The following is a 137527-nucleotide window of genomic DNA, read 5'->3' as shown; positions in this document are numbered from 1 at the left end:
CTTTCTCGATCCGCTTTCCGGATGACTGAATTTCTTTGCTCCTCTCTCCTGTCGGGGACCATCTGAAACTGCCCCCATCTTGCGTTCCCAGGGGCCCTCCCCACCCGCCTCGTTTCCACTCGGGGACCAAAGAGCAGCTCACTTCGGCGTCCTCCATAAGACGAACCCCACCCAGGCTGGGTAAACCAAACTGGGAAAGGAAAAACGGGTGGGGGACGAGGAGGACCGCTCCTGCAGACCTCGGCCCCGGCGGACCCCGGCGGGTGCCCACTGCGAGCCACGTGGGGAGGCCCCAAGCGAGGCGCACGCCCGCAAAGGCTTTGGAAAAGAGACTGCCGAGAACAATGAACGCTGGAGGACAGAGGGAGGTGGAGGGGGCTGAGAACTCTCGTCCTTCACCGCCTTCCCCCTTTGGGGACATTCCTTAGGTTTAATCATTAAAGTGGATCCTTTTTAAAAAGGAGGCAGGAGCTTAACGCAGCCGTTTCTGACAATCTGCCCCACACGCTGTCAGCGAAGTGAAAGACCTGGATCGAGCTTTGTTGCTTCGCTACCAATAGCAGACTTGGGGAGACCAAGCCTTCTATTTCTGGCCACATCAAAGCAGTGATTATGCAAATACCCATTTTTTTTTAAAGAATAAAATGGAGGGGGAATTATTTATCAAACAATGAACCCCCTGCCAGGGCGGGAAACAATAGATCAGACCAGATAGCCCTTCTAGCCCCAGGCTGGGGGAGCGGGAAGGGGGGTGCTGGAGCCCTCACGTTTTATTGGTCTAACCTAATTTCACTAATTCTCTTTTCACACATTTTTCTTTTGCGGATTCGGAGGCCAGGACTTTCACGCTCCCGAGAGCGCCCTGCGTTGGCGCGATTCAAGGGCTGCCTGCTTTATTTAATTAATACATTCAAAGCTCGCCTGGGACCCGAGAGCCTGGGGGTGGGGGAAGAGACCGAGGCCGGGCGTGAGGAGGAGGCGCTTTTAACGGGTTCCAGGTGTCGAGGCCCAGCAGTCACAACCTGCCCAAGGCTGTGCGATGCAGGGGGTGCACGCGGTGGGCGGCGGCGGCTCGCAACTCCCTGCCTCTGCCTCTGCCTCTGCCTCGGCCCTGCCGCAGCCGTGCGCCCAGGCGACCCGGGCCGGAGGGTGGGCGCCGCAGAAGCGGGCCCTGGGTCTAGATGCGCTCCGCGGGTAACAGGACCCTCGCTCCCTCCCGGCCAAGGCCGCCCGGGGCCTTCCGAAGCCCGCGCCTCCGCCGGGCCCGCAGGGCTCTGCCCGGGAGGAAGACTACCCTGCTCCTGCCCAGGTGCTGGGGGCTCCGGGAGCCCCAGTACTCCTCTCGTCCCTACCTCGCCCGGCGGCCCACCTCTCCGCTTCTCCGTTTTCTCCTTGTTCGCCCTCAGATGGATTTGTCTTAGATCTGGTGAAGGAAAATCAGCCCTAAGTCCTGGGCACTTCTGAACAAGTAAATACAATCAATGCCCGGAGCCTGGCGGCGCCGAAGCAGAGATCCACCCGGGCCAGGACCAACCCTCGCACCTCTCCAAGCTTAGGTAAACACGCCACCGCGCCCCTGGAGCTGGAAAGATCTGGCAACTTTTGCAGTGTGGGACTGTCATCAGAACAACATCTTCATGGCCTTGCTTGAAACGGCTCTCAGCAGAGAGCTCCAAAAATAGAATGGCTTGGCTCAGCGGCCCACGAACCTGCTTGGTGCAGACAGACCGAGCTGGTCCCAGGGCGGGAGGCGAATGGGTAAAATGGAAGAGCGACCATATTCCCTACCGCTGAAGCTTCGACCAGTAATTCTCACCTTTACAGGGAACGGGAGAGGACGACTGGGCCTCAACCCACAGGCTGCGGAGATTGCCGTGGGTGGCAAGGAGAACTCCCAGCGCGAAGTGAGGCAGAAAGAACATCGTTCTTAACCGCTGAAAGTGATTAGACGCCATAAAAAATAACTGCACCTATTTAGTGTAAAATTAGGTCTGCTGTAGATAGCGGAGGAAAAGCCCGAGCGTAGACCACAGACGGGAGATGGAATTCCTGCCGTATATGATGTGATGCTGGTGTGTAAGAGGAACTGCAAGCTCTTGCTGAACGGGTCTCTGGTCCTGGAGAAACTGCAGAGGTGGCTGCTAGATTCAACTAGGTCGCAGGTTGAGTCATTAGGTGTATTACCCATTACTCAAAACTATGACTATTGAACCCTCCCCCCATCTGTGCCTCTCCAAATAAGCTGTTAGGGTCACCACCTGTTTATAGGATCCCCCTCACCAGCTAAGGTTTCCTAAGTACCTGCACCTGAAGATTTACCTTCCCCAGACTTGTGTCATGAACCTGTTTCCTTGGCAAGTTTCCAGAAGAAGCCTATAATCACCATAAAAGCATCATCATCACTAAATTAACAGTTATTCCGTGATTTTAAAAACTCTCATACTACGATTGCTTTGCTTGCTGGCTTGGCTTTTTAAACACTAGAAACATAAAGGTGAATGTACGAGAAAAATCACTTTCTCCTCATATCAGATAATCGAGTGGCTAAGAATAATACAACCTTAAAACTAGAAGGGGTTTTCCAACAGGTCTCCCTTACACCCAGAGATGAAAGCCAGACAAACCCTGGTTGGTTCTTCCTTTTATTAAAAATGGAGTTATTGGGCTTCCCTGGTGGCGCAGTGGTTGAGAGTCCGCCTGCCGATGCAGGGAATGTGGGTTCGTGCCCCGGTCTGGGAAGATCCCACATGCCGCGGAGCGGCTGGGCCCGTGAGCCATGGCCGCTGAGCCAGCGCGTCCGGAGCCTGTGCTCCGCAACGGGAGAGGCCACAGCAGTGAGCGGCCAGCGTACGGCAAAAAAAAAAAAAAAAAAAAAAAAAAAGGAGTTATTGAGATATTAAACACTCAATATTTTCCATATGGATGGAGAGGAAGAGCAGTGTCAGATAGACGTCTCAGGAGAGTTATCATTGCTTTATGCAGAGGAGTGGAGGATTTGGCTCAAACCAGAAGCAGATATGAAGTTCATGAGGGTTGGGGAGACAGTGAACAACCAACATTTCTTTACTGATATGATCTTTTTTTAGCTTGTGTTGGCCTGGACACCCTTCCCTAAGGGGCTTAAACCTAGAATGTGGTCAACCTTCACTTGGTCATCTTTGACCCAAGGCCAAAGGTCACTGATTTCTGCTTTGGAGATTGAGGTACAAGTTACAGAGTTATGTACCCTGGAGATTAGGAAAACATCTTTGCTTTTTCTTTGAAGAAGTTGTGTAAACTATTTTAACAAAGATTGGATTGGCTAATATGAAATCAGCTTTCAATAATGAATTTATAAATACTCAGTTACGTCACAGATGTTAGAGCTGGAAGGGGCCCTTAGAGATCACTGTCCAATCCCTTTAGTTCACAGATGATAACTGAAGCTCAAAGAAGTGAAGTGTAAGAATCAAATTTCTACATACTCCACCAAGAAATTTCAACTTCACTGTTTTTTAAAATTAAGGATTCTGAACACTGGCATTTATCATGGCTTAATTATCATTAATTAAAATAATTATTAATTATCAAAATAAAGTTATCGTAAATACTCCCCCATTTTTTTACTAATCTTGTTTGCTCCGAAATTGATTTCTTAAAAACTAAGTTTTGTCTGTATTGAGAGTTATACTTTTATATCAATGTTAGTGTCTCGAATATAATTCAGCTTCCTGTGATTGCTTAGACGTTATGTGTCAGTGAAATCTCTACACAAACATTGACAAAAAAATACAAGTACTCTACTCAATTTGATATTGGGAGAATTTCAGAAAAATGCAACTCATTCTTCTAAAAGCCACATAAGCAAGAAAAAATTGTAATACAACACACAAAAACTATGAAAATTAGATATTTTATTTATAGTTTAATCATGAGAACAATTTTCTTGTTCTTCCAAGATGTAAATACATACTAGAATAAACTCTGTAGAATATACAAAAAATACATACTTTTCTCATGAAATTTTTCTTTATAATAAATAGAAGGAAACACGTGTGTGGCTGATCCTGATAATGCTCCGTGTCTGCTTAGGTTTTCAGCCTGTTGATTTATTTTTAATCTCTTGAAAGAATAGGGGAGTTCCTTCTCCCCTAAAAGGTCGAGATAAATAATACATGAAGCAATCCTCCCTCCTGATTTTTCCCTTTTCCTCCACATTTCTCCTTTTGATAGAGAGTTCAGCCTAAATTTCCACGCTTGCATTCAATCATTACAAAGCCTACAAATTATACAATGACTTCTAACCTGGCCCTCTAACAAAACAACTTTTTCCCCCTTATAAATCATAAGAGACAGATGGCAAAATGGAGAAGAAAAAGGAAAGAGAAGGGCGGGACAATAGGCATTGTGACGAATCTGGGAAACAGAACAAAGTGCACATCAGAGAGGGAAAGTTTGGTTTGACAGGTGAAATTCCCACAGCCCGCAGACAGCACTGGGAATAAAGCAGATGCCAGCCATTGCAAATCTGTGGATAATATTATTACCGGTAAAATCATTCAGATGCTAAGATACATTTCTTTCTACTCGACATTAACATCTCTACATAGAAGCAAAGGTGAAGAGATCACAGGAATCAGTTGCATTCCCTCTGGGAGATTCACACGCACTGCACCGGGAGAGGGGAGGAGGTCAGTCCGCTCTGCAAACTCTTTCGACATGCCACCTTCATCTCTTCTCAGCATCTTTTTAGCCTTAAGAAGTGCCCCCCAAACTCTACCATCCTCTTTGACAATAAGCTCCATCACACCAATAAATTAGAGAGCCCGTCTGAATGAAGGAAGCCCTTCGCCAAGAAGGCAACAAACAACCCAGGAATCATAACGGCTACACCTGCTCTGAGTAGTGAGATCGTTTCTGGGGCATGGAAGCGGGGTCAGGAGAGGGGTGGGAGGAGGGCTTGAACGGGGACAGGAAAGGGTAGCCACTAAGGCCTGGCGTGGGTAGCAGAGATGGCGGCTCTAGATACAGTCCCTGACTATGGGCAGGTGAGGTGCGTAGCGGTTCTTGTCGGGAGGTGGGGACTGCCAATAGTCCATGTCTGAACCCGCTGGGCTGGCAGGAGATAAAGTGCAGCTGTAGGGCGAGGTGGAGTTGGAGGAGGCGGAGGAAGACGGCGCGGGGCTGTTCGTGCAGCTCCACGTCGAGGCAGGCGAAGGGCTATCTCCGCTGTTGCTCAGGGCGGCACTAGAGCCTCCGGGGCTCAGCAAGACGGCCTCGGAGAAGAGCGCCCCCGGCAGGCCGCCGCCGCCGCCGCCGCCCCCGCAGTGGTCAGCCAGGCGCAGCGTCTCGGTGAGCGCCCATATGTAGTTATGGGCGAAACGCAGGGTCTCGATCTTGGTGAGCTTGGCGTCCTCGGGGAACGTGGGGAGCACCTCACGCAGCGCGTCCAGCGCCGCGTTGAGGTTGTGCATGCGGTTGCGCTCGCGGTTGTTGGCCTTCAATCTACGGGTCTTCTTGATGCGCTGTACCGTCTCGGCCGTCTTGGCGCCGCGAGAAACGGCCCGCGCCCTGGAGGGGCGCCGCTTGCACTCGTGCACCAGACCCAGCAGCCGCGCTGGCCGGCAGCCCTCGGCCCCTCCCGGCGAGCCAGCCCGCGCCCCGGCCCCGGCCCCGACCCCACGCTGCCGACGCGCCCCGCCCGACGCGCCCAGCTCCTCCTCTTCCTCCTCGTCGGCGCTGGAAGATAGCGGGGTCAGAGCCGCCGAGGCGGGGGAGGCCGAGCCGAGCAGCACCAGCACGTCCTCTTCCTCCTTCAACTCCAAGGTCTCAGATTTGACGAACATCCTGGAGAAGAGAGCAGAGAGGGAGAAAGAACCAAACGAGGCGTCAGTATAGAAGCAGAGGCATGTTCTTGGTGTCACCGGGATGTACTGCTGCGCGCACCCGAGAAGAACCCCTCGGAACGGCGCCAAGGAGGAAGGTAAATTGGGGAGGAAACCCCTCCAGTGCTCCCCAAGCTCAGGAGCCCCCCTTGTTGTGACCCCGTCGCCAGCCAACTGAGTCCCGAACTCTACCGGCCGCCCTGACGGCTGTGTTCCCGCCCCGGAAAGGGCTGCGGCCCCCGTGACAAAGATTCAGCGCGAGCCAAGGGCGTTCGGGCGTGGTGGGACGGAGTGCGGGAAACACCCTTCCAAGTTGGAAGCCGCCGCGCGGATACTTACTTGGTTCGCTCTCTAAATGTGCCTCGGCGTCGCTATTACTTTGGCGTGTGCTGCGATTCTCCGAGTAGTCCGGAGCGCAGCGCTGCCCCTTCTGCTGCCTTGGAAGCAGCGAGACTGGCGCTACTGCGGCGCGGCTCCGCGGGGGACCTCTCCGTCGTGCGAGTTTGCCAAGAGCCCCGGCGGCCGCGGCGACCCGCCCGGGTCTCGTGTGTTGTGCTGGTGGTGCGTGTCTGTCTGTCAGTAAGTCCCCGGCCGTGCAGCTCCTGGCACGCGACTCCCAGGCACTCCAGTTAAAGCGAAGCTGCTTGTGGTTCAGTGGCTGCGTGTCTGGCACACGACTCTCCTTAAAACCCCTTATATACCACCAAGAAAACAATCAGATCTGCCCCCGGGGCCCCCATCTCCCCCCATCCGCGGCCGCCGCCGCCTCCTCCCCCTGTGCCGGCCCCCCTTCTCCCCCGCTTTTCCCTCCCCGGCTTACTCTTTTCATTGCATTATCATCATTCATTTCTTTCTCTTTCTTCACCCACTTCCCCCCTCCCCTGGCCCTGCCATCCATCCATCTCCTCCCATCGCCCCCACCTCTCTTCTCCCCCCTTTATCTAATCAGCATAAAATGGTTCTAAAGCTCCTGCTGGAGCTCGAGGCTGCGGTCGGAGTGCTGAAGCAGTGGCGGCTGCACCGGCTCAAGCTGCGGCTGTTGTCGCCGCCGCTGCCCATTGTGATTGGTGGCTCGCGCTCGGCTGGAGCGTGCCGCTAATTTATTAATGAATGGAGGTCGCGAGGCGCAGCTGGCCAATCAGGGCGCCCGGGACTCCGGGAGGCCTGCGAGCCACGCGCACCGGAGCCCGCTCCCTTTCAGCGGCTCATTAGGGGCCAGGGCTCCGGGGACCGGCGGGGAGACCAAGGCGACCGCCCCCGCCCGGGTCCTTGCGGCTGCACCCCACCCCCGCCCCGACGCGCGCTCGCGCACCGCACCGGGCGTTGCCCGGCCTCCTAGCTCCCGGACGTCGGGATCCGAGGAATTAGTTAATGGGGGTCAGAATCCTGGGGAAAGCAGTTAGCCCTTTGGTGATGCCGGACGTCCCTTGGCAAAGCTTCTTAGGAGCTGTATCAAATAGTAAACTATTTAAAAACGCTTTCATTTGGTTAAAGGAGGAATGGGATATGGATGACGAGCTGTGGGCACTTGGTGGGCAAGCGTGTTTAGGTTCCAGAAGGACTGACGTGGGAGGATGAAGAGAGAGGAGATTGGAGGATTCATAGGGGCGTCTCCTGCCAGGGCAGATAGAGTAGGGGAGCAGCTGATAGGCTTTTAGGGGATGTGAGAATAAAAGCACTCACACATAAGAACGACAAGGGACCTCCTCATTTTACGTGTGACACACTGAGGCTCCGAGCACGGATATAGGTTTTTGGTTTGCTGGGGGTGGGGGGCGTTAGGGTTAACCCCAGTTTATGGCGGGGCGGGACAGCAAAGAGGCTTCCTGCGGGGGGGGGCAGGGGGAAGAGCGGCCGACTCGCAGCTCCCTTGAGCGAATGGGCAGCGTTGACATCTCCATGACCTCTGCTCCGCGCTGGGGGGCGTTGTAGGGACATGGGGCCCGTCCTCCCGATTCTCCCGGCTTTTCAATAGGAAAAAAAGAGCTGGAGGGCTACTGGACCTCGAAGGGAACTTGTTCTGAATTGCTCAACAGCCCTCCCTGCGTCGTCCTCCTCCTCGCGCTCACGCCCACCCTCTTGTCGAAGTGGCTGACTTCTTAGAACCAGAGCCCCCAGAAATGTGTGCTGGGCCGAGTGTTAGACGGTGCATGAGTAGCGGGGATGGATCTGGACTCCAGTAGATTGGAGAGGAGTCCCTTTTGCAGATTTAAGTTTCAGCAAGGCACAGTTGGAATGTTAGGATTTGAAAAGTGGCCGGAGAAAAAAGATATTGTTTGTGGTCTCGGTCTCATTCGAATTGTAGGAATTGGAAAAAAGTTGTATTTCAGAGAAGGGGATGATGGAAGTGTTTTGGAGTGGTTTCAATTTGTTTAATGTTTTCTGCAGGGAGATCATGAGCCGGCCTGGAAGACACAAAGTAAAGAAAATGAAAATTAGAATCCCATGAAAGAGACTGTTATCCGCTGCAGCTACCCACTCTCTAGACTTCCTTCTGTCCTGAATTTATTTGAAAACTGCCACGATTTTCACCTTGCTGGTTGATATTTGTGCTTTGCGTCTCCTCCACTTTAAAAACAAACTCCCTAAATTTAAAAGAATTATTTCCCCAGTTCCCTCCTCAATCCTTTTAGAACAGATTAATTTCATAAGGCAGAAATGCAGATATTAAAAAAGAAAGAAATGTTCAGTGTCTCCAGAATACAGCATTTGCCTCTCTCACACTTCTTTGGGTCTCTATCTCTGTATCATGAACCTGCAGAATAAGAACTTCATAAAAGAGTTTGACCAAGCAAAAGATGTGTCAGTAGTGAAAGATAGCAGAAGTGCTTACCATGGTTGCATGCACACATTAGCATTATTTTATAGGTGATGATCACTGATACCAAACAAGTAAATACTCTTTACAGTCCCCCTAAAAGAAAACCCTCTAATGTCTTGGCTAGCCAAGGTAAAAAATGGAAGGGACACATGGGAGTGGATGCAGGAATTTTGTGTTAATTTTAAAAGAAACAGAGGATGAGAAAGCTAGGTTCTGAGGAAATGATCAGACTACTAAAAACAAATACTGGAATGATGGGAGATATTATGGAGTGTCAGTCTTTAGATATCTACGTCTCATGGAAGGAGTTGCCTGCAAAGAAAGACAAACCAATAGGTTAATGTAATAGAAACAAAAGAAAGTTTACTTTAGCATCATAGAAACATGCTTCTTTGCACAGGTCTTAAATTTTTGGTTAAGCTAGGAAGTACTGGGTTGATTTTATGATAAAATATATTGGGGGGAAGAATAGAATCAGAATCCAGTTAAGTGGAGGACTACAGGAAGACCTGATTAGCTTTTATAACTCCAAACAAACACTGAGATCAAGCTGGTTCTAATGGTTAGGGCTAGTGAAAAACACAATGGATTTCTTTTTTTTTCTTAATTAATTAATTTATTTGGCTGCATCGGGTCTTAGCTGTGGCACCCGGGCTCTTCGTTGTGGTGCGAGGGCTTCTCTCGAGTTGGTGGCCTGAGCGCTCAGGCTTGGTTGCCCCGCGGCATGTGGGATCCTAGTTCCCCGACCAGGGATCGAACCTGTGTCCTCTTCATTGGAAGGCGGATTCTTAACCACTAGACCACCAGGGCAGCCCCACAATGGATTTCTTTAGTTGATTTTTAACAGTATTTGGGTATCTGACCCTCCAGTTTTTATGTTCTCCCAAGACTTTATGTTTTTATGATGCACTGAAACGGTGAATGCTTTTCTTTGTCAAAATCCAAACTTTCTCTACTGTCTATAAGAAGTTAATAGTGCATATTTAAGTGTATCCTGTGCAGATATGTAGTAACAGTAAAATATTATTAGGATGAATTGCACATTTCTGATTCTGGAAATTTCCAGGAAAGGAAATTATTTTCAAAAAGAAAAAGTATGCCAAGAAACTAATATATTGTGTACATATTCACATGACATAAATGAGTCTCTAATCTATGTAAATCGAAAGATATCAGGGAGTTTATATAACTTTATTTTTAAAATAAGGGCTTCTTTGGATATATGCAGTGATGTGTGTTAGATCACTGTGCAAAAGTACAGGCGTTTAAAAAAAAAGTCACCCTCTATATTATCATGGAATTTTAAGAATTTTGGTTGTGTGTTTCCATTGTAGCCTTCAAGAGAAACATCACTCTTGATAATATTTCTGGAAATATTTCCCACCATGAAGAGTATTGTTTTTAAAAGAATACCAAGGACAACTAACTTGCTAGTGTAATCCAGAAATCAGCCGTTCACACTCAGTTGCAAAATTTTATATGTTCAACATTTTGCTCGGTTTTGCTGAAAGAAAGCAATTTCGATTTGTACTCAGATTTGCAAAGACGTGACCGACGCCAAATATCCTTAGCTGGACTTTTCTTACACTCTTTTAACTTAAATAAATTCAAGAGGCACTTGTGTGGTCTAAAAGATTGTCCAGATGAAATGAGACTGAAATGTTATGAGAAGGGGGAGGGGAGCGCGTGAATAGTGTCAGGGAGTTTGGTGACCGAGAACTGCTCCTGTCCATTGCGTGAACTGTCCTAAAGGGTCAAGCTGTTCATCTTCAGCCCCTCTTTCAGCGTGCAGTCCTACTTTAAGGGAACAAAAGCTCAAAGCAGGCAGTTGTCAAGAAATGGGAGCCCAATGATTTAAACTCATCCCCAAGCCTTAAAAAGAAAGGGGGACCGAGTGTGTGTAGGGAGAGAAAAGTGACGTAAGGGGAGGGGATGGGGGTGGAGACCTTTAGAAAGTCTTTGTTGTTTTTAAGAAGTTTGAACTTTGAGACGACCCAAAAGCCCCAAAGTTTAGGGTAGGTGTTGCTGTGGAGCCACAGGCTACATCCCCTCCACACTTCGACCTCACAAGTGGCCAGAGAGGACAAATGATCCCCACGCCCATACTCTTGCTGTTGCAGGTGAATGGGGCGAGGGCGGCGGCAGAGAAGGGCTCCTTTCCCAGAGCGTTGCAGGAGCAAAAGTTTGCCCGCCCATCAAGCCTGTCCCCCAATTCACAGTAAACCGCCCTGCCTGCAGGGGAAGGGAGGGTTTCTGCTGTGCTAAAAGGACCGGATGACGTATCTGCCAAGGGTGGCTTTGTAGCCTAAATCCTAGTCTGCCTGGTGAGCTCTCAGAAAGGCGGAAAGAGGGAGAGAAAAAGTTAGCCGGTCCTGAAGAGCTTTAGTTCTTCGCCGCGGACTAGAAGCACAGTTTCCAGCGCCGAGGAGGCCCGAGTGGGAAAGATCAGCTCCCCCCCCACACCCCAGCAGAGGACTCCTCACCCTGTCAGAGTTCATTACCGATGATGGTGAGTGCTTGGGTGCCAGAGTGAGCTCGGAATTTTTGGCAGTTCCCTTCTGGGGAGCCAAGGAAGCCAAGAGCAATAACAGTGTAAACTCACGCCCCACCTTCTTACTGGACCCCTGTGCGGATTTCTCAGTCTCATCCTCGATTTTCCCTCGGATCCTGTCGGGGAGGATTTGTCAAATCTAGTCCTGCAGAGGTCCGAGCTAGGATGCTGCGCTGTCATTTCAGCGCGCCAGCCCCTCTCCCTTCCGTGTTTGGGAGAGGCGGGAGAATCTACAAGAGGAGAAGAGAGGCAGAGAAGATCGTAACCCTCCCCCGGGACCCGCATTCCGAGGCCCTTGCCCTGAACCCGCATAACGTGCTTTGGTGTCTCAAGTCAAACATTCAGGAAATCCAGCTTGACGCACAGGTCGTCTTGATGGCGGCGAAATCCGCCCGGCAGGTGCCGAAAGGCTCCCTTCCTTCTGCATCGACGCTACCCTCGCCCCACCCGCTCCGGAAAGGCAGCGCCCGGCAGGCCTCTCTTCGCTCCTTACGCGACCCGCTGCCCAAGCACCCCTCTTTCCCACGAAGGAAAGAAATCACTGTAGGAGATTTTGCCAATCTCCGCCAGCTTTCTGATTGTTTTCCTCAGGTAAGGGGAAAAGAACAGCCGGCGCGTGAATGGGGGGGCTGGGGGCCCACTAGGGAGAGAAGCCCCCCACCCCTCTGTGCCTGCAAAAAGGGACATTGGCCATCCAGGGGAAAGTGCAAGAAAGAGAGCACTAATCGCTGAACCAGGAGACAAACACGATTACCAGCTCCGAGCCTTGAGTCAGAAAGTCTCATAGACTTTAAGATGTTAATCCCCAGCATAATCCTTCCTTTGGCGTGTAGGAATAGTGCAGCCACAAGAGTTGTTTTGTTATTTATATTGGCGTTTAATAAAACTCAGCCAGTGGTGAATGGGCTGCCCACTCTCCAATGGTAATTAATTCCCTATTTCAGTGACCCAATTGTCCTGGGACAGAGCGGTGGGCCCGTCCCGGTGCCCCGGTCCCTCTTTGTGCGGATACACGGCCCTCGTGCTTCAACAGCTATGGAAACTCATTCTTTTGATGTCATTCAAGGAGTTTTCCTTGGGCATCTTCTAAACTTCAAGGACCCTTTTCTTTCTCCGTTTCATGAAAAGCAGTGCGAGCTTGACCACCTCTGTAGAATTTAATGATTTGGTGAAAGAACTCTTTGGGGTTTGTGTAAGGAGTTAGAAAGAGAGAATGGAAATTTGGCAGCCTGCTCCCTTGCACGGACAGTCCCGAACCTGGAAAACACAAAACTTATTCAAAGCAATGGATAAAGATCTGAAAGCCGATTTTCCCTCTCCTCTCCCCACTAAGGAAAAACATAACCTCCCAGAATTCTCTTCTGGAAATTGTTGTTTGTTGATGATATAGATTAAAAGGGTGAGGTGGGGTAAATAAGTTCGAATCTTTAGCAGAGAAAGTTCTTAAATCTGTTCCTTTGGGAAATAAGATATCATCCTTCTACGTTAGCGCATTCATTCAATCATCTCTCCCTTTTACCTTCAAAATGTACTTAATGAGCACCCAGTGTGTGCCAAGCACTGTACCAGCCCCTGGGAACAATGCCATGCACAAGACAGACACCATTCCCACCCCCATAGAGCTTACATTCAAATAAGTAGACATAAAAATGAGAAAGTTACATGCCAGAAAACCGTGTGTCGGGAGAGGGCGAGGCTACCTTTTCTCTTCACGGATTCAAAAGGATACTTTAGGACACAAACCATTCGGGGTCAACCCGCGTAGCTGATTTATTCATTTTTTCATTCCCCCCGAATATTTCTGCAAGCGCCTGCTGTGTGCCGGGCGCCGTGCGAGGCGCGGAGTAGGCACCGCGAGCGAACCGGGCAGCTGCGGCCTGCTGGTCGTTGGTCCCAACCGCGCGACAACGCAGTCGCCGGTGTTAACTCCGCGGAGCCGCCGGGGCTCCAGGCCGGGAGGGGGCGGCCGCGGCGCGTCCAGCAGCTCTCCCTGCACAAGTAGCTCTTCTATGTCTTTATACGCACTTCCAAAAAAACTTCGCAAGTCACAGAAACAATTCAGAATTCAACTAAGAAAATACAGAGTGAACCATATGGCCTGGGTGGCTCGAGTCGGCTGCATTTTACTCCAGACAAAGAAGGGATTGAGAGTTGAAGGAAAGGAGAAAAAAACCAACTTTCCGGCTGATGAAGCTGTTGTCTGGAGGCAATGATCCCAAATCTGAAGGCTTTATTCCGGCTCCGACGGAGACGTGATATGTCATATGATTAGCATCTTTCATATTTACAAGAGTGGTATGGGCTGCCAGTCTTGAGAGAAAGGCGAGAGAAAGAAGGGGGCATATGCTGAAATGGATTTAGCATTTGAAAGAGAGAAAGGAGATCGGATAAATACACTTAAACGAGGATTTCGTTTTACTCCTGTTGAGTTCTAATGGATTGTTGATTGAGATTGTAGGGGCCTGGAACCGAAGTGTCAGCAGTAATTTAAAGAAGGCATTCAGCCTTCCAGCGCCTCTTTTCTCCATTTCCCCCTCTCACCCCTCCCACCCTCTCTCATTTACGCCTTCAAGCAGTACGGGGGCGGAGAAGGCTTTTAAAATAAAACACAAAACAAGGTCTTACGCTCGGGCGATAGCCGAGGGAGCCGGAGCGCGGATGGGTTTGGAGCAGGCGCCGGTACAGCCCGCCGCGGCCCGGGATCACGCGCCCTTCCTGCCGCACCTGAGCATTTTCAGGTCTCGCCTAAGGTCCGGGGCCGCTGGGCGCGCGGCGAGGTCCTGGCGCCCTCTGGCGGGGTCCGCGGACAAGCCCCCTGCCCGGCCCGCCAGCCGCAGACACCGCGTTGGGCTGGGCGTCGCTTCGCAGTCCCTCCCGGGACCGGCTCTGGGTCCTTCCCCTGCGGCTCGGGTTTCGAACGCAGGCACGCGGCCACCTGTAACCTTCAGGCTCAAAAGCGTCAGTGGTGTGCGCCTCGGAGCCGAAATAAACTGACCTATAAGACACCTCCTCCAGTGGTTCTGATGGCTGCCAAGTTTGAGAACGAGCGGGCCTCAGTCCCAAGACTTTTGTTTTGAGGAGTTAGCTATTCAGCCGCTAGAAGCGACGCCAAGACTCCATAGTTTTGGGGAAAGACTTAGACTCCAGACTGTTAAAAGGACCTCATATGCACTTAGCGGGTATATACTATGTCAGTACAGATCTGTGATTCTCCTCACACCCAGAGCCACTTCCAGATTCATTCTCCAGAGTACTTGTCGCTCCCCTGGTATTTTTTATTCTCTTCCGAATTGGTGCTTAATGCTCATTTTAGCTAGATGTCATGTGTGTAAAATGTTGGGGGAGGAGTCTAAGAGGCTCAAAGTGCCAGTCGCCTTGGGCCTCATCCCCTGGATCCAGACGCCCGAATTCCTATTTCCGCTCTGCTTCATCTTTTTCTTGCTTAAATTTGCTTGTCCTTAACTTTGTCGGGGAAATTGTGCTTTCCCAAGTGTCAAAGGCAACTTAAGGACGTGTTATTTTAGCACTTTACCTGTGAATCTTTTAAGCTGTCCACATTTACCAACAGTAGAGACTAACTAATAATAAATATAATACTGCCACAGTAACAAAATGTGAAGACTTTAAAATCATATTTTTGATGGATATTTAATTTTTTTCAAATTTGATATAATGCTTAGTATGACCCCAATATGTAGATGATTTATATCTCTGAATGATTGGAGGGAAACAGAAACACAGACATCCAGGAGAGAAAAATATTCATAGTACTTACCTTTTTGTTATTGGTAATTTAAATTTTCTTTTTTGTGTTTTCCAAGTAAACTTTGGAACATTTATAGTCAGAAATTGTTATGTAAAAAAAAAATGGCCTTCTGGAAATGCCTTTGTCTTTTTTAGTCTTCATTAGAGATTGGGAGTAAATTTCAGATCAGAGATGTCTGAAGTGGGGTGAGTTATATCATAAACCTTGCTCACAGTTAAAATTAAGGCCCCAGGAGCTGGACCATTTGTGTTGACATGGGATACTATAACTTAAAAACAAACATTTAGGGCTTCCCTGGTGGCGCAGTGGTTGAGAGTCCACCTGCCGATGCAGGGGACGCGGGTTCGTGCCCCGGTCTGGGAGGGGACGCGGGTTCGTGCCCCGGTCTGGGAGGATCCCACATGCCGCGGAGTGGCTGGGCCCGTGAGCCATGGCTGCTGAGCCTGTGCGTACGGAGCCTGTGCTCCGCAGGGGGAGAGGCCACAACAGTGAGAGGCCCGCGTACCACAAAAAAAACAAAACAACAACAAAAAAAACGAACATTTAATTATAATGGAAACGTTGTAAAGAAGAGAAACATTCAGTGCTAATTTTTAAATTTTTGTCAAATCACAATTCCTGGGATTGGACAGAGAAAGAAAAGCTCCTCAGTGCTATTATTTTCTCTTTTCTGGGTAAATCACGTCTAATTTTCCCGGAGGTGTGAGATCACATCCCAGGAACTGGATGGATTTTTTTTTTTAATTATTTATTTATTTAATTTTTGTCTGCCTTGGGTCTTCGTTGCTGCGCACTGGCTTTTCTCTAGTTGTGGTGAGCCGGGGCTACTCTTCATTGTGGTGCATGGGCTTCTCACTGCGGTGGCTTCTCTTGTTGCGGAGCACGGGCTCTAGGCGCGCGGGCTTCAGTAGTTGTGGCGCACGGGCTCAGTAGTTGTGGCACACGGGCTTAGTTGCTCCGCAGCATGTGGGATCTTCCCGGACCAGGGCTCGAACCTGTGTCCCCTGCATTGGCAGGCAGATTCTTAACCACTGCGCCACCAGGGAAGCCTGACTTCATGGATTTTTAAAGAAAGATTTTTTTACCAATGTCTTAAGGTCATATATTTCCTTATTTAATAATATTTGGTAACAGGAAATTATTTATGTCTAACCTTTCTTGAACGCGTTTCTTGACCACTCCTCAGTAGTGATTACAAACTTTCCTCCTCTGTCATTCTGTGCTTGAAAATATAGCATCTGATGCTTCTATTTTAAAAATAATCAGGATCCAGAAAATGTTTAGTTCTAAGTTTTGTTTTCCTATGCTTTTGGCTTTCTCTGTTGACAGAAGCCAACTTTACACTGAAGGAGGCTGCTGTGGGTTTCTGTTTAACTCTGCCTGTTTATAGCACCAATCACCACACTGAAACTATGTTGTATTATTGTCAGTGCATGAGGCAGCAGGACTCAGAATAAGAGAAAGGAAAGGATTTACAAGAGGATAATGGCATGCTTCTAAGCAAATTCTTTTTTCTCCAGGGTTTTTATTTTTGAGGATTTGAGAGTTCATTTTCTCTTGAAGGAAAAGAAAGAATAATCTCACAGTACAATATTGTACAGAAAAATCAATATATTTTTCAGGGTAAACGTTTACTAAGAAATTCTGAAAACATAAAAGAGGCTAGTATTAAAAACTAAAACTTCATGTCAATATTAACTCAAATTTGAACTCCTGTTAATGCCTTGAATAGAACATAGCTTTTCCCCAGCTGTGGAGAATCTAATGTGCCACTAAAAATGAGAGGAAAGTACAGTTTTATTATTTTCATGAATCTAGTGACCTCTACTCTTATACTACAGATTATTTGGGTTACATTGGATTTGAGACCAACACTGTTTCTCAGAAAATGAGTCATTGGAGGTTTAAGGACTTTTTGGGGGCTTTGTGCATTGTTCCTTAGGGTAAATTGCTGGCCACTCCCAAAGAATCACATGGTATTTTGGTTTTTTTCTCTGAATCTTCCTTTGGTCCTCAGTCTAATGAAATTGGCATCAACAATGCTTAGTTTTCCCCAGAGCTGGTGCTTGGAAACAATTCCTTTATTCAGAATAAGCTAATTATGAAGTAGCATCTTATTAAAATAGGAGCCCTTTCCTTTCTTCTTATCCCAAAAGCTCAAAGTGTTTTTCTTTTCCACACAAAATAGGGGTGAAATAAAATACACCATACAGAATTTTAAAATAATAGACAAAAACATATGCATACAGTCCAATAAGAAGTCAGTAATACATTCCTTTGTTCCCAGCATTTGGCCAAGAAAGAACACCTTGCTGGTGATTTCAAGTCATAATTTGTGGGCAACTGGAAATTCTAACTCAATATTTAAGAAGAAATAAATCTGTATCTATAGAACACAGAGTGAATTTAATCATTGTAGGGGAGCTAAGTCAGAATTTAGGTCAACAAGGCATTCATAGGAATGAGGACCATCACTTTTTTCACTTCCTCCTCTTAATTAATTAATATTGATTGGATGGTACATAGTTCATGGCTGTGCTAAGGCTGAGCAGATCAATATCAGCGCTCTTGACAAAACTGTGTTTTGTTTTTTTTTTTGGCCACACTGCCCCGCTTGCAGGATCTTAGTTCCCTGGCAGTTAAAGCACTGAGTCTTAACCACTGAGTCTTAAAACTGTCTTTTACAGGAATGATTTCTTTTGCAGTTTTTCCTTCATTTAGTCTTTCTCTATATTTTTAGGTTGCAGTGAGTGGCCAAGGAGGCAGCGTTTTCTGGAGTGCTTTCTCATAGGCTTATCTGTGGCTGATACCTGATGAAAACTGAGGAAATAGGAACTACCTCTTGTGGAGGGGAAGCAGACCTACAGTGGGCCAGGCCCTGTACCAGGTAGGAATTTTCAATATATTATTTTGCTTAGTCTTCACACAAATCCCAAGGAGAGCGTTGTTGCCATTACCATCTTCACAAATGAGGAAACTATTGCCCAGGGTCACGTGTTGGCTAAAGGTCAGAATCCCAATCGCTGTCTAGACCTGCCACACTGTTTACAAAGACTTGACAATTCCAGGCCTGTGCACCTTCTTTGAGTAATATGTTGATCCTTCTGTAAAGGAAAAGATTCTCTGTGTTCCCCTCAGTGTAGACCATGGCTATTTTTATGATGTTGTTTAAAGATCTATAAACATAAATCTTGGTGTACATTTCTTATGTTTATATCTCTTATGAAACCATGGAAACCAACAAATTTACTAATTAAATATAAGCACAACTATAAAAGCAATTCCATCCAAATCAATATTAGTTTGATGTGATAGATTTTATATTGTTTTTCCCCTAAGGACCTCACAACACAAATTTTATACAGCCTGCCACTGTGAAGTTTCAAGTCTGGGTGCCTTTAGTATCACATTAGTATTATATGATGATGCCCACCACTTTTCTCTTTTAGATGTATTGAGAAATCTTAGGACAGTGTCATTTGGCTGTCATTAAGTGTCTACAAATAATGTATACACAGAGGATTTTTTAGGGAAGGGGAAATACTCGTATGATTTTTTTTTTCTTTTACTATATATATATTTTTTTATTTTTGGCTGTGTTGGGTCATCGTTGCTGCGCACGGACTTCCTCTAGTTGCAGCGAGCAGGGGCTACTCTTCGTTGTGGTGCACGGGCTTCTCATTGTGGTGGCTTCCCTTGTTGCGAAGCACGGGATCTAGGCATGCAGATTTCAGTAGTTGCGGCACACGGGCTCAGTAGTTGTGGCTTGCAAGCTTTAGAGTGCAGGCTCAGTAGTTGTGGCTCACAGGCTGAGTTGCTCCGCGGCATGTAGGATCTTCCCGGACCAGGGCTCAAACCTGTGTCCCCTGCATTGGCAGGCGGATTCTTAACCACTGCGCCACCAGGGAAGTCCCTCTGTGTAATATTATAATGATGGCTATATGTCATTATACATTTGTCCAAACCCATAGAATTAGAATGTACACCACCAAGAGTGAACCCTAAGGTAAACTTTAGACTTTGGGTGATTATGATGTGTCAATGTAGGTTCATCCTTGATAAAAAAAAATGTACCATTCTGATGAGTGATGTTGATAATGGGGAGGCTGTGCGTGTGTGAGAGCAGAAGGTATATGGGAAATCTCTGTACCTCCTTCTCAATTTTGCTGTAAACCTAAGTGCGCTAAAAAAATAAAGTCCTTTCAAAAAAAATTAAAAGATAAATTCAAAGGAATCTCCCAGAGTATAGAAAAAAAAAAGTCAAAGACTAAACAACAGTAAGGAAAAGATATTGATATTTATCAGTCCAGGAGTCCATCATCTGACCAGTAGGAGTTTCAGAGAGGATAGAGAAAATAGAGAAGATGAAAGTATCTCAGAAGTGAAGAACTGGTGAACAGATTTAAAACAATGACAACAAAATTCATACAAGAGAATATGACTCAGCATTAGAAGGAATGAACTGCTGAGACACGTAGTTACATGGATATACCTGAAAACATGCTGAGTAAAGGACTTGAAAGAGTAGATACTGTATGGTTTGATTTACATGAAGTTTTAAGTCAGGTCAAACTGATCTGTGGTGACAGAGTGGATTAGTGGTTACCTTGGGTGGAGGGATTGATTGAATTAGTGGGATTTTTGCATGTTTGAAAAATCATTCTGGTGGGAAGAGTGACTGGAGGCAGTGAGTTGAAGAGCTTATTAGGGACGTATAACTTCTGGGCCTGTGGGACCTGTGAGATCAGTTATCATAAATGTGTTGTGGCACTAACCTGCACACTAGTATACTTTTCCCTAGAACACCAGCAGCCCAGGTGTAAGAAAATGGAAAAGGATGTTTAGACTAATCCATGGAAAAACGTGTAGCAGAGAGGCAATTCACCAAGGCAACTGAGAATGATTCAAAATAATGGTGACAGGAAGAGATAAAAGGCAGCTGATAGAATAGCAAGGAGTCAGGAGATGCGAGATCATGATGGGGCTGGAAAGTATGTGTAGGGGAAGTGAGGGGGAGAGGCTGTGGTCAGTGGCGTGCTGGAGTAATCTAGGAGCTGACAAATCCCAGGCAATTCTTTAAAAGTCTAGACAACATGGAATGAACTCTAAGATGCGCTGTTTAGTGAAAAAGACCAGATACAGGAAGATGTGTATAGTAGGCTACCAGGTAAAAGGGGAGACCATTTATATGTATGTACTTGCATGTTAGTAAACTATTTCTGGAAGGAAATATAAGAACCTTATAATATCAGTTGACTCTGCGGAGGAGAGCTAGGTAGCTGGGGGTCACAGGAGGGAAGGAGGCTTTTCGCTCTCTTCCCTTCTTCTCCTCTTGAATATTGACCCATGTGTATGTTATTACCTATTAAAAATATATAAATAAAATTTTAAGAACAAGGAAAAAGAAAATAGATGTGAGATAATGAATAAAAACAGAACGCAAAGTGAGGTATTCATGCTTCACATATAAAGGTATGCTTCAAATATATATACGCTTAGGCACATATGTGAACGAGTACTAGATGGTAAGAGAAACAAGCCCTAGTTGATTTGTTTATTTATTTATTTATTAGCCACGTGGCATGTGTGATCTTAGTTCCCTGATGGGGATTGAACCTGTGCCCCCTGCAGTGGAAGCACAGGGTCTTAACCACTGGACCACTAGGGAAGTTCCTGATTTGTTTTAGAGTATAAACGTGGGTCTCCCTCGTGGCGCAGTGGTTGAGAGTCTGCCTGCCGATGCAGGGGACGCAGGTTCATGCCCCGGTCTGGGAGGATCCCACATGCTGCGGAGAGGCTGGGCCCGTGAGCCATGGCCGCTGAGCCTGCGCGTCCGGAGCCTGTGCTCCACAATGGGAGAGGACACAGCAGTGAGAGGCCTGTGTACCGCAAAAAAAAAAAAAAAAAAAAGAATATAGACGAAAATGCTTAAAAAGAAGGCAATCAAAAAAGAAAAAAAAAAGCAGATCACTGGACATTCTAGATTATATTATCTAATGGCTAAACACTTAGCACCTACCATGCTGGTGCTGATCCCAAATTATTAATGCAAAATATGATTCTGAAGAGCCATTGGCACTAAAGTTATTCATGTAGCTTCTTCACAATATATGGTCTATTTTGTCCTTGGTCCTTTATATTCAGTCAGCTTGTTTAGAGTATGCCAGCACATAAAAGCAAGTCTCGGACTTCCCTGGTGGCGCAATGGTTAAGAATCGGCCTGTCAATGCAGGGGACACGGGTTCAAGCCCCAGTCTGAGAAGATCCCACATGCCACAGAGCAACTAAGCCCGTACGCCACAACTACTGAGCCCACGTGCCACAACTACTGAAGCCCACGCCTCGAGCCCATGCTCCACAACAAGAGAAGCCACCACAATGAGAAGCCTGCGCACCTCAACAAAGAGTAACCCCCGTTCGCCGCAACTAGAGAAAGCCCGGGCGCAACAACGAAGACCCAACGCAGCTGAAAATAAATAAATAAATAAATAAAAAGAAAAGATTGACTTTGTGGCAATAATTTAAAAAAAAAAAGCAAGTCTCATACAACATCTAGACTGAGCAATTACACTTTGCCTGATGCCCTGATCCTGTACTCATGTGATGTCACCATGCGGGTTGAGAAGGTTATTATCCATTCAAAACACTAGATAGGAAAAAAAAAAAAAACAAACACTAGATAGGGCCTGTGAGACCTAAAAGAAGTCACAGATGATCTGATTTTACACCCACATCCCCCACACACACACACCATCTGTGCTGAAAGACCTAGGATCTTTTCATGCCTCAGAATTTGTCAACCATGTGTCTTCCTCACTGTGCATATCCGTCCCTCTTTTACTTCTCACTGCCTTACTTGGTCCTCAAAGATCTGGTCTCTGCCTCACAACCCAAAGCCTGAAAGCCTGACATTAACTCTAGAGATAAGGAACCTGAGGATATAGAGGACAATGTATCTGAGCTCCCAGAGCATCATGGCCATGTTGGTTCTTGTTTCATTTAGAAGTGTACATTCCAAAAGAGTGGCCAAAGAAGCCCAATTTTCTTACCTCAAGAATTCCACCAAGTTTCTCCATCAGGGAGAGCTTTAGCTTGCCCCATGTAGGGGTAGAGTGATATGTAACTAGTTCACCTATACTCCACGTCTGGGCTGAGAAATAAAACAAGCTGCACATGTCTTCCAGACTGAACCAGACTGCTCTCCATTTACACAGGACCCGCCACAGAGTAGATGCTCAATGAATGCACTGACTTCAATGGAACCAAAGAATCTATCCCAAGAAGCCACAAATCCATCATCATTTAGCCAATAAAATCAATGTACTGGAAGTTTTTGTTTTAAAAGAAGCAATAGGTACCTTAAAACTTTCACTTAGGAAGTCTCCTTTACTAATTTTTTAACCTGAAAGTTGACTGCTTCCTGATTTTTCACACACACGCACACCTTCATTTACTGTATTATCAAAATCAGATTTGCCCAATTAGAAAGTAGAATAGTAAGGAATATCTATAATCAAGAGACTAACAAGAGTTTTTTAAAAAAATCAACCTAACTAGTGTTTCAGGATGAAAGGAACTCAGGGGCTTGCAGAGATACTTGGATTGTATTTTTCCTTTACTTTATAATCAAGTCATGCTAATATAAACCAGAAACATAACTTGAATTAAACATACATTTCACTCATGACTAATTACAAAGCAGGCATTTCAAATCAGTGTTGAGCTAATGCTTTTAGAACAATTATTTAATTTTCAGCGTCCAATATCTGTCAAGTAAATCACCAATTTCCATTTCATTCTTATTTAATATAAAAAAAATCAAATTAGTATAAAGCTATTTCACAGCTGTCTTTAAATTAAAACATAATCAAGAGCATGCAGCATTTGGGACTTGCTTTGGCATCTCCAAATCAAACATTCTTTTTGTTCAGATATTAAAGAACAATACCAATAGTTATGTTTTATTTTGAAGTTTTAAGCCGGGCTTCATAATCTCAGATTTTAACTTGTGATTTTTCACAAGTAACTCAAATATTGAAATGTATGTTTCTTTTTTTTTTTTTCCTTTTGCGGTACGCAGGCCTCTCACTGTTGTGGCCTCTCCCGTTGCGGAGCGCAGGCTCAGCGGCCATGGCTCACGGGCCAGCCGCTCCGCGGCATGTGGGATCTTCCCGGACCGGGGCACGAACCCGTGTCCCCTGCATCAGCAGGCGGACTCTCAACCACTGCGCCACCAGGGAAGCCTGAAATGTATGTTTCTAAGGACAGGGGTTGGCTGCAGAGTGGAGCAGAGTATGCAACATAATTATTAGTTTTTAACTAACTTTTGATAATAAGAACAGAATCACCAGCTCAGCTATTACTACATTTTTGTTAATAATCAGTTTTTCTTGCATTAAATCTAAACAGATCTTCTAGTAGCAAATGTAGACCTTTAAGACCTTCAAAGAAAAATCAACAATCCCATTTTCTAGCAAAATTTATTTACCAGGAAGGAATAGATTTTTCAAACAAATAAATTGTTAATAAAGTTTTGCATAATAAATTAACCAAGTTAAATTATCAGGAAATGAGCCTGTTTGGTTCGGTCAAAGACGATTTTTGGTTTTAGTGTCTTTCACTGCTTGATAAAGTGAAGTGACTTACCACGCAGGCAGTGCAGTGGAGCAGAAAAGACTCCACTGGATTAGTCTGGGTTCCAGCCCTGCCTGTATCCTGCCTTGTATGGTAGATTAGATGGATCACTTCAGTTTCTCTGACTGTTGGCTTCATCATTTATAAAATGGGGAAAATACCTGTTCTCCTCCCTAGGGATCATTGTGACGTTTGTGAAAGAATCTTGGAAGAAACCTCACACACATACCCTGTGTAAAGCAAAGGCAATTGGTGAGTGGATTAAAGCCTAGAAATTTCATTGTTTCATTATGTGATGCCTAAACTAACAGACTTTTTTATAAATAAAAATCTAGAGAACATTCTTATTTAATTCTGTCACTTATTGAGCACAAGATGGGAAACATTGTTTTAATGTTATTTCTATCTGGGGACTTCCCTGGTGGTCCAGTGGTTGGGACGACTCTGTGCTTTCACTGCAGGGGGCACGGGTTCAATCCCTGGTTGGGGAACTAGGATCCTGCATGCCACGCAGCGTGGCCAAAAATATATATATATTATTGCTATCTGTAGATATATGATGGCTCTAGCTGTAAAACTGGCCTGCTACTTTGAGTATATTGTAAAATCATGAGAAATTTTAATATTTGTTGTTTATTGAATGGGATACTCCTTAAAGTTCAGTTTGTGTCTATCTAACCTTGGTATCTGAGATGAAAAAGATAAAGCAGGCATTAGTCTGGATTTGGGAGATTTTTCTTTATCAAGAATTGTTATGGCCCTTTTCTTCTTGAAAATAGAAATTAAGGCCTTACTAATATTCAGGGTTCAGACAGTATGTTTTTGCTCAGAATAGATCATGAACCAAAAACAACTCTACAGTGGTCAACACCACCCAATCAGAAGAATGTTTTGATTTATTAAATTAATCTTTGAGAAAGTCGATAGATTCCCCAGCTCCTCTTACTGAGTGAGTTTTTGAAGGAAATAAAGAAGTGAGAGCTAACTGTCCCTCACCCCATTTCTGTTGTAACAGCCTTGGGGAGAAGGAATGCGTGAAGCTTGATTGTGCTCTGATGCGCAGGAGCTAGGGCAAGAACACTGTGTAGGCTCTGACCCCTGCATGTTCACAGACCTGCTGCACCAGACAGTACACCCTGGGATGGTGCTCTGTGAGCCAATCCAGATAGTCTCTCTCCAGGCTAGGAAAGATGAGAACCAGAGAAAAAGACACCAACACCGTATCCACTGTAAGTCATGTCCACCCAGAGGGAAAGAAAGCCTAAACTGTGAATCTCCGCCCTGGGCTGAGGGAAGCAAAAGAAGATAGACTGAGCCATTTCCATCTCTTCCCTTTTTTTCTCACACCACTATTACTTCTTTTTCTTTTCTAAAGTGCCTTGTGTAAAGGACTGCTTAATATGGTAAATTATGCAGGTGGGCTAGAAAAAAGAGAAAAGGTTGGCCCAGAAGCAATTCTGCAACACCAATGTTTTCTGTTAATTAGGTTTTAGAACTCTGTTAACTTTAATATACTGTAAATTATATAGATATATGCAACCCCACGTTCACTGAAGCATTACTTAAAATAACCAAGATATGGAAACAACTTAAGTGTCCATCAGTGGATGAGTGGATAAAGAAATTGTGGTATACAGTCAGCCCTCTAATCCACAAGTTCTGCATCCACAAATTCAACCAAACACAGATCAAAAATATGTGAAAAAAAATTCTAGAAAGTTCCAAAAAGCAAAACTTTAATTTGCCTCACTCCGGCAACTAGTTACATACATAGCATTTACATTGTACTAGGTATTATAAGTGATCTAGAGATTATCTAAAGTGTATGGGGAGCAAATCATAACTACATTGAGGCATCTCCTCACACCGGTCAGAATGGCCATCATCAAAAAATCTACAAACAATAAATTCTGGACAGGGTGTGAAGAAAAGGAAACCCTTCTACATTGTAGGTGGGAAATTGGTACAACCACTATGGAGGTTCCTTAAAAAACTAAAAATAGAGTTACCATATGATCCTACAATGCCACTCCTGGGCATATACCCAGAGAAAACAGTAATTCAAAAAGATACATGCACCTCAATGTTCATAGCAGCACTATTTACAAAAGCCAGGACATGGAAGCAACCTAAATGTCCATCAACAGATGAATGGCTAAAGAAGATGTGGTACATATATACAATGGAATATTACTCAGCCATAAAAAAGAATTAAGTAATGACATTTGCAGCAACGTGGATGGACCTAGAGATTGTCATACTGAGTGAAGTAAGTCAGAAAAGGACAAATATCACTTATATGTGGAATCGAAAAAAATGGTACAAATGAACTTATTTACAAAACAGAAATAGAGTCACCACAGTCTTATGGTTACCAGGGGGGAAAGGGCAGAGGGATAAATTGGGAGATTGGGATTGACATATACACGTTACTATATATAAAATAGACAACTAATAAGGACCTACTGTATAGCACAGGGAACTCTACTCAATACTCCATAATAACATGGGAAAAGAATCTTAAAGAGCAGATATAGGTATATGTATAACTGATTCACTTTGCTGTACAGCAGAAGGTAACACAACGTTGAAATCAACTATACTCCAATAAAAATTTTAAAAAAGAATTAAACACAAATCTCTGGCAGAGGCAAGGTTATCGCATTGTAGTGTTGAATAAAATTATTTAAAAAATATAGTATATGGTAGGATGTACATAGGTTATATGCAGTACTACACAATTTTATAGAAGAGACTTGAGCATCCATGGATTTGTAATCCAATGGGAGTTTTGGAACCAGCCTCCCTCGGATACCAAAGGATGACTGTGTATATACAATGGAATATTATTCAGCCATTAAAAAAAAGGAAATCTTGCCATTTACAACAACATCAATGAACCCTGAGGACATTATGCTAACTGAAATAAGTCAGACAGAGAAAGACAAATACCATATTGTCTCTCTTATATGTGGAATCTAAAAAACAAAAACAACAAAGCAAAAAATCTCATAGAACAGAGAACAGATCAGTGTGGATATGGGGGGCTGGGGTGGGAGAAATGGGTGAAGGGGGTCAAAAGGTAAAAAGAAAAAAAAATGGAATGTCAACTTATCAAAAAAAAAGTATTGCCATTAAGGAAAAAAATATATATATATACTATAAATTAGAGAAAAAATTAGGTATGTAATTATAAGATATAGCTACCCCTTAGCAAAAGTAGAATACCATATACTATACTATCAATCTCTTAACCACCTACTATACCTATTAACATTTATACCTATTATTATGTTCTATATAAGAATATTGCTAAATGAATCGGAAGTTCTTCTAAAGATTTTGATGTGTTCCTGTTTAAAAGGTTTCAGTAGTCTCTGTCACATTAAAATAACAGTGAAGACACATAAGGTAAGTATATGACACTCATAGCTGACCTAATCTCAGAAGTTGGGAGGAAGAGTCATGAGCTATAAGGATGACAGCACTGGACTGGGAACATGCCTGGTGGACTACCTATATAATGTCATTAGAAATGGGCAGGCACGCCTACCTAAAAATAAAAAGATTCTCCGCTCTCCTTTATTAACTGTTGCCTGGATCAAAAATACAAGAGGGACACGAACCAGGAAATGGGGCAGCCATACTTCTAAGTGCAGCTTCCTCTTTCGGAGACAGCTGGGATGCTGGGCCCACTCTACATCAGGATATTTGGCAATGGCTGGAGACTTTTTTAGTTGTCACAGCGTGTGGGGAAGGTGGAACTGGCATCTAAGGGTCAGGGGCCAGAGATGCTGCCAAACATCCTATGAGGCACAGGACAGCCCCCCACAGCAAAGAATTATCTACCCCCGCACGTCAAGAGCGCCAAAGTTGAGAGATCCTGCTGTACACCGTCAAGACCTCTTTCTACATCGTTGCAGAAATCAAAATTTCTTGAAACCTGACAAAATGAGACTGGATGTGGGAACTAATGGTAGCATGAGCACAGGTGGGGAAGACTGTATCAAAGTCTTTGAGTAGTATTAGATGAAAACCAGTAGGAGTTAGACTACGAGCTGTGCAACATCAGCCTGCCATCTAGGTGTAGATCTGAGATGGAAAGTCAACTGTCATCCAAATGAATAGGAAGTGAGTCCAAGGGCAATTCCCATGGTGTTTAGATAGCTCTCATAAGTATATGTAACAAAAATATATCCTCAGATGTACCAAGCCTCAAAAGTTATGTCATTTATACACTCTTCTCGGAAAAAAAAATTACTTGAGACCTAGCTCCAGATGGCCAAGAATGGATTGACTCAAGAAATGAAAAATAGGGCTTCTCTGCTGGTGCAGTGGTTGAGAGTCCGCCTGCCGATGCAGGGGACACGGGTTTGTGCCCCGGTCCGGGAAGATCCCACATGCCGCAGAGCGGCTGGGCCCGTGAGCCATGGCCGCTAAGCCTGCGCTTCCGGAGCCTCTGCACCGCAATGGGAGAGGCCGTGTACCGCAAAAAAAAAAAAAAAGAAATGAAAAATAGGGGAAGTTTGGGTAGCAAAACTCAGGAATAAAGTTTAAATATGTGTTGTCAAATTGTACAGCTCAGAGGTAAAGCGTGGCTCTGTAATACTTCCTTTAACTATTCCTTACCCAATGTAAGGAACTGTTGAGAATCACATCTCCCTCCCTCCCTCCCTCCCTCCCTTCCTTCCTTTGTATAGTTCATTTACAATGTTGTGTTAGTTTCAGGACAGCAAAGTGATTCAGTTATACATACATAAATATCTATTTTTTTCAGGTTCTTTTTCCTTATAGGTTATTACAAAACATTGAGTATAGTTCCTTGTGCTATACAGTAGGTCCTTGTTGGTTATCTATTTTATATATAGTAGTGTGTATATGTTAATCCCAAACTCCTAATTTGTCCCTCCTCCCCCTTTTCCCCTTTGGTAACCATAAGTTTGTTTTCTGTGTCTGTGGGTCTATTTCTGTTTTGTATATAAGTTCATTTGTATCATTTTTTATATAGATTCCACATATAAGCGATATGATATTTGTCTTTCTTTATCTGGTTTACTTCACTTAGGATGATAATCTTTAGGTCCATCTGTGTTGCTGCAAATGACATTATTTCATTCTCTTTTATGGCTGAGTAATACCCATTATATAAATATACCACATCTTCTTTATCCATTCCTCTGGCAATGACATTTAGGTTGTTCCCACATCTTGGCTATTGTAAATAGTGATACTATGAACATTGGGGTGCACATATCTCTTTGAATTATGGCTTTCTCTGAGTATATGTCCAAGAGTGGGATTGCAGGATCATATGGTAACTCTATTAGTTTTTTCAGGAACATCTATAGTGTTCTCCATAGTGGTGGACCAATTTACATTCCCACCAACAGTGTAGGAGGGTTCTTTTTTCTTCACACCCTCTCCAGCAATTATTATTTGTAGATGTTTTGATGATGGCCATTCTGACCGGTGTGACGTGATACCTCGTTGTAGTTTTGAGTTGCATTTCTCTAATAATTAGCAATGTTGAACATTTTTTCATGTGCCTGTGGGCCATCTGTATGTCTTCTTTGGAGAAGTGTGTACCTAGATCCTCTGCCCATTTTTTGATTGGGTTGTTTGTATTTTTGATATTGAGTTGTATTCTTTTTTTGGTATATTTTGGAGATTAATGTCTTGTCAGTCACATCATTTGCAAATATTTTCTCCCATTCTGTATGTTGTCTTTTCGTTTTACGGTTTCCTTTGCTGTGCAAAAGGCTCTTAAGTTTATTAGGTCCCATTTGTTTATTTTTGTTTTTATTCCCATTACTCTAGGTGACACATCCAAAAAGACATTGCTGTGATTTATGTCAAAGAATGTTCTGCCTATGTTTTCCTCTAGGAGTTTTATAGTATCTGGTCTTACATTTAGGACTTTAATCCATTTTGAGTTTGTTTTGTGTGTGGTGTTAGAGAATGTTCTAATTTCATTCTTTTACATGTAGCTGTCCAATTTTCCCAGCACCACCTATTGAAGAGACTGTCATTTCTTCACTGTATACTCTTGCCACCTTTGTCATAGATTAATTGACCATAGGTGTATGGATTTATTTCTGGGCTTTCTATCCTATTCCATTAATCTGTATTTCTGTTTTTGTGCAAGTACTATATTGTTTTGATGACTATGGCTTTGTAGTATAGTCTGAAGTCAGGGAGCCTGATTCCTCCAGCTCTTTTTTTGTTTCTCAAGATTGCTTTGACTATTTGGGGTCTTTCGTGTTTCCATACAAATTTAAAAATTATTTGTTCTAGTTCTGTGAAAAATGCCATTGGTAATTTGATAGGGATTGCCTTGAATCTGTAGATTGCTCTGGGTAGTATTGTCATTTTGACAACATTGATTGTTCAAGTCCAAGAACACGGTACATCTTTCCATCTGTTTGTGTCATCTTCAGTTTCTTTTATTAGCTTCTTATAGTTTTCAGAGTACAGGTCTTCTGCCTCCTTAGGTAGGTTTATTCCTAGGTATTTTATTCTTTTTGATGTGATGGTAAATGGGATTGTTTCCCTAATTTCTCTTTTCTGATCTTTCATTGTTAGTGTATAGAAATGCAACAGATTTCTGTGTATTAATTTTGTATCCTGCGACTTACTGAATTCATGGATGAGCTCTAGTAGTTTTCTGGTAGCGTCTGTAGGATTTTCTATGTGTATTACCATGTCATCTGCAAACAGTGACAGTTTTACTACTTCTTTTCCAATTTGGATTCCTTTTATTTCTTTTTCTTCTCTGATTGCCATGGCTAGGACTTCCAGAAATATGTTGAATAAAAGTCACAAGAGTGGACATCCTTGTCTTGTTCCTGGTCTTAGAGGAAATGGTTTCAGCTTTTCACCACTGAGTATGATGTTAGTTGTGGGTTTGTCATATATGGCCTTTATTATGTTGAGGTAGGTTCCCTGTATGCCCACTTTCTGGAGAGTATTTATCATAAATGGGTGTTGAATTTTATCAGAAGCTTTTTCTGCGTCTATTTAGATGATCTTATAGTTTTTATTCTTCAATTTGTTAATGTGGTGCCTCACACTGATTGATTTGCAGATATTGAAAAGTCCTTGCTCTGTACTTCCACTGCAGGGGGCACAGGTTCAATTCCTGGTCAGGGAACTAAGATCCCTCAAGCTGGGCAGCATGGCCAAAAAAAATTAAAAATAAAAATAAATAAATTTTAAAAGTCCTTGCATCCCTGGGATAAATCCCACTCAGCATGGTGCATGACTCTTTTAATGTATTGTTGAATTCGGTTTGCTAGTATTTTGTTGAGGATTTTTGCGTCTATGTTCATCAGTGATATTGGCCTGTAATTTTCTTTTTTGGGATATCTTTGTCTGATTTGGTATCAGGGTGATGCTGGCCTCGTAGAATGAGTTCAGAAATGTTCCTTCCTCTGCCATTTTTTGGAATAGTTTCAGAAGGATAGGTGTTAACTGTTGTCTAAATGTTTGGTAGAATTCGTTTGTGAAGCTGTCTGGTCCTGGATTTTCATTTGTTGGGAGTTTTTAAATCACAGATTCAATTTCAGTACTTGTAATTAGTCTGTTCATATTTTCTATTTCTTCCTGGTTAAGTCTCGGGAGATTGTACCTCTCTAAGAATCTTTCCATTTCTTTCTTTTTTTTTAAAAAATTATTACTAGGTTACTTTACACTCTTTTCTTACTAAGATTTTTTTTTTTTTGGCTGTGTTGTGTCTTTGTTGCTGCACAGGGGCTTTCTCTAGTTGTGGCAAGTGGGGACTGCTCTTTGTTCTGGTGTGCGGGCTTCTCACTGCGGTGTCCTCTCCTGCTGCGGAGCATCGGCTCTAGGCCCGCGAGCTTCAGTAGTTGTGGCCCGCGGGCTTCAGAGTGCAGGCTCAGTAGTTGTGGCGCATGGGCTTAGTTGCTCCGTGGCATGTGGGATCCTCCCGGACTGGGGCTCAAACCCGTGTCCCCTGGATTGGCAGGCAAATTCTTAACCACTGTGGCACCAGGGAAGCCCCTGTCCATTTCTTCTACCTAGAATAATCTGTAGAGCTTAGTGAAAAGGAAGTGAAACATCTTATTAATGAAGCAAAGGAAAAATTACAAGAAAAAGGTGGCAGTGATGAAGAGGAGACAGGTGATCCTTCAGAAGATGGCATGCAGGGTGCCTGTACCCAGGCCCGACCTCGGGAGCCCCTGGAGGATGGTGACCCAGAGGATGACAGGACGCTGGATGATGATGAGCTGGCTGAGTATGACTTAGATAAATATAATGAAGAAGGTGACCCAATACTGAAACTCTTGGTGAATCTCTTTTGGGTCTTACAGTCTATGGGCGTAATGATCAAGATCCTTATGTTACTCTGAAAGATACAGAGCAGTACGAATTTGAAGTTTTCTTGATTAAGCCCAATGACATTCTCATAGTTTGTGGCAGAGCCGAACAGGACCAATGCAATTTAGAGGTACATGTTTATAATCAATAAGAAGATTCTTTTTATGTCCACCATGATATCCTGTTGTCTGCATACCCTTTGAGTATGGAATGGCTGAATTTTGATCCTAGCCCAGATGATTCAACTGGAAATTACATTGCTGTGGGAAACATGACCCCCGTCATTGAAGTGTGGGATTTCGATATAGTGGAACTCTTTAGAGCCAGTCTTTACATTTAGAAATAAGCTATCAAAAAAGAAGAAAAAGAAAGGAAAGATGAATTCCTCAGCAGATGGGCATACCGATGCTGTCCTTGACCTTTCTTGGAATAAGCTGATCAGAAATGTGCTGGCCAGTGCATCAGCTGAAAGCACTGTTATTCTGTGGGATACGTCCTTGGGGAAACCAGCAGCCAGCCTTGCCATACATACAGACGAGATCCAGACTCTCCAGTTTCATCCATTTGAAACACAGACTCTGATTTCTGGATCATATGATAAGTCAGTGGCTTTGTGTGACTGCCGAAGTCCAGAGGAAAGCCATCAAATGTGGCGATTCAGTGGGCAGATTGAGAGTGACTTGGAATCACTTTTCACCTTGTCATTTTTTGGCCAGTACAGATGACGGTTTTGTATATAATTTGGATGCACGCTCAGATAAGCCAGTTTTTACACTTAATGCACACAATGATGAAATTTCTCGTCTTGATCTAAGCAGTCAAATCAAGGGCTGTCTTGTGACTGCATCAGCAGACAAGTATGTGAAGAATCTGTCCATTTTATTGGAATATAGTTTTTCGTAGTAGACTCTTATGATCCTTGGTATTTCTGTAGTGCCGGTCGTGACTTCTCCTTTTTCATTTCTGATTCGGGCCCTCTCCCTTTTTTTCTTGATGAGTTTGGCTTAAGGTTTATCAATTTTGTTTATCTTTTCAAAGAATCAGTTTTCGTTTCATTGATCTTTTCTATGGTGCTCTTCATCTCTATTTCACTTATTTCTGCTCTGATCTTTATGATTTCTTTCCTTTAACTAACTTTGGGTTTTGTTTGTTCTTCTTTCTCTAGTTGCTTTAGGTGTAAGGTTAGGTTGTTTGAGATTTTTCTTGTTTCCTGAGGTAAGCTTGTATTGCTATACACATCCCTCTTAGAACTGCTTTTAGAATTGCTGCATCCCATAGGTTTTGGATCACTGTGTTTTCATTTTCATTTATCTCTAGATAGTTTTTGAGTTCTTCTTTGATTTCTTCAATGATCCATGGGTTGTGTAGTAGCATATTGTTTAGCCTCCATGTGTTTGTTTTTTGCAGTTTTTTTCTTGTAGCTGATTTCTAATCTCATAGTGTTGTGGTCAGAAAAGATGCTTGATATGATTTCAGTTTTCTTAAATTTACTGAGGCTTGCTTTGTGGCCCAGCATGTGATCTATCCTGGAGAATGTTCCACCTGCACTTTAAAAGAATGTATATTCTGCTGCTTTTGGATGGAATGCTCTATAAATATCAATTAAGTCCATCTGGTCTAATGTGTCATTTAAGGCCTGTGTTTTCTTATTGATTTTCTGTCTTGATGATCTGTCCATTGATGAAAATGTGTTGTTAAAGTTCCCCACTATTATTGTATAAGTGTCAATTTCTCCTTTTATGTCTGTTAACATTTGCCTTATATATTGAGGTGCTCCTATGTTGAGTGCATGTTATTTGGAATTGTTATATCTTCTTGGATTGATCCCTTGATCATTATGTAGTGTCCTTCTTTGTCTCTTGTAACAGTCTTTATTTTAAAGTCTATTTTGTCTGATATGAGTATTGCTACTCCAGGTGTCTTTTGATTTCTATTTGCATGGAATACCTTTTTTTATCCCCTCACTTTCAGTCTGTATGTGTGTCTCTAGATCTGAAGTGCCTCTCTTGGAGACAGCATATATACAGGTCTTGTTTTTGTATCCATTCAGCCAGTCTGTGTCTTTTGGTTGGAGCATTTAATCCATTTACATTTGAGGTAATTATCGATATGTATATTCTTATTGCCATTTTGTTAATTGTTTTGGATTTGTTTTTGTAGGTCTTTTTTATTCCTTTCCTCTTTTATTCTGTTATCCTGTGATTTGATGACTATCTTTAGTATTGTGTTTGGATTCCTTTTTCTTTTGTGTGTGGTGGTATATCTATTATAGATTTTTGGTTTGTGGTCACCATGAGGTTTTGATATAGAAGTCTGTATATATATATGATTGTTTTAAGTTGCCAGTCTCTTTTTCTTAACATTTATTTATTTATTTGGCTGCGCCAAGTCTTAGTTGTGGCACACAGCATCTTCGTTGCAGCATGCAGGATCTTTAGTCACAGCATGTGGGATCTTTAGTTGCAGCATGCGGGCTCTTAGTTGCAGCATGTGGGATCTAGTTCCCTGACCAGGGATTGAACCTGGGCCCTCCTGCATTGGGAGCATGGAGTCTTAACCACTGGACCACCAGGGAGGTCCCAAATTGCTGGTCTCTTAATTTCAGATATCCTGCATTTGCACTCTTCTCATGATTACTGGTTTAGATGTTATATTTGTATGTGAATGATTTCCTACCTTTACTATATGTTTGCCTTTACTAGTGACCTTTCCCAATTTGTAGGTTTCGTGTTTCTAGTTGTGGCCTTTTCTGCCTAGAGAAGTTCTTTTAGCATTTGTTATATAGCTGGTTTGGTGGTGCTGAATTCTTTTAGCTTCTGCTTATCTGTAAAGCTTTTGATTTCTCCATCAAATCTGACAGCCTTGCTGGGTAGCGTATTCTTGGTTGTAGGTTTTTCCCTTTCATCACTTTAAATGTATTGTGCCATCCCCTCTGGCCTGCAGAGTTTCTGCTGAAAAATTAGCTGATAACCTTATGGGGATTCCATTACATGTTATTTGCTGGTTTCCCTGGCTGCTTTTAATATTTTCTCTTTATCTTTAATTTTCATCAGTTTGATTACTATGTGTCTCAGCATGTCCCTCCTTGGGTTAATCCTATATGAGACTCTCTGCACTTCCTGGACTTGGGTGACTTTCCTTTCTGTTGTTAGGGAAGTTTTCAGCTATTATCTCTTCAAATACTTTCTCAGGCTCTTTCTTTCTCTTCTCCTTCTGGGACCCCTATAATGTGAATGTTGGTGCATTTGATGTTGTCCCAGAGGTCTCTTAAACTGTCCTCATTTCTTTTTCTTTATTCTGTTCCATGGCAGTGATTTCCACCATTCTGTCTTCCAGCTCACTTATCCATTCTTCTGCCTCATATATTCTGCTATTGATTCCTTCTAGTGTGTTTTTCATTGCAGCTATTGTATTCTTCAACTCTGGTTGTTCTTTATGTTTTCTAACTCTTTGTTAAAAACTTCTTGTAGCTTATCGCTCTGTGCATCCATTCTTTCCCTGAGTTCTTGGATCATCGTTATGATCACTACTCTGAACTCTTCCTCAGGTAGATAGCCTATCTCTGTGTCACTTAGTTGTTCTTCTGGGGTTTTGACTTGTTCTTTTGTCTGGAACATATTCCTTTGCTATCTCATTTTGTCTACATTTATATTTGTATTTTTATATATATGGAAGGTTATGTTTCTCAACCTTGGATAAGGGGCCCTCTATGGGAGGTGTCCTATGAGTCCCAGCAGTACACTTGCCTCTTGTCACCCAAGGGCCAGGGACCAGCTGGTCCCAAGGTAGGTTATGATCTATGTCTGCTGACTTGGTTCCACAGGCTGCCGGATCTTAGATTTCGTGCTTCTGGTGTCTGCCCCTGGTGGGTGAGGCTGGTCTAGAGGCTTGTGCAGGCTTCCTGGTGGGAGGGGCCAGTGCCTGGGCACTGGTGGGTGGAGCTGGGTCTTGGCCCTCTGGTGGGTGGGGCCATGTCTAGGGGCATGTCAAGAGGTGGCTGTGGGCCCAGGACCTTGTTAGGCAGCCTGTCTGCTGATGGGTGGGGCTGTGTTCCTGCCCTATTGTTTGGCCTGAGGCGTCCCAGCACTGGAGTCCACAGGCTTTTGGGGTGGGCCAGGTCTTGGTCCCAAAATGGCAGTCTCCAGGACAGTTCACACTGATGGATGCTCCCCAGTAGGCCCACCACTGGTGTCTTTGTCCTCACAGTGAGCCACAGCTGCCCTCCACCTTCCCAGGAGACCCTCTAAGACCAGCAGGTAGGTCTGGCCCAGGCTCCTATGAAGTCACTGCTTTTGCCCTGGGTCCTGGTGCGCATGAGACCTTGTGTGTACCCTCCCAGAGTGGAGTCTGTTTCCCCCAGTCCTGTGGAGCTCCTGCACTCAAGTGCTGCTGGCCTTCAAAGCCAAATGCCCTGGGGGCTCCTTCTCCTGATGCCAGACCCCCCGGCTGAGGAGCCTCACGAGGGGCTCAGAACTCTCCTGTGGTAGAACTTTTGTCATATAATTGTTCCCCAGTTTGTGGGTTGCCGACCCGGGGGTTATGAGATTTGATTATATCGTGTGTGTCTCTCCTACCATCTTGTTGGGTTTCTTCTTTATGTCTTTGGATGTAGAACATCTTTTTGGTAGGTTCCAGTCTTTTTAATTTTTTTTTTTCAGTCTTTTTCATTTTTAATCTCCTCATAAGAGAAGATGAGCTCAAGGTCCTTCTGTTCTGCCATCTTGTGTTTTGTGAAAATGTGGCTCCTTTCTTGTCCATGTAATTGACATAAGGTGGCACTCAAGTTTGCATTCTCAGTAGAGTTGGGAAGTAAACTGGTCCATTAAGGTTACTCCTTTTCTTCTGGTTGTAAGACACGCAATTCCAGGGTAGAAAAGTAACTTCCAACTAAGCAAGGCCTCTTTGAGGTAATGGCAGATTGTTAAAGGCTTCTCTCCCCTCCTGTTTCCCCGGATGGTGATGTGGAGCTCATCTGGGGCACCCACCCTGTCTAGACTACAGGTGGCATCTCACATGCTATCTTCAGGCCTGGGTCTCTGTCCTAGTGAATCTACTGAGGATGTGCTGGGCTCAAGGGGCTTTTGGGCCCCACCAGGGTCCCCAAGGGGCAATGAGTAATTTCTGAGGTGTCTCCTATTCAGTCAGGTATTGCCTGGAACTCGAGAGTCACATCTTTCACTTACATTAAAGAGCAAATGCTGTTGCAATCATTAACACATTGTGGACAAGGCTTGGAGAATTACAACTTTTGTTTCTTCGTTAGATTTATTTTTCTCCCAAACAAAAGAAGAGTTTCATAGAGGTAGACTGGTCATTTTTTACAGTGAAGTAATTCAAGTAAGCAATTTTCTGCATCTTTAAAATAAATGTTGGGCTTCCCTGGTGGCGCAGTGGTTGAGAGTCCGCCTGCCGATGCAGGGGACACGGGTTCATGCCCCGGTCCGGGAGGATCCCACATGCCACAGAGCGGCTGGGCCCGTGGGCCATGGCTGCTGGGCCTGCGCATCTGGAGCCTGTGCTCCGCGGCGGGAGAGGCCACAGCAGTGAGAGGCCCGCGTACCGCAAAAAAAAAAAAGAAAAAAAAAATCGACTCGAATCACTCAAAAAATATGAGTTTTTAATTGGTAAAGACAAATATTTCATTGGTATTAATTATAATCAAGCCCTTGCCATTTTTCCATGTAGGATAAGTAAATGTTCCTTTGTTAATAAATGGCTAAAAATCATATAACAAATGGTTTATTTACATATTTACATATGGAATATAAGGATAGAAAAAAGACTGAAGCAATATGTTAGCAATTATTATCTCTGGGTAGTGAATCTCCAGGTGCTTTTTATTTTCCATTGTATACTCTTCTGTATTTTGCAGATTTTCTATAAGGGGAATGTATTCTTTTTATAATATTTTAAAATCCATTATATACTATGTATACCAATAACTACTATGCAAATAAATGCACAGGAAAAAGACTATAGAATGAAATGAGCCAAAGGGAGTCTTTCATCCATCCATTCATTCATTCATTCATTCATCCAACAGATACTTATTGAGCACCTACTATACCAGGGTCATGGCAAGTTTTGAGCACTGCTGTCTTCAGGAATGAACTTTTAGTTCATTTCTCTTCTTTCTTTTGTACTGCTTAAAAGTTTTATTGTGAATATGTTTTTACTTATAAAATGACAGGGCATTATAATTATTTTTAAAAGATTCAGCTAGAGCTGTAGTTCAGAAAGGAGTGTGTTGGTATAACTGTGTAGACATGTTTTAACAGATGAGCTTTTGAGATATTCACTTATTTTTGAAGTAACATTGGTATTCCCCATAAAGGCTTTTTCTTGCTCCTTATAAAATTAATTTCTTTAGCAAACAGAAGCCATAATTTTTAGAAAAAAATTATTTTTATTAGTGAGATTTTATATTACTTTCAACATCTGCCTATCTTGATATAAGTAACTATACTTTTTCTGAAGAGCAAAATTTTACATGTTTATTTACTTTTGTTTAAATGTCTGTCTTTTTTATTTCAATAATGGGTTTGGGGTAATAAAAATATACAAATGTATAGTGTAAAATGAATTTGAAATTATATAAATACAAACTACATCATGTCTTTTTGCAAATAAGATTTATCTTTAGATTTATCTTTTTCACTCTTTTTCTTCTGTTTTTCTTCTGCTTGTTTTTCAAAATAATCTTTAAGGAGATGGTTCAGCTGTGGTTCATACTGGCTTGCATGTTGCAATCCATCTTCCCTCCCTTAGAAAGACACAAAACATGAGACAACTATACTTTACAGTAGTTTCCATATTATCATTTCACTCATCTCCCATAGTGGCAAATTCAGAGCTGTTCCTACCTGAACCACCCCAAGCACTAACCCAAAAGTCAGTTTTAATTCAAAATGCTTGAATTAAATACATTTTTATTTTACCTTCACAGTGTTGGATCACACGCCCCCATAGTCGATTTTTCCTCAGACAGGCTAAATTTCCTACAATCAACAAATGCCTCCTTCCTCTGGTCAATGCAACATTCATTCTTTTTTCTGAATCAATAAATCCTACTTGTCTGGTCCTTACGCAGGACAGAATAATGATCTCCTTTTCAGCTCCCTGAAAAGCATCTACTGTGGACACCTGCACAGCTTTCGTATCAGTATGGTCGAAGTCCACAGCACTGAGTAAATGACAGAGCTGTGGAGGAAAGAAGACAAGGCTCATGTGGTGCAGACGTCATGAAGAACCTACGCCTCTCAACCTACCCACAGCAGCTGTCATCATTTAACTAATAGTGGGTAATTTTCATTTTCTTTTTTATTACTCACAGAGATTTGGCTAATTTCTGAAATGATAAATAACTAATGATAATGTAAGTTATGAAACAAAATCAAAGTGATGATTTATCTTTTGCTAGGAAACTTATTTAGATATGCTAATTTAGAGCTGATAAACTAAATGAAACAGATGAAAAATACTAAAAATAAATAAATATAAATGAAAACTAGTTAGAAGTAACTGGCTTGTGTGTAGATTAATATCTGGTATCTATCTTTGATTTACTGATAAAATGTAATAATAATGAAAGAACATTTTGGAAAACAGATTCAATCCCATCTGTCCCAAAACACAAAGCATATACCATATTTCCTTCCCTCTAATTTGTTTATTTGCATTTTTGCCCCAACAGCTGTAAACTGAATTTAATTAAACCTTGTTAGGTTTACATTTAATTATACAGAAAAAAAGCCAGACTAGACAAAAGTCTGAATGCTGTTTTAATATAGTAACTACGGTCCCCAAAGTTTTTCTAGCACCAAACCAACACAAACCAAACTACTACAAATGTAATATAAAATATTATAATATGAAGTTATAATATTTAATAATGATAAATATCATAATAAGTAATACAAACCTTGTACATTTGGGATTTGTACAATGTTATCACCCCAATCATAGAGCCCGCTACTCCACTTGCAATCAGTGATTGGATGAGCTTGAGTGTGAAAGCAGCTTCTGCCACATTATGAAAGCTGTTATCTCTTTCAATCTGGAATAAGAAACAGAACCTAAAATACATTTCCCAGAAACACTACGGAAAGACCATGAAAAGCATGCAAACAACAACAATAAAATTAAAACAGGAAACTAAACTGTGTTGACTCTTATCAACCCTAATGTCATTTACCTGTTCCAGTCCTTTAACATTATAGAAACACAGGGTTGGGAGCCATTCCAGTAAAGGGCTCCTCTCTGTTTCTGAAACACCATTCATGAGGTTTCCTTCATAAAACAGATCATTAGCAATAGCACTGATTGTAGGGTGACAACGGTACTGGGTTCTCAATAGAACTGGTTTGTGACCCTAAGAAATTTAAGTGCAGAAAAATAAAGAATTAAAACAGCATTTTTTTTTCTTAGTGGAAAAAAAAATCCACAATAATTTTTTTTTCACAATAATATTTTAAAGTTTAAAAATACTGCCATATTGTGCTCTTAGTAAATTATAACCATGATAAAATGAATAAAAAGAATTTTTTTGAATTTACTAAAAATATTTTTATAGTAAACTTTTTATACCAGAAAATTATAAAATATAAACAAATCTTAGACTGTCTAATAAGTATGGTACCTAACATCATGCTTTCATAATCTATATGGAATTGGCCTAACACTAAATTGAAAATAAATCTTTAAAAAAATTAGAAACTGCTGTTGATAACTCATTAACTATCCTCCTTAGGTACAAGCCATTTTTCATTCTGAATCTTCAAAGAAGTTTCCGATTTTCTTAATACATCATAAACCAACTCCCATCTACTTCAGGGCTTTCCTTGAGTATGTTCTTTATTTGCAAAATGTTCTGTAATATTGTTTGAACATTTTGAATAGTTACAAGGCACGCTAATAATATGTAATAAAATGCAGGATTAGTGACCACATGGACAAAGGATCTTCTATGAGGGAGAAATATGTGAGGAAAAAAATCAATCCCCAATACTCTTTTAGGGCATAAATATGTGAAAAGACAACCCACCAAATGGAAGAAAATATTTGCAAATCATATATCTGATAAGGAATTAATATCCAAAATATATAAAGAACTCCTATAACTCAACAACACAACAAACAACCCAATTCAAAAATAGGCAAAGGGCTTGAATAGGCATTTTTCCAAAGATAAGTGCATGAAAAGATGCTCAACATGATTAGACATTAGGGAAACCACAATGAGATACCACTTTATACCCATTAAGTTAGCTGTTATTTTAAAAAATGAAAAATAACAAGTGTTGGTGAAGATGTGGAGGAATTAGAACCCTTGTACATTGCTGTTGGGAATGTAAAATGGAGCAGCAGCGATGGAAAAGAGTTTGGCAGTTTCTCAAAAGTTAAACATAGAATTACCATCAGATCCAGCAGTTGCACTTCTGGGTGTATACTCAGAAAAACTGAAAGCAGAGACTTGAACAGATAATTGGTACCAATTTTCCTAACAGCATTATTCACGATAGCTGAAGGGTGGAAACAACCCCAATGTCCATCAACAGATGAGTGGATAAATAAAATGTGGTGTACACATAAAGCGATGCACTATTAATTTAGCCTTAACAAGGAATAAAATTCTGACACATACTAAAACATGGACAAACTGTGGAAACATTATGCTCAGTAAATAAAGCCAGACACAAAAGGGAAAATAGTGTATGATTCTACTTACATGAAGCACCTGTAATAGGCAAATACAGAGACCAAAAGTAGAACAGGGGTCACCAGGGGCTCAGGGGAGAGGGGAATGAGGAATTATTGTTTAATAGGTACAAAGTTTCTGTTGGGTTGATGAAAAAGTTCTGGAAAAGGATGGGGTAATGGTTGCACTACACTGTAAATGTACTTAAAAAAAAAAAAAAGTATAAGTACTGTTACATGCCGCCAGTGTGGATAAACCTCAAAAATGTCGTGCTAAGTGAAAGAAGCCAGACACAAAAGGTCACATATTGTATGATTTCAAGCTGTACGAGACGAAAATTGTAAGACCGTATGATATGAAATACAGAAAAGATAAATCCATACAGACTGAAAGCAGACTGGTGCTTGCCAGGGGCTGGAGGGAGGGAATAGAGAGTAACTGCTAAATGGGTACAGTTTTATTTTGGGGGGATGAAAATGGTTTGGAACTAGACAGAGGTAGTGGTTGCACAGCACTGTGGATGTACTAAAATGCCACTGAATTATTCATTTAAAATGGTTAATTTTGGGGGGGGAATGATTTGTAAAATTTATTGTTATGATTGCTTTCCACATTTAAATATATATTCACTTTTGAATTTTAATTTTTGCATCATTGAAAGTGAACTTCCAAAATGTATAAACCCAGGCCCCCCAAATCTGCATCCATCCCAGTGAAAAAAAATGGAAGAATGAGCCTCCAAATGATAGCAATTATAAAATGGTTAATTTTACGTTACGTGAATGTCACCTCAACTTAAGACTATATTAATAATTTTTAAATTAAAAAAAATGTGAAGTAGAGCTCTACAACAGCTCTACAATAGGGGACATGGATAACAGAGACATATAGATTTTTTTTTATTTTACAGCAAAATCAATATACTTACTACCCACTACGAAAGTACACAGGAAAAAGATTCATTTCATTCTTAAATTATTAGGGTTCAACTTATCTTTAAGATGAGTACTTTCTAAACAATTCCAATTAAAATAATTTTAGGGCAAGGACTTGTTCTTCTAATATTTTCACTTTCTATCAACCTACACAGTGTATAATCAATAAATGATAGTTCTGTATGAATTCAGCAGTAGTACCATTAAGCAAAGTCGATCAAAAAGCGTTTGTTCCAATCCATTTTCATGAGCTGCATCAGAACCCTGAATAGTAGGAGGGAGCTGTTTGGGATCTCCAACAAGAATCAGCTTTTCACACTCAAACCTAAAAACAGAATTCTAAAAATTAATCTAAGCAATGAGAGAAACATGCATTAACATCATTTACTGCACTATTTTCTAAAATGTATTTCAAAGAATTTGAATACCATGACACGTTCTCAGAACTAACAAGGCTTAACAGTGATAATAAGTGTATTAAAAGGCTTTAAAAAGTTGTGCAATAAAGAATCCTTGGGCTTCCCTGGTGGCGTAGTGGTTGAGAGTCCGCCTGCCGATGCAGGGGACACGGGTTCGTGCCCCGGTCTGGGAAGATCCCACATGCCGCGGAGCGGCTGGGCCCGTGAGCCATGGCTGCTGAGCCTGCGCGTCCGGAGCCTGTGCTCCACGGCGGGGGAGGCCACAGCGGTGACAGGCCCGCGTACCGCAAAAAAAAAAAAAAAAAAAGAATCCTTTACATAACTTTACTTTTTTCCACATAAAACCTAGTAAGTGTCCCCTGCCTCTGCAAGGACTTAGTATTTCACAGAACACACTTTGAGAAACAATGATTTTTAGAATCTATAAACTTAGAAACATTCTTAGAAGTCATCTGCCTTAAACTCTTGTTTTAGAGATGTAGCAAATTAGGCTCTCAGGGGTAAAATGTCTTTCTAAATAGGAATAGAATATAGTGGGAAAAAGTCCATGTTTTGAAGAAAAACCTATATCCAAATTTTAGCTCTGTTATATTGTGTGGACACAGCAAGTTATTTAATCTCTACAGCTTCACTATTCTTATCAGTAATCCTGATATAATAATACCACGCATGGCTGTTGTAAGGACTTAATAAAGTATGTAATGTGTTCAGTAGACAGTAGGTGCTCCACAGTATTAACCCTCCACCCTCTCATGCAGGGCGTTACTTTCTCCATCCCTGGCTCCTGAGTAGGGTGACCAACTCATTCTGGTTTGCCCAGGACTGTCCCAGTTTAAACACTGAAGACCCCATGATGCCGGAACCTCCCAAGTCCCGGGCAGATCGTGACAGTTGATGCCCTACTCCCTCATCCTTTCACCTGGGAAAAAAGAACTGTAAATTCACCAAAATAATTGTGTGCTTTATTTTACAGTGGTTGTTAATGTTACATCCCCATTTTTTAAGGGGAAGAAAACATACTTTTGGTTATGACGTGTGGAGATTTATTGCCAAATATATTGAATCAAAATATATTAACATAAAAGTACTTGTGAAGTAAAATCTTTCTTGTGCGTTTTCAACACTTACAAACTGGAAATCAGAAGATTAAATATTTACTATAAAAAAGAAAGAAAACGAAACAATAAGGGGGACAGAACAAGGCCTAGGACTGAAGCCTACTGAGTCTGGTCTAGTACTCCTTCCACTACCTTTAGGATTCCTCAATAAGAGATGCTTTGAAAGCACAGTGTTTCAATTGGCTGAGACAGCTTAGAAGATTTCATAGTTTCCTAAATTTTAGTAGACAAATTTTCATTTTCAACTTATTTTTCTTTATCTACTTTCATAATCTAAAAAACATTTTCGGAACCTAAACACTGGAATTATATCAAGGTAAGGAACTAAAGAACATTCTTCAGTAGAGTTAGGTTCTTAAACTATGACTAAAGAGGCACCTTTAGTCTGGCTGAGAAGCCTGCAACGTTCTAGTAGAATCCTAGCACTTGAACTTTCAAGGCTTTAAGAATGTCTAAACTGTGATCCAAGTAGTGATCCAACTGCCTCAATGGTGATCTAACAAAATTTTGATACATTAACCCCTCCTTCAAATTTCCCTCTGGATTCTTTCAAAAAATCAGTTTAGTACTTGCGTTGCTAGGAATTTTCACAAAAGTCTGGGAAGAGTTTGAACTGAGGAAATGTTTGAAATAATTGTAACATCTGAGCATCTTTGGAAAAGAACTTTTTAGGTTACCTTGCAATGGGAAGGAGGGAAGCCGGTTCTGTGATTTGACTACACTCATCCAGGACAGCCACAGGAAATTTAAGATCATTCATGCATGGGAATGGGCAGGCTGCACAGGTAACTCCAACTACTCGGACCTTTATTACAGTAAGAATGTTATTCATTAACAACTATTAAACAAATTAAGAGAATATATTTACCAAAGAACTTACAGGCTAAAATCAGAAATGAGCAGGTCCTAATTTAATCACTGGCAATCAGAAATCATAGGCCACTTTACATTTTCATTATTCCCACATAAGAAATGGAAATTCCTCTAAGAGTTTTATTTATGAACAGGTGATACCAATGAGCAATAGTTTATAGTAAACCGGGCTTTCACTTAGAAAGGTATCAAAGAAACCATTAATAATTATTCTTACATATCAATATGCTGGATAAGGATGTAAAACGGTAAGTAGTTTACATAAATGACTAATTTGCATTAATTGAATGTAGTCAAACTAAGCCCCTCTGGATTTGGTTGGGGAGAAGGGAGGAAAGGTAAGTCTATAACTCAGATAATAAAAAGCTGGTCTGAAGGCTTCCGAGGACTTCTAGAACCCAAACTTGTTGTAGATTGATTATTATTTACAATTCCTTCCTTCCCCGTGACAGTATTACTCATCCACACCCTTTGCTGCGTGCCTCTGCAGTGTCTCCCACCAGAGAAGTAGGTGGAGTATACTTCCCTGCCCCCTGATGTCGGGCTTGGCCATATGACCTCTTATAGCAATGGAATGTTAGCTGACATGGTGGGAACAGAAGCTTTACACGTATTTGTACGATCTTGCCTGCCCTCTTGCACTTCTGCTGTCTGTCAGGAGAGGGGCATCATGCCACAGACAACTGTTCTCAGAACAAGAGGCTTGACCCACACCAAATGACCTGTAGAGTTGTTAAGTTTGTTGTCTTAAATTATTGAGATTTTGTTTGTTAAGCAACATGATTTCAGCAATAGCTGACCAAAACAGGGTCCCAAACAGGTTGACTGTCGCAAATCTCTCGCAGAAAAAGTGGACCCATGTCCATATTGTCCAACAAGCCAACAACCCTCTTTTCCTCCACTCCCTTTTCTTCCCCCCAGGCTCTCCTTTCACAGGAGAAAGCTACTAAATGACTTCTTTCTCTCCTCCCAGCTGACACCCAGACTGGCCTGGATCAGAACTTGATGAAGGAGATGATGCTACTTGTTGCAGCCGGAGACCCTATGTGTCCAGTGTTGGTTCCCAATATCTGGGATTAAGTGTCTGAGCCTCCTAGATTCTTAGGATAGATTTCAGACAGACCCTGAAAGGATTGGTTTGGTTTCTAAGAAAGCACCAAAGATAAAAATGAACTTGGATATTTTGCCTAGTGTCAGGCTTTCTCTTCCTCTGTTTCTCCTAGAAAAAAGCCAAGTTTCGTTTAACTTCCCAGGAATCTATTCCCACCTCTTCACTTTCCCCTTAAGCCTATAAAAAGATATACATATAGGGAGAAAGAGAAAAGATGACTCTGTCATGGAGAGTTGGATGTGTTCACAAATTTGAAGAACGCTTTGCAATAAAACGTGCACTGGATAGACAGGCACACTTCAGTTGAATCTGAGCTATCACAGTCATTTGTTTTATTTAAGGGAAATAAATAGGAATAATACTCCTATCAACAGGAATAAAAGGGATCTGAATCGTATATATAAATTAAATAAATAAACAGACAAACTGAAGCTGTTTCCCCTCACCTGCTTCAGCAAGGTTTTATTGGTCCCCAGTTTATGCTGCTCAATACTTTTCCTCACATAGACTCTTTCCACAGGAGTCAGGTCTTCCTTTATGAGTGCATGTAGTTCTTTTAATTGTTCATTTTCATTTTCTGAGCCAGCATACAAACTTAAAAAAGAATTACATAAAAGAATACCCTTTGATTCCATTTTCACAGCATCACAAAAAAGTAAAATACAGATTTCCTAAATTAACACCAAGAAAAAGATACAGCTTTCTCTAGTCTTCTTCAGAAACCAGATTTAAGGTTAAGACTTATATAAAATTATACTTCTGTGAACATTCTGTGACTTTTGGAATTTAGCGTTCTTACCTGTAAGGTAAAACTGGCTTGGCAATCTTCCTGACACTCCCAACCCTGACAAACTTTTCAAATCCAAGACTAAGAAGCCTTTAAAGAAAACAGGGTAAAATAGATTCTGATTATTTAGAAAATGGAATCTAAAAGTTTCACATAATATTTACATTATTAAAATTAACTTTGCATAACAGTATATTTTATATTATGTAGTTCAATGTGAAATGGCTAACCTCAAAGTAAATATAATGTAGTTGAAAGACTTTTTTATAAAATGTGTTTCAGAGAATTTTTAAAAATGTATTATCTCTTTTTTAAAAGCATGCCTTTATTTTCTTTTATTTTAACTTTATTTATTTATTTTTGGCTGCATTGGGTCTTCATTGCTGCGCACGGGCCCTCCTCAGCTGCGGCGAGCAGTGGCCACTCCTTGCCGCAGTGCACGGGCCTCTCACTGTGGTGGCCTCGCCCATAGCAGAGCACGGGCTCTAGGCGTGCGGGCTTCAGCAGTTGTGGCATGTGGGCTCAGTAGTTATGGCTCGCGGGATCCAGAACACCAGCTCAGTAGTTGTGGCCCATGGGCCCATTTGCTCCACAGCATGTGGAATCTTCCTGGACCAGGGCTCGAACCTGTATCCCCTGTATTGGTAGGTGGATTCCTAACCGCTGCACCACCAGGGAAGCCCAAAAATATGTATCATCTTATGTTGAGGGCTCATGAAACGTTCATAAAATATTTATGTTAGAATTTATCACAAGTAAAATTGCCCTGGGAATTCCCTGGTGGTCCTGTGATTAGGACTTGGCTCACTGCTGTGGCCCAGGTTCAATCCCTGGTCAGGGAACTAAGATCCCAAAAGCCACGCGGCCAAAAAGAAAAACAAAAACTACAAAAAAACAGGGCTTCCCTGGTGGCGCAGTGGTTGGGAGTCTACTTATTAGCTATGTGGCCTCAGCAAAATACCTGACTTGAGTTTCAGTTCCTCATCTCTAACATAAGATATTGTGCAGAGCTGTAATGAGTATTAAACAAGATAAGGTATGTTAAGAAGCTAACACTCTTCCTACTAAATCTCGATGCTAAATATATGGTAGCTATTGCTTTCCATATTATTATGTCTTTAGGGGCAACTTTGTTTTTTTGTAGTTTTTTTTTTTTTTTTTTTTTTTTTTTTGCGGTATGCAGGCTTCTCACTGTTGTGGCCTCTCCCGTTGCGGAGCACAGGCTCCAGACGCGCAGGCTCAGTGGCCATGGCTCACGGGCCCAGCCGCTCCGCGGCACGTGGGATCCTTCCGGACCAGGGCACGAACCCGTGTCCCCTGCATCGGCAGGTGGACTCTCAACCACTGCGCCACCAGGGAAGCCCTAAAGAATCTCTTCTATGTGTTTTCTGTTACTTTTCAGTAGTTAGTACTTACTCTTCTAGCTTCTTGATTTTTCTTTTCTAACAGTCTACAGTTAAATTTTAATCTTAGGCTAAGCAATCTGAAGTTCTTTGCTGTTTAGTCTCCAGGTAACTTGTCATTATCTTGAATCAGAAAATGTCCTCAGCCACTGTTTTCGATTACTCAGAAGAAAGAGTACACACAGGTAGAACCTTCCTGGAGGGCAATCTTGCAAAGTATATTAAGAAGCTTAAAAATGTTCATATCTTTTATTCTAGGCCTAGGACGTTTTCTTCAGGAAAGAATAAGAAATGGATACCAAGATTTATGTTTAAGGAACTTGGTTGCAATATTATTTATAATGGCAAAAATCTGGTAAGAACTTACTGATCAAAAATTGCTTATTGTATAAGAAAATCATTGCATTTAATAGAGCTATGAAAAATTTTGGTTTCTAAGCTTTAATACCATAGAGAAATAATCAATGAGTAAAAAAAAGCAGGACAGGGCTTCCATGGTGGCGCAGTGGTTGAGAGTCCGCCTGCCGATGCAGGGGACACAGGTTCGTGCCCCGGTCCGGGAAGATCCCACATGCCGCGGAGCATCTGGGCCCGTGAGCTATAACCACTGAGCCTGCGTGTCCGGAGCCTGTGCTCCGCAACAGGAGAGGCCACAACAGTGAGAGGCCCGCGTACTGCAAAAAAAAAAAAAAAAAAAAAAAACCAGCAGGACCCAAAACAATATATACTGTTGAATCCTAAGTTTGGAAAACAAAATGAGTGTGTGTATATGTATTAAAAGTCTGTAAAGAAATATAATAAAATATTATCTGTACTGTCTTGCATATTTTCTGCCATAAGCATTAACTTATATAATTATAAAAGTTAATTTTTAAAAAGTCTACACTTAAAAATAACGGATTATTTCTCCTAATCAAACTTTATCATTTGTGTGAAATTCAGATCATTAAACATTGGAATAATGGTAAAACATTACGTAATACTTTCTTTGCTTTAATTTTTTGGCCACACTGCGGCATGAAGAATCTTAGTTCCCCAACCAGGGATCAAACCCGCCCCATGCAGTGGAAGCACCAAGTCTTAACCACTGGACCACCAAGGAAGTCCCAATTTTTAATAAAATTTACACAAAAATTTTACACCTGTAAAACAGATTGTGCTATTGCCTTCCATGAAACAGCAACAGGCTAACTTATTAGTCTGTAAGTAGGATAAAATCAAATACAAAACCTGACAATTTTGGTACAGGGATGGGATAAAGGTAAAACTAAAGGTAAGATCCCTCTTATTGAAACCAAAAACATAATTTAATCAAACCGTTCAGCTATTTTACTATTATTTGTTCATATAGGCAGGTGGATAAGAGAATAACCCATGACTTGGTTTTGCAATTTTAGCCTACTTCCAAGGTAACAACCCAAAGCTCCTGGGTCAGAGACAAAGGACTTTTACTTATGGCACAGGAAGCAGCATAAGCACCAACATATCTTCTGTGGTTTCCCTTGGTCCCCTTGTCCTATGAGGAGACACAGAGAATCCAAATGGATGCCTGCACTGCAGTGGATTGAGTTGTAGGAAAGGAACACTGAGCTTGGGAATCCACTATTTTTATAACAAGCAGTAAGTAACCCTGCTCTTTGTCTGGGAGGGAGATACTACCTCATCAGTCAAGGTTGCTCACTGCAGACACAACCCTACGAAATGTGCTGAGTAAGAGTGGTCAGGGCCTCGCACGGTAGATTCCTCCCCCAACAATACACGTTCTGGGCTGGACTCAAATTTTTACATGAGCAACTAATAAGTTAGCCTGTTACTGTTTCATGGATGCTGGTTCTTGAGTCAGAGATAAAGGCCTTGCATGTCTGGCATACCCAGGAAAAATGTGCATGGACACTCAGGGCCTATGGTGATCTACCTCTCTCAACAATAACCTAAAACATTAGGTACTGAAATATACCTGTGATACCTACCCAAGAAGTACTCTGTCAACAGCTACATTAGTAGAAGAAGAAATCAAAACTTTCCATGGTCTTGCATTTCCAACGGTAAGAGCTTCACTCTTTTCAAATAGCTGCACAAAAAACAAAATCACCACTGCCAGCAAATAACTCTTTCCTGCTCCAAAAACACCTAATTATTTTGAAAGGGAAAAAAATAAAGGCAATATCATAAATAAATTTCTGAAAAGCACAAGAAATATTTCATCCATCTCCCTCTCTCCTTCATTTAAGTAATTTATTGAAAAATATTAACTGAGTGCTCACTATGTGCTTAATTAGGACAAGGGATAAATACATAGATAATTATTCAAAAGACCTCCATATTTAATGAGACCATAGTCTACTTAGGAAGATAGACAAGCAAAGAACAATGATAAAACAATATGGTAAGTAACATTGTTGGTATCAGAGAAAGAACATCTCTCTTTGCTTTGGTGGAGTTGGGAATGCTTCCTAAAAATAAAAAGAGTAACAGAACTAAATCTTCCAGGATAAGATATCCTGTTAAAGAGAGGGTCATTCTAGGCAGAGGCATGACAAAGCACACAGCTGACAAGTATTTCCATACAGCCTATAGCAAATAGGCAAGAGATGAGGCTGTCTGACAAGGTAGGCAAGGTAGGCAAGGCTGTCTGACAAATCACAAGAGTTCTGCTTGCTATGGCTAAAAGTTTGAATTTTATCTTAAAGACCAGGGGAAATCAATGAAGGATTTTAAGTAGTGGAACTAAATCACATTTTTTTTTTAGAAAAACTACTTGAGGGAAAATATGAAAAAGGGTAAAACTAAAGGTAGGTCAATTAGAAAGCTGTGTGAGGTGATCATAACAATAATACATGTCAACTTTACTAAGTGCCTCCCATGTGCCAGACACCACTCTAAGCCCTTTATTTATGTTAACTCATTTAATCCTCCAAACCTATGAGACAGATGCTATTATCAAACCCCATTTTACAGGGTAGTCTCACCAACTAGGCTATACGGAGGCATGATGAAGGCTTGGATTGAGGAGGTGCAAATGAGCTGGCGAGGAGAGAATCAATATGAAAAGTGGGTACAAACAAGAAGGGACATCTCAGTGACTGATCTGATGAGGGGAGAGAAACAGCGAGATGGAGGAGTGTTAAGAGAAAGTCATTTAATCTAGGGAGAAAAATAATCTAGGATGACTCCCAAGTGTCTAGCTTGGTCAACAGAGTGGATGTGAAGCAAATCCTCAAAATAGGACGAAAAGTAGGATCAGCTTCAGGGAAAAGGTCTGTGAGAGGAAATGAGTTAAAGAGGGAACAGATTCCAGATAAAAGTAGTAGCTCTGAAGAGGAGACAGTAAAGCTCCTTCACTGAGACAGAACCAGAAGAGTAAGAATAGGTCCATACTTAGGTAAGTTGGAAAAGGAAGGCAGGACATTGAAAGGAGTTTCTGTTATGACCTCCATTTCTTATTTTAGAAGCAAAATCAATTTCAGAGAGAGAGAGTGGGGCAGGGGCAAGGATGGTATTATGGGAAGGATGAAGGTTTGGAATAGCTACTATGAAGGATGAAGGGTGAGCTGACTAGGAATTAATTAATAGAGAGCAACACGTAGATGTCTAGATCAAATCTGGATACTTTGATAATGAGAGTATAATGCTACCCATTCATCAGATATGCTGCCTATTCTCCCTTTTAGGGTGGTCAGTTCTGCTCTCATCTAATAGTTTACTAAAATGGGTCCAGATTTGAAAAATGTAGAGTTATTCTGGAATCTTGTCTGACTAGGAAATTACAAGCGAGCTGATTGAGTTACAAAAGCTTATATGACAATGTATTTACTAGAACCGTTTTCTTTTCTTGCTTCTTACCATGTATGATCGTGATAGGGAGGGTATGAATTCCCAGTTCCTTCACTTTTTCACCACTTTCACGTGATGCCATCATTTGAGCTATCTGAATTAGAGCTGTAGCTTGATCCTTGTTTAACTTGTGCGCCTGAATTAACTCACTAGCTAACTGCAACGTTGCTCCTATACTGAGTAGTTCAAATTTTGTGCTGATATTCGAGGAGGCTGGTGGGATAAATTTTCTCTTATTGACTCTTTTGTTGCTCATTGTAGTTGATGAAGACCTAAGCAAATGAAATTTTTTTTAAATGAGAGGCTTTTGAAATAGGTGAGTAGACCTAGTCATAACTTAGCCTTCACTTTATAAGCATCACAGCGAACATTTTTTTGGAGACACAAATAAACATATACCCCAATTTGGAGGAGGATGGAAGAGAACTAACATTTGTTGAAAACCTACTATGTGCTGGCATTATACTAAGCATTTTACATGTTACTTGATGCAATCTTCACAACAGTACTAAGTAGTTAATTATCCCAAATAGAGGTACAGAAATATTAACATTTTTCCCCCAAAGCACACAGCTAATAAGTCATATACCGACTTAAAGCCCATGTTCTATTAAACAAAACCGACTTAGGTAATTAACATAGCCTCTGTTTAAGGTAAAACTGCAATAAACTGGTTTTATTTCTATTAAGACTGAATTCCTGGGCTTTGCTGGTGGCGCAGTGGTTAAGAATCCACCTGCCAATGCAGGGGACAAGGGTTCGAGCCCTGGTCTGGGAAGATCCCACATGCCGCGGAGCAACTAAGCCCGTGCGCCACAACTACTAAGCCTGCGCTCTAGAGCCCGCGAGCCACAACCACTGAGCCCGTGAGCCACAACCACTGAAGCCCGCGTGCCTAGAGCCCATGCTCTGCAACAAGAGAAGCCACTGCGATGAGATGGCCACACACCGCAACAAAGAGTAGCCCCCGCTCATGCAACTAGAGAAAGCCCACGCACAGCAATGAAGACCCAAAGCAGCCAAAAATAAAACAAATAAATAAATTAAAAAAAAATACATTCCTTTCAAAATAGATAAATGACATAATGGATAAGGATATTTATTTTTCTTACCTAGGACTTTATTATGGTGAAAAAAATGAAATACCACAAGTTAGATCATAATATTACAAATTAGAAACTAGACTTTTTCTATCATTTTAGTGAATTCAATATAATGTCGCTCCCAATTTTTAAAAAAGGGGCACGGTGCTTGAGAAATTAAAAATGAGATATAGGTTATGTCAAGAATAAAATTAGTATCAATATATATACTGGATTCAAGCTGTAAAATGTTACATAATTTTAAATGTTTTAAATGTTAAATAATTTGTAGCATAAAAGTACAGATAAATAAATAAATAAAAACACTCAAAAGATCCTTAGGAAATTATTCCTTGACAAAGGAAAAAGATTTGCAGTAACCCTTACTAGACTCTACCACAATAAATAAATAAACAGATAGATGAATGGGTGGATTGTTGGGAAATGATGTGTATTCCCCTTTCTCTTTTGAACCACTGACAAACAGTAACTTCATAATCACTGAAAGAAAATTAACACTTTGTTGGCAAAAATTTATGTAATGTACTTTTATTACATTTTCATATTTACAATTAGTCATCATTTTTTAATACCAATGACCCAAAGGTAAACAATGACTTACATTGTTAACAGGTACTGTGTTAGAGGTAGAGTAGCTGGATTAAAGTTGTCCTGAATATTTTTCAAAGTGGTCAGCTCTGTGCTAGCATTACAAACCAATAATGCATGGACCACTGCTGTAGACAGAATGCAGAAAATTAACATTAATGTAAATGAAATGAACCATTAAAAAAACTCTATTAAATGTACACATAACTCAGAGTTCAGCTACTGAATTAATCACACAACATAAAATAAACACTTAAGTACATGCAGAGGTCCTTTTATCCATTAAACTACTATACTACATGCTCATTCATACTTAATAAATTGCATAACTTAACATCAAATTTGGACTTCCATATGTCAGTTAATGAATAAGAATAACTGTTTTGAGTTAGGGTGTGGTGACACTGCTTAACAGCCAGTTCGATTTGATCAGCATACATTGTACAGTAGTGTTTATGGAATTTGTTAACATTTTCTTGCATTTCTTCCTCAATTATTTTATAGGAATATATGGAAAGCAGAAAATTAGAATGCTTTTATTGGTGAGGAAACAACTGCAACAAATATGAAAATATGCATTCAAAAAATGACAAATGTTCACTTAATTAGGCTCTTATTGAACTCAAGCTGGTTGACTAGGTTTATTCAGTTCTAAAAGAAAAAAAATCAAGTTAAAAATGTCTATGAAATATTTGAAATGGGTCATTAAATGCTGTGTCTTAATTAGATATGGACCAAATTCGACCATCAGAAATTACTCCAGAGATCAAAATGTATAGAGAAGTATACAGATTCATAGAACTGGATAGGGATTCAGCTTACTAAAGCTTCCTTTATTAAAAGAAAAGTAAGGCTCAGAGCCTACTGTCTTATTAAGAATTTCTCAAGGCAGATGATAAAATAGCCTCAAATGAAAATCATACCCTCCTGCTCAACTGCTCGCGAAATCTCTTGCAAAATCTACAAGACCTTCTCAATGTAAAAATAAATGATTTGTTTACTAAATGTATACTACTAGAATAATAAACCAAGAGGATTAAATAAATCAAGAACTGGAACTTGATATAAGAAATTATTTAAGAAAATTCTTATTTATATGTTTAATATTTATATTTTTAGAAATCGGGTATATACCATGTAAAATTCAACTTTAACAAAATACTTAAGTGAGGGGTCAAGATTTTATTATATTGTTAGCCCTCTAGGACTTGAGCTGCAGAAATATTTAGATATTCAACTTTCATACACATTTCAAGAATACTGTACACAATAATAGGTAGTAGAGGTGGATGCTTTTTGTTGGCTTTAATCAAACAATCCCACACAAAGTTAGCATTCTTGCTCACAGTCATCACATGTCTTTCATTCTTTTTTAATACAAATTAATATGGGCATAATAATACTTACTGTTAGTGGGCCAATTCGAAGGGAAATAACCTTTCAAAGGTAGTAGCTCTACCTCATTGATAGATGATGGACCAAAGAAAGTACTACATGCAATAAAAGTATCCAATTCAAAGTCTAGGGTTTTTGAAACCACCCAAAGATCATCTGAAAAGACAAACACTTTTAAAGGATTCAGAACTATGCTCCATCCAAAGCTACCTTGGATTTCTTTGATGCTTAGTCCTACATTATTTCTCAAAAAAACAAACTTGGTTATTATCACCAACAAGATTCCACTCAGAGACCCAAACACATAACATTTCATTCCCATGTTTTTAACTCAATTAGTTTAATGTTTTTAAAGTTACTTTATAATTTTAAAAAAATGTAAATAAAGCAAAGATAACATCTAACTCATTTTTCTCTTATAGCTACATTTGATTTTCCCAAGGTAGAATATTAGTCTAAAAAGATGCTCCACCATGTAAAGGTTTCTATGCTCAAATAAAGTTGGCAATCCATGGATAGAATACAAGTTCTCTTAACAGACTTCCACTTAACATATGTTCCAGATTAATTAACGTTCTCCTTTCTTCTCCATAGTACACTGAGCACTCATAGCTAGTAGGCTGCTTTCCAGAATATCTATGCACTATTTCTACCATCAGTGGAGTTTACAAAGAGTCAACTGCATTTGTTCTAAAACTTATTTATACTAGTTGTATTTGCTATTATAATTATATAACTTAGTCACATATTATTTGACCCATTATGAGTATGAAGGAAAAAACTTGTTGTTTAAAGAAAACTACATTCCGGCCTTACCTGGTGGCACAGTGGTTAAGAATCCACCTGCCAATGCAGGGGACACAGGTTCAAGCCCTGGTCCAGGAAGATCCCATATGCTGCGGAGCAACTTAAGCCTGTTTGCCACAACTACTAAGCCCATGCGCCTAGAGCCTGTGCTCCACAACAAGAGAAGCCACCGCAATGAGAAGCCCGTGCACTGCAACTAAGACCCAATGCAGCCATAAATAAATAAATAAATGTATTTTTTAAAAAATGTAGGTAGCTATAAGGTACTAGATTTAGCTTTGCTTTGTTGATTCAAAGTTTCTTATATCATTTAAAATAACTAATCAAATAACAAAAGCAAGCTAGGTTAGGATCAATGACAAGCGTAGGTCATGAAACCAAAGATAAAAATTAACCCAACTTAGGGACTTCCCTGGTGGCGTGGTGGTTAAGAATCTGCCTGCCAAGGCAGGGGACAAGGGTTCGAGCCCCGGTTCAGGAAGATCCCACATGCTGCAGAGCAACTAAGCCCGAGCACCACAACTACTGGAGCCTGCGCACCTAGAGCCCGTGCTCTGCAACAAGAGAAGCCACCGCAATGAGAAGCCCGCGCACTGCAATGAAGACTAGCCCCCGCTCACTGCAACTAGAGAAAGCCCGTGTGCAGCAACAAAGACCAAATGCAGCCAAAAAAAGAAAAAAATTTTTAAGGATTTTATTTCCAAATATACAAAATTTGGGGTCCAAGGTTGTCATATTGTGCAGCAATGACAGAAGTATCAATAAACTCATTACATTTTCAGCTTATTTTTTATATTAGGTTCAGGATACAGTTCATTCAGTATACTTATGATGCCAAGAGCTTGGTGTGACTCTTTAACCAAAATTAAACAGTTTTTGGTAGCCTATAATAAAGCTTTTAAAAAAACTAAAATTTAAAATATGCTTTTTAGGGGTGGGGGAATAAAATAAAATATGCTTTTTAGAAATGGTCTAATTTATTGTACAATAATTCACAATATGTACTATGAAACTGTACTCTTAAAAATCTCTTTAATATAAAGAATTTACAGGGCTGTATGTAACTGAGATACAAGGCTAGACGCAGCCACAACATAATCAGATCAACTTACCTTTGCTGTAAGTCGAAGAACTTTCCTTCCGACTCAGCTTAAGATAAAGTTTGCTCTTAGGTTCATTATAAAATTCAGGATCTACAGTAGTAAACTTCTTTAGTTTACCATACTGTTTTCTTTGAAAATCAAACCCTTTTCTGCAAAATGAGTAAAAGACAAAAGTGAATTTGAATATTAAGGTATGATTTTTTTTTTGAGATATAACTGACATATAACATTATATTAGTTTCAGGTGTACAACATAATGATTTGATATATGTATATACTGTGAAATTATCAGCATAAGTCTGGTTAACATCTATTGCCACACAAAGTTTTTTCTTGTGAAGAAAATGGATGAAGTTTTTATTTTTAAATAAATTGAATTTTTTAAAAAAGCACTGAAGAACTCATTGCGTGTATAAAATTTTTTCTTGTAATGAGCTCTTACTCTCTCACCACTTTTCAAATATACAGTAAAGTAATATTAACTATAGTCACCATGCTATACATTACATCTGCAGGACTTATTTATTTTATAACTGGAAGTTTGAAGGTACAACTTTTTTTAAAAAATCTTTAAAATACAGTATGAAGAGGCAAGAACCAGGGATGTGTATGTTTATATACTTTCATACATATATACACAATAAAAATACATTGTGTCAAAGGAAGAAAATAGCAAGCCTCACAGAAACATCATTAGTTTTAAAAGAGATTGAGATAGGAATAGTATCTAAAAGACAGGGTACTTCAGTTTCTATAACTGTAAAAGTGGAATAATAAATTATCATATTACCATTTCTTATAAATTATGATGATTAAATGAAATAATACATGCAAAGTGCTTAGAAGAGTGCCTGGCATGTACAAACTCCCAATAAATGCTGTTATTATTAAATTACCATGCAAATGCTCATTATATTTACTTTTTGGGTAATCCAACTTTTGTAAGACATGTTTCCAAAAAGTAGCATTCTATCATCCTATAAACTATGTAGTTCAGGCTTGTGAATGACCAATATGTATTATCCTGTGCTGATAAAAATTATTCTTGTGATTTTTTTGATAGGGTTTCCCTTAGAATTATGATTATATGTAAAAATGCTTAGAAAAATGGCATTCCTGCCAGTAATCCTGATATTGCTGACACTGCTCAATGTTTAGAGGGGGCCAAAAATAGCTTTAGGGAATTATTGCCATTTTATAGTCATAAAAAATGAGGTACTCTATCTTTTAGACATTCTTCCTATCTCAATCTCTTTGAAAACTGATCATAATTCTGCGAGGTTACTATTTTCTGATATAATTAGAGGCAATTACTTGGCACCATAAAACATACCTCACCAAAAGCTGGCATTCCTCATAGAGAGGTATCTTTTGACTTCTTAAGTACAAGCCAATACTTTTTATATCATTTAAAACCATGCTAGGTAGAGATTTTTCCTGTGTTAAATATCCTGGGGTCACTTCTTCAAGCCACTTGAAAAATTTACATCGGTCAGCTCTGGGTCCATCGCAGGTATAAAAGAGACGACCCTAAGGGGAAAAAGATATTGAAACTTTAGTGAGAAAAATAATGTTTTTATTTTTTATTTTTTTTTTACTGTTTTTGTACTATGTTTGTCAAGACTTTTATAAAGACTGCTTGGCATTAATGTACTCCAATAAATTAGCCACTATACAACTTAATCTTTTTATTAATTTAAACAATAAATTAAAACTTAAAACCACCTACTTTTCATTTATTACTTTTTATCAAAAATTACACTATTCTGAAAACTCAATCTTATTTGACAAATAATATTTATTGATCTCTGACTTAACATGTTCACTATAGAAAACCTGAAAGCTGCCCCAAAACAACTATAGGGAACATCTTGTGCATTTCTTTTTTTTTTTTTTTAACATTTACTCTTTTTTAAAAAAATTTATTTAGTTTTGGCTGCATTGGGTCTCTGTCGCTGTGCGCGGACTCTCCAGCTGCGGTGAGTGGGGGCTACTCTTCGCTGCAGTGTGCGGGCCCCTCATTGCCGTGGCCTCTCTTGTTGCAGAGCACCGGCTCTAGGCGCCCGGGCTTCAGGAGTTGTGGCTCGCGGGCTCTGGAGCGCAGGCTCAGCAGTTGTGGCGCACAGGCCTAGCTGCTCCGCGGCATGTGGGAATCCTCCCGGACCAGGGCTCGAACCCGCGTCCCCTGCATTGGCAGGCGGACTCCCAACCACTGTGCCACCAGGGAAGCCCCTCGTGCATTTCTTTCCAGACTTTTTTCTCACGTAAGTGCAAGCATGCACACACACACACAAAGATACACACATGTATATTGTTTTAATAAAACTCAGATAACAACACATTTTCTAGTCTATAACCTAACTCTTATACCCAACAACATACTATGAGCATGACAACCATGTCATCAAATAATCTTAAAAAGAAAAAAAAAAAAAACACTTTTAGTGGCTCTATAATATTTTATTCTATGGTTATAATATTTTTATGAATTCTTGCTTTTGAAAACTAAATTTAAAACCAAATTTACATACTCAACTAATGATGAAGTGGAATATGCAAGCAATGGAGGAAAAGTTGTATTATTATGAGTGAAAGCACAGTCTTATGAGTACAAACCATCGGTCAATATTACAAACATTTTACTAACTTAACTTCTTCCATAATAATGTTATCAGCAGTATAAATTAAATCAATATGCTTTTCTATTCCCCTGGCCTTATCAGTTACGTTACTCATACTAGGGATCACATAGTAGACCAGCTTTAACCTTTACTTCCTTCAGGCTCATCTCTGCATTCTCTAAGCCCTCAGGTTGGGACATATTCCCTTCTCAGTGCTCTCACTGTAATTTGGGCATATCCCTCCTACTTTATCAATTACGGTATTATATAAAATTTCCTTTTATATATCTCTCTCCATCCACTACTGTGCAACAAGTTCCTAAGCAACTTGAAGGTTGATTTTAACTCATATTTTTGTATCGTCGAATGCAAATCATCTTTCAGGAAAAATGTATTGAGAGTTTACTATATGTTAGTTACTAATGTCTCAAGCAGAAGGCTCCCAGTCAAGACTTACTCTTTAAGCTTGTTGTAAAGCAATAGGTACCTAAGCCTTTTATGAGACTTACTTGTCTCATAAAAGGAGGGCAAGAGGGAACAATACCTTATTTGGACCTTCCTTTTTAACCATGACAAGTTTTGCAGGCTGATGATGATGGCAGGATGGCACATTATTTTCTACATTTTTCAGTTTGTCTCTGTTTGATGATGTGTAAAACGATATGTCAACTTTTGAAAGAGCTCTGTGCAACCTTTGTGCCAACCCAAACAGCAATATATTTAAATGTTCTACAAAAAAATTTTTCAAGATAATTTTAAAAAATACATAGGTACAGATGAAAATTAAATACAAAATAATTTCACATTTGTATCAGATATGTATTAGCTAAATTTGAAAATAGCCTTTTGACAGTAAACTATAAGCTAATACTAACATCCATTTTTTAAAAGTCCAGTTTTACTCTTGAACAAAACAAACTATGCACCATACTTAAAATTTCCTACTTAACAAAACCATCTGTAACACTTCCAGTTAAAAAAAATTTTTAAACTACACCTTGAAAAAGATAATGCTGTCATTTCCCACTCAAAACTCAACTTTGATCTGAAATTAAAATACAACTTGCTGTCAAAAACTGGATTAAATATATAGAAAATAACAAATCTCAAGTAGACAATTTAATGTAAAAATTCATAAAAGATATACTTTCTTACAGCTAAACTATTTACATTAAGCAGCAATCAATCATAATAAAATAAAAAGATAACAGTCATACCTATGAGACAAGATGTAAAAATTTGCTTATAATGAGCAGGAGACTGAAAAACAGCTGGTATGTGAATTTGCCTTTGGGGAAGATATGCAGATTTTATTTTCTGCCTACTTGGGAAGCATAGCTCGGAGTCATTTATCTCCTGAAATGGAATAATTCAAGTTATTATAACAACTCCAGAAAAATACTGTTTACTAATAAGCAAATTCCATAGATATGTTAAAGGAAATAAACAAATTTTTCTTTTGACTTCCAGAATCCATGAAAACCATTTTCTAATTTTAAATGAGAAACTAAGTATAGCAAGAAAGGCTATGCCATGGCACTTTTAATGATAAATAAGACTAACTTTTCTTGTCTGCCCCTTAATAAGTTTTTAAATATTTTTGCTAGGAAAAACTTAACTGATGTGAGTGAATCATTATGTATCTCTATTTCTGGTTACAACTATAGTAAGAATTGTTCGTAACCAATGTATAATAAGATGTATCTTTACCCTAATAATGATCTGATCAGCAAAACTGAGCTGAGAGTGAAAAATGAAAATCATAGTAACAGTAGTAGTGGAAGTGATGGTAGAAACAGAGCTATAATTTATTAAGTATCTATTACGTGCCAGATACTGCACCAGATACTTTCAAATATATAATTTCATTTAACGTCCACAAACTCTAGGAAAGATCTTAAGTCAAAGAAAATGTGAGTGTAGCAAGAGTTTTGGAAAACTCTAAAAAAAAAACAAAGCCATTGGCTCCGAGATTAAAATCATTGCACCTACATGATTTTGGTAATTCTTTTGTTGAAATTCAGATAATAACTACTGGAAAAAAGATGCAAAACACGGGTACATTTCCTCACCTGAAAATCTCCTGTTACACTGCAGTTGTAGCAGGCATACTCTCTTAACACATTTTGAATTTCCTCAGTCTTAGAAGTCTGCTTTAAATTCAAAGAAAACGCTTTCTTTCTGGAAACCAAATCTTGACTGCTAAAATCCTGCTGCTGTTGCTGAAGCATGTGTTTCATGATTTGCAAATGCACAGAGTCTACAGAACTTTCATTCACAGCACCACTCTGTCCTTCACCCGTGTCACTAAAATGCATCCCAGAAATAGCCTCAGCAAAGAAGCCATCTGTTACTTTCTGATCAACTCTGTCTGGAGTAGTCAAGTTGCACTGGAGTATGTTTTGATATTTCAGCCACTTGCTTTGAGTAGATATATCATCAAAAAGTGAAACGTCCCTTGGAGTCACTTCCTTAGATTCTTTAGAGATAGAAGTTTCGCTCTGGTCCTCTGACCCAAAGCTAAAAGAAGGAACTTCTGACTCTTCACAAAAGTTGAATATTGGAGAACCAGAAGACCCTTGCCTGTCACAGTCGATCACATATGAACAGGAATCTACATCAGGTGGCCCACTGGCAGGTGGCAAAGTAATAAGTGGAACTCGGGTTCCACTTACTAATGAAAGCCTTTGAAGGTTCTTATCCTCCAGAGAACTCGATTTTTTCATTACTAAAGAAAAAAAAAGCTAGTTAAATAAAAATGTATTACGGACATCACCCAATCTCTAGAAAACAGTGGGTATCCATACAGAAAAGCAAAAAGTACCAACATGCCTTGTACCAAAACAAACAAAAATATCACATTTCCTTTAAAAAACTTTAATGGTTTTAGTCTCCAAAAAATAAAGAAACTTTTCCAAGGTTGATAAACTTGAAATCCTTCTCTTTTTCTCTTCCCTCTTAGCTAAGGATTTCCACTCACCAGCGCCCCACCAATTACTACATTATATTTACATAACACTGAAGTTTTCAAAGTATTTTACAGCCGAGAAGGGATTCATCATCCTCATTTTATAGATAAGATTGCAACAAGGCCTAGAGGTAACATGACTACCAATTGGCAGAGTTAAGACAAGAACCCAGAACTAGTTTTTTGTTCTCAACTTTATATTCTCCAGAGACTGAAGTTCAAGGTTTATTTATCGATGTGTTGCAACTTCCTTTATATATTTATTACATTCACAGACTAATATGTTGACCTTCAGGGTAAAGAAGACTTTTAGCTTTATTTTGATACATTGTTATGTGATAAGAGTTCAACTCTGGTAAACTCATGTTATGGCAGATTTTGGCTGAGTTTTATAATTCCTTCTGTCAGCATCGTTAGTAATTGATATATTCCTGAAAATGTAAAAAGCAGTAATATTTGTTGAATAAATAATGAATAATACTGCATGGGAACTATATAAGCTTAAAGTTTTTCTCTGAAATGCTATGGTTTACCTATTTTATAATAATGTACCTTCTTGATAGAGTTTCTATTTTGTTGGGAATAAACTCTGGAGGTCACTTGGGAAGGTAGTAGAACAGTCAATGATATTTTTTTATAAACTGTTACCTTGTAATTCTAACAAGCTGATCAAGCAACACTGACAGAAAAGTTAAAACCTCATTAAATAGTAAAAGATTCATGGTATAACTGTGTAAATCATCTATAGGCCATTGTCACCTCACTTGTTTTAGATACCCACAGCTCCCATACTGACTCTTTCCTACCTTGTTTCCTCTATCAACCACACCTACTAAACCTTCTTCAACCCAGCTACCCAGACACATTAGTTTTTATTTTTATATCATCCACCCATAACCAAAAAATTATCTACAACTTCACCCCTCACCCAATATAACTTCAGAATCAAGGGAAGATACATTGACGAGATTACAAGAAAAGAGAGAGAAAAAGAAAAGTTAGCGAAAGGGATCCTACAGAATGTATTATACTTATCAAGAAGCAGGAAATTACTCACAGGGAAGAGTCAAAATGTATGAAAACAGAGGCCTGAGAATGCAATTGAGGTAGCAGCAACTGAAGAGTTCCCTGATACTGCCAGGATCCCAAAGCAAAAGAGGGGAACTAAGAGGTTATGCTAAGGTCAACCATGACCAGACATTCACAATGAATCCTTTCCCTGAGAGGCAAAGGGGCTATAGAGGGGCCGGGCTCTGGAGTTACAGCTGTGAGAAGTGTTGGCAATGGTAGAAGACACTTTTAGAGGTCTGTGATGAGAAGATGAGAGAAGAAATAAGAAGGAACTAGAAAGCTGGAAGGGAGTATTGTATTTGAAAATAAGAGCCGTCTCCAATAGAAAAAGTCAAAAGGGAGAGAGGGTGTGGGAAGGTTTGAGGGCGTAAGACATTGAATCTTGTTTCAAGATTATTTTTAGTTTAGTAACAATCTCTCAAATAAAAAACTTCACTTTACATGGACAGACAGATTAGAGCCATATGGTAGCAACTGTCTAAGTTGAGAAAGTGAAAATCACCAGGTAAAGTTCTTGCTTTCAGGGACTCCTCAGAGAATTCCAGTATGAAGTCTTCATCTCTTGAGTTCAAAGGAAAAGTAGAAACAGGGCTTAATGTGGAGATCTTTTGTTCTGGTGACGTCACCTATCCAGAAAGAAGAGACAAAACTACAGATCAAAATCTTTTTCCCTATAGTTTGAATGAATTCTAATAACTATTGTAAAAATAATGCTTTCAAGCACATTGTGTAGAGCTATAGTGGGGCAAAGCTTCCTCCAAAAGGGGCAGGACAGAATAAACTCACTAAAATAAACAAGAATAATAGAAAGTGAAATACAGAACATAAAACCTGTTGGATTTACTTGAAATGGGTCAGATTCTGATTTGGATTGATCTGGGTTATGGGGATTTGGTTGTGAAGATCAGTTTCCATCTAAGGGTCTCAGGCTTAATCAGATCTTATGTTTGGAGCTGTGAAGGTAAAACTTCCTGAAAACCCAAGGACAGCTTTCTCTTAGGTCCTCAGGTCTAGGAGGACTTTTTTTATATATTCTACATCTGAACAGTCATATTATTCTCTATGTTATTCTCCTTAGAACAGTATTTAATTTTGTTGCTGCTTCCAGAAATTAATCACCCTAAAAATCTAATACTAATTGAACAGACAAAACTGGGGCTTGGGCCTCACAGGCAGCTGGAATCAGGGCTTCCACTGCTGTCACTAACTCCGTATCTTTCTCTGAAAGTCTGCTTCTCTCTCTTTCCCTGTAGACCAGATTCCTCCACATGGCAGGAAGCACAGCCCACTGAAAACTTCCTAAACTTTCCACCATTAACCACTGTAGCAGACGCTGCTGCTGTCCTGGCCATGTCTCCTTGGCCCATCTATGAGGTCATCTACAGTTGGGGAATTGCTCCCCTACCTGTCCCAGGCTTCCTACCTCTAGCATCTGCATCATTCTGCCTGAGGACAGCGGCTGGGGGAGCGCGCTGGGACAGCAGGTAGGGCAGACCAGAAATGCCAGGTGGTTAATATGCCCAGGAGTAATCTTCAGCCAAAGAGGGGTGGGAATTGGTGCATAAATACCTTACTTTCCTCATTCTTTGGGAGGACAATTCTAAGTTTTGTTTTATAGGTCTCTTAGAGGGTTCCCAGCAGGACTCAACACCTTTTATTATTGCTTTCTTCCTTTCCCTGTCCCCCAGTGTGACTGTATTTGGAGACAGGGCCTTTAAGAGGTAATAAAGGCTAAATGAGGTCATGAGAGTGATGCCCTAATCTGACAGAATTAGCATCCTTATAACAAGAGAGTTCTCACTCGCTGTGCTCTCTCTTGCTCTCTCTCTCTCTATGTGCACATACCAAGGAAGGACATGTGAGGACATAGTGAGAGGGCATAGTGAAAAGTAGCCATCTGTAAGCCAGGAATAGTTCTCACCAGAAACTTGATCTTGAACTTCTACCTTCCAGAACTGTTACAAAATAAATTTCTGTTGTTTAAGCCACTTATCCTGTGGTATTTTATTACAGCAACCCTAGCCAACTAATAGAGTCCTGCATCTTACTCCACTCAGTAAAGCCCACCTCAGTCCACGCTGTTAAGTCAAAAAAGCCAGGAGTCTTTCTCCTGCCCTTCCTTCATCCTACTCTCTACATCCAATCCAGCAACATCCATGCTTCTAACTCAAAAATTTATCTTAAATCTCTTTATCAACTGCTCTACACTTTCACTGCCACAATCTCTACTTCAAGTCACTATCGTCTACGGCTCCTCTTGACTGGTTCCCTGGCTTCCACCACAGTGCCCATCACATGCATCTTCCACCCAGCAGCCAGCAAGATCTCTTAAAAATGTAAATGTAATGGGTGTTCTGCTGAAAACCCTTCAGTGATTTCCCCAGGGAACACAGAGCAATATCAAAGTTCTTAACCTGACCTGCAAGGCTTTGTATGTCTGGTCCTGCTCCCTTTCCCAATTTCATTTAATTACCACTTTCCCTGTCACTTTCCACAATCCAGCTACTTTGATCTCCTTTCACATTCTTGAACCCACCCAACTCTTTTCAATCGCAGGGTATTTACACTTGCTGTTTCTGTACGTGGTATGTTCTTCCCCCTACTGCTGCCACAGCTGGAGAAGCCTTCCTAATCATCTGTAAAGTAGATTCCCCTATAATTTCAGAGTATCTTCACAACTTTTCTGTATAGCAGTTATCTCAGTTTGTTTGTTCTCTTGAGTAACATCTCTCTCCCCTGCTGGCCTTTAAAATCAGAGATCATTCCTGTTTTGTCCAACACTCTATATCCAAGTCTTACAAGTTCCTGACCTATAGAAGGCATTCAGTAAACACTGCTGAGTTCCTATTTATTCATAAATTTTATATTTCACAGTAAAATTTCATTGCTCATTTCACACATGTTCCACACATTTCCAATTAAGATCATGCCTAGGCACTTCATTGCATATCATTTGTTACTACTCTTGGGACTCTTTTTCTGGTATATTTTCTACTTGGTTTAAGAAAGCTATTAACTTTTCAAGTTTATCTTATCTTCAGCTCCTTTACAAAATTATTTTTAAACCTCTCTTTTTTTTTTTCTTTTTTTTTTTTGTGGTACGCGGGCCTCTCACTATTGTGACCTCTCCCGCTGCGGAGCTCCGGACGCGCAGGCTCAGCAGCCATGGCTCATGGGCCCAGCCGCTTCGCGGCACATGGAATCCTCCCGGACCAGGGCACGAACCCATGTCCCCTGAATCAGCAGGCAGACTCTCAACCACTGCACCACCAGGGAAGCACTCATTTTTAATTGATTCATCTAATTCTATTTTTTCCTTTCTAATTATGTATGCCTCGCATTTCATGTCACATTGCAAAAAATAAAACATCTGAATAACAAAGAAGATAGCAGTAATCCACATTTTGTTATTTATTCTAACAAAAATTATACTGTGCTGTTTCATTACTAAAATAATCATGGTTGGTTGTTCATAAACTTTCTTGATCATGTTAAAAAAAATCATCTAGTCTTAAGATTTTTATCATTTTAGTTTTTAGTAGAGTCATTTCTTATAAGACCACAAACATTTTTTACTCACAACTGTTAAAACTTTGTTTGGGGAATTCCCTGGTGGGCCAATGGTTAGGACTCAGCACTTTCACTGCTGGGGTCTGGGTTCAATCCCTGGTCAGGGAACGAAGATCCCATGAGCCGCAGGGTGCAGGCAACAAAACCAACAAAAAAACCTTTGTTTACATTATACCTTATTTGCTTCCCACGAAGTCCTCTCTGTTGATTTAAAATTATAATCCAAATAATTATATAAATGTTCTGAACCTTTAGGAGGGAAATCTAAAATTGCTGTGGGGGGAAAAAAAAGCATGGATCTTTACATAGTTTGTTCAATGTCAAATAACTTCTTAATGTTACATTTCATTTATAATTTACTTACAATCATTTTCAACTGAGTCCTTATTAGACTCAGCTGTCACTTGAAAATTCTCTTCAATATTAAAGCTAGTACCTCCTTTTGGAAAGTTTTCTTCATCTGGGAACTAGAAAATAGAGATCTACTTATCAGTTCAGAAAAAATGTGTGTGCATATCCATATATTTACCTCTCTCTACACATATAGTTTATAGTTATAACTTGAGACATAGACAAACAGAAAGAAATATGTTATAAAGCCAGTTCCATTCCGGAAAAGCAGGGTACATTATATTTCATCAATTCTTATGACTCAAGTTTCTTACATCTTAACAACTTTGAAATAGGGATGCACCTCAAAAATGACATTTTTACATCTCTAATAGCACAGGCAACATCTGTGACATAGTTGTCTTTGCCTGTGCAAGTGCAACTATATGCAAAGCAGTAATACTATTCAAATAATGATGACTTAAATATGACTTTGTGCATTGTTAACATTAGACATATTAAGCAATTCTGCTGTTTAAATGCCTTCAGAAAGATCACACTAGGATTTAGCATTGAAAAAAATGTACTGTGGGGACTTCCCTGGTGACACAGTGGTTAGGAATCCACCTGCTAACGCAGGGGACATGGGTTTGAGCCCTGGTCTGGGAAGATCACACATGCCATGGAGCAACTAAGCCTGTGCGTCACAACTACTGAGCCTGCTCTCTAGAGCTCACGAGCCACAACTGTTGAAGCCCACGAGCCACAACTACACAGCCCGTGTGCCACAACTACTGAAGCCCGGCGCCTAGAGCCCATGCTCTGCAAAGAGAAGCCACAACGAGAAGCCTGGGCATCGCAACGAAGAGTAGCCCCCACTGACCGCAACTAGAGAAAGCCCACGTGCAGCAAGGGAGACCCAATAAAGCCAAAAATAAAGATTAATAAAGAGCAGAAACTAACACAACATTGTAAAGCAACTATACTCCAATTAAAAACAAAAAAAGGTATTCATGGATAGCTTCTATTTGTCAGGCACAGAGTAAGGCACTGGAAACACAACAAACAAGCAGCCACTGACGGTGCCTTCACAAAAGCTGATACTTTTGGTGGGAGAAAATTAAGGACGAAGCAAAATTTGTGGCCCTGAACCAAGATGGCAGAGTAGAAGGACGTGCTCTCACTCCCTCTTGTGAGAACACCAGAATCACAACTAGCTGCTGGACAATCATCGACAGGAAGACACTGGAGCTCACCAAAAAAGATACCCCACATCCAAAGACAAAGGAGAAGCCACAATGAGATGGTAGGAGGGGTGCAATCACAGTAAAATCAAATCCCATAACTGCTGGGTGGGTGACTCACAGACTGGAGAACACTTATACCACAGAAGTCCACCCACTGGAGTGAAGGTTCTGAGGCCCACGTCAGGCTTCCCAACCTAGGGGTCCGGCAACAGGAGGAGGAATTCCTAGAGAATCAGACTTTGAAGGCTAGTGGGATTTGATTGCAGGACTTCGACAGGACTGGGGGAAACAGAGACTCCACTCTTGGAGGGCACACACAAAGTAGTGTGCGCATTGGGACCCAGGGGAAGGAGCAGTGACCCCAGGGGAGACTGAACCAGACCTACCTGCTAGTGTTGGAGGGTCTCCTGCAGAGGCGGGTGGTGGCTGTGGCTCACCGTGGGGACAAGGACACTGGCAGCAGAAGTTCTGGGAAGTACTCCTCGGCATGAGCCCTCCCAGAGTCAGCCATTAGCCCCACCAAAGAGCCCGGGTAGGCTCCAGGGTTGGGTTGCCTCGGGCCAAACAACCAACAGGGATGGAACCCAGCCCCACCCATCAGCAGTCAAGCAGATTGAAGTTTTACTGAGCTCTGCCCACCACAGCAACAGTCAGCTCTACCCACCACCAGTGCCTCCCATCAGGAAACTTGCACAAATCTCTTAGTTACCCTCATCCACCAGAGGGCAGACAGCAGAAGCAAGAAGAACTACAATCCTGCAGCCTGTGGAACAAAACCCACATTCACAGAAAGATGAACAAGATGAAAAGGCAGAGGGCTATGTACCAGATAAATGAATAAAATAAAACCCCAGAAAAACAACTAAATGAAGTGGAGATAGGCAACCTTCCAGAAAAAGAATTCAGAAAAATGATAGGGAAGATGATCCACGACCTCGGACAAAGAATGGAGGCAAAGATCAAGAAGATGCAAGAAATGTTTAACAAAGACCGAGAAGAATTAAAGAACAAACAAACAGAGATGCACAATACAATAACTGAAATGAAAACTACACTAGAAGGAATCAATAGCAGAATAACTCAGGCAGAAGAATGGATAAGTGAACTGGAAGACAGAATGGTGGAATTCACTTCTGCGGAACAGAATAAAAAAAGAATGAAAAGAAATGATGACAGCCTAAGACACCTCTGGGACAACATTAAACACAACAACATTCGCATTATATAGGTCCTAGAAGGAGAAGAGAGAGAGAAAGGACCTGAGAAAATATTTGAAGAGATTATAGTCGAAAACTTCCCTCACATGCGAAAGGAAATAGCCACCCAAGCCCAGGAAGCGCAGCGAGTCCAATACAGGATAAACTCAAGGAGAAACAAGCCGAGACACATAGTAATCAAACTGGCAAAAATTAAAGACAAAGAAAAATTCTTGAAAGCAGCAAGGGAAAACAACAAATAACATACAAGGGAACTCCCATAAGGTTAACAGCTGATTTCTCAGCAGAAACTCTACAAGCCAGAAGGGAGTGGCATAATATACTTAAAGTGTTTAAAGGGAAGAACCTACAACCAAGATTACTCTACCCAGCAAGGATCTCATTCAGATTCGATGGAGAAATCAAAAGCTTTACAGACAAGCAAAGCTAAGAGAATTCAGCACCACCAAACCAGCTCTACAACAAATGCTAAAGGAAGTTCTCTAAGGGGGAAACACAAGAGAAGAAAAGGGCCTACAAAAACAAATCCAAAACAATTAAGAAAATGGTAATAGGAACATACATATCGATAATTACCTTAAACGGGAATGGATTAAGTGCTCCAACCAAAAGACACAGGCTTGCTGAATGGATACAAAAACAAGACCCATATATATGCTGTCTACAACAGACCCACTTCAGACCTAGGGACACATACAGACTGAAAGTGAGGGGATGGAAAAAGATATTCCATGCAAATGGGAACCAAAAGAAATCTGGAGTAGCAATACTCATATCAGATAAAATAGACATTAAAATAAATAATGTTATAAGAGACAAGGAAGGACACTACACAATGATCATGGGATCAATCCAAGAAGAAGATATAACAATTATAAATATATATGCACCCAACATAGGAGCACCTCAATATATAAGGCAACTGTTAACAGCTCTAAAAGAGGAAATCGACAGTAACACAATAATAGTGGGGGACTTTAACACCTCACTTACATGGACAGATCATCCAAACAGAAAATTAATAAGGAAACACAAGCTTTAAATGACACAATAGACCAGATAGATTGAATTGATATTTATAGGACATTCCAACCAGAATCAGCAGATTACACTTTCTTCTCAGGTGTGCACGGAACATTCTCCAGGATAGATCACATCTTGGGTCATAAATCAAGCCTCAGTAAAATTAAGAAAATTGAAATCGTATCAAGCTTCTTTTTTGACCCCAACACTTTGACATTAGAAATGAATAACAGGGAAAAAAACGTAAAAGACACAAACACATGGAGGCTAAACAATACGTTACTAAATAATCAAGAGATCACTGAAGAAATAAAAGAGGAAATCAAAAAATACCTAGAGACAAATGACAATGAAAACACGATGATCCAAAACCTATGGGAGGAAGCAAAAGCAGTTCTAAGAGGGAAGTTTATAGCTATACAAGCCTACCTCAAGAAACAAGAAAAATTGCAAGTAAACAATCTAACCTTACACCTAAAGGAATTAGAGAAAGAAGAACAAACAAAACCCAAAGTTAGCAGAAGGAAAAAAATCATAAAGATGAGAGCAGAAATAAATGAAATAGAAACAAAGAAAACAATAGTAAAGATCAATAAAACTAAAAGCTGGTTCTTTGAGAAGACAAACAAAATTGATAAACCATTAGCCAGACTCATCAAGAAAAAGAGGGAGAGGACTCAAATCAATAAAATGAGAAAGGAAAAAGGAGAAGTTACAACAGACACCACAGAAATGCAAAGCATCCGAAGAGACTACTACAAGCAACTCTATGCCAATAAAATGGACAATCTGGAAGAAATGGACAAATTCTTAGAAAGGTATAAGCTTCAAAGACTGAACCAGGAAGAAATAGAAAATATGAACAGACCAATCACAAGGAATGAAATTGAAACTGTGATTAAAAATCTTCCAACAAACCAAAGTCCAAGACCAGATGGCTTCACAGGTGAATTCTATCAAACATTTAGAGAAGAGCTAACACCCATCCTTCTCAAACTCTTCCAAAAATTGCAGAGGAAGGAACACTCCCAAACTCATTCTATGAGGCCACCATCACCCTGATACCAAAACCAGACAAAGATACTACCAATAAAGAAAATTACAGACCAATATCACTGATGAATATAGATGCAAAAATCCTCAACAAAGTACTAGCAAACAGAATCCAACAGCACATTAAAAGCATCATACACCGTGATTAAGTGGGATTTATCCCAGGGATATGAGGATTGTTCAATAGATGCAAATCAATCAATGTGATATACCTTATTAACAAACTGAAAAATAAAAACCATTATGACCATCTCAATAGATGCAGAAAAAGCTTTTGACAAAATTCAACACCATTTATGATAAAAACTCTCCAGAAAGTGGGCATAGAGGGAACCTACCTCAACATAATAAAGGTCATATATGACAAACCCATAGCAAACATCATTCTCAATGGTGAAAAACTGAAAGCATTTCCTCTCAGATCAGGAATGAGACAAGGATGTCCACTATCACCACCAGTATTCAACATAGTTTTGGAAGTCCTAGCCACGGCAATCAGAGAAGAAAAAGAAATAAAAGGAATACAAATTGGAAAAGAAGAAGTAAAACTGTCACTGTTTCCAGATGACATGATACTATACATAGAGAATCCTAAAGATGCCACAAGAAAACTACTAGAGCTAATCAATGAATCTGGTAAAGTTGCAGGATACAAAATGAATGCACAGAAATCTCTTGCATTCCTATACACTAATGATAAAAAATCTGAAAAGAGAAATTAAGGAAACACTCCCATTTACCATTGCAACAAAAATAATAAAATACCTATGAATAAACCTACCTAGGGAGACAAAAGACCTGTATGCAGAAAACTGTAAGACACTGATGTAAGAAATTAAAGATGATACCAACACATGGAGAGATATACCATGTTCTTGGATTGGAAGAATCAATATTGTGAAAATGACTATACTACCCAAAGCAATCTACAGATTCAATGCAATTCCTATCAAATTACCAATGGCATTTTTTACAGAGCTAGAACAAAAAATCTTAAAATTTGTATGGAGACACAAAAGACTCCAAAGAGCCAAAGCGGTCTTGAAGGAAAAAAACAGAGCTGGAGGAATCAGACTCCCTGACTTCAGACTATACTACAAAGCTACAGTAATCAAGACAATATGGTACTGGCACAAAAACAGAAACATAGATCAATGGAACAAGATAGAAAGCCCAGAGATAAACCCACACACCTATGGTCAACTAATCTATCACAAAGGAGGCAAGGATATACAATGGAGAAAAGACAGTCTCTTCAGTAAGTGGTGCTGGGAAAACTGGACAGCAACATGTAAAAGAATGAAATTAGAACACTCCCTAACACCATACACAAAAATAAACTCAAAATGGATTTGAGACCTAAATGTAAGACCGGGTCCTATAAAACTCTTAGAGGAAAACATAGGAAGAACACTCTTTGACATAAATTACAGCAGGATCTTTTTTGATCCACCTCCTAGAGTAATGGAAATAAAAACAAAAATAAACAAATGGGACCTAATGAAACTTCAAAGCTTTTGCACAGCAAAGGAAACCATAAACAAGATGAAAAGACAACCCTCAGAATGGGAGAAAATATTTGAAAACGAATCAACAGACAAAGGATTAATAGCCAAAATATATAAACAGCTCAGGCAGCTCAATATTAAAAAAACAAACAACTCAATCTAAAAATGGGCGAAGACCTAAATAGACATTTCTCCAAAGAAGACATACAGATGGCCACGAAGCACATGAAAAGCTGCTGAACATCACTAATTATTAGAGAAATGCAAATCAAAACTACAATGAGGTTATCACCTCACACCAGTTAGAATGGGCATCATCAGTAAATCTACAAAGAACAAATGCTGGAGAGGGTGTGGAGTAGAGGGAACCCTCTTGCACTGTTGGTGGGAATGAAAATTGATACAGCCACTATGGAGAACAGTATGGAAGTTCCTTAAAAAACTAAAAATAGAATTACCATATGATCCAGCAATCCCACTACTGGGCTTATATCTAGAGAAAATCATAGTTTAAAAAGACACATGCACCCCAATGTTCGTTGCAGCACTATTTACAATAGCCAGGACATGGAAGCAACCTAAATACCCATCAACAGATGAATGGATAAAGAAGATGTGGTACATATATGCAATGGAATATTACTGAGCCATAAAAAGGAACGAAATTGGATCATTTGTTGAGACGTGGATGGATCTACAGACTGTCATACAGAGTGAAGTAAGTCAGAAAGAGAAAAACAAATATTGTATATTAACGCATATACATGGAACCTAGAAAAATGGTACAGATGAACCAGTTTGCAGGGCATAAGTTGAGACACAGATGTAGAGAACAAATGTATGGACACCAAGAGGGGAATGCCATGGGGGGGCTGGGGTGGGATGAATTGGGCGATTGGGATTGACATGTACATACTGATGTGTATAAAATTGATGACTAATAAGAACCTGCTGTATAAAAAAATTAAATTAAATTAAAAAATTTAAAAAGGTTAATAAAAAGTATTGTGTTCACAGAAAGACAAGAAAACAAAACAGTATGATATACAATAAAACACTATGCTCAAATAAATATAAAAGAATATTCCACTAAATATAACATTAAAAATCCAAGTGAAGGGCTTCCCTGGTGGCGCAGTGGTTAGGAGTCCGCCTGCTGATGCAGGGGACATGGGTTCATGCCCTGGTCCGGGAAGATCCCACATGCCGCAGAGCGGCTGGGCCCGTGAGCCATGGCTGCTGAGCCTGCACGTCCAGAGCTTGTGCTCCGCAACGGAAGAGGCCACAACAGTGAGAGGCCCGCGTACCGCAAAAAAAAAAAAAAAAAAATCAATTATAGGTGAATTACAGATCAAAATATGAAAGCAAAATAATAAAGCTTCTACAAGATAACATGAGAGTATCTTTATGACCTTAGGGTAGAGAAAGACTTCTAAAATAAGACAAAAAAGCAATAATCAGAAAGGAAACAATAGATAAACTGTATTGTATTGAAAATTATAAACTTCCATTCATCAAAGGCATCACTAAGAATGAAAGATAAGTCAGAGTCAGGGAAGATAAGCACGCCAATTAAAAACTGAGGAAGAAAAAATAAATAAATAAATAAATAAATAAAAAAAAACTGAGGAAGAAAGCTTAACAAACACTTCATGAGAGAGGATACAGAGAAGGCTAATAATACACAAAAAGGTCCTAACCTCATTATTAGGCAGGAAAATGCAAATTAAAACCACAATGAAATAACACTACATACCCACCAGAATAGCTAAAATTCAAAACAAAAAACTGTCAGCACCAAGTGTTAATGAAGATGTAGAGTGATGGGGACTCTCATACATTCCTGATAGAAAATATAAACTCTAATAACCATTTTGGAAAGCAGTTTGGCATTATCTACTAAAAGTAAAGACATGCATATCTAGTGACTCAATAATCACACTTCTAGGTAGTGTAAATAACAGAAGCATGTCATGTGTATACACATTCATGATATATCACAGCAGTACATGATTATTCACAGCACTATTATCTGTGATAACCTCCAAAGGCAAACGACCTAAACAACTGAAGAATGTATTGGGGTGTATTTACACAATGGAATCCTACAGCAGCAACGAAAATGAATAAACTACAGCGACAAGCAACAACATGGATGAATTTCAAAACTGCAATGTTGAACAAAAGAAGGCAGACACACAAAAAAAACACTGTGTATTACTCTAAAGTTTTAAAAGCGAAACTAATATATGGTATTATAAGTCAAAATGGTGGTTATCTTTGGGGAGAATGGAAGGGGTAGTGATTGAAAGGGGGCAGAAGGGGTACTTCTGAGATGCTCGTAATGCTCTATTTCTTAAGGGTGGAGGTTACATGGGTGTGTTCACTTTGTGGTAATTATTGGGCTGAGCACTTACAATCTGTGCACTTATTTTGTATGTGCATTATGCTTTAATAAAAAAGGGAAAAGTTTAAAAAAGTCTCTTTAACAGTTACTGTTTCAAATATATGCATACATCCTTTCTCCATAACCTTTTCTATTTGGGTAGCAATGACAGGTACTTGGTGTCCTACTTAGTGGGGAGAGGGGTGGATATTAGAAGGAAAAAAAATCTGCTAGCTGTTAAATATATTTTCTATATGTAATCTGCCTATCTGTTCTTGTCATAAATTTCTACTATTGTCTGAAGTGAAAAGTAATCCTTTAAATTCCTGATCCTAAAAAGGCAGTAAATCTTTCAAATATTTTTGTCTTATTTAGTTTGATTTAAGATATGATATTTCTTGTCAATTTACTAAACTTTTTTTTAACTTACAACTGTACAGATTTAAATATACTCTCTTTACAAAATTTAGTATTGACATAAAGAAAATGATTTGGCAAGATGCAGCTATAAAAATATTTTTAAGGGCTTCCCTGGTGGTAAAGTGGTTAAGAATCCACCTGCCAGTGCAGGGGACACAGGTTCGAGCCCTGGTCCGGGAAGATCCCACGTGCCACGGAGCAACTAAGCCCGTGTGCCACAACTACTGAGCCTGCGCTCTACAGCCCGTGAGTCACAGCTACTGAGCCCACGTGCCACAACTACTGAAACCCGCGTGCCTAGAGCTCATGCTCCGCAACAAGGGAAGCCACCACAATGAGAAGCCCACGCACTGCAACGAACAGTAGCCCCCACTCGCTGCAACTAGAGAAAGCCCATGCGTAGCAACTGAAGACCCAATGCAGCCAAAAATAAATAAAATAAATTAAAAATATATATATATATATATATATTTTTTTTTTTTTACCTGAAAGAAGTCAATCTGCATACAAGTGCTAGGCAACTCTGGTGTCAAAAAACAACTGTTTGTCGTGCAGTTTTCATACACAATGCTATCTGGAAACTGACTGCATTCAAGCTGTGAGCTGTGTCCTCTCACTATCACAGCACTAGCAGCTGATCCTTTCACTTGATGCCCTTGAAATTCAACAGGCTATAGTAAATTATTAAAAATGAGTATTACATAAGTATACATATTTACAATACACACATACAAAGAAAATAATGCATAATTTGGCTTTCTATTGAATATTAGTTAATGTAAATAATTACTAAGAGACTAATACTGAAAACTAGGAAATATTCCTATTATCCTAAAATATGTTAAGCGTAGACTAATTTAAAGTGCAGTGATTGGGGCTTCTCTGGTGGCAGAGTGATTAAGAATCCGCCTGCCAATGCAGAGGACATGGGTTTCAGTCCTGGTCCGGGAAAATCCCACATGCCGTGGAGCAACTAAGCCCATGTGCCACAACTACTGAGCCTGTGCGCTAAAGCCCACAAGCCACAACTACTGAGCCTGCGTGCCACAACTACAGAAGCCCACGCGCCTAGAGCCCATGCTCTGCAATAAGAGAAGCCACTGCAATGAGAAGCCAGAGCACCACAGCGAAGAGCAGCCCCTGCTAGTGGCAACTAGAAGAAAGCCCGCGCACAGCAACACAGTCAAAGATAAATAAATAAAAATAAATAAAACATTAAAAAATAAATAAAGTGCAGTGATTTAACTGCATTCAAGGTCAACATTAATACGTATGATTTTTTTTTGTTTTTTTACAAACACAAGGAGTGTAATGATAATGGGTTGATTAAGCCAGAAAGACACAGGTGCTCCTTCCTCTATGCTTCCACTATACATTACACAACATTTTTGGTTTTTTATTTTTGTTTTGGCCACACTGCATGGCTTGTGGAGTCTTAGTTCCCTGACCAGGGATCAAACCCGGGCCCTTCGCAGTGAAAGCGTGGAGTCCTAACCACTGGACTGCCAGGGAATTCCCCACAACTTTCCATTATAGACATCACATTACACTACAATGAAGTTTCTTCTTATCTGTATACTAAGTGTACTGCAAGCTCCTTGAGGGCAAAGACTCTTCTGCTTGCTTCATCAGGATATCACCTGATGATTAAATATCACCTGATATTTAATACCATGCTTGGAATACAGGAGGCAATCAATAAACACATGATAATAGGAAGGGAAGAGAGAAGGAACAGAGGAAGCATTTTCCTTTAAGGGTTTTGTAAACTATCAGGCTATTAGCAAGAGGGACGCTGGGTTCCCAGCTTCCCAGATGATCTGATCCTATAGCTCTGAGAACAAAGGCCTAAGAGTACCAAGACAGACATGTACCTCAGAGGGGTGCTTTCACGCCCTCAGAGACTTGGTCTGCTTTCAGACTTCAGATGGCTTTCTCTGCTGCCCCATTGAGGGTTCTAGGGTTTTTACTCTGTGCAGGGTGACAAAGCCTACCCAGAATGTGGAAAAATAAAGAGTATGTAGAGTCAAAGGAATGTACATAAAGAATGAATTTATTTCTAACTGATAAATTAATAGAATGACAAAAATACATAATCTGAATATTCTCTTATTTAAAAATGAGGATTCTAAATCACACATTTGAAAGGAACTAAATTGCCTCTGAAACAAGAGTCTTGTTGAAAACATTATTCTGAATTTTAAAACATAACATATATCAATAAAAAAAAGTCTAAACCTTTAAAGACTGTATATTTCTGCTTTGTTTCATGTGGAATACAAATTCTCTACAAGCAAACAGGTGCCTTGCTTTCTTTGATGCTATGTAGATCCTTTCCAGAGATCTGCTGAGTTTTAAGAATAGAATCACTATTTACAAAACCCAACCATTTATATGCTGTTGTCTCTATCAATTTTTGCTGTGGAGTGGGTAGCATTACTCAGAGCTTGGGTTATATATACTTCTATCCCTTCAGCCTGAAGTAAAAGTGGTGGAGTAAACTATAATGAATTAAAAGTTATAAACATCTTCACTTTGTTCTACACAGAACATTCATTAACTGTACTTTACATATCTTTGTGCCCAATCCCTAGGATATCCTATGCATACATAATGCATTATTAGTTCATTAGTAACAGAGAGAGGGCTCAAGACCAAAAAAAGAGGTAGGAGTCATTAGTGTCTCTTGTTCTTAAAACCAGGTTAATTCATTTTGCTCACTAATCTTCTGCTTATGAAAACTCTGATAGTTGTGTAAAAAAACAGCAGGAAAACACTGTGGCTTAGAAAATCAATTCTTCACAAATTTTACCTTGGGGTCACAGGTTTCTCTCTCCATTTGTTTAGGAATAACAGCTAGAAAAGCAGTCTCTTCTTCACTGCCCAAGGAAAAGAACTAGGATAAAATATCAATAAGTATGTTAGCTAAAATAGTTTTGTAGGTGTTTATGAGTTTGATGGGAAAATATTCCTCAAACTTAAAGTTAAGTCTGCCCTTTCAAAATGATGATACTTGTCATCTCCATCTTGCTTCTCTATACACATACATACAATAAGCAACCCCCGGCAAAGGAGTGCTCTAGCAGAGAAAGTACTATACTAGTTAATTTAAAAACTCAGCATATTAGAAAATTGGAATTCTAAACTTTTAATTGAATTCTTTTTTAACATTGCTGGGTATGTTATAAATCCCATACTAATATTTATGTTAATGCAGATTATTTAATTCAAAAATTAGTGTAAAATTAAAGAAGTGTAATAGTTTATTTAAAGAGAGAATCATCTTCTAGCCACCATAAAACACAAGATACAGACAACAGCAACTAGTCATTTTTAGTTCATCAAGTAACAATATAAAATAGCCATAATTTCTAATATGAACTACAGACTCAGAAAATGAACTCAACTGTAGAAGTAATTTCTTTATGTTTAACAAATATGGAGAAAAAATTTGCCACTAAAAGAGGTAAAATAGTGTATTTATTCAAATAATAGTCACTTTCCTTTTATAACAATATACATAAGCACAACTGCCAATCAGGTAGATCTTAAAAACATTCAACTCATATTTTAGAACTAGCATTTTTGAATATAGTGAGTTTAAAAAATTAGTTAGCATATTGTATCTTCTAGCTCCTTTGCTTTGTGTGACTAATCACACTTACAGAAATAAGGTGAAGGTGGCATTAAATATTAAGAGCACCCTAATTTTAAGTTTTGAAAGTTCCTTCTATTACTAGGTGTGTATGAAGACTTTGATTCAGAGAGTTGTAGCAAGAAAGCTATTATAAAAACACAAATGTGCTTTGATATTAATGCTAAAAAGATTTAAATATTTTTTTTTGCAAAAAATTCTAAGACCTTTTTCATTATTGTGAGATTATAAAATATTTTGCTTTAAAAATATATGACATTTATTTAAATGGCAACTCATCCTGGAGGGAAAAACAGTGATAGTGTTAATTTGCAATTTATACTTTGTGATAATTATACTTGAAAAAGTTTAAAACGTTTTCTTTTGTTTTTCTGTTTTGTTTTTTTTTTGCGGTACACGGGCCTCTCACCGTTGTGGCCTCTCCTGCTGCGGAGCAGAGGCTCCGGATGCGCAGGCTCAGTGGCCATGGCTCACGGGCCCAGCCGCTCCACGGCATGTGGGATCCTCCCAGACCAGGGCACGAACCCGTGTCCCCTGCATCAGCAGGCGGACTCTCAACCACTGCACCACCAGGGAAGCCCTAAACCGTATTTTTTTCAAGTGAAAAGAACCCAGTAAGAATGTGATCATTTGTAAGCAGCTGCTGACTGTTCATTATTTTATACTTGATCTTGTAATATAAGGGTGAAAAATGATTGAGTCACCACAATGGATTTTGTTTTATTTTGTACTCTTCTAGGCAACAGAGCCTGCAGATGCAGTTGTAATTGTCAATGACAATTCTTGGATTAGGTAATGCTTGCAAGTTTGAAAAATTAGCTTTATGATAAAATATTTGTTATTTACCCAAATTCTATTGACTACACAGGACACTTATACAAGACAGTAGACTCATCTAAATGAGTATAAAAGGGTAACTAATTACAAATAAATTTGAAAACTGGCAATATAGAATACAAACGTATAATTACATGCCATACCTATATATACGAATACAATTTCTGGCTATGTTACATTTTAAAAGTTAACTCACCTGCAAAGACTGAAGTGATTTACTTGGTTCAACTTCATTTTCTTTTATCATCTTAGGAATAGAACATTAACATAAGATAAGCCAAAAGGTAATAGTAACTTAGAAAATAAAATATAGATTTTTTTAGACATAAGAAATATAAGGTCACCATTACTAATAATCAAAGAAATAAAAACTAAGTGTTGATTAAATACTATTTCACTTAGGAAGAATTTTAAAAGATCTCAGTACTGGTAAATATGAAATGAAACAAATATCCATATTGTAAAACATTGAGATATTTTGATTTGACTTATATCAACAATCTAAGAAAGTTGTTCTTGGCCTCTCAAATTATCAGTTCCATTTCTAAGAATCAAATCTAAGGAAATAACTAAACGTAAACAATAATTTATGTGCAAAAACATCTACTAAAGTTTTATTTACAAAAGCAAAATGCTGGAAATGATCTAAATGTCCAAAATAGGGAACTGTTTGTCCAAAGCGTAGGATATCCACGAGATGGAATGATAAGTAACCTTTAAAAGGTATGTGTAAGTGTTCTTAATAATGTGAGAAAATACAATATGATATTAAGGAGAAAGGATATAAAACTATTTGTACCCATCAATCTGACCATATTTTTAAAATTAGGCCAAAAATGCCGGAAATGTTAATAGTAATTATCTCCAGGTAGTATGGTAAGTTTTATTTTTTCTTTACCTTTTTCTGTATTTAAAAAAAAAAGGAGGAAAAAATTGATATTATTAAAAAAACAGTAACATGGAAAATAGAATGATACAAACTGGGGGTAAATGAAACAAGGAAAGAACTGTCTCTTCAAAAGTGCTAAAAGCATCTTCACTGAGAAACACTAATCTAGATAACTCATTGTAGAATTTCATTTCATCCTAATTAGTACTATTATTTTTTATATTATTTCTATGGTTCCCAAACTGCTGTAACAAGGTACTTTGGGGTGCCACAGTGAACTCAACAGAGGCTCCACAAGATATTTTAAATTTGAGGGAAACACAGTGTCATTAGACATCTGTCAGAAACGGAACAAACTGCAAACTCAAGGTAGTTCAGTTTCAACATCAGATTTCATGTCATTTCTGTCAGTGACATCATATCTTTGTGAAGCTGGGTTTTAGGAAATGGCTATGATAAAAATCAATTGCCATACAAAAATCAATGTGGACCCAGAAACTGAATCTATTCCAAGCTTTGAGAAGTTGCACAGTGCCCAACAAGTGCATGCATTCCATTAGTAACTGTGTTTATTTAAAAATAAAATGCTTATCATAACCATTTCACAATATATGCATATATCAAATCATTATGTTGTACATCTTAAACTAATACAATGTTATATGGTCAATTATATCTCAATAACACTGGAAAAAAAAGACAAAATGCTTACCAAATTACTAAGTTTTTAATACTACTAACTAAATAAATGGAACTGCTAGGTTTCTTTTGGCCAAGCAATGCAATAAAAAAACTCACTAAGATACAGGAGAGGTCATGAACCAACATAGCTTCAGACCCCTGTATTTCTATAGTATCATTACAAATTGTAGAACATTCTATATCAAAATAATAAATATACTGACAAAAAAAATGTACCTGTTGAGGATCCTGGTTCAGATGAGGAGACTTTGGTACAGCTTGTGAAACTACTGCAGTCAATGGTTTCCTAGCTAGAATGGACAAAATCCAATGATCTTGTTCATCATAAATATAGTAGTGCTCTAAAGATTTTAAAAACTTATTTCTAAAACTGAGTGAAACAAGGAATATAACAATTATTTTCAAAATACAGTATGCCAGGCACTGGGGAAACAGCAGTGAACAAAACAAACAAGATCCCTTGAAAAGAAAGGGACACAGAAGATAAATAAATTCAGATCGTGATACAAAAAGGTTTCATAACACGGGTGAAATGAGAGAGTAACGTTAGCAGGATGACCTGAAGAGATCTCTCACAGGAAGTAACATTTATGCTGAAACCTGAAGACAAGAAAAAAGCAGCTATGCAGGGGTAAAGGTGTTCAGGTGAAAGGCAGAACAAGTGTAAAGACTCTGAGACAGAAAAAGCTGGCAAGCCTGCAGAATGGAAAGGAGGATGGGGGGAACTCAGCCGGCTTGAGAACGAAGAAGAGCGTTCTGAGAAAGGTCTCAGAAAATATTGGGAGATTAGTCGAAAACTTCCCGAACATGGGAAACGAAATAGTCAATCAAGTCCAGGAAGCAGAGAGTACCACCCACAGGATACACCCAAAGAGAAACACACCGAGACACATATTAATGAAACTATCAAAAATTAAATACAAAGAAAAAATATTAAAAGCAGCAAGGGAAAAGCAACAAATAACATACAGGGAATCCCCATAAGATTAACAGCTGCTCTTTCAGCAGAAACTCTGCAAGCCAGAAGGGACTGGCAGGACATATTTAAAGTGATGAAGGAGAAAAACCTGCAACCAAGATTACTCTACCCAGCAAGGATCTCATTCAGAGAAATTAAAACTTTTACAGATAAGCAAAAGTTATTAGAATTCAGCACCACCAAACCAGCTTTACAACAAATGCTAAAGGAACTTCTCTAGGCAGGAAATACAAGAGAAGGAAAAGATCTACAAAAACAAACCCAAAACAATTAAGAAAATGGTAATAGGAACATACATATCAATAATTACCTTAAATGTAAATGGATTAAATGCTCCAACCAAAAGACATAGAATGGCTGAATGGATACAGAAACAAGACCCATATATATGCTTGTCTACAAAAGACCCACTTCAGACCTAGGGACACATACTGACTGAAAGTGAGGGGATGGAAAAAGATATTCCATGCAAATGGGAATCAAAAGAAAGCTGGAGTAGCAATACTCATATCAGATAAAATAGACTTTAAAATAAAGAATGTTACAAGAGACAAGGAAGGACACTACACAATGATCATGGGATCAATCCAAGAAGAAGATATAACAATTATAAATATATATGCACCCAACATAGGAGCACCTCAATACATAAGGCAAATGCTAACAGCCATAAAAGGGGAAATCGACTGTGACACAATAATAGTAGGGGACTTTCACACCTCACTTTCACGAATGTACAGATCATCCAAAATGAAAATAAGGAAACACAAGCTTTAAATGACACATTAAACAAGATGGATGTAATTGATATTTATAGGACATTCCATCCAAAAACAACAGAATACTTTCTTCTCAAGTGCTCATGGAACATTCTCCAGGACAGACCATATTCTGGGTCACAAATCAAGCCTTACTAAATTTAAGAAAACTGAAATCATATTAAGTATCTTTCCCAACCACATCGCTATGAGACTAGATATCAATTACAGGAAAAAAAACTGTAAAAAATACAAACGCATGAAGGCTAAACAATACACTACTAAATAACCAAGAGATCACTGAAGAAATCAAAGAGGAAATCAGAAAATACCTAGAAACAAATGACAATGAAAACACAACAACCCAAAATCTATGGTATGCAGCAAAAGCAGTTCTAAGAGGGAAGTTTACAGCAATAAAATCCTACCTCAAGAAACTACTCAAACAACCTAACCTTATACCTAACGCAATTAGAGAAAGAACAAAAAAACCCCAAAGTTAGCAGAAGGAAAGAAATCATAAAGATCAGATCAGAAACAGATGAAAAAGAAATGAAGGAAACAACATCAAAGATCAATAAAACTAAAAGCTTGTTCTTTGAAAAGATAAACAAAATTGATAAACCATTAGCCAGACTCATCACGAAAAAATGTGAGAAGACTCAAATCAACAGAATTGGAAATGAAAAAGGAGAAGTAACAACTGACACTGCAGAAATACAAAGGATCGTGAGAGATTACTACAAGCAACTATATGCCAATAAAATGGATAACCTGAAGAAATGGACAAATTCTTAGAAAAGCACAACCTTCTGAGACTGAACCAGGAAGAAACTGAAAATATAAATAGACCAATCACAAGCACTGAAATTGAAACTGTGATTAAAAATCTTCCAACGGGGGCTTCCATGGTGGCGCAGTGGTTGAGAGTCCACCTGCCGATGCAGGGGATGTGGGTTCGTGCCCTAGTCTGGAAGGATCCCACATGCCGCAGAGCGGCTGGGCTCATGAGCCATGGGCGCTGAGCCTGCGCGTCCGGAGCCTGTGCTCCACAATGGGAGAGGCCACAACAGTGAGAGGCCTGCGTACTCCAAAAAATAAATAAATAAATAAAAATCTTCCAACAAACAAAAGCCCAGGACCAGAAGGCTTCACAGGCAAATTCTATCAAACATTTAGAGAAGAGCTAACACCCATCCTTCTCAAACTCTTCCAAAATATAGCAGAGGGAGGAACACTCTCAAACTCATTCTACTACGCCACCATCACCCTGATACCAAAACCAGACAAAAATGTCACAAAAATAGAAAACTACAGGCCAATATCTCTGATGAACACAGATGCAAAAATCCTCAACAAAATATTAGCAAACAGAATCCAACAGAACATTAAAGGATAGTACACCATGATCAAATGGGGTTTATCCCAGAAATGCAAGGATTCTTCAATATATGCAAATCAATCAATGTGATACACCATATTAACAAAATGAAGTATAAAAACCACATGATCATCTCAATAGATGCAGAAAAAGTTTTTGACAAAATTCAACACCCATTTATGATAAAAACTCTCCAGAAACTAGGCACAGAGGGAACCTACCTCAACATAATAAAGGCCATATATGACAAACCCACAGCCAACATCATTCTCAGTGGTGAATAAATGAAAGCATTTCCACTAAGATCAGGAACAAGACAAGGTTGCCCACTCTCACCATTATTATTCAACATAGTTTCGGAAGTTTTAGCCACAGCAATCAGAGAAGAAAAATAAAAGGAATCCAGTTCGGAAAAGAAGAAGTAAAACTGTCACTGTTGCAGATGACATGATACTATACATAGAGAATCCTAAAGATACTACCAGAAAAGTACTAGAGCTAATCAATGAATTTGGTAAAGTAGCAGGATACAAAATTAGGGCACAGAAATCTTTTGCATTCCTATACACTAATGATGAAAAATCTGAAAGAGAAATTAAGGAAACACTCCCATTTACCACTGCAACAAAAAGAATAAAATACCTATGAATAAACCTACTCAAGGAGACAAATGACCTGTATGCAGAAAACTATAAGACACTGATGTAAGAAATTAAAGATGATACCAACAGATGGAGAGATATACCATGTTCTTGGATTGGAAGAATCAACATTGTGAAAATGACTATACTACCCAAAGCAATCTACAGATCCAATGCAATCCCTATCAAACTACCAATGGCATTTTTTACAGAACTAGAACAAAAAATTTCACAATTTGTATGGAAACACAAAAGACCCCGAATAGCCAAAGCAATCTTAAGAAAAGTGGAGCTGGAGGAATCAGGCTCCCAGTCTTCAGACTATACTACAAAGCTACAGTAATCAGGGCAGTATGGTACTGACACAAAACAGAAATAGAGATCAATGGAACAGGATAGAAAGCCCAGAGATAAACCCACACACATATGGCCACCTTATCTTTGATAAAGGAGGCAAGAGTATACGATGGAGGAAAGACTGCCTCTTCAATAAGTGGTGCTGGGAAAACTGGACAGCTACATGTAAAAGAATGAAATTAGAACACTTCCTAACACCATACACAAAAATAAACTCAAAATGGATTAAAGACCTAAATGTAAGGCCAGACCCTATAAAACTCTTAAAGGAAAATTTAGGCAGGACACTCTATGACATAAAACATAACAGGGGGGCTTCCCTGGTGGCGCAGTGGTTGAGAGTCCGCCTGCCAATGCCAGGGACACGGGTTCGTGCCCCGGTCCGGGAGGATCCCACATGCTGCGGAGCGGCTGGGCCCGTGAGCCATGGCCGCTGAGCCCGTGCGTCTGGAGCCTGTGCTCCACAACGGGAGAGGCCACAACAGTGAGAGGCCCGCATACCGCCAAAAGAAAAAAAACAAACCAATCCAAAAATGGGCAGGAGGCCTAAATAGACATTCCTCCAAAGAAGATATAGATTGCCAACAAACATATGAAAGGATGCTCAATATCACTAATCACTAGAGAAATGCAAATCAAAACTACAATGAGATATCATCTCACACCGGTCAGAATGGCCATCCTCAAAAAATCTACAAATGATAAATGCTGGAGAGGGTGCGGAGAAAAGGGAACCCTCTTGCACTGTTGGTGGGAATGTAAATTGATATAGCCACTAAGGAGAACAGTATGGAGTTTCCTTAAAAAACTAAAAATAGAACTACCATACGACCCAGCAATCCCACTACTGGGCATATATCCTAAGAAAACCGTAATTCAAAAAGAGTCATGTACCACAATATTCATTGCAGCACTATTTACAACAGCCTGGACATGGAAGCAACCTAGATGTCCATCAACAGATGAATGGATAAAGAAGATGTGGCACATATATACAATGGAATATTACTCAGCCATAAAAGGAAGCAAAATTGAGTTACTTGTAGTGAGGTGGATGGACCTAGAGTTGGTTATACAGAGTGAAGTAAGTCAGAAAGGGAAAAATAAATATGGTATGCTAACGCATATGTATAGAATCTAGGAAAAAAATGGTTCTGATGAACCTAGGGGCAGGACAGAAATAAAGATGCAGACGTAGAGAATGGACTTGAGGACACGGGGAGGGGGAAGGGTAAGCTGGGACCAAGTGAGAGAGTAACAATGACATATATACACTACCAAATGTAAAATAGCTAGCTAGTGGGAAGCAGCTGCATAGCACAGGTAGATCAGCTCGGTGCTGTGCGACCACCTAGAGGGGTGGGATAAGGAGGTGGGAGGGAGACGCAAGAGGGAAGGGATATGGAGATATACATATGCATAGAGCTGATTCGCTCTGTTATACAGCAGAAGCTAACACAACACTGTAAAGCAATTATACTCCAATAAAGATGGTAAGGGAAAAAAGGGGGAAAAAAAGAAAGAAAGGAAAGTGCATAAAGGAAAAAAAAAAAGGAGGACAGGGTGGCTACGCCAAACCACCTTATCAGGTATCTGTTTAAAATGGGATTTTTCCCTTAAAAGAAATTCAATAATCTCAGTTTCTTGCAAAGTCACCGATAAGACTATAATTTTAGTGATAACTACCGTTTAAAAATATAGCCATGGGGCTTCCCTGGTGGCGCACTGGATAAGAACCTGCCTGCCAATGCAGGGGACACGGGTTCAAGCCCTGGTCCGGGAAGATCCCACATGCCGTGGAGCAACGAAGCCCGTGTGCCACAACTACTGAGCCTGCACTCTAGAGCCCGCGAGCCACAACTACTGAGCCCGTGTGCTGCAACTACTAAAGCCCGTGCGCCTAGAGCCCATGCTCCACAACAGGAGAAGCCACTGCAATGAGAAGCCCATGCACCGCGACGAAGAGTAGCCCCCGCTCACCACAACTAGAGAAGAGCCGTCGCACAGTAACGAAGACCCAACGCAGCCAAAAATAATTAATTAATTTTTTAGAAAAAACATTCAATAACTAAAAAAAAAAAAATAGCCATATCCAGTGCAAACTTCACTTTTTGCCAATTGTTACTTTTGGTTTCATTATTTTCCTGTAAACATTCAGACTATACCAAATGAAACAAAAATAAGTGGATTTTGGAACTTGAGGTTACTTATAAAAGGAATTTTAAAAAGGCACTGGATGAAAATTATTTTTCCCTTTACTGCCTTCACTCAAGAATAAAATTCTAAATTAACGTTTATAAAATATATCCAGTCATCTCACAAAAACTTGAAGATAATGGAGAAAATGTTTTTTTAACACTTTCACACATTCTAAAATGGTGGTAAAACAGATTCTTCTCTAATTCTGTATTAAAATCCATGAAGTCATTTGCTATATTCCAATTTAAAAAATTCCAATTCTCAAATTGTCTCAAGAAAACCAACTTAATCATTTTTAGAGAAATATATTTATATCAGAAAATACAGTCAATCCTCATTATTCACAGATTCTGCTACTTGCTAAAATTTATTTGTAACCCCCAAATCAATACTGTGTTTCTGAGGTCATCTGCAGACATGCAGAGCTACAAAAAGTGAGTTGCTTGACATGCACATTCCCAGCTGAGGTAGAACAAGGCGACATTCTGCCTTCTAATTCCAGCCCTCATGCTACAAACAAGTGTCCTTTTTGTGATCTATTTAGTACATTTTTCATATTTGGGGGCTTTTTATTGGTGACTTTGCTATTTAAAATGTTCTCTAAGCATAGTGCTGCCTAGTGTTCCTAAGTGCAAGAAGGCTCTGATGTCCCTTATGTAGGAAACACGTGGTAAGTTTCATTCAGGCATGAGTTAGTTACAGTGCTATTGGTCATAAGTTCAGTGTTAATCAATCACCAATATATGTTAAATAAGGCATCTTTAAATGAAAACATACATAAAACAAGGTTTTGTACTGATCAGTTGATGAAAATGTTCTGACCAGAGATCTGAAGGAACCTAACCCTGCATTTCTCCAAAAAGCAATGGCCTATTTTTCACTAATCCACTGTTTGGTAACTTTATAGAACACAACCGCCACAAATAATGAGAATCAACTGTAATCCTCTTTTCCAACTTGGTAAGAAAAAAGAATAAATTTCCCAAAACTAAATTCTGTAATTTCTAAACCTTCATATTAGGAATTTATATCCTTATATGACATTGCATAACTACATCTACCCATATTTATTTTTCAGTAGGTTTCTTCTTATTTTTAATTTTTTAGAAAATAAACCGTAGGGACTTCCCTGGTGGCACAATGGTTAAGAATCCTCCTGCCAATGCAGGGGACACAGGTTCCAGCCCCAGTCCGGGAAGATCCCACATGCCGCGGAGCAACTAAGCCCATGCATCACAACTACCAAGCCTGCGCTCTAGAGCCCGTGATCCACAACTACCGAGCCTGCATGCCACAACTACTGAAGCCTGCGTGCCTAGAACCCGTGCTCCGCAACAGAAGAAACCACAATGAGAAGCCCGCGCACCACAACAAAGAGTAGCCCCCCACTTGCCACAGCTAGAGAAAGCCCACAAGCAGCAACGAAGACCTGACGCAGCCAAAAATAAATAAATAAATTTATTTTTTTAAAAAAGAAAATAAACTGTAATAATAGTCATCATATTTAACTACATTTGAAAGAAACATTTTACTAGGTACAATAATTTATTCCTATTTTTCTCAGGGATTCCTTGAGATATTCAAAGAAGAGTTCAATTTTAACTTTTGAGTACACTGTTCATTAACATTCATGTGTACATAATATTTATGTCCTATAATATTATTTTTCTTAAAAAAAAATGTTATTGGCAACGTACCACAAGCCAAGTCAAAAGACCAATCAATGACATACTGAAAGAAAATATCTGCAACATAGATAAAGGGCTGCTATTTCTAATATATAAAGAGCTCTTCCAAGTAAAAGAGAATAAAAGACCAACAACAATTAAAAGACTGGACAAAAGAGTAGAGCAGACTATTCATGAAAAAAGACATACAAATGATGCTTAAACATATGAAAAGCTCAATTTCACTTGTAGTGATAGAAATACAAATTTAAAATACACTCTCATTTCTCATCTATTAGATTGGTAAAAACTCAAAAGCTTGGCAAAATACTCTACTGGCAATGCTATGGAGAAACAGGCACTCTCATACATTATTGGTGGGAATGAGAAATGGTATGATTCCTTCAAGAGAATTTTGAAGTATCTAACAAAGACACAACTTTACCCAACAACCTTACTGCTAGGAATTTGCCCTGAAGACATACCTGCAGTAACATGCAAAAAGTCCATATAGTTATATAGATACAGATATATAAAGTTACTTATTGTCACATTATTTGCAATAGCAAAATACTGGAGACTGGTTGCAAAAATGATGGTTCATCCACACAGTAAAATATTATATAGCTATAAACAAATAAAATGAGGATGAGTCCTATGAAGTGATAGGTAGTGATTTCCAGGATATATTATTAAGTGAAAAGAATCAAGGTGCTAAAGAATACAGAGCACAGTGTCTTATGTTGAATAAAGGGAAACAAGAATTTATACCGGGAGGTGTTTATTTTTGCAAAAAAGTAAAAAATAAAAACCAGACCACAAGTATGATATATTGGTTACCTACAGTAGGTAGGAATAGGATGGAAGGCATAAGGAAGGAATCTGAGTATATGTCTTTATACAGTTTTGATTTTTGTACTCAGTTAATATTCTACATAGTCAGAAAAAAAAATTTTTTAAAGAATAAATCAACTATATCCTCATACGAAATATAGACGATGAACTTAACTATATATCAAATGATAACATAATCACGGTAAAGAAAAAAAAGTACCCAATAACTTTGGAACATAATACTCCAACTCTATACTCTCAGGATATACTCTAAACACAAACAAAGAACCAAAACACAACCAGTTTTTAAAAAAATGCAAACAAAGAAAAACTCCAAGAAATTTGTAAGCTTTACAATTTTTTTTGCCAGTAGTGATATTGGTTTAACAATTTGGAAACCATTTGGTGCGCACCATAGAATTGAGGAAGTAAATATACTGATGCTGCTGGGCACCAGGACCCTTTCCACTCTGAGAATAAAGAAACACAATTATGTAATGAAGGGAAGAAAGGAAGAACCCTGTGGTTTAGAACTGGAGTTAGAGATATCAATATGAGCTCATGACTTTTTTCTTAAAAAAGTATCTCCTAGCACATGACCAAAAATGTATAACGACAGGAATGGATTATAACACACACACATATTTGCTTATATGTGCCTATATATGCTTATATACACATAACATATTTTTGAAAGGATACTCTGGAAGAAGACTGCTAATTCTGAGTGGACTGAAGGGCTGTGGTAGGAAGGAGACTTACTTTTCACTATATTATCCTCTATTACAGTTGATTTTATCAAGTACATGTATTACCTATTTAAATACCATGTAATTCTTAATGTAGCCTCCAGAGCAAATATCTCCTCATCCTTTGAACTATAAAGAGAACAATCCAAAACAGACAGGACATTCTAACCTTCAGGATTGCTATCTGGCTCATCGGTCTGCCGAGTTCCTTGTTGTTTAAAAGCGGTATTCCTCTTTTTCAATACTTCCAAGCCTTCCAAAGCCGTACTGTGTTCAGACAATGATTTTAATAGGGAAATGCTATTTACTAATCTGGAAAGTTCTGAAGAATGTCTAGGATTATTCCAGTATTGTTTGCTTTCTCCAGCAGTTTCTACATCAATATGGTCCTGGGGTAAACTTCTAGTCCTTCCCAAGTCTTCAGATTCAGGAACATGTGATTCTGTGTCTTTGGAAATAGGATGTTTTTTTCCCAAAGGGTAAAACAAAGAATTGGAAACTTGGGTATGTGATTTATCAAGTGCAATACATTCTTCAGAGTGAATCTGACTGGCATTTAATAGCTGGATACTGTTGTCACTGCTAGAGGTTAATGGTAAAACCTGTTTGGTATTTTTGTCCAAGTCACTTCCCATAATAAAAGGCCGAGGCTGAGCCTGTTCTGAAAATAGGTTTTTTTCAGGATTCTGATGAGTGGCTATGTTTAAAAAATGAGGAATATGTAAATTCGTGTTTATACTTTCAGATTTATTTGGGAATGAAGCACTAATAGATTTATTACTGTCTTCATTATTTTCTGCATATACATCATCAGTCCACTCTAAGGATGAGTCAAAATTGCTTAATGTGTCACTCCACTCCTCCTCTATTTCTTTCTCAGTGTTTCCAGCTTTCCAAGGTCCTCTGTCAAAACCTACACACGTTTTATCACAAAACTGTGATGGCAGAATCTCTTTCATGGGAAATGTCTCTGATAGTTTGCCCCCAGTAGACGTTAAGAGAGGCAAGTGTTCACTGCCAACTTCTTTACAGCTTATATTCTCACATCTTGAATTGCCGTCATTAACCAAAGTTTCTTTCACCCAATCCTCTGAATCCTGGGAAATTCTGTTGCTTTCCTCTGATTCCTCCTCAGTGTCACTGGTTTCAAAATTCTTTAGATTAAATGTGACCTCCACAAGTGGCTGTGTTACATTACTCATAGGTTCATGAATATTATTAAGGAGTTCATTATTAGTACTACTTTTAGAAAATATGTCCGTATTATCATCAGAGATCTCAGAATTGTTACTTAGTGAAGATTCAATTTGTAGATGTTTATACTCCTTTTCTGGTGTTCCACGTATATCTATCTCCTGAGCTTTTTTTCTAATGAGAATTGACCCTTTTATGCCCATCTGGTCATTTTGATTAAGAGGTCTTTCATTATTTTTTTGAATGTCAGATTCTGATAACAAGCCATCATTTTCTGCGTTACTACAGGTAACTGGTAAGCTGCTGCTTTCACAGAATGAAGGAATTTCTAATTTTCCTTCTCGATCCCAGGTCTGATCATTATCATCTACTGGCTTGTCTTCATTATAGTTTTTTCCATTTTCAGCACCTGTTTCAAAGAACTGTATCCTTTTTTGCACCAAAAGGTCTTTCAAGTTTAAATTACCAACTTGGGCCTTGGGTTTTTTTTCTATGTCACTTCCATCTACCGCAGAGGAATGTATAGGCGAACTCTGTGAGGATAAATACATGGCCCACCGGCTTTTATTTCTCATGGTATTTTCTGATTGATGCTGGTAGTGTAAACTTTCTGTGCTCTTCACCTCAGCATACTCTTCTTGTTCAATTAAGCACTTTGGTTTAGTAGGAATTTTTAAACTTCCTTGTGGTTGCATCTGAGGGAAATGTCCTGTAATCTCAGAATTTAGTTCCTTAGACGTACTAGTTGATTTGGACTTCAGAAGAGCTAATATTTGGGCTTTGCTTCTAATATTTTGTGAAACTCCTAAACAGTGAGATGCCAAACTATCTCTTTTCATAGGCTCATTGGTCAGTAAAGAATCTGAATGCTTATTTACAAAACTGACAGGAGAGCAAAAATAATTTTCTTCACATAGCATTTCTGGGTTAACCTTGAAGGACGAAGTAGAGACAAGTGAAGAAAAAGGTATGCCATTTCTCTCTCTGTTCTTGTAAGTGACAATGTTCTCAGGGTCTGTTGGTATATTATTTATATCTTTCTTGCCAACTGTAGAAAACAAAGGAGGTGTGCTGTAGAATGGAGAAAGAAAAATAGGACCAGGCTTCTTAGCTTCCAATGAAGCAGCCGATTCATTATTTTCTGTAATAACCATTTTCTTCGGCACTTGACGCGGTCCTTGAAAACCCTAAAAATATTAAACAATTATTAGCTGTTCTATATCCTATAAAGAAAATGTAAAATGAACTGACTAAAAAAAAAAAAAGAAAAAGGAATGTGGATGTTTTACAAGGTAATAATTAAGATATAAAGTTTGCTAAGCTAAAATGCAAACACTCATTTGTATTAAGATTAAGCTTTACTTCTTTCTACCTAGGTATATACTATGAAGCACTATTTTAATCATACAGTACAATAGCTTCACAATTCACTACTTCTTAAAACAATTTTATAAATATATATTGATTTATTATTTTCAACAGAGAAACTTACAGCAAACTTCCTTTTTAAACCAGCAGGCTGACACCCAAGGGATCGGCCAGAAGATATAAACCTCTTTGAATTCAATGCTGGTGCTTCTTTAACAACATCCTGTTTGACAGCTGTGCTTCCAGTAACTTTAACCTCCTCAACTGTGATTAAGTATCGGTCACTTTCTAAATCATCTCCAGGTTTCACCTAAATTTTAAAGAATTAACATCAAGATCATATACATCTAATTATTTGATTACCTATGTGTTCCAATAAGCTTCTAGCACAAGCAAAGACACAATGGATATTCAATAAATAGTTGTTGAATGAATGAATCGATAACTAAATTATTGATTACTATGCACTAGTTAACTATCAACAAGAACAAAAAAAAGTAATACAACAAAAAAAATTCACTAATTTGTTAATTCAACAATATATATTAGGGGGACTTCCCTGGTGGTGCGGTGGTTAAGAATCTGCCTGGCCATGCAGGGGACACGGGTTCGAGCCCTGGTCCGGGAAGATCCCATATGCCGCAGAGCAACTAAGCCCGTGCGCCACAACTACTGAGCCGGCACTCTAGAGCCCGCGAGCCACAACTACTGAAGCCCTCATGCCTAGAGCCCGTGCTCTGCAACAAGAGAAGCCACCTCAACGAGAAGTTCGTGCACCGCAACAAAGAGTAGCCCCCGTTCGCCGCAACTAGAGAAAGCCCGCACGCAGCAACGAAGACCCAACACAGCCAAAAATAAATAAATAAATTTATACTAAAAAAAATACATATTAGGGACCTATGTGAGAACTTTTGTTACATGCTGAGGATACAAAGACAAGCAAGGAAAAGATGCCTCCTCTCAATTCACCTAGAATTCATAAATCTAAATGTAATTTTTAAATTAGAGCTATTAGGGACTTCCCTGGTGGTGCAGTGGTTAAGAATCTGCCTGCCAATGCAGGGGACACGGGTTTGAGCCCTGGTCCGGCAAGATCCCACATGCCACAGAGCAAGTAAGCCCATGCGCCACAACTACTGAGCCTGCGCTCTAGAGCCCGTGAGCCACAACTACTGAGCCTGCACACCTGGAGCCTGTGCTTCGCAACAAGAGAAGCCACTGCAATGAGAAGCCCGCGCACCGCAACGAAGAGTAGCCCCCGCTCGCCACAACTAGAGAAAGCCTGTGCGCAGCAACAAAGACCCAATGCAGCTAAAAAAAATTAATTAAAAAACAATTAAAGCTATTAAATAATCAGTTATATATATATCTTTATAAATTAATGTGAATTAGATACATACTCATAATTATCACAAATTATTGTTAGTTCTTAATCATATTCCCAAGAAAGCATTTTTAATCACTTTAATTAACAAATACAGCACTTGCCACCACTTCTGACTGCAGCATAAACATAAGATTATCAACCTAGTTGATAATATACATAATCTGTGTATTATCACAGATAATGCGCTCAATCTTTACTCATGAAATAATTTTAAATGAAATAATAACAACAGTCATTACCATCACTAAGTATCTACTAAAACAGTGCTTCTCCAAGACCCTCTTTTGGTAAGTATAAAAATTCCACAACCACTACTGTCATAAAATTTAAAAACAGGTTAAGTACCATGGCCAAAATCAACACAGTGATAATAAGAATATGTATGCATTTTAGCACTTTGAAAATCACTGTACTAAACTGCTAGGCACTTTGCCTAAGCTATTTCTAACTTTCCCACCAACCGAGTAGGCTGTCTCCGGTCTACATTTGACAGCCGAGAAGCTGAACACAGAGAGGTTAGGTTAGCTAGGAAGTATGTGAAAGTGGGAAATAAACCAAGAACAAACAAATTCTAATATCCTTATTCTTTACACTAAAATATTCCCTTCCATTTTCCAACAGAGGAAAACATGGAATAAATATTTGAGAAAATATTTTAAATAGGAATAATTTCACAAAATATATCCCACTGTAGGTCTCTGCTTATCAAAACCACATATTAGATTTAGAGTCACTTTCTGGCTTCAAATCTCAGCCTTACCACTTTAACTCTATAAGCATGGGCAAGTTATTTAAACTTTCAGTACTATACTCCTAATCTATAAAAATCACAGGGTCCGGGCTTCCCTGGTGGTGCAGTGGTTGAGAGTCCACCTGCCGATGCAGGGGACACGGGTTCATGCCCCAGTCCGGGAAGATCCCACATGCCGCGGAGCGGCTGGGCCTGTGAGCCATGGCCACTGAGCCTGCGCGTCTGGAGCCTGTGCTCCGCAATGGGAGAGGCCACAACAGTGAGAGGCCTGCGTACCGCAAAAAAAAGAAAAAAAAAAAACAACACAGGGTTGTATAAAGGTTAAATGAAAAAATACCTAAAAGCTCTTAGCAGAGTCTGGCTAATAATAAATGTTCAATAAATACTAGCTATAATTACTAGTATTAGTACCATTACTATACTATTTAACAATATTCACAAAGGAATTAAGATTTAACAATAACTTAAAAATAAGATAAATTAAAATACCTCAAGGCACTTAAGAAATAAACTCTCCAAACATTCTCCTTTGTCATCGTATAGAATTGCCTATATTAAAACAAAAAAAGTGTTAAAAATGTTAAAAAGGGACACAACACAATTCCACTTTTCTTAAACATCTTCAAAGCAAATCAAAATTTGTTATATAAGTAAATCATGTAATGAAAGGATTACCCACTTTGTAAACTTGGATTAGAAAGTGCATCTATCTCAAATGTTTTCTAAGCATCCATTCAGTGTGTGCAAAAGAGCAAAGGCATACACATAAATTCAACAACTTATTCCCTACCAGGAGAATCTTGGAATGGAATCAGGGAGAAGACAGAATTGGAATGAGTTACAGGAGGCAAAACAGGAAACACGATCAGAAAAGAGATTATTGTAATGGTGTGATATGAAGGATCAAGGAGATAATTAGAGTTTGAAATAAGTCATTAGCACTGGGATAAGACAATTGTATAAGAGGCATAAAGAGTAAAACTTATCGAACATGCAGGATATGGGAGAAAAAGGAAACCAAGGTGATTGTCATTTTCTGGCTTTCTCCTCGTGTCTCTCTAGCTCTCTAGCCATTTTTCATAGCGGCTTCTCTACTAGTCCCTTAAACATTGCTGTTTCCATCACTTTGGATAATAGTTAGCAGTTCCTTAAAAGATTGAACACAGAGTTACCACATGATCCAGCAATTCCAGTCCTAAGTACGATATACGTACAGAGAAATGAAAACATGTTTTCAGAAAAACCTGCATACAAATGTTCAGAGCAGCATTGTTCATAATACCAAAAAGTAGGAACAACTCAAAAAAGTTCATCAATTGATGAATGGATAAACAAAGTGGGATATATCCATAAAGTAGAATATTATTCAGCTATAAAAAGGAATAAAGTATTGGTACATGCTTCAACATGGATGAACCTTGAAAACATGCTAAATGAAAGAAGTCATTCGCAAAAGACCACTTATTGTATCATTCCATTCATGTGAATAGTCCAGGATACACAAATGTGTCGAGACAGTAAGCAGATTAGGACTAAGTAGTGCCTTTATGGTATTTCTTCCTGGGGTGACAAAAATATTCTAAAATTAGACTGCAGTAATAGTTGCAAAACTCTGTGAATATATCGAGTTGTATACTTTAAATGGGTGTAATGAAAAATGTGTGAATTATATCTCAATAAAGCAGTTAAAAATTTTGGTATTTCTAAGGTCTCCTACCTTTTCTTCTCTACTCTTTACATTCTATTCTCCATCCCTGAGCATATTATTCACAAAATTCATGTCACACTTCTGCTCAAATGTCTCCACGGCTCCCAAAGAATAAGACAAAAGTCCCTACATTAGCCAATAAGCCTACATAGGCCCCTTTATCTTCATTCTTACCCTTGCTCACTCTACTTGTTGTTTGCCTAACTCACTAGACATACATCTTCATTTAGTTTACTGGTCTGTCTCCTCCATGTTATTTCCACAAAGCCAGGGATTTAACTGTTTTGTTACCTGCTGCATCTGCTAGAACAGTGTGTAACTCCTAACAGGTGCTCAAAAAGTATTTGTTAAATAAATGAATGAACGAATCCACTCCAGGAGCTTCAAATACCATCTAAATGCCAAGTACTCCCAATCTGCATCAGTAGCCCAAAACTGTTTCCTGAGTTCCAGGTCCCTATCGCCATATTACTTGAGTGTTTTGATGACACTGAAAATTCGGTATGTTCAAAATGAAACTGTAAATCTTCATTGTTCCCCCTAAACTTGCTTTTCTTTTTCAGATATCCTATCTCACTCAATACCATAATCATAATACAGAAACCTGAAGTCATTCTGGATTCTCTTCACCTTCCATATCCAAGACCTTAAGATTCTATAATATTTTCACAATTTCTCTCTAATCATCGTTTCTCTCCATTGTCAGTGCTAAGGCCTCCTTAGTCAGACCCCCATCACTTTTAATCTACATTATTTTATAGCCTCTTTATTATAACTGTCTTCCGAAATCCAATCTTTCATCCTACATAACTTAAAAGGTATGTTAGACATTGCTGCCAGAGTGATCTTTCTAAAATAGAGACATGATTATGTCATTCTTCTACTCCTAATTCTTCACTGGCTCCTCAAGCTGAGCACACAAAGTCCTTCATGATATGGCTCCTGCCTACCTCTTTAGCTGTGTATTCTACAGTTTGCCCACATGGGACCTTCATTCCAGCCAGAGTCAATTGTTCATAATTCCCCAGAAATATTTCACACTGTTCTACACCTCAACACCGTTACAGCAATGACACAATCTTCAATCTTCAGCTCCCCTCCTTCCGACCTGTCAATTTTGTTTACAAAGCAAAACAAATACTCAAAAAAATACTCTTCATCTGGAAAGACTTCTCTGAACCAGAGTCCAATTTTGATGTCTCTCGTTTGTAATCTCATAGACCCTTAAGCATATCTCTGTATATACTCTAATCCTTAGGCGCTTAGATAAAATTCCCTTGAAGACAAAAACTATAACAGTTACTATTTATTGCATGCTTAAAATGTGCCAGGTACTTCGTTAAGAGGTTTATTTGTTATCTTATTTAATCCTCAAGAAAACTTTATGAAGTATCATTTTCCCCACTTTACAAAGAAGAGACTATACGCCTTGAGGGACTAAATAACTTGCCAAGATTACACATCTAGTAAGTGAAGAGCAGGATTCAGGCTAATGTCTATTTGACATTAACTGCTCTTCTACACTGCTTCCATACGTCTTATTTGAATTTTCCCACTGCCCAGCAGCAACATATGTTTACTGAATGATGACTCAGTTAATGGAAGATGAATAACCCTCACAGTAAGAATCTGAATACATAGAGAAAAGGCATTACTATCAAGAAAAATACTGTAAACAATAGCTTGGATTTGGGAACAAGGGTTAGGATATGAGATTATTAATTTTCCTGGATCATAGAAAAACTCTCTGGGACTAACTTGTATTTATCTTGCTTTTCTGTAACCTATCAGTGTCAGGTATATAATGGACACTCAATAAATATAAGCTATAGTTGAAGATAAAGTTGGATAATACCACTAGCATAACCTTAATACTTATGATTTTGTACCAGAAGAAGACATGAAAGACAGGCAGAATCCAATCATATGTCTTTTTAACATAACACAAACTATAAGATTTTAAAGACTTGGCCTTAACTGAATAGGAAGAACACCCAAAAAAAAACCCCAGAGTTTTACAGAACAGCATTGGACAGTGAATGGATTAATTAGTTTAAAAGTATCTAGCCTGTTTGACTTAAGTTGACTAAATATTAAGCTAGGACTCAACTAAAAGTTAAACTAAACTAGGTTTATAAACTGAATAGGATCTGTAAGCTGAAATTGAAGGCTTAAGGCAAAACTAATTTTTCTTTTACTTTTCTGGTTTTTTGTTGTTTTTGTTTTTGTTTTTGTTTTTAAAGAATAGTGCTCATTTCCTTCCCTACCATCTCTTTTATTTTATTTTCTTTGGCCACACCACACAGCTTGCGGGATCTTAATTCCCCAACCAGGGGTTGAACCTGAGTGAAAGCGCAGAGGCCTAACCACTAGACCACCAGGGAATTCCTACTTTTCTGTTTTAATAAATCAAATGTTAATTTAAAAAATGATAAGTAGTCTTTCTACATTAAAAATTTTCTCTTAGTGATAATTTCAGAGTGATAGATATGTAGAATAAGGACAGAATATGGAGATCTTTAACTGCTGGCTTCATTCAGGAGGCCACAATCTTGTCAATGTGTCCTATATGTTATCAACTCACTAATAACAAAGTTCTTCTTTTAAATTAGTAATATTAAAAGAAACAATAGAATGGTTAGGGCATGGGCTCTGGAGCCAAAAAATCTAAATTAATAAACGACTCCTCCACTTTCTAGCTGTGAGATCTATGGGCTTCATCTCTCGGAGCCTTAGCTTCATCATCAATAAAATAAAGATAAAAATAGTACCTAACTAATAGGGGACTTATAAAGACTAAGTAAGTTGATACATTTAAAGCATTATGCCTGGTACACAGTAAGCACTTGATAAGTTTTTTTTGAAGAAATCAAAACAGGGTGATGGGCCAAATGGGTGAAGGGGGTCAAAAGATACAAATATCCACTACAAAATAAATAAGTCATGGGGATATAATGTACAGTATGGTGACTATAGTTAATAACACTGTTTTGTACATTTGAAAGTTGCTGAGAGTAAATCTTAAAAGCCCTCATCACAAGAAAAGAAAAAGAATTTTTCTAACTATGGATGGTGATGGATGGTAAGTAGACTTATTATGATCATTCTGCAATGTATATAAATATCAAATCATTAAGTTGTACACCTGAAACTTAAATGTCAAAAGTATACCTCAATAAAATAAATGACTACAGCAGATTGCTCTGTGGCTGGGCCTCATCCCATCCGTGGAGGGCCTATATAGAACACAACGGCCAAGTAAGAGAAAACTCCTCCTGCCTGACTGTCTTTGAGCTGAGACATCAGTTTTTTCCTACCTTCTGACTCATACTGAAATACTGGCTCTTCCTGGGTCTCAAGCCTGTTGGCATAAACACTAAAACCACATTATTAGTTCTCCTGGGTCTCCAGCTTGCCAACTACAGATGGTGGGACTCGTCAGCCTCTATGATCACATAAGCCAATTCCTTACAATAAATCTCTGTCTTCTCCACAGAGAGAGTGACAAAGAGAGAGAGACAGAGATAATTTATATATCTTTATATATAAGAGCATGTAATCCTGAGTCCTGACTAAAAATTTTAAGTATGGGAAGAGAATGAGCCCACAGAAAATACTCAGAAGTGGGCAGTAAGCAACAACAGGAGAGCATGGTGTCACAGAAGTCAAATGAAGAAGTGTTGTGAAGAATGGAAGAGACAAGGGTGTTAAATAAGGTCACGAGAACTGATAAGAGGAGAACATGAAAATCTGACAGATGGAGATAATCAGGATGGGAAACCCAAGGAAGGATCACCATATCTAGCAGGGTTGACGATTATCCTAGTAAATAATTTTCTCAAGACTGATAGGATCATATCATAAAATAACAGATTCAAAGAAAATCCAAAAATAGAAGAATTCGATACACAATTTCAGAAATTGGCAGCTTTTCTAAAATGGTATGTCAACTCTATGTACCATTACACTGTTAGCATTATTGTGTTAGAAATATATATTTTGTTTGTTTGTTTGTTTTTTGTTTTTTTCTTTTTTGCGGTACACGGGCCTCTCACTGTTGTGGCCTCTCCCGTTGCGGAGCACAGGCTCCAGATGCGCAGGCTCAGCAGCCATGGCTCACAGGCCCAGCCGCTCCACGTTATGTGGGATCTTCCCGGACTGGGGCATGAACCCGTGTCCCCTGCATCGGCAGGTGGACTCTCAACCACTGCGCCACCAGGGAAGCCCTAGAAATATATTTTAATAGTAGTTTTTTCTGTATAGTTAAACTCTTATTACCTGCAAAGAAAAAAAGTGTGCCAGGACTTCCCTGGTGGCACAGTGGTTAAGAATCTGCCTGCCAATGCAGGGGACATGGGTTCAAGCCCTGGTCCAGGAAGATCCCACATGGCACAGAGCAACTAAGACTGTGTGCCACAACTACTGAGTCTGCACATTCTAGAGCCCGTGAACCACAACTACTGAGCCCACGTACCACAACTACTGAAGCCCGTGTGCCTAGAGCCCATGCTCCACAACAAGAGAAGCCACTGCAGTAAGAAGCCCACACACTGCAGTGAAGAGTAGCCCCCCCGCTCAACGCAATTAGAGAAAGCCCACACGCAGCAACAAAGACCCAACGCAGCCATAAATAAATAAATAAACAAATTTAAAAAAACAAAAGAAAAAAGTGTGCTAAAATTCCTGAAAAGTTTCATAGAAAATCTAATTTTAAAAAAAATCAGAAGAAATTAAATTTTTTTTTTTTTTTTTTTGCGGTACGCGGGCCTCTCACTGTTGTGGCTTCTCCCGCTGCGGAGCACAGGCTCCGGACGCGCAGGCTCAGCGGACATGGCCCACGGGCCCAGCCGCTCCATGGCATGTAGGATCCTCCCAGACTGGGGCACGAACCCACGTCCCCTGCATTGGCAGGCGGACCCTCAACCACTATGCCACCAGGGAAGCCCAATTAAATAGTATTAACTGAACTTTTATAATGCACAAATGAATCACTGTGGTATGGGAATCATTTGACAACTTCTGTGTTCATATCACATCAGCTTATGGACATATCTAAGATTTTATCATCTACAGAGTTTTCTTAATATTCAAACAAAAGGCAAGAACCCAACTCTTAGACTCTGTAGTCAACTGCTATGCACTTACTTTGTTTCCTAAGTGAGTGATCTTCAGAATTCCATCTTGCCACACTTTTGACTTCTTCATCTTTTGATGAGTATATAGTACCTTATTTCCAAAAGTACAAAGGAAAGAAATGGTTTCTATTTACAAGCATTAAATGTTATATATTTTTATACCCTTCCTACCTACAAAAAATATTGAAGACATCTTTTATCAAAATAAAAGCACAGATATAATAACAACAAACACCAACAACAAAAAATACCTGGTAGCAAAAGGCAAGGGAGGGGAGAAAGGAGAGGTAAAACCTAAGGAAGAAACTGAAAAGTTAACTGAGCAACAAAAACTATTTTGAGCTTCCTAGTCATTTGTGGGATGGAAAAAATTGTACAGTTCTCAAAGTCCAGGAGTACAGAGACTCCTAGAGGTGTCCCCCTCAAGACTTTTTCAGGGGTCTGTGAAGTCAGAACTATTTTCATGATGTTGTATGCATCTCAGTCTCACTCCTTTGGTCACGTACTTAGTAGAAGCTCCCAAGGTGATATATACGCAATATTGCAAGATTCAATTTCCGAATGAATGCAGAAGCAGATCTGAGAATCTAGCGGCTTCTATTAAGTCAAATATTAAAGGGATTTGCAAAAAATGCACAGCATTGCTACTCTTTACAATACGTTTCTGTTGTTATTGGACCATAAACTTTTCATTAAAAATGTAATCTATGTTAAATGTAATGGGCTTATTATTTTTAATGAATTAATAAACATTTTAAAAATTTCCATTATAATTTCTAATATGAAAGACAGCACTAGATATAAGGCCCATAATCAAAAATTCTTTGGGGTCCTCAGTAATTTTTAAGAGTATAAAAGGGTCCTGAGACCAAACAGGTTAAGAACCACTAATCTAGAAGAGGCATGCCAGTCCTTCAAGAGAAAGAAATTATTTCCTGGTCCCAAACTTCCAAAGAATTTGTTCCAAAGGACTTTGTATAACCAATGTGTAGGGTTGCCAGACACAATATAGGGCAATATTTGGGACATACATACTTATACTAAAAAATTATTCACTGTTTATCTGAAATTCAAATTTAACTGAGTGTCCTTCTTTTAGGTTTGGGTTTTTGTTTTTTTTAATTTATTTTAGGTTTTTTTGCTAAATCTGGCAAGACATTTGTGAAACATGGAAAGAAGGAAGAAAAAAGGAAATAGTGAAAACTGGTAAGACTTACAATAAATTCTTGGCTTTCCATTGTTTCTTCTGAAATTATATAGTCAGGTCCAGAAAATAATCAGTGGTCATTCAACAATTTATATCACCTAAAATGAAAAATGACAAAGAATATTCAACCCTGATGAACAGAGTAAGTATCAAATACAATTTTTCCCCCACAAACTCTTGACCAGAGAGAGGCATCTAAGCGTCCTGAGACTACGTAACTATCAAGGCAAACACAGGTATAGGGAATTCCCTGACGCTCCACTGGTTAGGACTCCACGCTTTCACTGACGAGGGCCCGGGTTCAATCCCTGGTCAGGGAACTAAGATCCCACAAGCCATGTAGCACGGCCAAAAAAAAAAAAAAAAACCCACAGGTGTAATCAAATTATCTGCCACTGAGGACACGATAGAATAGTGACACTACACTGTGGAAAAAGAATTTGCCAAGTAAAGAGAAAATCAAGTAAAATATATAAAATAATTAGTAGGCTGCAAACATTTTTCCAGCTGCCATAATATGTATCAGAAAATATGATTCTTCCCTTCCCCCCAAGCTTGATTCTTTACAGAAAAAGCTTCAATTTTTAAAACTTTCTGAGTTGCTACGATCACCACAAGATGGCCCTCTTGCATTTCAAATTTTTCATTTTACATTTTAAAGTCAATATAACACAGTATCTAAGACCAAATATACATTATAATACCTCTCCAAGGAAAAACCTTTCCAATATCATTGCAGTGAGTACTGTAGTTATCCTACGCTATTGGATAAAATTATTACTGTGGACAAATTTGGAAATCTAAAATCTGAGGGTGAATTGAAGAACTAAGTAGAGATGCCAAAGAAAATTATTATCATTATTTTTTTTTTTTGCGGTACGCGGGCCTCTCACTGTTGTGGCCTCTCCGGTTGCGGAGCACAGGCTCCGGACGCGCAGGTTCAGCGGCCATGGCTCACGGGCCCAGCCGCTCCGCGTTATGTGGGATCTTCCCGGACCGGGGCACGAACCTGTGTCCCCTGCATCGGCAGGCGGACTCTCAACCACTGCGCCACCAAGGAAACCCCAAGAAAGTTATTTTTAACCACTGCCTTAGGTCCCTGGGCCAACAGCATTAGCATCACATGGGAACAAGTTAGAAATTCAAATTTTTGGGTCTTGACCTATTAAATTATAAAGTCTGGGGTTGGGGCTGGATGGCCTGTAATTTAATAAGCCCTGCAGGTGATAGTGATACATGCTCAAATTTGAAACCCAGACGGATTCAATAAAGCTATAATTTGCAATTCTGGATTAAATTCATCCTATATACATATAATATATATAAAAACAGGGCACCTACATATTATTTACAAATCACATATATTTGTACTTACTGCGTGCCAGACATTGTGCTAGGCCGAGATACTAAATTGAACAAAATACTATTCCTAGTCTCAAGGAATTTTCAGTATAGCAGGGTAATAAACGGTAATTACAATAAAATGTGGCAGGAATAAGCACAGGAGGGGCACCCAACTCGGTCTAGGGCATGAAACAAGGTTCCCTGAAAGACATAATATCTAAGCTGTAAACTGAAATAATCATTAACCAAGGAAAAATGCCAGGGAAGGTATTTCCAAATAGGAATCAACATGTCCAAAACCCTGTGGAAGACACAGCAAGGCATAATCAAGGAACTCTAGTACAATCAAGTGTAAGATAGTGAGTTGTGAGAGATAACACTGAAAAAGTGAGCAATAACAGGATTCAAGGGGCCTTCTGTTTTATGCTAAGTTGTCTGGACTTTCTATAAAGACAGTAGGAGGCCAAGGCAGGATTTTAAGAATAAGATTACATAATGTGACTTTGGTTTTACAAAGATTGCTCTGGCTGCCAAATGGAGAAAGGGTGTCGCAAGGGGTACGCAAATGAGATGTGAATACTTGCCCCACGACACAGTGCACAGGACAGGACCCAGACCTACAGAGGCACTGCGTTTCAGAAATATAACTCCCATATCCGATATCCCTCCCCTGCAGCCCACGGGATTGCTAGATGTCCAATGAATGCCAAGAAGATAACAGAGAGGTCCAGAGAAATACATCATTCACTGCTGCTTTTATAGCAACTTGCTTCTAGCCACTGAATGGGCTAAGACATCCTATATATGTAGGTAAGACTACATGGTGTCAAAACAATGCCTGGCATGTGGCAGGTGTTAACATTAAGCCCCTTTAATAACAGCTATTATTTACTCAGTGCAATTATATGCTAGACACTGTTAAAATGCTTTAAATGTTCACACCTTATGGTATAGATACTATTTTTTATATTCATTTTACAAAAAAGGAAACTGAAGTGCATAATAGGTATGTAATCTGCCTAAGATCATGAAGTAAATAAATGGCAGATTCAGAATTCAAAATTAAGTAGTCTAAACTCTGGTGCTCATATTCACAAAAACTACATTATGTGACTATTTGTTGAACACCTACTGTATCAGGCAGGAATGGGACTAGATACCTTACATATAATATTTATCATCTCATAATCCTGAAAAGTAGTTATTACCATCACAATTTACATATTAGAAATCCAGTATTTACTAATTTAGGATTGCTTATATGCTATTTACAAATTGCAAAATAAAATTTCCCATTGTTTTCCTAAATTAGAAATATTACTTGTTTAAAATTTAAAAGGAACTGAGAAGGTCCAAACTCATATATGTGGTAAGTTAGTTTATAGGACTAGACATCGAAAAAAAAATACTAACTGGATCTTAAAATATTTAGAAGCCCTAATTCCCACATTCAAAGGTGAGTCAACACCCCTTTCCTACCATTAAACAGGAAAAACGTTTTTAGCGAAAAGCATCATATATTTCACTGAGGTGCAAAGATAAAAAGCTTTCTGAAAGTATTCATCTATCCATATCTCTAAAACAATTCAAGTGTTGACCCACCTCTAGTGGGTGAAACCTTAATGTGCAAATAAGTTTCTGGCATGGAGACCCTAGATGTTCTGTGATACTTAATTACAGAAATACATACATATCTTCACACATACATTATTGTGCTGCTTTATAGATTTATGTATAAAATTCTGTGTTATCACTAAAATGAGATGTTTTCTGTTAAGTACGACGAGATGTTTTTGGTCCTTTTGTTTTGGAACAAGCAGGATCTTTCGAATCCCTAAATGATTCACAGATTTAAGAGTCACGAACCCGATAGCTTATTAAGAAAGCATCCAGTCCAGATAACCAAAAGACGCTCACATTTCATTTGCCAAAGTTTAATTACCATGATCCTATGTAACCAAATGACAGTGGAGAATTGACCCTTTGTCAGTCCCAAAAACAAAGAGCAAAACCATCTCTGGTTCTCACACGTATGTGGGAACTGCAAAGTAAGGGCTGGGAAAGGCAGTGAAGAGGAGACACCAGTTCTTACAAGTTGTCCGAGAGCCCTGTGATCCAATCCTGGTTCCACACGGCTTCCTTACCGGTCCGCTTCTGGCGGAGCAAATTCCTTCGTCCAGTCGCGCCAAAATCAGTGACACCACCTCTCGCTCAAAACTCCAGCCTAACCCTCCTTACACCCCGGAAACCCCGTGAAACAGCTCACTTCACCCATCTATCGCACAAAATCCATTTTCGAACGTTTCCCGCGAAAAGCCGTGACGTCATCCACTCGCGACCACACCAGATCAATCTCCAACATTTAGCCCGCCCACACCGCCCCGGCGAGAACCGCCGTTTTCAAACCGCCAATCAAATTCTTCATCGTCTGCGAGCCTCCGCAGCGGCCGCCTTCTCCGATGCCCCGCCCCGCACGCTGAGGCAGCCCACGCCTGTGACGTAAACGACAATCGCACAGTCGCTGGGCCTGTCTTTTCCGAGGCGTACGGAAGAACGCTGTCGCTCCTCCTATGACGCTAAAACAACTACGACTTTAAGGATCGGGAGACGGGAAGGACTGAAGGACGCAGTCTCTGGCCCTGTATTTTGGGAATTGGACAGAGTAAGTTCTAAGTGGACTATAGGGTCACCCAGGTTAGGTGAGGTCTGAATTTCTCTCAGTCCTTTTTTATGCAGCCCATTCTAACATCTGTCCTTCTCACCCCGCCCCCTCCCATCAACCGTCAGTTTGCTCGTCGTAGTGCTCTGTGCGCACGCGCAAAAGTCCTCCGGCAGCCCTTGTAGTTCCCAATTTTCAGTGATTGGGGGCGCGTGTTGTCCGGTGTTGGAAGGTTCGGGGCCGTCCAGCGTTTGGCGGCGTCCGTGCGGAAGGACGGGTACCGAGAGGGGCAGTAGTCAAAAGTGAAATTGCTTTACTTCACAGGTTCGAGTTTTGCTGGCTAAAAGATAACGAATGTGAGGACTTGTATTTTAAAATTAAGTCATTTTCTTTCTCAGAACTTTAGTGCTTGTCATTCAGAGAGCTGAAAATCCAGTTATGGAAGGAACAAATAATAAGCGTTAAATAGTGTACCGAGTACGTTAATAAACTTACTTAAGAGAAAACAGATGAGGAGGCAGTTGATTACGGGAGACGTGGTAGTGGAAGGCTAGAAAGAGTAAGATACCATTTAACCTGGGCCTTGAAAATTGTATAGAAGTTTATAAGGCAAGGAAGACGAGAAGACTCATTTAAAGCGAAGGCCCAAGAGACAAGAAAGTGGGTACTGCTGAACAGTCAGCTGTGACTAGAACAATAGTTCTTAACCTTTTGGGCACACCATTTCCTTTTAAAACATGATTTTAAAGCTATGGATGAGCCTCCCAGGAAAATGCATGTACATGTGAAAACATTTTGCTACAAATTTTTCTAAGAAAAATTGTGGAAGACGTTGAAATGGCCCATAATATATGTATGTGTATATATATATATATATATATATATATTCACACACACATATATGTGGTGTCTTGTCTAGCTCACTGTTCCAGGTTATCTCTGCCTTTCATCGTCATTGAGCTATTTTACAATTGTGTAAGTTGTAGAAAACAATAATGGAAACCAGTCTTGCAATTATTGCCTTGACTAGTATTGCAATCTATTTTAACAAATTCATTTCAACATTCCTGATTGCTTGTACTTGTCTAATTTTTGAGTTCTCCTTTGAAAAGGAGTTTTTGAGTAACTCCTTTTAACCAGGAGTTAAAAACTCCTGGTTTTTAACACTTGGCTAGTTCCCTGGTTAATTGCTTAAATAAAATCTTTGACATGTGATCATTTTATATTTGTAGAAGAGTCATGATTTCACCTTTTCTTTAAAATTTATCTTTTGAAAATTTCATGGGATTCACAAGAATTCTTGAAATCCATCGCAAATTCCAGGGACTTCAGATTAAGGATTTCTGAGTCAGAACATAGAGCACATGGTGACAGGTTGCAAGAAGGTCTACTAAAAAGTAGGCAGTGTGGGAGTCAAGCATACCTGAGCTTACTTACCCAGCTAGCTTTAGCCAAGTCACTTAATCTTTGAGCCTTTGTAAAAAGAAGTTAAAAGAACCTAGAGGGATTATGAGGATTTAAAACAACGTATGTAAAGTAACTGACATTGTTACACGGTAACTTTTATTTGTTTAAAGCCCATGAAACCAGTTCATTCAACAATTTTTTAAAACTACAGATTATGTTACTAGAAGGTGCTGAGGAGTTTCTAATGTTGGAAGTTTTAATGTCAGAGTCAGAAAATTAGATCTGTGTTTTAGACAAGTTACACAGCTTCTGTGAAGGATGGATGACTTCTAGAACAATTTATAAACTAGTTCCATACTGTTGTGATAGTAGTTGTGGAAAACACTGGATGGAGATAAGGGCCATTCCAAAGGTTGAATTGATAGTACTTAATAACAGATTGGTAAATGATAAAATGATAATAAATAATAATGCTTACATATTATTGAGTGTGTGCTATATAGCAGCAATGGGAAGTGGTTTATTTATTTTGATTAACTCTTACAACTCTATTATGGAGGTATAATTTTTATTCACATTTTATAGACCATAGAAAGGTAACTTGCTCAAAATCCATACAGCTAGTAAATAGCTTGATTGGTTAACTAAATGGAATATGTCATCCTTAAATAAAATGAGGATGGTGAGAAGAACAGTCATGGGTAGGAAAGATAATAAGTTTGATTTGGAATGTATGGAATGACAACACACATATTTGTTATCATAGGACATTGAGAAAGTAAACTATGAAGATCAAAATTGTAACAAAAATACTGCCATGTAACTTCCTGATCTTCTGCAACCATTGTGTAGGGAAACTAACTTGTACCATAGCTTGTTATTTCCTGTTTAATTCAGGTCTTCCCCTAAAGTGAAGGTATACTTGATTATCTATAGAATATATTTTTAAGATTAAAATTTGCAGATGAGTGTTATTCACACTAGGCAAGATTTTCTGAACTTAATTCTCCAAGCCACAAAAAATTCTTTAGGAGAAGGAAAGAAGGAGAGTATCTGGGCTGAGATATGAGAATGATGGGAAAAGTCTGATTTCTGGGAGAATTGTGACTTTCTGTGCTTATGCAGTTCTGTCCGCTATTTCCTTAGATGGTGGCTTTGACGATGCAAAGAAGTGGAGAGCTGGTAGTCTGCCCTCTATAATTTGTAGTTTTTTTAGAAGGGAAAGTTAGCGTGGACCCTGCTGTAGTGACAGTCATACCCTAAATTTGACCCCCTAACAAAATAACTTGAAATGCTTAACACTTTACAGTTTATTAGATCCTTTTAGTTATATTATTTAGCTATTCAACAAATGCTGAGGTTGTGATCAAACTGAAGTCTCTACCTTCATAGTGTTTATATTCTAGTAAGGCAGACAGGCAATAGAATTATAATTCCAGTTAGGGATAAGAGGATACAAGTGTAGAAAGTGGTGACTGAGGGGGCGGGTAGGGTTAAGGTTGGCTGGGAGGGGATATTTTAGATTGGGTGAAAGAGAAAGCCTCTTTGAGAAAGTGACATTTGCAGAGACCTGAATGAACAAGGAAGTAATCCCTGCAGGTGTGGCAGGGAAGCTAGAGAGCAACAGGAGCCTTGATGGGAATGGCCTTAGCTTGTTTAAAAAGGAACAGAAAGGTGGTGTGTTGTGGTTGGAATGAGCACTCTGGAAGAAGTTGCGAGTGATGAAGTTAGAGCGAGATCCCCAGGCCAGATGGAATAGGGCCTGTAGGCCACAGTAAGGGTTTTGGATTCTATTCTGAGTGTGATAAGAAACCTGTGGAGGATTTTGTTCAAGAGATTGACATTTTATTTACATATTTAAATGATTATTCCAGCTGCTATCTGGAAAATTGATGATAATGGAAGAAGAGTAGAAGCAAGCAAATGTTAGGATGTGTTTGCAGAAGTTCATGCAAGACACCGTGATAGCTTGGAACAGGTGGTTGTGATGGAAGAAATGAGAAAGATTCATATTCAGTATGTATTTTGAAAAGGTAGAGCTAACAGAAATGCTAATGAATTGGCTGTGGGGTGTGAGGAAAGAAGAATTAAGAAGGATTTCAGTGTTTTTGCCCTCTCAGCAATTTTGTCACTGGTGTTTTCTGAGGTGGGGAAAACTAGGCAAAAAATAGGTTTGTTAAAATTAGAGAGTTCAATTTCTGCCAATTTAAGCTTGAGATACGCAAGAAATAAACAAGTGAAGAGGTCAAATGGACAGTTCCATGTTGGAATGGGGAGCTAATGGGAAAAGTCAGGGAGAAGATAGATTTATGAAACATCAGCATAGAGCCAAGGAGCTTCAGGCCAGACGCCCTCTGAAAGGAGGTCTGTGTAGATAAGAAGGGGGCTCAGGACTGAATGCAATCCTAGGCAGCATGTAAAGGTAGAGCGGAGTAGGAGGGTCCAGAAAAGGAAATTGAGAAGAACACGCCTGGAAGCTAAAGGAAGAAAATGTTTTCAGTGAGGGAGTTACCCACTGCGGATGCTGCTGAGAGGTCCGGTAGACAGCGGAGATAATTGTTTTCAGTTTCATTAGAAAGGTGGAAAGGAAAGCCTGACAGGGTGGGTTGGAGTGGGAGTGCGAGGTGAGGACTATGCTTATGCAGCACTGAATGACACCTGATTGTCTTTCTAATGATAAATTCTGACATATTCCTCCTTTTTTTTTTTTTTTTTTTTTGCGTTACGAGGGCCTCTCACTGTTGTGGCCTCTCCTGTTGCGGAGCACAGGCTCCGGACGCGCAGGCTTAGCGGCCATGGCTCACGGGCCCAGCCGCTCCGCGGCATGTGGGATCCTCCCGGTCCGGGGCACGAACCCGTGTCTCCTGCATCGGCAGGCGGACTCTCAACCACTGCGCCACCAGGGAAGCCCCATATTCCTCCATTTTATGAGTTATGCTAGCATCATCTAAGTAAATACTTCATTACTTGTATATTTAAAAAATTGGTGCTTAGCCAATCAGCGGAAGCCTATTCTAAAAATACCAGAATACTCTTCTATTGACTTTGGTGAGAATGCATTTAGTTGGAGATTGAAGTGAAATGCATTAATGGCTTTGTACCCTCTTACTGGATGTCACTTTGAAACACTATTTCTGGTACTGTCTGCAGCATCACTGCTGCAGTGACAGATTCTAGCTGACAGTCAGACTCAGGAGACACAAATAGGCTTTAATCTAATACTGTGTTTACTGAGCTTTAAAGGATACAAGGCAGAAGATACAGTAGGGACAGAATCTTCATCTCATCTGGAGTCCTAGCCCCAGCATTTACTCAAATCCACTGCTTCCCCTGCCCCCAGCCCCCCCATCTACAGTAGACAAGTATGGCTTCCACGGATAAAGGCAAATGGTGTTTTGGGTCACCTTGATATGTAAAAGCTTTAGCCCTTTTACCCACCGATCTACTGTGTCATTCTGGTCACAGCCTTAAGGACTGCATACCAGCTAATAGCAGCACCCAACCCAGTGCGACAGAGGAGAAAGATGACTCTCCCCATTTGTCTTAATGCTCCTGTTTCCAAAAAACCATGTTATGGGAGACCGAGGTTATTCTTAGGCAAGGCTGCATCACCCCAGGCCTCATGTTAAGCCTTTGCTCATCGACTCATTTTTGTGTGCATACCTTTAGTGATTCAACTAAGATGACACAATTCATTCAACAAATTTTTGAATGAGTACTGTGTACCAGGGACTGGGGATTCACCAGTAAGCAAAAGAGACAAAAATCTGATTTCATCAATCTTACATTCTAGGAAGGATAAAGAATAGACAAATGTATAGTAATAGGGTTATGGGAGATCTCACTGAAGTGACATTTGAACAAGACTTAAGCAAGTGAGGAAGCAAGCCATGTTATCTAGGGGATAATTTTAGAGAGAATAGCAAGTTCAAAAATCCCTCAGTTCAGTTTGCCAGCTGAGTTGTAGCTACAGCTAGAAAAGCAGCATGGCTGGAGCGGAGGGAGCAAAGAGGCATGCACAGTGACTTGAGGAATGAGGGGGTTGAAAGTTGCTGACCAAGAAATAAACACTGGGACAGGAAGGTCACCTGAAAAAGAGATGGTGGATTCTGTGACTTGTCAGTTGAATTCTGCTTCTAGTAAACAAATTAACATTTTTTAAAATCAAGAATCAATTTTTATTTCATTAGAAGTTGTATTTTAAAATGCAAATAACTTTTTTGAGGTTTTTCAAAATGAAGAATGTTTCAGTTCCTAATGTTATACTTTGAGATATAAATGTAGACATAAATTATACTAGGATAATCTGGTTCTGCAGTTTAAGACATAAAATGCTGAAGCTGTGCTCCATAACATAGGAGGTAAATTATTTTAAAAGTAAAAACAAGGCCAAATGAGAAGTGAACGAGAAAGAACTAAAAAAAAAAAAACGACTCAAGGCCAATGAAAGTTTCCTCAGCTGATGTGAAAAATGAAGTGTTCCCCTGAAGTTTGTTCTCTGGCAGTCAAATTTGAGTCCATTTCCCTTCAGACAAAGGCTAAACTAAACATTTTTTCTGTATTATTAATTACTTGTACTGAGTTGATATTTACCTTTTCCCAGTTGACAGGAATGGAAACTGGAAGTGGAAATCAAGAAAAAGCACTGGAAGAGGAAAGCACTGAAAAGAAAAAAGAAGTAGAAAAAAAGAAACGGTCTCGGGTAAAACAGGTGCTTGCAGATATTGCAAAGCAGGTGGACTTCTGGTTTGGAGATGCAAATCTTCACAAGGATAGATTTCTTCGAGAGCAGATAGAAAAATCTAGAGATGGATGTAAGTTTGCTTCAGTGTATAATTGAACTAGTTTTAAGAGGTGTATCTACTTCTAAGATAGTGTATGTAATGTAGTGTATATAGCATCAAATCCACCACACTTGTGTAATGTGTATAATTTTACAAGAACTATTGTAGGCCACTTTTTGTAGCCTTTATATTTTTACAGTTAAAGACTCACTAGGCCTCTAGCAACTTCAAAGCAGATGAACATTTACCACGCATGTTTATTTGAGAATGCATAGAGGTATATGCAGGATTCAGACAGAAAGGCATTTTACCTAGTCTGCATTTCAAAACACCTTTGACTAGTTTTGAAGGGAAGTTGTATCAGTTTTCTGTTATGAATGTATAACTGTGACCAGTAGGGCTGTGTCTAACTTAAGGGGCAGATTTAATTCATCCCAAGTACCATTTATCCTGCTGGTTTATCTTTTTAATGTTTTCTTTTTAATGATATTTATTCACTTTAACTTGTTCTCATTAGATGTTGATATATCACTTCTCGTGTCATTCAACAAAATGAAAAAATTGACCACTGATGGAAAGTTAATAGCCAGAGCACTGAAAAATTCAGCTGTTGTAGAGGTAAGAATTGTTACAACTTATTATGTCACATAGTATTGTATTAGTGTATTAACCTTATGTACTGTTTTAAAGCTGGATTTAGAAGGCACCAGAATCAGGAGAAAAAAGCCTCTGGGTGAAAGACCAAAGGATGAGGATGAGCGGACTGTGTATGTGGTGAGACATTTTTCTGGAAAAGCTCAGAAGTGTTGTCCCCAAAAAAACAACAGAAACATTTTAATATTCAGTTAAGTAAAACTTTATTCTAAGATTTAACATTTTATTTAATATTGCTTCTAATTTATCATAGGAATTACTTCCCAAAAATGTTAATCACAGCTGGATTGAAAGAGTATTTGGGAAATGTGGCAATGTTGTTTATATAAGTATACCACATTATAAGTCTACTGGAGATCCAAAGGGATTTGCCTTTGTGGAATTTGAGACAAAAGAACAAGCAGCAAAAGCTATTGAGGTAGGTCCAGAACCTAAAACAAAGGAAAAGAGAATAACCAACTGTTTTAAATAGTAACAAAATTTTATTTCATTTCAGTTTCTTAATAATCCACCAGAGGAAGCACCAAGAAAACCTGGTGTATTTCCCAAGACAGTGAAAAACAAGCCCATTCCTGCCCTTAGAGTAGCTGGTGAGTTATTAAATATTTTTAAAGTAGATGTAGTTGAAGTAAAATAATAAATAATAAAAAGAAAATTGTTACAGAAGAAAAGAAAAAGAAAAAAAAGAAGAAAGGCCGAATGAAGAAAGAAGACAGTATCCAGACCAAAGAGTCAAATATGGACCCAAGCAAGGAAAGCGTCTGTAAAAAAAGATCGAGGACCACATCTGAGGGCTCTGAAGTAGAGGTTACTGAACCCCAAAAACCACCCACAAAGAAGAAGAAAAAACGAGAAAGAACTGAAGTATCCAGCTTACCTTTAGGCAAAACAGGAAAGAGAAAGAGAAGTAGCTCTGAAGATGCAGATTACTTAACTCCCAAATCAAAACTTAAAAAAGTGGCTCAGAAAGACATTAAAAAAGCTTCAGAAGTTTGTAAAGAAAACAAAGGTATTTCTAACTTTAAGCTTACGATTAGATAAATAAGGTTTTCTTTTTTTCTTAACTCACGTCTTTATTGTTTTTTAATTTAGAATTAGAAGTCTCTACTGAAGAGGAAAAAGACACTGGAGATATAAAAGATGGATCCCTCTTGAAAGCAAAAAGAAAGCATAAGAAAAAACATAAAGAGAGGCATAAAATGGGAGAAGAGGTTATACCATTACGAGTACTATCAAAGTAAGTCAGCGGTACAAATTATATTGTTGGCATTTGACACACTCCATCACCATTGCTAAAGTGCAATTCCAATTTATATTGAACAGAGTTGCATATTAGCAACAGTAATGGCCTGAAGCCATGATCTGCAGACAAGTTGCTTTAATATGATTGGGGTTTAAAAAGGAACCACCACACTAAAACATGGAAGCACTTATTTTTTATCAAGTCACAGCAAGTGCCTCCATGTTAAAGTAGAGGGTGTTCCTTAATAGATTTAGAAGTAGAGCTTTAATGTATCATAGACCGGCCATTCAGTTAAGTACTCCTGAAGTTTTCTTGAAGTTAAAATGAAAAAGGAAGACTTACCATCACTAAAACATGGAAGCACTTACTTTTTTAGTTTCAAAGCAAGTACATCCACGTTTAAGTGGTGGGGAGCCCAGTCTTGGGAAGAAAAATAAAAATCATGAATGTCCTTTGACCTGTAAAGAAAATTTAGAAAATAATCTGGGATCAGAACAAACGCGTCAGTTTGGACCTGTCCGACAAAGATATCTTAAATTAAGTAAAATTTCATTGTAAGGATTATATATTTTTATCCTTTATTCAAAATTTAACAAGCAATGCTGTATTTTCATTATTTTCAGAGCTTCATTAGTAGCCAGTTTCAACAGCTTATCCTATAAAAATAGATCTGAATCCTTGAAAGTGTCGGTTTGGGGACACCTCCACTGAAACATGGAAGCACTTACTTTTGTTTTACACAGCAGGTACCCCCATGTTAAAGCAAAGGGGATCCCCTTGGTTTCTGTAAGTTAGAAAGGTTGATATCTCGAATCCGGAGGCATAATTTGGATTCACTTCTACTAAAACATGGAAGCACTTACTATTTTAAAAGTCACAGAAAGTACTTCCATGTTAAAGTTAAAGGGAGTCCATCTACGCAAGGGGTGAGAGATAAGTAGAAGAAAACAAATGGCATACCTTTTAGAAGAGAGTTTTTCTTAACCTTCCTGGATTACTTTCCAAAGAATCCAGTTTTCCTCTTGGAGGGTTAAAAGGCAAGGACTTTGGGTACTTCTATTTATACTATTCTTAACTCCTGAATTCCTTTTGCCTTTTTATCTCAGAGAATCATTACAAGAGCCCTTTGTTATTCTAATGTATCAGCTCTCAGGGAATGTATGGTCCTGGGTGGGTCTGGATACTTTTTTTTTTTTTGAAGTATACAGATGTCAATGTTAACAGCTAAAACCATTACCACAGATATTCTCCTCTTTAAAAAAAAAAAAAAAAAAATCCCCTATCTGCTTGTTTGATGGCATAGATTAGGGTAACAATGAGTGCTCCTGCAGAGCCAGGCGAGGCATTGTGTTTCTATCTGGAGGAGCTCTAGCTGTTTGAAGAAACATCTTACACGTTAAATGTATGTAAATAAATAAATTGCTTCCATGGGGTGTTTTTTTCTTCTTAGAAATTCCTTTTGACTCAAGTAAATACTAAGGAATGTTGTCTCTCAAATTGGAAGCAGTTTAACAAATCTTTAAATTTTAATTTCTCATTTTTTCCCCAGAGTTGACTGACTTTTCTAGTAAATGTTACTAGTTAATTAATTCAATACTTTTAGTTTCATCAATTCAAATATTTGAAACATACTCAAGAATTGAATCATCAAATATAAAACATTTAATCTGAATGTTGGGGCAAAGGGAACTCCCCTTTGCTTGTTTGCCAGATGGACTTAGAACTCAGGAAATAATTTGAGTGTAAGTGTTTAAAGAAAGAAAGGTTGGGAGGAGGAGTGATTGTAAGTCACTGAATGTCTGTATTAGATACTTACTTTTTATTTAATGATCTATTGTCACTATTTTAAAAGTACAGTGTTTTTTCATTATAGGACCCAATGGCTGGATTTGAAAAAAGAGTATTTAGCACTGCAAAAAGCTAGCATGGCTTCTTTAAAAAAAACAATATCCCAAATAAAATTAGAGTCAGAAATGGAAACAAACCATGAAGTACCTGCTAAGTCCGAAATGAAAAATGAAAAAAGTAAGCATCACTATGATAGTTTTTGTAGCATTATATTGTACTTACACTAAATGTACTTTCTGAGTTATTACATGATAAACTTTAGTTTTAAAAACTTGATTATACAATGGTTGTTATTAGAAAAATTACTGATTTGTCAAGTTGTCCAGACGTGTGATTTATTCTTAACATAAGAATATTTGAAGGGTTCATTTTAAACAGAATCTTTTTTAATCATATAAGTTTTCTCTACAGTTTTCATTATTAATCAAATTTAGTAATGAGTGCCTAGTTTGAGTTGAGCAGGTTTATAGAAACAAAGCTGATAATTTCTCACCTGACATGTTATTCCTTGGTATTAACCACAAGCAGGAACAAATTAAAACAAGATTTTTGTGAAATCTTCAATATTAGGATATATTTTAAATTCCAGTAAGTTGAAAATATAAATTTCACATTTGAATTGTAATTTATATACAATATTCTTATATATTATCCTATGCCTGTTTATTTCTTCATTGAGTAAAGCACTTTGTTACTTGGTTCATTGAAAAGGAGCTTTTTTTTTTTTTTAAGGTTTTACAAGTGCTCTTCTAATGGTAAAAGTTTGCATTTACAATAATAAAGGTTTTTGTATTTTACTTCATGGTGATCTGCAATAAATAGTATAACTTACAACATAATGACTTTATGAGCAAATTTAAATTAATTATTTAAATCAGGCTGAGAAATCATTATTGTTATTCTAAAGTGGGCCTCCTAAGGGTTAAATTATTAAGTGTAAGAGATTTATTTCTGGTCTTCTTCTTTTCAAACAGCAGACAGTGAAGAGGGTGGTCCCCAGGAGAAGGTTAATGCAGCAGGACCACAGTTTGTGAGTGGTGTGATTGTGAAGATCATTAGCACTGAGCCTTTACCTGGCAGGAAACAAGTCAGGGTAATGCTTTTGTATCCCCAGGATAGTTGTTTCTCTTTGCTCTAAAAAACTCCCCCATGTGAAGGTGTTTTGAATGTGGAAAATGAAGCAAATCAAATTAGAATTTGTTCTCTTGTGGTAAACTGATTACTGGTTTTGATTCCATAATAACCCTTAAGTTTGACTTGAAGCAAATTCTAAAGACTGAAATTCCTCTCTGGATCAAATTTACAGTGAACATAGTTTAATCCATTTATAGGAAAAGTGCAATTTGTACTTATTTTTATTGGTGCCCTTAATGGTGGTTGTATAGTTAGATGAGGAAACCATACTATAGTTATAACTAATAGGGTAGATAAAGTAAAATGTTTTCCAGTATTCATTTTTTAGGGGACTTCCTCTGTTTTCAGGAAAACCTAGAGAAACTAGATTTTAGGAAAATACTTAGTGCTAAAACTTTTTAAAATATTTAATCAACATTAGAGTTGGTTTGAAATTATTTTTAAAATAAAATTGTAATTATCTGCCGTTGTCTGGTTTGGAGCAAACTAGAGAATTTGTAATTTGTTTTCATTAGAGCTCTTAGCTTTCAATAGATTCCTAAAAGATTTTGTGACTTAAAACAAGTCAGAACGATTTTGGAATAAAAGGGTTAATATGCATATTTTTCACTTACCATGGACTTAGTTTATTTTTGTCTGTTAATGAATCCTCTTGGGAATAGAAATTTTTTTCCTGAAAGGCACTTTTTTTTTTGGAGAAAAGAGCCTTTAAAATTTTTATTTTTTAAAATTTTTGGTATTTTTAATCCATGCTGATTATTTTAAAAATTTGAAACAATTACAGAAAAGTGTAAACTATTTTCCAAAGCTCCAAAAATTTTACATGCATATGCAAATAAATCTTTATTTCTACACAATTTACACTTTAAATTGCTATTCATACGGTACTAGTCTTCTTTTTTCACTTTATAAAGTTATCTTCTACAGCATTTTGTACCAGCACAGCAATATTCCTTTCTTATTCACATATTCCTTTGAGTGGGAGTACCGTATTTTATTTACTTTTAAACCTTGTCACCCATTTAGGTAAGACGCTTTCTTTTTAAACTATATAACATGTTCTGTAACATAGCAAATATATTTAAAATTCTTATACTGACATCAGCACCATGTAGTATATTGTTTTGCTTTTGCATAGACTCTTAGCAGTCACATTTTTTGACTTGCATAACCATTAAGGTTGCTCATTGTAACCATCTGTAAGCACTCTTCATCTGAAACCCTATCCCCTAAAATCCTGTAGCTGTCACTAACACAAAATTTAGATTCTCATTACAGTATTAAACCTGGTCAATCCCAAATTGGTATTACCAGCTTGCATTTCAAGTTTGGTCACAGTATAGACTTTCAAATAAGAAGGATAAAAAATTGAGGATGTAAACACTGCTGTGGTTAGTCAGATTGAAAAAGATTTAACAGAAAAATTACACAAAGTTTGTTATTTGGAATGACTGACATAGGTTTAATTATATTTATCAAATAGCTTTTATTATCTAAATGGTAATTATGTCAATTATAGATTCTTCATTTATGATCACCAAAATCGTAAAATAACTGCATTAACCAAGTTAGTAATTACTTACATTTTGCTGGAACAAAAACTGAGCTACGATTGTTACTGCTGTCTGTGACTTGCCCATGTGATTACCAGGTTAATTTGTCATTCTAAGAAGGGTTTTAAATCCGGAGATTAGCCTGACATTATAATGGATATTTAGTAAATATCTTTTGAATTGTAGTAATCTAATCTGTCTGATAAATCAATTATAAAACTCTCACTACTACCAATGAACACATTAAAATTTCATCACTTCATACCATAGTTTCTTGCTTTGTGTCTAAATTTAATACTGATTAGATAGAGAAATGGGAAGAATTAGCAGGTATATTTCTCTCCAGTCCTCTTAATTTTTTTCCATTGAATTAGCATACATTTATTAAGAGCCTATTTTGTGATAGGCAGTGTTTTAAGTGTTGGGATGAATTAAGATATAGTCCCTGGCTTGTACATAAGCACAGGTTTTTACTACTTTATAAACTTTTCTTATGAAAAAATATTTCCAGGTATTGCTCAGTTCTTTTTGTAATTCATACTTTAAAAATCCAATGTCTAAAAGTAATCTAGGGAATTCTCTGGCGGTTCACTAGTTAGGACTCCGCGCTCTCACTGCCGAGGGCCCGGGTTCAATCCCTAGTCGGGGAACTAAGATCCCACAAGCTGCATGGCAGGGCCAAAGAAAATAATAAATGTTTTAAAATAAATAAATAAAAGTAATCTAAATTAGTTGTGCCTTGAAATTTTGGGTTAAAACTAAAGGAGGTGAGGTGGGTAAGGCTTTTTTCCCCCAGTTGGGAACCTTCAGTTATTTCTTTTAGCTTTATGAATGGAAGTTGATGAATTAAGAATTAGTGTAACATTCCTGCATAATTGCATTGCGTACACTCTAGATCCTGCTGTGAAAAAAAAAAAAGACTAGGAATGCAGGAATCTTGTTAATTTGCCCTCACAGCAGGCCGTATAGGTAAAACTTTTCCTTGCTGTGTGACTCAACTTGTTTAGAAGAGGTTGCTTAGGTGTTTTTATCAGAGAATAAAAGCTCTTGAGCTATCTGTATTCCCATAGACTACTTGGGAACTACTTTGTATGTTCCTTGAAATGTTTTTCACGAGTGGTTATAAAAAGTTTACATATATTTTAAGTCATAAGTGATTTGGTACAGGTAACTGGAAACACACCTTCCTTCATCCCTTTTCGATTTTGTTTGTTTTTAATTTTACTCTTTAACTACACCCAGACTTGGAAACCTTCTTCTGAATTTGGAGTTGTATTTGTACACTCCGCTCTACAAATATCTTTTCCTTATGCAATATTCCCATGCCAGTTAAGATTTTAAGGATGCTGTTGAAGGAAGGAAAGTTATTACTAGAGTTGATGTTAAATTGGTTCTCAGCTTTGTCCAAGTCACTTTTTAAGAGCATTCGTTTTGGGGGCTTTTATTCTTTCTCTTTTTCTGGTTTTTTTGTTTTTTTTTTTGGTTTTTGGCGGCACTGTGTGGCTTATGGGATCTTAGCTCTCCGACCAGGGATTGAACCTGGGCCCTCAACAGAGAGAGCACAGAGTCCTAACCACTGGACCTCCAGGAAATTCCCCATTTGTATATATTTTAGAAGAAATGTTTGATATAGGATAGTTTCTCCTCATTTTAAATGACATATGGCTCAATTTTATAATAGATTCTAGTACAGCCATTGGAATAATTTTAGAATTATATTAAAACATTTTTGTTATTTACTTTAAGCCTTTCTAAACTCTAATGCAGGATACTTTGGCAGTAATCTCAGAAGTTGTTTATGTTGATTTGCTGGAAGGAGATACAGAATGCCATGCTAGATTTAAAACTCCTGAGGATGCTCAAGCAGTAATAAATGCGTATATGGAAATTAAAAAGAAACACTGCTGGAAACTAGAGATTCTTTCTGGTAAAACTTTATAGAACATTCTTTTTCAACAATTCTTATTGTGGGGTGATTGTTTTATAATTTCTGAGTTTGGCTAATGAAACTACGTTGTTGGGTTTTTTTGGTACTATAATATGCATAAAGTAGCATTAATAAAATGAGACTATTCCGGTTCGGTTGTTGACAATATAAAGCCTTGAATATGTTTCTTCATCTGTATCCTTATGATCAGCATTTTCGTGGGGTTTTTTGTTCTGTTTTTTTTAAGGTGACCATGAACAGAGGTATTGGCAGAAGATTTTGGTAGATAGGCAGGCCAAACTTAATCAGCCTCGTGAAAAGAAAAGAGGCACTGAGAAGGTAATCAATTCATTTTTTTTTTTATTTCTCTAGATTTTGAAATATACGAAATTAGAATTATTTTCCACACAAGGGTACATAAGTTTATCTTTTTTTAAAAAGAAAATAGTGATGTAATTTAAATTTCTGGCTGCTTTCATTTATGGCTTTGTGGTGAATGATTATTTAAAGATTGTCTTAATGGTAAAAAACACAATGTATTTAGATTGTACTTTTTAAAAATATGAGCCTCCACAGATAAGATTGAGAGACTATGCATAACATTCCCTGTAGCAACGGTAAGCTTTATTCCTTTTTCTCTAGGCTAGCTGACAAGTGAAAGAAACAAATAAGTACATTAAATAATTTAAAGCAAGCCTCTCTTTCAATAATTTTATTTTAAATGACACTAAATTTATCAGATATTTATTGTTGCTAGTAAGCTGTCTAGTTTATTCTTTTAAAACATTATTATACATGTAAAGGTTAGAACATCTTAAAGTGCTTAGAATAAAATAGGGCACATAATAACTGTGCCTTATTATGTGCACATAATAATAGTAATATTACTAGTATAAATTTTTTAATGTATATTGTAAAAATCGGTAAAATACGGAAAGATGTACGTACATCCTTTTATGATTGATTAGCACTTGAAAGGTCATACTTCCTGTGTTCTAGGTTTGTTGCTTTAGGGTCCTATTTATAAAATTCTTTGTTGTTTTTTTTTAATTGGAAAATTAAGTTTTTTCATCAGCGTTAGATAGCCTAGGATTCATTGGAATTTAAGATGATTTAGGAGGAGGTTTTCTACTGGTCTTTGTTAATTCTGTGAATGTGGACTGAATTGGCTGAGATGGGGAGGCCTCCCTTCTTAAGGACTCTTTCAGGTCCATGAGGTGTTAATTTCAAAGCCTGCTTGAGAGTATTTAAATGTTAAAATCATTAATCCAGAACTGACAACTGAAATGAAATCATTTTGTTAAATAATGCTTATCCTTCTAATTGGTGTGAAATTTCATTTAAATTGTATATATTTCTAAAACTAGAAATCAGAAAGTTTATTTTTCAGAAAGATTCCATCTCCACAAATTAAATTTGAGACAAGGAAATAAACAATGACTTAGGGAATTTTATAAATTGGGTTGGAAAGCAGTAAGTAGTTCTATCATTGGGAGAGTTCTCATTTACCTGTTACACCATCAGGTTTATCATACACATGATTTGTGTGATAAACCTCTGAAAGTATAGACTCCTAGCTAAAGCTATGGATGTAACTAGTTTGCTCATTTCATGAAATGAAAAAAAGGTACCACACAGAGAAGCTTCTCAGAGGAGAGGGGGTTAGACCGTAATTTAGTTTACTTCTTTCTTAATTCATTTAATTAATATTTTTGGTGCCAGTCTGTGTTAGCCACTGTTCTAGGAACTGAGTATATAGCTGTGAGTAACAAAGTCCCCTTCTTTGTTGAGGCTTAGAGGTAATATATTAATAAGTCAGATGATGACATGTGCTGTACAGAAAACTCAAAAGTATAATGGGATACATGAGATGAGATTGTCTGGAAAGTTCTATCTGCAAAGGTGACAGTAGAGGAGACCTTAGGGAAGTGAGCAAGCAAGTCAGGAAAATTTAGATGCACAGGGCTTCCCTGGTGGCGCAGTGGTTGAGAGTCCGCCTGCCGATGCAGGGGACACGGGTTCGTGCCCTGGTCCGGGAAGATCCCACATGCCGCGGAGTGGCTAGGCCCGTGAGCCATGGCTGCTGAGCCTGCGCGTCCGGAGCCTGTGCTTCGCAACGGAAGAGGCCACAACAGTGAGAGGCCCATGTACGGCAAAAAAAAGAAAAAAATTTAGATGCACAGCTTTCCAGTAGGAGGCAACAGAAAGTGCAGAGGCCTTGGGACTTCCCTGGTGGTCCAGTGGTAAAGAATATGCCTTCCAATGCAGGGGACAAGGGTTTGATCCCTGGTCGGAGAACTAAGATCGCACATGCCATGGGGCAACTAAGCCAGTGTGCCACAACTACTGAGCCCGCCGCCACAACTACTGAGCCCGCCGCCTCAACTAGAGGGCCCAAGTACCACAGACTACAGAGCCCATGCACTGTGGAGCCTGCATGCCACAACTAGAGAGAAAAAAACCCGCATGCCACAACTAGAGAGAAGCCCGCGTGCCGCAACTAAGAACCGACACAGCCAAAAATATAAATAAAAATATTAAAAAAAAAAAAAGAAGAAGAAAGTGCAGAGGTCTTGAAAGGAGATTGTGAGACCAGGACAGTGTAGCTGGAGTACTGGAAGCAAGCATGTTAGTAATGGAAATTAAGTATTTTAGAAAAAGTTAGCAGGCAAAAGTATAGCGTAAATACCTCACTGACATGCCAGCCTACCGTTTCCACAGTAACATTATACTTGGTCCATAATTGAGTGAAAAAAAAGCACTAAAAAAAATCCTGGTTCTTATTTTCACATTGTGGAGGAGAAGGCTACTGGGGACACTTTCCTGAGCTCTGGTCAGTTTACACAGAATTAAAAGAGAAAAGAATTGGTAGAAATATTTTATTTTCTATGTATGATATTTTTACCCATAAAAATCAAGTACAGATACGTTAAATTAAGACCTCTGACAAAAGATCAGTAAGATGAAGGAAAGATCTGCCAAAAGGGGTCTGATTCATTCTACCCAGACCAAATCTTTGTAGTGTACCCTATCACTCTGAGCACGCTGGTAAAATTAGATAACAGATACTGGAGACACAGTAAGGCTTTTCTCATTTCTCTTTAGCTTTTAAAACATATTTGAATTTTTAAATGTTTTTATCAAAATGTTCTTTCCTTTACAAAGTACTGATGGTTAGATATTAAGCAGGTATAGGTGGAATTCATAAAATTTGTGAAGAGCATATCGGTGTGACAGTTTTAAACACTTACATTTTGACTCACTTCACTGATAAAAAAGCTTTTACTTTAATCTGAAAGTGATTTCCTGCCAGTGGCCACTTATCATCAGTTTAAATAAACTATTTTAATGAATACTCATTAGAATCTGTGTTTTCAAGAGAATAAAATTTTCATTTCCTCCAAAGCTAAATAAGATACCTTAAGTTTTTTTATCAAGAAATCTTCTGGAATATATGGATATTTTAAATGTTCTTCTGCATTCCACATAATTTCATTTGCCTTCTTTAAAATTTTCAAGTATTTATGTAAGAGTGTAATTAATAAGTACTCTTAATAGCAGTTTCTTATTTGGAATATTTTTTAAATTTGTAAGCAAACCTTTGTGTAGCACTCAGCCCAAAATATGCTGTCTCATTCAAATAATATATGAATTTTCAAGCACAATATAATTATTAAAGACCACACATCATTTAAGAAGTGTCTTGATAATTAATACTCAAGCCCAACGGCTATGAAACAACAAATGTTGGTCCTTAAGCCTCCTAAAATGTCAAAAAAATTACCAGCATGGAATGGTTTTTTTTTTGTAATTTTATATTGTAGCATAATTGATTAACAATGTTGTGTTACTTTCAGGTGTAGAGCAAAGTGATTCAGTTATACATATACATGTATCTATTCTTTTTTCAAATTCTTTTTCCATTTAGTTTATTACAGAATATTGAGGAGTGTTCCCTGTGCTTTATAGTAGGTCCTTGTTGGTGGAATGGTTATTTTTAATTGAAAATTTTTTTAGTAATCTGGAACTAAAATGAGAGGATCTTAGGTAATTCAAAGATTTAATATCTATTTAATAAGCCATAATCTAGACACTTCTCTCTGTAACTGATTTGATGTAAGCTTAATTATCTCATTTGTTTTCTTCTTCCCCTTTTTAAGAAGTTTTATTCAAGCTAATAGTTATGAGATTTTTCTAGTCATAATTATCTTTCTCTTTTTACGTATCCAGTACATTCTAATTTCTGATTTCTTTCTCTGTAGTTAATCACCAAAGCCGAAAAGATCAGACTCGAAAAGACTCAACAAGCAAGTAAACACATTAGATTTTCTGAATATGATTGAAAAAACCATTTTGGTTCACCTCTTAAGATTTCACTGGATGCTAGAGCTATTCTTAGGGAATTCTTTTTTTTTTTTACGGTAGTAATGTGTAATGAATGTTTTTCTAAAACCTACATTTAATTAAAAGAAATAGTTTTGTTCCTTAACTTGTAAACAAGACGTTTGTCCAGAGACAATTACACTGTATACCACAGTTTTTTCATTAAACATTGTATTTGTTGAAATTATCTGATATAAATTAACCTCAAACTGATTTAGAAAATAAATGTGTTTTGAACATTATATTTTTTTCCAAACATTATCATTAATTTTGCTGTTTTGTATTACAAAAACAATAACATTTTTGCAAAAATAATAGTACTACATAAATAAATAGTGTAGGAAACAATGTTTAACAGAGAACTCTCACTGTAGTTATTATTTTGTAGCTTGCTTTTTCCATTTGAAACATCTTAAATACTTTTTCATGTTGATTTATGCAGAGACGTATGTGTGATATTTCATTCTGCTTATTGCACTTTGCCTATCGGAGCTTCCACTGAACAGACCATATGAACTGTTTCCAATTAAAATGTTAAGTGAGTTTGTTTTCATAAATGAAGCTAATAAACATTTTATTTTGGTTAGACAAAATAAAATGTACCAGATGCTATGAACACAGAAAAAAAAAAAAATCTAGGAATCAGCCTTAGGCATAACCGAAGTCTGTCATTTTATTCGGGAAAATCACAGAATGGTATACTGAAGGCCTTCCCAGAACTGAACCTGAAGGGCATGTACGTGACTGGCATCTTAATCTCTCACCAGGTGTCAGGAAAGTACTCTGGACAGCCCTGGCGTTCATTTTCTTGGGCTACAAACCCATTTTTAGTTCCATCAGCATTGTCCAGCAGTGAAGGACTAATTTGGCTGTCCCTTCTATGCATTGTGGGAAGCAAAGGATCAAGAATCTATTCATTCCTATGAGCCAGAAATTTGAGGAAATTGGCTGCATCATTGGTTGGGATGGCAACAGCTTATCAGTACCAAAAATAGGTATGCTGGGTCTTCCCTGGTGGCGCAGTGGTTAAGAATCTGCCTGCCAATGCAGGGGACACAGGTTCAAGCCCTGGTCCGGGAAGATCCCACATGCCGTGGAGCAACTAAGCCCATGCGCCACAACTACTGAGCCTGTGCTCTAGAGCCCGCAAGCCACAACTACTGAGCCCACACGCCACAACTGCTGAAGCCTGCGTGCCTGGAGCCTGTGCTCTGCAACAAGAGAAGCCACGACAATGAGAAGCCCACGCACTGCAATGAAGAGTAGCCCCTGTTCGCCGCAACTAGAGAAACCCCGCACGCAGCAACAAAGACCCAATGCAGCCAAAAGTAAAGACAAACAAATTTATTAAAAAAAAAAAAAAAGTATACTGACAGGTTGCCACTGACTCACTAGTTTTTCTCTCCCCATGAAGGAAAGCTAGCATACACACTCGTGAAGGAAAAGAATGATCAATTAATAGTTGCTAAACCCTTTTGTGAGGATTGTGACTAAATAATGCTCCAGTTGATCTAGAATAATCAAAAGTAGGTGTGTGTATGTCTCAAGAATTGAGTTAATCTCAAGGAGGACCGTCATAAGGTGACTTTGAAGAGGTTATCAGATAAAATCTCAGAACTTCTCCTCTTGGCAGTCCTTAAAACAAGAGAAGCAATCATTCAACAAATATCTGTGTTTAGACACTCTTGCTCTCGTGGTGCTTATGTTTCAGCAGTAGATAGAGAAAATAAACAAAAATAAGTAAAAATCACACAGTTGGTTAGATAAGTCCTAGGGACAAAGGGAAAAATGTGGAGAAGGAGAAAACCCTATTCATTCATTCTTTTTTTTTTTTTTTTTTTTTTGCAGTACGCGGGCTTCTCACTGCTGTGGCCTCTCCAGTCGCGGAGCACAGGCTCTGGACGTGCAGGCTCAGCGGCCATGGCTCACGGGCCCAGCCGCTCCGCGGCACGTGGGATCCTCCCGGACCGGGGCATGAACCCGCGTCCCCTGCGTCGGCAGGCGCACTCCCAACCACTGTGCCACCAGGGAAGCCCTCATTTATTCTATAATTCACTTAATTAAAGGAATACTTATTTAGCCCCTGCTATATATCAGACACTGACACTATAGACATTAGAGATACAAAGAAGAAGTAAGGAAGGTCCCCTGCCCTTAAGGAATTTACAACCTTGGGGAAGACAGGCAAGTCAACATAAAGTTGCGATACAATGTAAGTGACAGGACAAGTTACTCCAGATATGGGATGGGTTCCTGAAAGCAAAGTCAATTCTGCATGACCTTTCAAGGTCTCTAACCTTTGATCCTTTGGGTAAGTGTATTCCCTTCATTATCCAACACTTAGTACCTAGTAATTGCTTAGTAAGTATTTGTTTAATTGAATGTGTGCTTCAGGATGTTCCCCAAGATCAGATGCTGATTTAGTTGCATAAAGGATATTTTCTCTTTCAAGTTGCTGATTCTCAGGACTCTTGTTCCTTTTTTTTTTTTAAAGTGCCTACAACATACCTGTCTTTGTGCATCTCAGTGGGGTTTCCTTCCTTAACTGCGATGCTAATTTTATTTAAGCACCTTGCAGTAGCTCAGTACCACTGTCACAAAGAAAACCTCCATGGTCATTGTCTTTTGTTAACCTGTTTACTGTGTTACTTCAGTGAAGTAGGTGCCACTATTATCACCACTTCAAAACTGAAACTGAAGCACTTGCCCAAGGTCAAATTAGCTAGCCAGTCTAGGATTTAAACTCAGTTTCTCCTGCTGTAAAGACCACATATTTAAATGATTAGAACACCTCCTTTTCTCCCGGCCTCTTCCCACTTCCTTTCTTATTTCCTTCTTTTCAGCCAATGCTTTACCTCTCGTAGTAGAGATGTACTGCAATTTCTTGTAGTTATCTGCTTTATTTTACTACTAAAAGCAATGCTGTGTGTCCTCCACATTTGTTGACGTGTGTGTGTGTCTGCAGTACAGATTTCTGGAATAGGAATTGCCAGGGCAGAAATATATTTTACATTGCATGACTGAAATAGTCCAAAAACACTGTACAAATTTTCACTGCCAGCAACAGTTAACTACATTCTTGTAAATATTTTCTCCCATTCAATCTCTTGCCTTTCAACTTGGTTTACGGAACATTTATTTTACAGATATTTTATATTTTTACAGTGATATCTTTTTTTTTTTTTTTTTGTCTAAACCGCATGGTTTGTGGGATGTTAGTTCCCCTACCAGGGAACCCAGGCCCGTGGCAGTGAAAGCACCGAGTCTTAACCACTGGACCGACAGGGAATTCCCAGCACCATATCTTTTAATCTGCTGTTAATAGAACATGATTTCCCAGTCTGAAACCTGTGAATCCTGTCTTTACCTCATTTTTTGGTTTTGATATCCAGAAGATAGAGACATAAGCAGAGCTCTTTCTTGAGTTAGCATGAGTGAGTCCATTCTTTGCAGCCAGTACAACCTTAATTAAAAGGAATATCATTCTTTAAAAAATAAATCACACTTTTTTTTAGTCTAGGTTCATGAGTTTTTAGACAGTAGTAATTTCTCAAGAACTCAGTAGACTTCCTTGATTCCAGAGAATTCCACATGCTAATAACCACATCCTTGGTCTTTTTAAAGACATATTTCTGTGCTATCTTGCTTCCTTACCTCTCTCTGGATTTAAGAGAGCTGCTGTGACCAAGTTATACTATTCATCTAAAATTTTTTCCCCCAAATTTCCATAGTTTTTTTTAACCATTTTTTTAAATTGAAGTATAATTTACAATGTTGTGTTAGTTTCAGGTGTACAGCAAAGTGATTTATATGTACATACGTATATATACTTTTTCACATTCTTTTCCATTATAGGTTATTACAAGATATTGAATATAGTTCCCTGTGCTATACAGTAGGTCCCTGTTGGTTTTAAATCACACGTTTTTGAAAATGCCTTAGGAAGTTTATAATACAGAAAAGCAATTGGAATGAAAGACTAGAAAGGAGTCACGCTAGGAAAGAGTCAACACTATCACTTGTACTTAGTCCCCACTTGTCTGTTGACCTTCTTAATGATACCACACAAACAAGGCTGCTTTTTTCATATTGAGGCACAAGTCATGCACTGATGGCAGCATTTGCATAGGTTACAATGTGAACCTATGTTCTTGGATTTGGTGTTCTTGGATTTGTGCAGTGCACAATCTGCCCACCATACGTGTCAGCCCAGTGCACAAGGATGTTCAGCTTTTTGTATTTTGTATTTGAGAATATTCTTCCACTGCTGAAGGAAACAGAACAAAAAACTAACATTCTTATAAATCATCACAAGTAGTCCAGGTCTGGGGTGATCCAAACCTAGAGGCATGATTTGTAATACAGACCAAATCATCATCTAAGTAGAGACTTCAGGGACAAGAATTAAAATAGGGATCTCTAAAGGTAGTCCATCACCCTGAGATTTTGAACTACTATAGGACAATATTAGTTTTTCATTATTATTCTTTCTGTAACAAATACTTAGAGCTATAATCATAACTATATTCCAAGGGTATGGAATATAATTTATGTTTCTGGAAGGTTTTAGATTTGTTTTATCTTGAGTAAACAAGGCTTGGTCTTAAGAAAAGTGTTGTGTTTTTGTTTTTAATCCTACAAACCAATGAGGAAAGATTAAACTTAATAGAAAAATGGATGAGGATAAGGAAGTATAAATGGCCAATAAACATAATGAACAGACCCATGAACTCACTAGTAATCAAGAAAATGAAAAGGAAAATAAAATGAGGCACCCTGCCTTTTATGGGTCGATTAGATTGACAAAATAAAAAAGATTAGGGCTTCCCTGGTGGCGCAGTGGTTAAGAACCCGCCTGCCAATGCAGGGGACATGGGTTCGAGCCATAGTCCAGGAAGTTCCCACATGCTGCGGAGCAACTAAGCCGGGGAGCCACAACTACTGAGCTGCGTGCCGCAACTACCAAAGCTCACGCTCCTAGAGCCCGTGCTCTGCAACAAGAGAAACCACCGCATTGAGAAGCCCGTGCACTGCAACTAGGGAAAGCCTGTGGGTAGCAACGGAGACCCAATGCAACCAAAAATAAATAAATAAATAAAATTTGTACAAAAAGAAAGATTAGTATTAGTATTATCCTGTATGGTCAGGGATAGGGGTAAAGGGGTAATATTATATACTGTATTGTGAATTGATAGAACTTTACCACCATGCAACTGGAATCCACGGTATTATTTAGAATAATAGCTTATACCAATGAACAGTTATTTGAAAGGATCAACTGACAATATCAGCATCCTTATATCCCTACAATAGGCTTAGCTGATGCCAGGGGAAAAAAAAAAGGCTTTTATGTGCCTTGAGTCCATTTGATAAGCCTCTTGCTCTGTTATCTTTTAACTAGAATAGATCTGAATTTGTATTTCCAAAAGTCTTTAGTGGCATGAGTAAATAAAAATTGTTGCGATTTAAGGAGTTTATTTTCCTGTACTTAAAGAACATTTATTTCATGGAATTACTTATAAAGTAACCTTTCAAACAAACTCCTGCCAAATCCTTATTTTAATATAAAGTGAAGTGTACAAAAATAGGATGGCTATTTAAAAATTAATCTTCAGGGCTTCCCTGGTGGCGCAGTGGTTGAGAGTCCACCTGCTGATGCAGGGGACACGGGTTCGTGCCCCGGTCTGGGAAGATCCCACATGCCGCGGAGCGGCTGGGCCCATGAGCCATGGCCGCCGAGCCTGCACGTCCGGAGCCTGTGCTCCGCAACGGGAAAGGCCACAACAGTGAGAGGCCCGCGTACCGCAAAAAAAAAAAAAGAAAAAAAATAAATAAATAAATAAATAAATAAATAAAAATTAATCTTCATATCTCGTGGGTTAACTAGTGAATTCATTATTCAATTGATAAATTACATTCTGAACCAATGAGTATGGAAAATAATAATGTACATCTTTACCTAAAATATTACAAAACCATTATTTCTGTTGCAATAGAAATCAGCCCACAAACGAAGGTGTGCAAGAAATATAACTTTATTTTCCCATAATACAACTTTATTTCAAGCCCCACATCCCACAAATATTCTTTTTTTTTTTTTTTTTTGCGGTACGCGGGCCTCTCACTGTTGTGGCCTCTCCCGCTGCGGAGCACAGGCTCCGGACGCGCAGGCTCAGCAGCCATGGCTCACGGGCCTAGCCACTCCGCGGCACGTGGGATCCTCCCGGACCGGGGCACGAACCCGTGTCCCCTGCATCGTCAGGCGGACTCTTAACCACTGCGCCACCAGGGAAGCCCTATTCTTTTTTTTTTTTAATATATCTTTATTGGAGTACAGTTGCTTCACAATACTGTGTTAGTTTCTGATGTACACCAAAGTGAATCAACCATATGCATACATATGTCCCCATATCCCCTCCCTCTTGAGCCTCCCTCCCACCCTCCCTGTCCCACCCCTCTAGGTCATCGCAAAGCACAGAGCTGATCTCCCTGTGCCATGCTGCTGCTTCCCACTAGCTAACTGTTTTACATTCGGTAGTGTATATAGTCGATGCTACTCTCACTTCGCCCCAGCTTCCCCCTCCCACCCTGTGTCCTCAAGTCCATTCTCTATGTCTACATCTTTATTCCTGCCCTGCAACTAGGTTCATCAGTACCTTTTTTTTTTTTGGATTCCATGTATGTGTGTTACAATATGGTATTTGTTTTTCTCTTTCTGACTTATTTGCAAATGAAACAACAGACAAAGTATTAATCTCCAAAATATATAAACAGCTCATGGAGTTCAATATCAGAAAAACAACAAATCCAATTAAAAAATGGGTGGAAAATCGAAAGACATTTCACCGAGGAAGACATACGGATGGTCAAGAGGCACATGAAAAGATGCTCAACATCACTAATTATTAGAGAAATGCAAATCAAGACTACAATGAGGTATCATCTCACACTAGTCAGAATGGCTATTATCAAAAAATCTAGAAACAATAAATGCTGGAAAGAGTGTAGTGAAAAGGGAACACTCCTGCACTGTTGGTGGGAATGTAAATTGATACACCCACAAATGTTCTTAATCTCAGTCAATTTAGGGTTCTCTCTCTTTCATTTAGTGTTGAGTCAAAATTCTCAAGGCTATGCAATATGAAGTTTGAGGGGACCATTTATCTCCAGAAATATATCTGAGAAGGCCACTGTTCCATTTATGAAGTTACAAATCTTGAATTCACTCCAGCTGCAAAGGTATTCTTGTATACTTGGCTCAATAGTTCTCATGGTACTTCTGGGCCATGCATAGGACACAAGAATAACTCCAGAGCTTTTGTGCTGTGCTGGAACTTGCCCGGCTCATGAAATAAATACTCAGTGATTGTTGATTTTCTTCACCTGTCAATCAGAGTAAGAATAGGTCAATACGGGGCCCAGCAACTTATTTACAGAATAAGTGTGCAAGAATGAGTGAGAAAGAAATTGTATTATTTACAGTTTTTTTTGGTTGCAAGAAACAGAAAATAACTCCATTAAATTAAGCAAAGGAAAAAAATTATTGTCAGAATACAAGGGAGGCACATGAACTCTGTGGAAGAGATAGATGAATAATAAAGCCTAAAGAAGTGGAGGACCCCGGGCAGCTCTGGACCTCTTGACAACAGGAGTTTTTAGAGAGCCTACTTCAACTGTTCACTTGACTCAGTAGCAGTGCTCTCCAGGCTTGTAACTCTCAATTCCAAATTTCCAATTCCCAGAAGACAGACTCTGACAGACCAAGCCCGGGTCAGGTGCATTCTTAGATCAATCAGTTGTGGCCAGAGGAGTAGATTTTCTGAATAGTCACACTGGGATTGATTACAGGTTTGGAAGTATTTCTTAGAGAGGGCAAAGGTTGTTAGTTGAATATTTACCTAACTAATTCTATTATAGTAGTAAAGTTGAGAGAACAGCATATGTAAAAATAATAAATTTGGAACTTGTCTGGCATGTTTGGGACACAGCAAAGAATCTAAGCAGCTGAAAAGATTGATAAAAAGAAAGTAGGAAAAGATAAAGAATAGGATAAGTTGATAAGGATCAGTCTATAGAAATTTTTTGAATGGCAGACTCAGGGGTATGACTTGTAGGCAGCTGAAGATTCTAAACACGGGAAAGATATCATGAAATATCAGTCTAATAAAACCAACATCAATATGTAACTCTTTGAAGTGATGAAGGAAAAAACAGATATCAGTGAAACTAAATTAGAAAGCCACTAGAATATCTCTGTCATGAAGAAGTGGAGTTCAGTGAAAATGGAAAGGGTATTATTGAGGAAGAGCTGACAATCATTGGTGAGTGATCAGATATAAATGTTGATGGAAGCTGAAGAGCCAAAGCCTGAGATTTTAGGCTGGATGGCGGAACACAGCAGTTGATTTAAAAAAAAAAAGAAAGGTTAAGATGAGAGTTGATTTTTCAAGAGGGAGACCAGTGAGGTGGAGGTGTGATTGTTAGCTTTTTAGTATGTGCTAATTTGGGGGTAGAATTCTAAGTGGAAATATACTACAGTTTGTTGGACAAATAGGAACCACGATTAGATAATAGCAAGAGGCCAAATACAGGGACTTGGGTTTCTCCCACAAAGCTATGCTACTGAGGCTGTGATGCTAGAGCAGTATTTTGGAAAAGAGGGTATAATGTCACATATCAATCATTTATTTGTAATTATTATATATTTAGTCATTTAAATATGCAAAAGCACAGAGTTAAAAGTAACCTAAGTAATTGCTGTGCTGCAAAAAGCACCAGTGTTTAAGTCTTATAAATAGCAATTACAGTAACAACTCTCTTTTCAACTTCTTATTGAAGTGTAACATGTATACTGAAAGCTGTATGTTAAAGCTTAGTAAAGATCAATGAAATTTTACAAAAGGACTACACTTGGGTAAGCAGAGCACCCAAATCGAGAAACAGATAAGCACCCTAGAAAAATCCCTGCTTCCAGTCACCCCGACTCCCTTCACCAAGGGAGGGCTCAGCATAGATTAGTTTCAGCTGATTTTGTGCTTGATCCAAACAGAATTAAACATTTAGATGTTCTTTTTAGGTCACTGGTTTGCTCATTCCAGGATTGTTTCTAAAAGAAAAATCCTAAGTCATCAAAAAGAGACTGGTTGTTTTCATTATGGTACAATTTATACAATTGAATGCTCTGTAGCAGTTAAGATTGAAGTGGAGAAAAGATGTTACAAACCAATAATATTATATGAGCCCATCTGGGTAAACATATTAAAGAGAATATATCTCCTTTAGAAAAGCATGTATCATATATGTACTATTACATACATTAAACACATTTTAGAATAATACACAGGAAATTTGATAATAGTGATACCTTTGGTGAAGAAGAACTGAAGTAATGACAAAGACTTTTTAATTTTTATGTCTTTCTGTCCTGTTTCCATATTCTAATAAACATGCATTACTTGTATTTAATTTAAAAAATATGAATAGAAAGTTGAAGAATCCGCTGAATACAATCCTTACATTTAATATGAGAATCCTTCTTGCCATCTGTGCAATAAGACATTGGCCCTTGAACTTAAATTGTAGTATTGGAAAGTGTCTGAAAATTCTAGGAGGAAATGGTGACCCACTTAAAAT

General features: G+C 38.8%; 3 protein-coding genes, 1 non-coding gene and 1 pseudogene across 10 annotated transcripts; 2 read left to right on the top strand and 3 right to left on the bottom strand.

The window, feature by feature from the left end:
• Window positions 1–3682: 3682 nt before the first annotated feature.
• NEUROG2 (neurogenin 2) lies at window positions 3683–6107 on the bottom strand. The gene has a single exon (XM_022596336.3). The coding sequence runs from the start codon at window positions 5823–5825 to the stop codon at window positions 5001–5003; it is 825 nt and encodes a 274-aa protein (XP_022452044.2). The 5' UTR covers window positions 5826–6107; the 3' UTR covers window positions 3683–5000.
• Window positions 6108–31684: 25577 nt separating this feature from the next.
• On the top strand, window positions 31685–67936 carry LOC149749105 (periodic tryptophan protein 1 homolog pseudogene; annotated as a pseudogene).
• TRNAW-CCA (transfer RNA tryptophan (anticodon CCA)) lies at window positions 34475–34548 on the bottom strand. Its single transcript has one exon. It is a non-coding gene; the product is annotated as a tRNA-Trp (tRNA).
• ZGRF1 (zinc finger GRF-type containing 1) lies at window positions 37637–105266 on the bottom strand. 3 transcript variants are annotated; one of them, XM_089911574.1, is made up of 29 exons: window positions 104969–105266; window positions 103762–103842; window positions 97398–97457; window positions 94895–95080; window positions 92378–94589; window positions 82860–82933; window positions 81249–81299; window positions 79373–79456; window positions 77046–77231; window positions 67741–67843; window positions 67552–67649; window positions 64309–64432; window positions 61840–62495; window positions 60985–61123; window positions 60312–60496; window positions 58480–58676; window positions 57156–57295; window positions 55249–55392; window positions 53855–53969; window positions 52160–52422; window positions 50287–50446; window positions 46926–47003; window positions 46573–46720; window positions 44820–44947; window positions 42807–42930; window positions 40168–40344; window positions 39895–40029; window positions 38912–39173; window positions 37637–38736 (listed from the first exon to the last, which is right to left on the bottom strand). In XM_089911574.1, exons 1-29 carry the CDS (start codon window positions 104987–104989, stop codon window positions 38579–38581), a joined length of 6489 nt encoding a protein of 2162 aa, XP_089767700.1. In that variant the 5' UTR covers window positions 104990–105266; the 3' UTR covers window positions 37637–38578. The 3 variants fall into 3 exon arrangements, with proteins under 3 accessions (XP_089767700.1, XP_089767701.1, XP_089767702.1); XM_089911575.1 differs by lacking the exons at window positions 67552–67649; window positions 67741–67843 and having other exon boundaries at window positions 64282–64432; XM_089911576.1 differs by lacking the exons at window positions 67552–67649; window positions 67741–67843; window positions 77046–77231 and having other exon boundaries at window positions 64282–64432.
• A 3572-nt stretch (window positions 105267–108838) lies between these two features.
• On the top strand, window positions 108839–128136 carry LARP7 (La ribonucleoprotein 7, transcriptional regulator). Of its 5 annotated transcripts, none has more exons than XM_022596394.3 (13): window positions 108839–108964; window positions 114972–115182; window positions 115670–115770; window positions 115843–115926; window positions 116060–116224; window positions 116303–116396; window positions 116474–116815; window positions 116899–117043; window positions 118923–119074; window positions 119872–119990; window positions 123352–123511; window positions 123759–123850; window positions 127774–128136. In XM_022596394.3, exons 2-13 carry the CDS (start codon window positions 114981–114983, stop codon window positions 127852–127854), a joined length of 1737 nt encoding a protein of 578 aa, XP_022452102.1. In that variant the 5' UTR covers window positions 108839–108964; window positions 114972–114980; the 3' UTR covers window positions 127855–128136. The 5 variants fall into 5 exon arrangements, with proteins under 5 accessions (XP_022452102.1, XP_089767704.1, XP_022452101.1 ...); XM_089911578.1 differs by having other exon boundaries at window positions 116471–116815; window positions 119872–119927; XM_022596393.3 differs by having other exon boundaries at window positions 116471–116815.
• The last annotated feature ends 9391 nt before the right edge of the window (window positions 128137–137527 follow it).

Source organism: Delphinapterus leucas, chromosome 5 (genome assembly GCF_059928025.1).
Source record: "Delphinapterus leucas isolate spDelLeu-1000000601 "Yukka" chromosome 5, BTC_Dleu_Yukka2, whole genome shotgun sequence".
Taxonomy (NCBI): Eukaryota; Metazoa; Chordata; class Mammalia; order Artiodactyla; family Monodontidae; genus Delphinapterus; species Delphinapterus leucas.
This window is presented reverse-complemented; position numbering and strand designations above follow the sequence as displayed.

Excerpts from the sequence above, each read along its gene's own strand:
- NEUROG2 (XM_022596336.3), bottom strand. The coding sequence starts at position 5,825 with ATGTTCGTCAAATCTGAGACCTTGGAGTTGAAGGAGGAAGAGGACGTG.
- ZGRF1 (XM_089911574.1), bottom strand. The coding sequence starts at position 104,989 with ATGGAAAGCCAAGAATTTATT. Across the intron at positions 62,496-64,308 it reads GAAAGCAAGAACTTTACCTG|TAATGAAAAAATCGAGTTCT; the intron begins GTGATTTTCACT and ends TTTTTTCTTTAG. Across the intron at positions 60,497-60,984 it reads TTTTACATCTTGTCTCATAG|AACATTTAAATATATTGCTG; the intron begins GTATGACTGTTA and ends ATTTTTTTGTAG.
- LARP7 (XM_022596393.3), top strand. The coding sequence starts at position 114,981 with ATGGAAACTGGAAGTGGAAATCAAGAAAAAGCACTGGAAGAGGAAAGC. Across the intron at positions 115,183-115,669 it reads AGAAAAATCTAGAGATGGAT|ATGTTGATATATCACTTCTC; the intron begins GTAAGTTTGCTT and ends TGTTCTCATTAG. Across the intron at positions 123,512-123,758 it reads GAAACTAGAGATTCTTTCTG|GTGACCATGAACAGAGGTAT; the intron begins GTAAAACTTTAT and ends GTTTTTTTTAAG.